At 44.7% G+C, this 121,896-nt stretch overlaps 15 protein-coding genes, 1 long non-coding RNA gene and 1 other non-coding gene across 27 annotated transcripts in view; 7 read left to right on the top strand and 10 right to left on the bottom strand.

Annotated features, from left to right (window-relative positions):
• The first annotated feature begins 8,282 nt into the window (after positions 1 to 8,282).
• On the top strand, positions 8,283 to 11,435 carry LOC142877522 (small ribosomal subunit protein eS19). Its single transcript, XM_076012220.1, has 6 exons — positions 8,283 to 8,613; positions 8,898 to 8,968; positions 9,413 to 9,513; positions 10,014 to 10,197; positions 10,283 to 10,337; positions 10,975 to 11,435. Exons 2-6 carry the CDS (start codon positions 8,898 to 8,900, stop codon positions 11,020 to 11,022), a joined length of 459 nt encoding a protein of 152 aa, XP_075868335.1. The 5' UTR covers positions 8,283 to 8,613; the 3' UTR covers positions 11,023 to 11,435.
• Positions 11,171 to 14,348, bottom strand: LOC142877516 (trypsin-3-like). The gene is made up of 5 exons (XM_076012213.1): positions 14,239 to 14,348; positions 13,954 to 14,104; positions 12,863 to 13,116; positions 12,219 to 12,355; positions 11,171 to 11,571 (listed from the first exon to the last, which is right to left on the bottom strand). The coding sequence occupies exons 1-5, from the start codon at positions 14,330 to 14,332 to the stop codon at positions 11,422 to 11,424; spliced, it is 786 nt and encodes a 261-aa protein (XP_075868328.1). The 5' UTR covers positions 14,333 to 14,348; the 3' UTR covers positions 11,171 to 11,421.
• A 628-nt stretch (positions 14,349 to 14,976) lies between these two features.
• Positions 14,977 to 39,864, bottom strand: kmt2ba (lysine (K)-specific methyltransferase 2Ba). Of its 2 annotated transcripts, none has more exons than XM_076012190.1 (36): positions 39,459 to 39,864; positions 35,242 to 36,655; positions 34,890 to 35,053; positions 34,641 to 34,733; positions 34,204 to 34,360; positions 32,164 to 32,434; positions 31,958 to 32,019; positions 31,521 to 31,826; positions 31,067 to 31,176; positions 27,287 to 28,069; positions 26,656 to 26,769; positions 26,409 to 26,555; positions 26,167 to 26,259; positions 25,916 to 26,033; positions 25,714 to 25,824; positions 25,255 to 25,442; positions 25,069 to 25,170; positions 24,871 to 24,981; positions 24,660 to 24,736; positions 23,864 to 24,045; positions 23,648 to 23,733; positions 23,422 to 23,556; positions 23,157 to 23,315; positions 22,952 to 23,069; positions 22,776 to 22,854; positions 22,419 to 22,579; positions 22,086 to 22,250; positions 19,514 to 21,941; positions 19,288 to 19,419; positions 19,085 to 19,203; positions 18,306 to 18,431; positions 17,952 to 18,204; positions 17,742 to 17,852; positions 17,548 to 17,631; positions 17,319 to 17,448; positions 14,977 to 16,670 (listed from the first exon to the last, which is right to left on the bottom strand). In XM_076012190.1, exons 1-36 carry the CDS (start codon positions 39,759 to 39,761, stop codon positions 16,395 to 16,397), a joined length of 9,468 nt encoding a protein of 3,155 aa, XP_075868305.1. In that variant the 5' UTR covers positions 39,762 to 39,864; the 3' UTR covers positions 14,977 to 16,394. The 2 variants fall into 2 exon arrangements, with proteins under 2 accessions (XP_075868305.1, XP_075868306.1); XM_076012191.1 differs by having other exon boundaries at positions 27,287 to 27,391; positions 39,459 to 39,860.
• Positions 39,865 to 40,719: 855 nt separating this feature from the next.
• On the bottom strand, positions 40,720 to 43,208 carry LOC142877517 (uncharacterized). Of its 2 annotated transcripts, none has more exons than XM_076012214.1 (5): positions 43,085 to 43,208; positions 42,549 to 42,665; positions 42,348 to 42,472; positions 41,499 to 41,642; positions 40,720 to 41,395 (listed from the first exon to the last, which is right to left on the bottom strand). In XM_076012214.1, exons 2-5 carry the CDS (start codon positions 42,634 to 42,636, stop codon positions 41,030 to 41,032), a joined length of 723 nt encoding a protein of 240 aa, XP_075868329.1. In that variant the 5' UTR covers positions 42,637 to 42,665; positions 43,085 to 43,208; the 3' UTR covers positions 40,720 to 41,029. The 2 variants fall into 2 exon arrangements, with proteins under 2 accessions (XP_075868329.1, XP_075868330.1); XM_076012215.1 differs by lacking the exon at positions 43,085 to 43,208 and adding an exon at positions 42,800 to 43,076.
• A 281-nt stretch (positions 43,209 to 43,489) lies between these two features.
• On the bottom strand, positions 43,490 to 47,482 carry ndufv1 (NADH:ubiquinone oxidoreductase core subunit V1). Its single transcript, XM_076012205.1, has 11 exons — positions 47,354 to 47,482; positions 46,575 to 46,684; positions 46,389 to 46,471; positions 46,100 to 46,270; positions 45,621 to 45,804; positions 45,330 to 45,519; positions 45,028 to 45,240; positions 44,221 to 44,387; positions 44,047 to 44,128; positions 43,817 to 43,962; positions 43,490 to 43,721 (listed from the first exon to the last, which is right to left on the bottom strand). The coding sequence occupies exons 2-11, from the start codon at positions 46,677 to 46,679 to the stop codon at positions 43,644 to 43,646; spliced, it is 1,419 nt and encodes a 472-aa protein (XP_075868320.1). The 5' UTR covers positions 46,680 to 46,684; positions 47,354 to 47,482; the 3' UTR covers positions 43,490 to 43,643.
• A 1,303-nt stretch (positions 47,483 to 48,785) lies between these two features.
• On the bottom strand, positions 48,786 to 55,305 carry LOC142877506 (potassium/sodium hyperpolarization-activated cyclic nucleotide-gated channel 2-like). Its single transcript, XM_076012193.1, has 7 exons — positions 54,698 to 55,305; positions 51,707 to 52,136; positions 51,406 to 51,567; positions 50,584 to 50,802; positions 49,926 to 50,072; positions 49,263 to 49,503; positions 48,786 to 49,069 (listed from the first exon to the last, which is right to left on the bottom strand). The coding sequence occupies exons 1-7, from the start codon at positions 55,159 to 55,161 to the stop codon at positions 48,867 to 48,869; spliced, it is 1,866 nt and encodes a 621-aa protein (XP_075868308.1). The 5' UTR covers positions 55,162 to 55,305; the 3' UTR covers positions 48,786 to 48,866.
• A 1,318-nt stretch (positions 55,306 to 56,623) lies between these two features.
• LOC142877499 (uncharacterized) lies at positions 56,624 to 59,841 on the bottom strand. 4 transcript variants are annotated; one of them, XM_076012181.1, is made up of 7 exons: positions 59,753 to 59,841; positions 59,111 to 59,264; positions 58,879 to 59,028; positions 57,338 to 57,668; positions 57,016 to 57,070; positions 56,798 to 56,909; positions 56,624 to 56,711 (listed from the first exon to the last, which is right to left on the bottom strand). In XM_076012181.1, the coding sequence occupies exons 4-7, from the start codon at positions 57,632 to 57,634 to the stop codon at positions 56,684 to 56,686; spliced, it is 492 nt and encodes a 163-aa protein (XP_075868296.1). In that variant the 5' UTR covers positions 57,635 to 57,668; positions 58,879 to 59,028; positions 59,111 to 59,264; positions 59,753 to 59,841; the 3' UTR covers positions 56,624 to 56,683. The 4 variants fall into 4 exon arrangements, with proteins under 4 accessions (XP_075868296.1, XP_075868297.1, XP_075868298.1 ...); XM_076012182.1 differs by having other exon boundaries at positions 59,766 to 59,841; XM_076012183.1 differs by lacking the exons at positions 58,879 to 59,028; positions 59,111 to 59,264; positions 59,753 to 59,841 and adding an exon at positions 57,968 to 58,481.
• Positions 58,868 to 59,916, top strand: LOC142877502 (uncharacterized). The gene is made up of 3 exons (XR_012923859.1): positions 58,868 to 58,993; positions 59,075 to 59,252; positions 59,781 to 59,916. It is a non-coding gene; the product is annotated as an uncharacterized LOC142877502 (long non-coding RNA).
• Positions 59,917 to 60,859: 943 nt separating this feature from the next.
• Positions 60,860 to 67,306, top strand: LOC142877490 (phosphatidylinositol 4-phosphate 5-kinase type-1 alpha-like). The gene is made up of 16 exons (XM_076012169.1): positions 60,860 to 60,961; positions 61,386 to 61,532; positions 62,570 to 62,604; positions 62,785 to 62,871; positions 62,981 to 63,111; positions 63,258 to 63,375; positions 63,699 to 63,851; positions 64,139 to 64,438; positions 64,532 to 64,731; positions 64,893 to 64,976; positions 65,202 to 65,250; positions 65,338 to 65,422; positions 65,536 to 65,703; positions 66,617 to 66,770; positions 66,986 to 67,073; positions 67,183 to 67,306. Exons 2-16 carry the CDS (start codon positions 61,484 to 61,486, stop codon positions 67,186 to 67,188), a joined length of 1,707 nt encoding a protein of 568 aa, XP_075868284.1. The 5' UTR covers positions 60,860 to 60,961; positions 61,386 to 61,483; the 3' UTR covers positions 67,189 to 67,306.
• A 2,565-nt stretch (positions 67,307 to 69,871) lies between these two features.
• psmd4a (proteasome 26S subunit ubiquitin receptor, non-ATPase 4a) lies at positions 69,872 to 73,232 on the top strand. Its single transcript, XM_076012172.1, has 10 exons — positions 69,872 to 70,012; positions 70,569 to 70,709; positions 70,850 to 70,964; positions 71,098 to 71,184; positions 71,303 to 71,371; positions 71,516 to 71,731; positions 71,924 to 72,032; positions 72,152 to 72,283; positions 72,386 to 72,438; positions 72,666 to 73,232. Exons 1-10 carry the CDS (start codon positions 69,987 to 69,989, stop codon positions 72,834 to 72,836), a joined length of 1,119 nt encoding a protein of 372 aa, XP_075868287.1. The 5' UTR covers positions 69,872 to 69,986; the 3' UTR covers positions 72,837 to 73,232.
• A 226-nt stretch (positions 73,233 to 73,458) lies between these two features.
• Positions 73,459 to 82,877, top strand: znf687b (zinc finger protein 687b). Of its 2 annotated transcripts, none has more exons than XM_076012152.1 (10): positions 73,459 to 73,551; positions 74,206 to 76,560; positions 77,134 to 77,399; positions 77,505 to 77,689; positions 77,846 to 78,022; positions 78,117 to 78,279; positions 78,538 to 78,906; positions 79,086 to 79,186; positions 80,046 to 80,133; positions 80,873 to 82,877. In XM_076012152.1, the coding sequence occupies exons 2-10, from the start codon at positions 74,220 to 74,222 to the stop codon at positions 81,485 to 81,487; spliced, it is 4,305 nt and encodes a 1,434-aa protein (XP_075868267.1). In that variant the 5' UTR covers positions 73,459 to 73,551; positions 74,206 to 74,219; the 3' UTR covers positions 81,488 to 82,877. The 2 variants fall into 2 exon arrangements, with proteins under 2 accessions (XP_075868267.1, XP_075868265.1); XM_076012150.1 differs by having other exon boundaries at positions 77,101 to 77,399.
• On the top strand, positions 78,326 to 78,462 carry LOC142878614 (small nucleolar RNA SNORA13). The gene has a single exon (XR_012924871.1). It is a non-coding gene; the product is annotated as a small nucleolar RNA SNORA13 (small nucleolar RNA).
• An 886-nt stretch (positions 82,878 to 83,763) lies between the features above and the next one.
• Positions 83,764 to 87,232, bottom strand: aqp10b (aquaporin 10b). Its single transcript, XM_076012173.1, has 6 exons — positions 86,572 to 87,232; positions 85,863 to 85,989; positions 84,921 to 85,058; positions 84,591 to 84,709; positions 84,202 to 84,419; positions 83,764 to 84,121 (listed from the first exon to the last, which is right to left on the bottom strand). The coding sequence occupies exons 1-6, from the start codon at positions 86,866 to 86,868 to the stop codon at positions 83,911 to 83,913; spliced, it is 1,110 nt and encodes a 369-aa protein (XP_075868288.1). The 5' UTR covers positions 86,869 to 87,232; the 3' UTR covers positions 83,764 to 83,910.
• Positions 87,233 to 87,545: 313 nt separating this feature from the next.
• On the bottom strand, positions 87,546 to 90,094 carry hax1 (HCLS1 associated protein X-1). The gene is made up of 7 exons (XM_076012174.1): positions 89,927 to 90,094; positions 89,413 to 89,657; positions 89,102 to 89,307; positions 88,497 to 88,557; positions 88,277 to 88,410; positions 88,032 to 88,152; positions 87,546 to 87,937 (listed from the first exon to the last, which is right to left on the bottom strand). The coding sequence occupies exons 1-7, from the start codon at positions 89,989 to 89,991 to the stop codon at positions 87,864 to 87,866; spliced, it is 906 nt and encodes a 301-aa protein (XP_075868289.1). The 5' UTR covers positions 89,992 to 90,094; the 3' UTR covers positions 87,546 to 87,863.
• Positions 90,095 to 90,901: 807 nt separating this feature from the next.
• ubap2l (ubiquitin associated protein 2-like) lies at positions 90,902 to 110,766 on the bottom strand. Of its 3 annotated transcripts, none has more exons than XM_076012159.1 (29): positions 110,666 to 110,766; positions 109,117 to 109,254; positions 108,925 to 109,002; positions 108,282 to 108,392; positions 107,526 to 107,700; positions 106,658 to 106,759; positions 106,438 to 106,483; positions 104,566 to 104,672; positions 104,215 to 104,274; positions 104,054 to 104,106; positions 103,812 to 103,897; positions 103,314 to 103,491; positions 102,920 to 103,118; positions 102,504 to 102,838; positions 102,214 to 102,386; positions 101,876 to 101,966; positions 101,413 to 101,452; positions 101,106 to 101,295; positions 100,910 to 100,976; positions 99,852 to 100,185; positions 99,070 to 99,158; positions 98,940 to 98,993; positions 98,766 to 98,847; positions 98,448 to 98,665; positions 96,762 to 96,867; positions 95,493 to 95,621; positions 94,035 to 94,102; positions 93,690 to 93,884; positions 90,902 to 92,233 (listed from the first exon to the last, which is right to left on the bottom strand). In XM_076012159.1, the coding sequence occupies exons 2-29, from the start codon at positions 109,210 to 109,212 to the stop codon at positions 92,138 to 92,140; spliced, it is 3,558 nt and encodes a 1,185-aa protein (XP_075868274.1). In that variant the 5' UTR covers positions 109,213 to 109,254; positions 110,666 to 110,766; the 3' UTR covers positions 90,902 to 92,137. The 3 variants fall into 3 exon arrangements, with proteins under 3 accessions (XP_075868274.1, XP_075868273.1, XP_075868275.1); XM_076012158.1 differs by lacking the exon at positions 110,666 to 110,766 and adding an exon at positions 110,488 to 110,654; XM_076012160.1 differs by lacking the exons at positions 95,493 to 95,621; positions 110,666 to 110,766 and adding an exon at positions 110,488 to 110,654.
• A 478-nt stretch (positions 110,767 to 111,244) lies between these two features.
• Positions 111,245 to 121,896, top strand: part of LOC142877496 (protein C1orf43-like) — a 236,417-nt gene continuing 225,765 nt past the window's right edge. The window contains exons 1-7 of one of the 2 annotated variants that reach the window (XM_076012176.1): positions 111,245 to 112,129; positions 112,211 to 112,312; positions 112,399 to 112,507; positions 112,581 to 112,634; positions 112,815 to 112,981; positions 113,071 to 113,129; positions 113,311 to 113,530. In XM_076012176.1, coding sequence (XP_075868291.1) covers positions 112,070 to 112,129; positions 112,211 to 112,312; positions 112,399 to 112,507; positions 112,581 to 112,634; positions 112,815 to 112,981; positions 113,071 to 113,129; positions 113,311 to 113,518 — 759 coding nt within the window. In that variant the 5' untranslated portion in view covers positions 111,245 to 112,069 and the 3' untranslated portion in view covers positions 113,519 to 113,530. Of the gene's footprint in view, positions 112,130 to 112,210; positions 112,313 to 112,398; positions 112,508 to 112,580; positions 112,635 to 112,814; positions 112,982 to 113,070; positions 113,130 to 113,310; positions 113,977 to 121,896 lie in introns of those variants that run through there. The other variant, XM_076012175.1, reaches the window with a different exon arrangement.
• The window catches only part of tuft1b (tuftelin 1b), a 12,372-nt gene continuing 4,549 nt past the window's right edge, over positions 114,074 to 121,896 (bottom strand). For both annotated transcript variants that reach the window (XM_076012170.1, XM_076012171.1), the window contains exons 2-12: positions 118,813 to 118,893; positions 118,630 to 118,728; positions 118,468 to 118,542; positions 118,202 to 118,267; positions 117,593 to 117,676; positions 116,842 to 116,955; positions 115,968 to 116,191; positions 115,669 to 115,774; positions 115,492 to 115,575; positions 115,214 to 115,308; positions 114,074 to 115,099 (exon numbers count right to left, since the gene is read on the bottom strand). In XM_076012170.1, the coding sequence (XP_075868285.1) occupies positions 115,027 to 115,099; positions 115,214 to 115,308; positions 115,492 to 115,575; positions 115,669 to 115,774; positions 115,968 to 116,191; positions 116,842 to 116,955; positions 117,593 to 117,676; positions 118,202 to 118,267; positions 118,468 to 118,542; positions 118,630 to 118,728; positions 118,813 to 118,893 (1,101 nt within the window). In that variant the 3' untranslated portion in view covers positions 114,074 to 115,026. The remainder of the gene's footprint in view (positions 115,100 to 115,213; positions 115,309 to 115,491; positions 115,576 to 115,668; positions 115,775 to 115,967; positions 116,192 to 116,841; positions 116,956 to 117,592; positions 117,677 to 118,201; positions 118,268 to 118,467; positions 118,543 to 118,629; positions 118,729 to 118,812; positions 118,894 to 121,896) is intronic.

Here is a 121,896-nt window from a genome sequence, read left to right as displayed (position 1 = left end):
AAACACCTAAACTTAAAAATATCGAATCGATATCGAGGTATATCACAAAAGTGTCATGGAAACACTTTTTTTTGCAGTTACACATTACCGGACTTGATGTACAGGGTCACGTGTCCAGATCACTTCAAGTGAAAATGCAAAATGTTTTGTACCTCCATCCTCCTCAAAGTGGGGTCTTGCGGGACGAGATTTGACAAGAATTACGGCTTCAGACCATTCAATGGAAACACCTGCAAATCGCAATTGTACTTTGTCAAAATTTTAGAAATATCGCTTTTATTTTGCGAAAAACTCTAATGGAATCGCAGCTAGAGAGTAGGTTTAAAAACCCACAATTCGTGGTTATGGTGAGTGAGTTTGGTTTGGAGATTTGTTGATACAATGTCGCTGTACCGTTCTTTCTGTTCTGCTAGACATTACTAGATGTCACTGTTTGAAAATTTGAAAACTACAACAAAAAAACCCACAATTCTGGAAATGAGTTTTTTGTGATGTCAGAAAGGGCTTTGATACCCCACTGATATTTCTACGCAGACAGGTGTTAGTTCCATTCGCTGAGACTGAATTTCAGCAGCCGTTGTGTTTGTTTGGAACGTTTGAAGATAAAATAACCATGTAATAACAATTAACTATACAGCTGAAACCAGCATTTTTGCAGGAGGCTGTAAACAGTGGGTTAAATATGCCGTGTCCTGGAGATCTGTACAGTCGTATAAAGTTAACTGTGCGAGGCAGCTCCACTGGAGTCCAGGATGAAACCTGAAAACGGCAATCTCCTGGGATCTTTCCCACTCAAAAAATGTATAGTAAGAAAATCCATGTGGAAAAATTAAGGAAGCGAGTAAACTGCCGGGGAGTGTGTGAGACAGAAACGTGGATAAATATAGCACAAAGAGCGAGCAGAAAGAACAAAAGAAAACGTGGACGACGAGAGCACGAGGGGAAGAAGAAGAAAAAAAAAGGCGAGGGATACGGCGCCAGGACGAGCGAATGACGGGCGGGCAAAAAATTTTAAATAAGACGGGACAATAAAAAAAGGGAAAAGGCGCAGAGCGGCGGCGAGCGCGCTAAAAAAAGGTGGCAGACTCTTGTCAGAGAAGTGACCCAGTCACACAGGGCTGAGGAATTCTCCCCGTCGACCCTGACACATTCCTCTGCTCCTCGGAGGTTAACCCCCGCCGCGCCATTCTACTGTACTGCGGCGCCTCGCGAGGGGGCTCCTCCACTCGCTCACCCGGAAGAAATGTGTACATCGCCGACGGCACGCTCACACCCAGCGGCTCCCGAAAGGGTGCGGAGCAAGACCTCCGGGCCGCTAACAAATGGACCCTGCGGCACTTCCTGACAGTGAGAGCAAACTGTTCCAAATCTCTCTTCAAACACCTTCAGCCGTCCCGCTCGAGTTCAAGTCGCTCGCCGTGCCGCAGGCTAAAAATATGCGTGCGGCTGTGTGTCAGTGTGTGTGTGTGTGTGTGTGTGTGTGTGTGTGTGTGTGTGTGTGTGTGTGTGTGTGTGTGCGTGTTTGTGTGTTGCGACAACAGATTGTGAAAATTATCAGGGGGCGAGAAGGACCTCCATTGTGTCGCAGACACAGAACGCGGCTCTTATTCTCCCGCCGACGGACCACGAGGGTCACGGGCGGTGGCTAGCTTTGAGGCTAGCTGGCAGGGCGCTCCGTACACCTGATAATGCTTGGTCAGCGGATGAACCCCTCCACTTGTTGCCAAGGGAGGACGAAAATGAAAAGATTGTCTGCTGGCTGGCCGCTCTCACAAAAGGCCCATGGTTGGCACATATCTGTGAGCTTCATCACGACAGAATGACTCAGGGAGGAGTAATTCAATTATTCTTGATGGCGAATCGACGTTTTCGATCCGAGGCCGAGGGCTAAAATGGCTGACCAAGTGTTCCTGACTGTTGAGTGCCATTAAGCGCAAAGTCTGGTCGGGCGAGGCGCTCGGCTTTAAACAATGCTAAACATAGACTGGATCGGCGAGGATGAACACCGTGCGCGAGGGTCGGCTGTTGTTACCAGCACGACTTTACATTGGAAAAACACATTGTTGGTTTTTGTTGTTTTTTCTCTTACCGGGTCAACGTCTTCACGGGGAAAAGTTCAGCATGACGCAGCACAACCTGGAAAAAACAAACAAAAAAAAAAAACAACACTTTGTTAAGATGCTGTCACAAAGTGCACATTGCTTCTATTTCTCGCTACTTTTTCACGAGTATTTGTACTCTGGCGAGCTTCCAGTGGGAGAAACAGCGATCCGACTCGCCGGACTTTGCAAAACGGCAAAGCGCACAATGGCAGCTTGCTAGGGAATTCCTGAGGTCGGCTTCGATCCATTAATGTATGCTTGCGGTTGAATGCCATCAATTATGAATGAGAAACACAAGAATCTCGGGGAGCCGGTGGAGGGAGGAACGTCGGGTCACGGCACTCGACTCTAGGCAGCTCTGAATATGTATGACACGCTATACCCCGCCGCCGTGCATTCGGATGTGTGTGTGTGTTTGCGTCCAACCGCGCAATCGGGGGAAAACATTGCGCTCTTTCACAAGAAATAACTCAATCAGATACGACGATCTGGAGCGAATTAGAGATGGGAGAGGAGGAGGGGGGGTTTCCCAAGATATGTGCTGGTAAAAGTGAAACTCAAGATAAATAAACCTGCAGCGCAGCTTCTCTTCAATGAGGTGATTCTACTGGCTCGCCTCGAGGCGTCCAGGCATTTCCATCCGCGTGCGAGGATACTGCAGTATCTTTATGTAGCCGGGGCCTCTTCCCCTTTAAGGCCCAGAGTGCGTTGACCCTGCCAGCGAGTTCATACCATAAGCAGACCCATATAGCTTCTCCTCCAGATCCCCTGATCACGACCCTGCTGAGCTGCTGTCTCAGTTATGTAAGATTACATAACACCAGGTCTGCCTGAGTAATATTTCATAACCTGGGGGTCCCACCACATTGGCATTAGCACCAAATCCCCCTCCCCTCTCCCCAGGGAAAGGAATCAAAGGTGCCAGCGCAGGTTTGGAAAAAAGCAAGGCGGGCTAATTCAATAAGGGATAATAGCCAGGTTGGCTGCAAGGCAGGATTTGTGTTTGTTTTTTTTAAGCCTTTAGCTTAAAAACTGCATGGAAGAAACGTCAACATCAAAGACTCTTTCTTCCCGACAGGAAAGGTCAGTGAAAGGTCAATTCTCAAACGCTACTAAAGTCGTCCTCCACCAAAAGTGAATCTGCACTCTCAAAAACGTCCTATTGTTCTCTTTTGTTCAAAATCCTTCGTGATCATTTATTCAGAGTAGCTTGAACTGAAATATTATCGGACAACTATGCCCGGGAGCCGTTATTGAACAATTTTACCATTTGATTTCAACGCCATTCCTATTCACAACGTCTCTGCGCATGCGTACAGTGCACTGCGTTTAAATGGGCGTTTGTCGATTACAATGTGAGGACATTCGTAGCTTCTGAAAGTGGTTCAAAACGGTGAAACGGTGCAGCAGCAAATAAACATTCACCAGTGAATTAAAAGCCAGAGTCTAACACACACATGCAAACGCCAGCGTCGGAACGTGGTAATATCTTATTTTTTCATATCTGTACGAGGCTGTGCTCGTACAGATATGAAAAAAAAAAAAAGAAATAAAATAAAAAGCGAAGGGCAGGGATACCGGGAGGTGATCTATGTATTAGACAGGGTGAGCGGCGAGATTAAAAGCACAAAGAGAGAAAAGGGGGGAGGCTCGAGAGGCCGGAAGATATTTGCGGCCGATTCGGCAGGAGAAGAAACGTCCTCGGACGTGAACGGTGCAGCGGCTGCGAGTGGCTGATATCTGGCCGTCCCTGCCGGTGTCGGGCCCACGGTGCACACTGCCCGCTAACCACCAGCAGCTTTGCATGCAGTCATTTGCAACAGCAGCATCGGACTTTACCTGCAACTTTGCCACTTCCAGCCCATCGTGTAAAACCGCATTGTGATAAAAATCTGACCTCCCCCCCGCCCCCCACCCCACCCCAAAAAAGCAGGAGGGTGAGGGGGGGGTCGGTTCGTTTTCCAGCTGTCGCGTCTGGGAAGAATTTCGCTCTTATCTTCGTTGCCGATGCCGAACCACATCTTTGACCGAGGGTTTTTTTCTTCTTTTTTTGTCTCTTGCTAGCGGGCCACCAGAGAAACGGGGGGCGGGGGGGTGATACCCGGATGAACGGATGCAAGCTGGGATAGAAAAAAAGGGGGGAGAAGCAAGAGAGGGAGACGAGAGAGGAGTGCGATCAGGGACGAGAGGGGCTGAAAAAAAATTCTGCAGCCGCTTTTTTTCGCCTCTGCTCTTTCCGACTGCCCTTTTATCGCTCGCTGCGACGTCCATTGTGCAGTTTTGCGATAGTACACACACACAAAAAAAAAAATCTGAGCGCGTAACGGAGGCACGTTGGTTAAAGTGATACGCATCTGCGCATGCGTGAGCAGCAGGAGTCGCCATTCGCACTGCTGGCTCCGTTTACTCTTAATCACGGCCCAACATTCTAGCGAGCGCACACACACATGTACGGATACACACGACTAATACAGATAGATACACACACACACACACGCACGCACATACACTTGTACACACCCTGCCTCCTTCATGTACTCGCCTCCCATGCATGGGGCCCACCGTCTAAAACTGGGTGCACTCAGTGATCCCTTCCCAAAGCCCTTATCTGAATGTGAGCAAAGGTAATCCTTCAAGAAGAGGCAAAGAGAGCAGCAATAACCTGCAGGGGAAGAAGAAGAAAAGAGGGGTGGGGGGGCCAAAGGAGGGAAGCGTGAAAGAACTGAGTGAGGGGAGGAGAGCAAAGCAAAGCAGAGAGGAGCGGAGCGAGAGATGGGACAGACAAACAGGATGAGGGGGGAAACACGTTTTTTTTTTTTCATTTTTTGTTTTTTTGTTGAAACAAGCGGCGACAAACGTTGAGGGTTGAGAAAAAATATCGGAGCGGCGGGGAAGGAAGCAAGAGGGAGATGATTCCAAGGGGGAAGGAGGAGAGGCGACTTGAATGGGGGAAAGTAAATGAACGTACAGTATACTCACAGATGAATGAGAGGATGGTCGGCGGACTGAAAAAAAGAAAATGGCGATAAAAAAAGAGATTTTTTTGGAAGGCGATGACAAAGTGCAGGTGTGGATAGAAGTCCTGGCGGTCCTGGTCCAGCTCGGCTTTTTTCCTCCTTTTTCCCGCGATTTTTGCCAATTCCTATCCAGTCATCCCTCCTTCCTACAAGTCTGTCCCCTACTGGTCCCCCTGCTCCTCTCTTCCCCCTCCTGTTTTTCTTGCCAGTGCCGGTACTCTTCCTCCTGCTGCTCGCTCTCGCTCTCTCTCTCTCTCTCTCTCTCTCTCGCCCATTCTCTCTCTGCCTTACTCACTTTCTACAGGCGACCACGCTCTCCATTTTCCCCTCATTCTCTGCTTCTGTCCCTTCTTTCGTCTGTCCACGAATCACGCTGTTGCCTCCTCCTCGACCGCGAGCTCCCACTTCAGGATGCCGGCTAGACAAAAAAAGGTTTATCAGCTGAAGTGGAGAGTCTATCTTTGTTTTTGTTGAAAAAAAGAAAAAGAAGGAGGGTCAGGCCAAAAAAAATGACCGCAGAAGAAAAATCTGTGAGGACAGGACGAGCGTTTTGTGGCGTTCGGGGACAATCCGTGGCCTGCCTTTTTTTGAGATTACCACGCAGTGTAACAGGGGGTGAAGCCTCTGCCTGATGGCGCCTCCTTACGTGAGGGCAAAATCATCAGCAGAGAGCGGCGGGCGAGAAGAAAAAGAAGGAGGAAGAAGAAGAAGAAGGTGGAGGAAAAAAAGGAGCAAAAACGAATGAGCCCGCTGCGGTCGGTCTCTGGTGAAAGTGGATAGTAAGCGCGCGTGAGGGGAAGGAGTGAGGAGGACTCTGGGAGTGTGTGTGTGTGTGTGTGTGCATGTGTGTGTGTGCGACGAGATGGTGGGAGGGGAGAAAAGGGAGAGTCAGCCAAAGGAGAGCGAGCGAGTGAGCGAGAATGAAAAAGAGAGAGAGAGAGAGAGAGAGGCTGGGGGTTCATGGAGAAATCAAAGAGGGAGGGATAGAGGAGGAGGAGGAGGAGGAGTGTCGCGGGGAGAGGAAAGAGGAGGAGGAAGGAACAGGAATACATTTCTTTTTTTCTGTTTTACGCCTGCAGTATTCTAATTTCCCTGCTTTCACTTCCATCCTTGGGTTCCGTTCCGAGGCAAACACGTTACGGGCAAACAGCGAGAGAGGGAATTTTCAAACAGAGAGCGAGCGCTGCTCGCTGTCCTCCTCTCCCCGCCCCTGCCGTTCCCTTTCCTGCTTTCCCTTCGCCTCTGACGCTCCCCTATTCAGCCCATTTTCCTGCACGTGCACTTGAACTCCAAATTGTGTCTGCAGTCCCTCCCTCCCTCCCTCCTTTGCCCTCCCTCTCTCTCTCTGTGTCTCCCCCACGCAGGGGCTTGAAATAGAGCTAGCAGGCAGGCAGCAGAGAGCCAGCCAGCCAGCCAGCCAGCCAGCCAGCGAGCGAGCGGGAGGGAACAGGAGAACAGGAGAGGGCAGGGGGACAAAAAGGGGAGAGAGAGATGTTGAGGGGGGAGGGGAAGACGCTTAGACAGGCAGACACAGAGCACAGGGCTGCTCTGTGTGTGTGTGTGTGTGCTCAGAGAGCGAGAGCAGAGAGAGAGAGAGAAAATGTCAGCATATTTTGCATATTTAGAGCACACACACTTATCTAACTTTAGCTTGAATTGAATTTATGAAAACAAAAAGAAAGTTGTGGTTGGGTTTTACCTCGCCGACGGTGGTCCACCCAATATTATGCCTCAACATATCTCAGAAAAAGACACGTGACGTGACTCCTTGGGGTCAAGCAAGGAATTAACACCAGCAGCAGGAAATTCTGTATTTAACAGCTTGCAGCATGCAAAGATGCTTTTATCCATAAATAAACCGAATGTGGAGAAATGTTTCTTTTTTTCCTATTTATTGTCAGAAGAGTAATAGGAAATATTTGCACTTGCAGGAATTGCTTTTAACGTAAGAACTACACACGTGTGATGTGTTTTCAATGTTTTTAGGTTTCGTGAGCCATGTCTTGGTGTGGTGGCCTTACAACTGCTGTTATTTTGACCCCAGTCTTTTCTGTGTGTAGTTTGGTGTAGTTTAGCTCCCTTCTACAAGGTCAGAAGGCCTTCTACATGCCAGCTAGGTTAAATGGCGACTCCAAATCACCCACAAGCATGAATGCTTGCCTGCTGCTCTGCCAGGCCAGCTTACAGTGGCCAGTGATAGGAGGCTTTGACTCAAATGTCTCAATGTCCCCGATTCTAGAGGGAAAATGGATGGATGGAGAAGCCGAAAATAAATTTCCACTGAGATGATGACTAGATGGTAAAGTCAAGTAGTATAACAATATCGTCATAACTGTACAAGTTATAAGTTGTTGGGTTGTTGTTCTTTTTTTAAAAAGGCATTCAAATTTCAAGCCCACGCATGGCATGAGTGTTTTTCAGATACTAAAATATTATACAAAGGTATTGTCAAGGTGTAGGTTCAAGTTGAAAAGGACGAAAATATGTGAACTTAAAGGCACTTTACCTTGATTGAGAAACCTTTTTCCTATAGGCATGCCTTGGGCATACTGTAAAATGGTTCAAACAAATATAAGAGTTTTATCAGTGAGAGATAAGAACCCAAGTATGCCTTCCATCTAAAATGTTTGGGTTTTTTTTCAAGGCCAACAGTCACCTTGGCAAATGGAATTCTGGACCTTTCCCAAAGCCAAGTCAGATAAAATATCTGAATAAAAAAAAAAAACTTGGAGGTGATCCATTAAAATGTAGAATAAGGTATAATTTCTTGAAGCCTGCATGCACATTTTAACATGCATCAAATTGGAAGCACCAGGCAAAACCAAAACCAAAATGAGCCATTGCTGGCAAATGGGGGACATGAGATTTGGAAGAAAACAAACACAAGTATGACTCACTGTGTGTGTGTGTGTGTGTGTGTGTGTGTGTGTGTGTGTGTGTGTGTGTGTGTGTGTGTGTGTGATCATCCTTGGTGGGATGCACTCCTCTCGGTAGCTGACTGATGCACATTTCTTGAAAAATTCTTTAGGTCTTAGAAACGGAGGACAAGTGGGCCAAGATTTGGTGGGAAAAAGAGAGAGAGAAAGAAATAATCAGTGCGTAGTATACTAACCTCTGCTGGTAACAGACAGGAACAGCACCCACATACCGAAAGATAAGAGTGACAAAGCTCTTTTTTAATATTGTCTTAACAATAACCTATCCTGACAGGCAGTGAGACAGACTTTGTAGTAGAAATACGCATTAGGAATAATGCTATTATTGCATTTGACACAATACATTTAAGGCGTCTATATCGCAATCCTAATTCAGCCCATATCAAACGCAATATCACTTCTGAGTGAACAGTGGGCTCTCCTTCCTTCCTCGGAATCTTCCCGGAGAAGAAAGGTTGTCGCATCGAGGCTAAACTAGGCTCGACGGGGTGGGGGGGAAAAAGGTGTTTCCCAGAGCCCTAACCATCTGGTCGACAGCTTCGAATTATATACAGAAAAGTAAGTAACAACTATACAATATTGCAGAATACAAATACTGATAGGGTGAAGGCTGAAAGCATGGGTGACTGTCAGGGGCGGTTCGTCTTGCGGTGCCACCGGTCCACTTGAAAGTGAACGTGGCTTTAGCTAGCTGCTACCTAGCTAACATTTAATGCATTTTAAAAAAAAATGTATTTCTGGCTCTACGAGTTTTTGTTGTTTGTCACCATCACTTTTTTTTCTTTATTTTTTTTCCCCTTACCATGGTCTTCCTCTTTATTCATACTTTCCTCTTCCCACAGATGCCCAGTGTCACAGTGAAAGACGTCAATCAGCAAGAGTTCGTCAGGGCTCTGTCAGCCTTCCTCAAAAAGTGAGTAATTAGCGCCGAGGAGGCCTCGCATAATTAGCATAAGACGTCATCATTGGCCGAACTCCACCTGTCAATCACGCAGAGCGACGTGAGCGAGCTGATTCAAGTACACCGGTAGCTGTTGTACATTCGTATTAAAGCTGAATTCATTGTCTACTTAGAGTCCATGTTCACAGGTTATTATTTATACGTAAGAGGTGGGGAGGGGCGGGGAACAGAAAAGAGCGACAGCCCGGCTGTGGCTATGTACTGGCACGAGACAAACAGAGGGAGAGCTTCCTGTCGCATTGCCGCCTCTGCAGCACTGGCAGCACCACACACCAATAAACATAATATGTGACATGTGTAATGAATTCATCTGCATCTCCTCGTGTTGTTTTAGAAAATGTTCCAGCCAGTTCATTCGTCCTATAAAATGAAAAATTTTATTTTGTTTCTCTGCAGGTCTGGCAAATTGAAAGTCCCTGAATGGGTTGACACGGTGAAGCTTGCCACGCATAAGGAACTTGCTCCCAGTGATGACAACTGGTTTTACACCAGAGCAGGTTGGTAATGGCAGAAACTCAGACGTTTAGGATTTTCTTTTTTTAATTAATCAGATGGTGGTCAGTTGGCAACCAACGAAAGCAAAACCTTTCATGCCACCTTACTTGTGCACCTTTGTTTCCATTGTGTCAGACTTCACATTTGAACCATAAATTGCGAGAAGATTTGACCTTTTTTTTTTTTTTTTTTTTTTAAATATCCATACCATTGCAGGGATGTTTTCCAAGATCTGCAATCTAGTGAAGATTGTGTAACAATGGCTATATCATTTACTAGTAGAATGTTTTAGCACTAACGCAACATGTACAATGAAAGCAAACTCACATGTTTCAGTGTCAGCTGCTCAGCATGTTATCTACTCTGGCATGTTGACAGTAGCTTGAGGCCTCCGCAGGGGCATATTTGATAAGCTGGAATGTGTGATTTCACGTCTTTCTGTGGAACGAGACAACAACGCCCACCGTGAAACATGTGTATAGCGTCAGTTATGTCTCGCCAGCATCCACGGCTCGTCACCTGTACCTGCGAGGGGGGGTCGGCGTCGGAGCCATGATCAAGGTGTATGGAGGGCGGCAGAGGAACGGGGTGTGCCCGGCCCACTTCAGTGTGGGCTCCAGGAATGTAGCGAGGAAGGTCCTCCAGGCTCTGGAGGGCCTCAAAATGGTGGAGAAGGACCCGAATGGGTGAGAAAGAGGACACTGTTTGTTGCCAGACTTGTTATGATTTTAATAAGGGATGGATTCCCTCTGTTTTGTTTCACGCCAACAGTGGGCGAAGACTCACCCCTCAAGGCCAAAGAGATCTGGATCGGATCGCTGGTCAGGTGGGCTGTTTGACCCTGTGATTAGAACACACCTTGTCAAGTCCTTATCTGCTTCTCCTTTGAACCTTCTGTGACATTTTCCATGGTCTTCCTGGTGGCTAGTGAGGTAGCTAGACCTTCTTTTAACAGGGAACACTGGGCAATCCTGCCATTGACAATGATGACAAGGATTTCTGCTACACCTAAGTGCCAATCTTAATTAAACCTGGTTTCCAATTCAAGCCTGGGTAACATTAAACTAGATGCGTAGATAAAGTAGACATTTAAAATGCATCTAATCTCTTGTAAATTTTTGGTTGTGGGTCTAAGAGTGATTTCTTTTAGGAAACCTTAATGCCCTTTGTTTTGAGTATCTGTTTACTTGTAGTTGTCCCAAAATTATTTGCACATTTTTAAACTTGATATTAATGTGAGAAGAACTGCCTGTACTAAGGAAGTACCAGTGTGTGCATACATGTGATTCCCTCTTGTGTTTGTTGCCATATATACTTGTGTCTGTGATGAAAACAAATAAGTTGTAACTTGCTGATATCAATATTTACTGAACATTTTTTTTATAACCTGAAGACTCTCCAGTGTTTGAATTTGCTTTATGACCAGCCCTCCACTCTCTTGTCTCCTCCTATTGAATCTTTAGGTTGCCTCGGCAAACAAGAAGCAGCGAAGTTTACAAAGTGCCATTTGAGGAATGCTTGCATACACCCTGAGGCGTGAAATCCAGAAACACCTTATTGCTTGTTTACTCAAGTTTGTCCCCACTCCCCCACATCAGCCCTGTGCTTGCAGTATATGAGTAAAACAACCGATTCATGTGTAATAACAAAGCAACCATATTAAGGGTAGATGCAATAGTTGCTTGATGCTTTTATTCCTGGCCCAAAGTCAGAAGTAGCCTTGTCTCAGCAGAAATATATAGATACAACATCACCAAATATGAGCATGTTTACGTTGTTTGTCGAGCATTTCTTAAAATCGTTGGAGAGAAACACACCGGAAATGTAATGATGCACACTTTACGTTCGTTCATGCAAAAGTGCAGTGACCCAACGTGTGATTTATGAAATGTATGCTAATAATAAACAGTTCAGTTGTTCCTCATGGTGGTGCTGATCCAGCTGTTGTAGCGGCATACACGAGCGTACACACTAGGGTGTCCCTGCATGGCGCAGTCGTATCCCCAGGACACGACTCCTTGCAGCTGACCGCTGCACACCAAGGGGCCACCGGAGTCTCCCTGCAAACACACATGACCAAAGAAGAAGTACAGTTTAAAGTGTAGAGATGCAGATAAGTCCATGGAATTAAAATCCTCCTTGAGCCATGACATGAATTAAATTAAATTAAAAAAAATATTTGAAACATTTTCATGAATGAGTTCTTTACATTGGTTTACTATGCTGCTCACACCAAAAACCAACAAGCACTAATTACTTATTTCTAATTACTGAGGGTCAAAATGGTAAAATACTGCTCGATACATAAAACCATCCTTCACAGCTGTAGTAGTGTGTGTTGTTTGAATTGTGGGAGGTACAATTGCTTGCATTTGTAACACTGTTCATCATCCAGTTCAAGCCTTTTTCACTCTTTTGAAGTCCTATTATAACATTGATCACAAAGTTTAAGGAAGATTTAAGAGGAGAAACGTTTAGAAGCTTTAAAAGGCATCTCATTGTCCTCCAGCCATTAATACAGTGAAAACAGTTCCGGCCTTGTTCGAGAGACATTAAAATGGGGACGCTGTCAAAATAGTCAACCTTTTTCGTAAAGCAAAGCACGTCACAGAGTAGAATCATGCAGCGTTTGCATGTTTGAACAGACCATCTGTACTCTTGGCAAAAGCCCACATCCCTATTTTCACTGTGGTGGGGTCCAACTCACTTGGCAGCTGCTGGCGCCGCCGTGCATAAATCCGGAGCAGACCATGTTCTCAGTTAAGAGGTGGGGGTAGGCGTTCCTGCAGATCCTGTCGTCAATGATGGGCTGCCTCAGGCACTGCAGTCTGTCAGGGAAGTTATCTGTGGGACATTTGGGGGGCGGGGGAATGGAGGAGTACTGCAGTTACAGGGAGCACAGTCTGTGAGTCTTGCATTTATGGGCACAAACAATGTGACTTATCTCCATTTAATATAGACACTAACTGATTCTGAATAATACAAAAAAATGACAGTCTGTTAACAGTCTCCCAGTAAATGCAATATTTTGGCCTTGTGACGCTTTCTGCATTTAAGAAGGCCATATGTTGCCATCTTGTGGATCAGTTTGGTGTCACAGGAACACACGAAATCAAGGGGGACGTCAGAAATTAAGGAATTCAAATGAACATTGTTCGCTAGATGAGATGTAATCAGAGACATCAAATCTTGAACACGGGGCCAACAGAGGCCATTTATGTTCATTTGATTATTTAATGGAGAGAAATTCAAAGTTGAAACACAAGGTTGTTTTTATGTCTTAGCTGTTTCAAAACTGCTGCCTTGAAAACCACGTTTATTTGACTTTTAAGTTCTCCACACTGAACTCACTTCCATTCGGGGACATGTTCCCCCATCCGGACACCATGCAGTTCTCGTCAGCCACGGGGCAGCGGGAGGGCAGGGCCACCGTCTGGACGAAGCTGTTGAGGGTGGCGGGGCGGCTCAGCTTGATCAGCATGATGTCGTTGTCCAGGTTGTAGCTGTTGTAGTAGGGGTGCTTGATGAGCCTGGCCGAGTCGATCCACTGCTCAGTGCCCTCATTCACCGCGATGTTGTGCTCGCCGAGGCGCACCTGCACACGGCTGGTGAGCCAGAAAGACATAAAGACACATGGGTCACAACGGGAGCCATGTCAGGATCCCAGCAGACAAGGTAAGGTGTTAATATGGAACAATTTGGTTTTTAAAAATAGGTACAAAAACTGTTTATACACGTGTCCTATGTAAGAGGAAGTGTGTTATCTATAGTAGTGACAGATAAATGGCTAAATTATATATATATATTTTAAAAAGTACTATCTGCTGTACAGTTATATAGATGTTATTTGCACAATATGTATATGCATGTAAGTATGAATGTGTATGTGTGCATAGGTACAAATCATATTTATATAGAATAGTATAGTATATGTCCATGTTGATACTGATACGTTATTTTCTCTTCTTTATATATATATATACATACATACATACATTCATATATTTATTGCAAATTATAAGTGTATACACATATGGATTATGCGTTTCATTTTGTACATATGTATAATATATTTGTATATATGTACATTATTATACGACCACTACAAAACAGTAATAAGTGGTAGGAATTGAAAGAAGTCACTTCTTCCTACTCCTTTTTTAACATCTATAAATACTTTATTACATCTTTTTTCTCTCTGTGAATGGCTCTCTTAACTTAGGCTTATCTTGTGAATGAATTAATTCATTTAAATAAACTTGTGGTTGTTTTGCATCTTTAAACCAACTACAACAACAAAAACAGCTAATTAAAAGTCTTTTTCTTTATGTATGAATATGTTTCAATGTTGGAACTGCATGCATTAGCCTCTACAATGTGAGATCCACGCTTTTCAGTTGATGCATCAGTGATATAAAGCCACGACTTCCACTTCTACTTACGACTTGTAGCAGTGAGCGGCAGACAGCACCCACTGGCTGGAGATCAGAGATCCACCGCAGAAGTGGTATCCAGCGTTCAGCGACACCTGGTAGGGGACAGAGTTCTGAGGGCACTCGTAGCCTCCGACCACCCGGTCATCAGCCGCAGCCACTGAAATTGCAGGACAAATGTCTAGACGTTTGATACGTAAGCACTGCTATGAGCACCAAAAAAAATAAGGTGAAACAACAACAACACAAGGTTAGGTTGTATACTAAAAAAGGAGATTTGATAGAGAGTCTTACATGCCGCTCCAATCAATGCCAGGAATACAAGGGCCTTCATGGTGAGGTTCTCTGCTCCGGCGAAACAGTCCATCATCCTTATATACGCCAGCATTGACCTTCAACTTTCTGCGTATCTGAAAGCCAGTACGGTTTGACATAACGCTGTTCTGGGAATCAGCCATATGACCAAAAGTAAATGGCAAAACCGAGGGTAAAACCAGGGATCGCGCTCAAGAGGCAGGTAGCATTAGTTTTAAGCATTTATCAGAGTTACAAAATCAACAAGTACACATCCCTTATATTGTTACTTTGAAATAGTCATGTGCTCTGAGGCTTTATCTGGTCCATCTGTCCTAAATCATAAGGTTCAAACTTACTTCACACTGTTCTATGATCTTAAAGTCGATCAGGCACAACTTTTTTTCCCCCTTAAAAGAAGCTGGGTCTTTACTGGATTCTATACCAATATGTGATGCATACCATTATTCTTTTCAAGAAACGAGCTATTTGGTGGAAAAACATGGGGAATAAAAGATGTCAGCAACTCAAGAGAAGCTGTTGTTGAACGTCACTCGATTTGTTACATAACTGGAAATTACGCAATGTTTAACACGCAGGTGTAAAAAGAACATGGTTCCATATCTGAGATACGTAATGATATATACTGTGTATGTTGCACTACTGTCTCTGCTTTTTTTTAGGGAGAAAGTGTAAATGTTTCTGCATATTACTGGAGACCAAAAAAAAAAAAAAAGATACATTTTAAGCTTTATTGAACATAAATTATAAAACGTAGTAGGTAAAAAAATACTGAACAGGTTTAGAAATCCTTTATACAACTATGTACAGGGAAAGACCTCAAGTGAGCAGATAAAAGTAACAAAGGTCTGCGTCTCTGATTCAGTAATTCAGCATTCTCAAACACATCACTCAGCAAAACCCGAAAGATCCTGAAGAAAATTTATCAGCTGGCCGCCCCACGTCCCGGCGGCGGCCATGTAGTAACAGAAAACCTTCCTGAAAGTCAGAACATAACTTTTTTGGGAGATATTAAACAACAGAAAAGTGTGGGGGAAGTTGGAGTTTTTTTTTCTAATCTAAAGTTAGTTGACTAAATTAGATCCTGTTTCATAACACCAGTGAGGTAGAACTTTTGGGGGATACACAAACAGGAAGAGGGTGCTATTAGCTGCAAAAAAGGAAACAGGGAAATTGAGTCCTTTTTTTAGCAATAAAAATGATGTTAAAAGCTCAAAATTATTTCCATCAGCTTTTTGAATAATGTACATTTATTGTTCAAATATACAAAAAGAAGGCATTGAAAGGAGATTTGTGTGAGAACACGATCAATATATTCAGTTCAAACCCCAGCACAAGGAAAGGCCAGCACATACTTTAGAACACGTACAAAGAAAAATAAGGAACAAGAGTGTAATAGTGGGATAAAAGCATTCAGGTCACTGCAGCTCTGCTGTCAACAAATAAAAACTAGAAATTCCCAACAGACTGTCTGACGAACGAGCAACCCGAATAAATGTACACTTTAGCACCTAAATTGTTGAGCATTTATCTTTAGATATATCCAGACTTAAATAAAAACGTAGCTGCACAAAAATGAAACAACAGAGTGCTGTGAGTCAAATGTGTTTATGGTGCTATAATAACAATCTTAAAAAAAATTCCCCGTCAGCAGCAAAAACCTTTGCTGCAGGGGAGGCTTTTTTCAGTAAGGTGCTGAATTCTCCTGATCCTCCTCCTCCTCCTTCACTGTGACCTTTTGTCTGCAGATGCTCTGCGAACAGCATAGTAATAATTATAAATGCCTTCTGGCGTTGTCAGTCATTGAGTCCCGGTAGCAGAAGAAGAAAAAGGGGGCAAATTCAACATAAAAAAGCACAATGTTTTTTAAGGGGAAAAAATTAATTCTGTGTATTTTCCACAGCCGGACTTTGTTTAGCGGAATCAAGTCGCTTTAGATCCCACAATTCCATCCAAGAGTTGATGTTATGGCTGTGATGTGAACAAACGTCCTCCACCAGTCTATAACTTAGGCTTATTTTCAGTAGATCAGGTCTGTGCACATCGCCAACCTTTTAGTTTTATGGCTCTTTGATCATCAATGATCATCATCATTGTCGCTACCGGTACAGACGTGCGTTTGGCTTTGGCCTGTGCTAGTTGAGGAAGCGGCGGCAGCGTCTGGCACCGCAGTTGCAGAACAACTTGTTGTCGTCGTCCTCGATGGGGAACTTGTAGTCGTAGGTGAGCTCCTCGCCGCGGTGGATCTTGCGCAGCGCGAAGATGACGATGTGCTTGCGGCCGTCCACGTTGATGACACGTGAGTAGCAGTTGGGCTCGCACGAGTGGTTGATGAAGCGGGCGGCGTTGCCCTGCATGGTGGCGTCCACCACGTCAAAGTCGTCGATGCGGAACATGTAGCACCCGATGCCCTGAGCGAGAGAGGGAGGAAAAAAGGCAATAGTTCAGCTTTAGCAGGGCACTTTTTTTCAGCTCAAAAAAAGTAAATCATAAAAGTGTGAAAGAAGATGAGGGCCACAAGAAGAGAAAAAAATATTCAAGGAAGGAGATTTTTATTGAAGTTTTCATTTCGAGTTTTAAATTGAAAATTCGTGAATTAAGTCAAAATTTTGTGAAAAATATTGAGGCAATAGAATTGAATTAAGTCAATGCAAATAAAGAGGACATTGGTGAGTAGACTGGATGGATGGCGGATTAACCCAGTTACCTACAGTTAAAAGTGAACTGCCGAAAACAGGTGTATCCCACAAGGTTCACCCACAGTCATCAGGAAAGTGGTACTCCACTAGACAGTATTTATTAATTTATTATTACATTATTTAATAATTTATTCTCGACATTTTGACTAACTTCATGTTGACATTAATTGCAAAATTTCGATTTTATTCACAAAATTTCGTATTTTTTATGTCAACTTTATTCTCAAAACTTTCGACTTTAATCTCAAAATCTCAACCTTATTCTCAAATTGGAAACTTGGAAAAAGAAATTCTATCTCAATCGTTTTCTCTTCTTGTGGCGCTAATCCTCTTCCGTACAAAAGCGCTACGTTCACTCACTTTGCTGTCGTAGTATTTCTCCCGCTTGTCGGTGAGGACGGCGCGGATCACAGTGCCGGCGTACTCAATGACCATCTCCCCGGCTTCGATGTTCCTCTTGCAGAAGAGGCCGCGGCCGTGGATTTCAGACCTACAATGATTTAGATTCAGAAAAAGTTTAATAAATGTCCCAAATCATGCATTTTTTGGGGGGCGTTTTGTCTGATGTGGTGCTGTCTGTCATCATTACCTGTAAACTCCAACTGCCTCCTTAGAAAGTTTTTCCAGGTGTCTGAACCTCATCGCCATTGGAAGCTCGCTGCTCGTAGCGCGCCTGAGAATGGAAAACGGGAAAAGACGTGTAAAACCGAGGCGGCGTGCAGCATCGGCTGTAATTTGCTTTTCGTTTGTTTTCAACAGATGGCAAAAATGCCACCCACACACCTGGAAGGTTTCAGTGTGACTTCGTCGTCCTCCTCATCAAAGGGCCCCACAATTTCAGGCAGCTCCCGGTACTGCGACGCCAGGAAGTTGAATATGTCAAAGGTTCCTTTCCTAATTTTTTGGAGTGGGGCGGAAATAAAGGGAAACACAATTAGCTTCAGGAGTGACTCACTTAAAAAGCAGCTGCGACGCGAGCCGGCGAGCCAGTACCGTGTGTAGACCTCCGAGCGGACGCAGCCGCTGGGGTTGAGCGGGAGCTCCTCCTCCAGGTCGTCACAGCGGTGGAAGCGGAAGCGGTGGCGCTTGCAGCTGGCGGCGCCCTGCAGCTGCTCCAGCAGGAAGATGACGGCATCGTGGATGATGCCCATCATCCTCGGGCCGCCCATCCCGCCCAGCGGCAGCTGCTTCAGGTGGAAGCCGGCGCGGGCCTCCAGGACGCCGTCCGTCACCGCACGCCAGGCGACTGGGAGAGAAGAGCGGCGACAACAGCGGGTTGGATTCCAAAAAGAGATTTCCGCGCGTTGGACTGCTCGGCTCGAGGCAGATTGTGAAAGAGGCGTTTACCCTCAATGCTGCTTGCTTGGACGCTGAAGCCGTCGTCGCTGGTGATCTCGAAACGCAGGTGCGGCTGGTTCATGTAAGTCCTCTTTCTGTATCTGGGGGCGGGCAAGTCTTCGTCCGAACTAAAACCTGCACATTTAGCAACAGAACCAACAAAACAGAGACACACTTAAGTAATCAAGGAGAGTTTATTAAAACGGTGGGTTCCAAACTTTTCCACGTCATGGCCCCCCACCAGCATTTACTTCTGGCTGGGCAAACCAACAATACAAACATCAACTTTTAGAATGTTTATTTCTTCCAACGTTCAATATTGTTACATTTGTTTATGATAAGAATATTATCAAGTAACCTGTTAATAATCATGGCCATTTTTCTGTGGGGCTGTAAAGTCACAGTATGTATGCTGCCTTGTATTTTCTTACTTTAGTTGGTCAATTCTTATTTTTCTTTGCAGCAGTGTCTCCCACAGCTGGGCTGTGTGTCTGTTCCTTCACTCTCTTTGTTACAAACGTGACCATTTTGTGCTGCCTAGGCTAATTTGAGGAGCAAACCGGCATGTCACACACTCAGGGCATTGAACAATGTTTTTGAGTGGCAGGCAATCATATATTATTATAAATTACATTCAATGATAATGCTTAAACAACACTTAGAATACATTTAATTAAATAGTAATAATTACAAGCTAACGCAATTCTATTTTTTTAATTTACATTTTTTCTTATCTTTTCTCCAAATTAAAACATTTTCTAGATTTCATAACTTTTTTGTTGACAAACCTGAATAAGGACCCCATTCGGAGAGGTCCCCATGGCGAGCACTGACCCACAAGTGTGTTTTCCCCAGAGCTCTGCTGTTGGCTTGTGCGAGAGTAGGTAAAGCATCCATTCCAGGAGGACTGAAGGGGAAAGAGGACCAATGAGCTTTTTTTTTTCCAGCGCTTTTCTCTGTCTTTGCGAGTCTTGAAGAAGGACAAACTCACCTGGAGGGTGCGTGAAGTGGCGGGGCGGTGATCCGCAGCGGTTCGGGCTTATTGGCCGCGCTGTCCTTGGAAACGTCGAGAACCTCCTTCACTGACGGCGCCTTCATTCTGACACCGGACACACCAGTAGGTCTGTTCAAACGAATCAGAAAAGAATTTGATTTTTAACTTGATTTAAAGTACACAAGTGAGTCACAAAGAAATAATTTATTAGACATTTCTGTACCTGGATTCAATGACATCATCGGGCCCTTTGGAGAGATCCTTCAAAAAGTCGATCTTAGATTTTTTCCTCAGCGGTCTTTCGGCGAGAGACGACACTCTCTTGACCCTGACCTGTGACTGGGCCGAGGTGGCAGCGGCTGGTTGCTGCAGGTTGCCGTGGGCTTCGATCGCTGATCGCCCCTTCCACCACGGCACCGCCGTCGGACCCGGACTGTCAGCGAGCTGCAGCTTGTGCACTTTCTTCCGCTTCGCCTGCTGCCTGTGCGTGAGGATGATGGGCTCCGTCTTGGACTTGTCGCAGTGGGAGGACATAGCCCGGTCGATGATGGCCTGAGCCGTGCTAGCCTCAAACTTGGTGCAGATGGGAGCAGGGGAAGGGTACGGGGGAGGGGTGACGGGGGGAAGAGGCAGGGGAGGGGGAGGAGCCAAGGTCGGTGCAGGCGCGAGGCTCCTTACGGGCAACACCCTCACAACCACTTTCTTTTCTCCTGCCGTGTGGTTGAGGCTAGTGGCGGCGGGTGGCAAGTGAGTTTCCGCCGAACCGGTGCCGGGTGGCAGGTGGGTCGCCGCCGGGCTGGCGGCAGGCGTCAGGTGAGTCGCCGCTGGGCCAGCGCCGGGCGCCTTAATCAACAGACGAGGCAGCGGACGCTGCATGACGCTGCCGCTGTGCAGGATCTTGGCGATCTGGCTGATCTTGTTGTAGGCCGGCGAGCTGGAGCTGAGCGACTGGTAGGTGTTGGTCCTGGGGTCCTTGATGAGAATCTGGCCCTGCCGGTTGACCAGCAGGACCTGCGGTGCGGGGGGTGCCTGCCCGGTGGCGCTTTGCTGTTGACCTGCCGCCGCTGCCGGCCTGGAGCTGTTGAGCCGCACGACCACGGCTTTCCCCCGCGTGGCGCCCGGCTGGACGGCGAAAGCGTTGGCGCCGTTCAGGACGACGGGTGAGGCGAGCGGCCGCGGGACCACGCGCACGTTGGCAGCCACCGGCAGGAGCGTGGCACGGCCGGCGTTGTGCGTCGGCTGCGGTAGCAGCGGCACGTTGGCCCGACCCCGGCCGGACAGCGGCAACTTTGTGGTGAAGCGTTTGAATTTGGCGGGCGACTGTTTGGCCGTTTTCAGCGGGCTGGGCTGAGCTTTCTTAGCGGCAGCCTGCTCGGGCGAGTAGTCGGGGTCGTTCAGGTCGTCCCTGAAGGCATCCACCGAATCAGTGGATGAGCTGCTGTCGTCCCTTTCATTGGCCTCGCTGCCGCACGGGTTCCCACCAGCGCCCCCTACAGTAGCAGAAGCAGCGGCCGTGAGGTCCGTGGACGAATCCAAGAACGTCTCGTGTTGAAACGGCAAAGCTCCGCAGCTCGTCGGCACCACTTCCTCCTGGATGAGCACGTCCTCCTGCGGGAAACTGGGTTCCAGGATGTCGGCCGGCGGCAGGTAGTTGTCCTCCCGCATCTCCTGCTCGGAGACCCCCGACAGGGAGTAGATGGACTCGAGCCTCTCGAGGGAGACGCTCAGCTGCTTGGTCGGAGTCAGAGCCGCCTGGTCGGCGCTCGTCTCTCCGTTTTCGTCGCAGACGCCGTGGGATTCATCCTCCGAGGCGTCGCCCTCGTCGCTATCCGAGCCGCCATCCGCTCCGTCCAGCTGCGGGATGGACGGCGCCGGCTGCAGCTGCGCCGAGGCCTCCGAGCTGCCGGCCGCGTCGCATACTACCGTGCGCGCAAACCGGAAGTAGCGGCTCGAGTCTTCGCCCTCCGAGTCGTTCTCCGGGTTCTCCGCCTCTGGCCCTGTGTCCTGCGCGACGCCTTCGCCTGCTTCCCTCCCGTCCTGGGCGCCGCAAGCGAGCGCCACGTTCTCCGTCAGCAGGGCCTCGTCGAAGTCCAGCTTAGCGTTGAGCATGGAGGCCACGGCAACCTCCGTGTCGGTGTCGAAGGCAGTGTACGGCAGCTCCTGGGCCATCAGGTGGGCCACTTCCTCGGCCAGGTTGTCGGGAGCGAGGGAGATCCCGTTGGTGGTGGCCACCGCCGCATCCTCTGCCTCGGACGACGCCAGGAAGTCTTGCGGGAGCTCCGCAGAAACCGGGGTGGTGATTCTGAAATTCTGCTTTCCCCTGGGGGAGAAGGTGATGGTCCCTTGGCGAGGGGACAGCCCGATGGAGATGTTGGAGGTGGATCCGGGCGGGGAGCTCCAGATCGGGGACACGGTGCTCTGCTGTGGCAGAACCGGCGAGGTCGATGGCAAGTTAGACGTCCTCGGAGGAGAACCGAACAGGGAACATCTGGAGTTGAAGGTGCCGCCTGAGCGGAGGGTCATGGGCACCGAGGGGTCGTTGTCTGTTGGCGAGGAGCTGCGGCGGCTCCGGGATGAGAGCCTGCGAGGCCTGCGGCTGTCCTCCAGGTCCCTGAGCGTTAGAATGTGATGGGACTTGGGTGGAGCTGTGCCTGAAGGAGAGAGAAGAGAAACATTCAATGTCAAAGTATTTATCTTTCTTGAAGAATTCAAAAATACATTAAAAGCCGAGGGACATCTATTTCCAGGTAACCGTTTGAAAAGTCTTTTGACACATCTCATTTTTCACCCTTTACCTGGAGATGGAAGAGGTCGAGATGTTCCTCCAGCAGGTTTCCTTGTTTGTGTGTAGCCAGGACTTTTGGATCCAGGTGGCTGGTGCTGTTTGGAGGTGGGCGATGAAGTGGTAGACTTAACTGGGCTTGATGAAGAGCTTAAACGATCCGGCGACTCGTCTGCATCTGGCGGGGAGGGAAAGAAAAGTCACAAAATAATTGACTCTGCACGCCGGATGACGAGGAAACCCAAGTTCAAAAACTGCAGATGCATCATTTCTTGTAATTATTATTTAAGAGCAACAGATTTTTGACAAGGTATTGAGATTTGGTATCTTCCCAATTCCTACTGACCTCTGTGGTGAGTGGGACTGTGAACGATGGTGTGATTCTCCTCTTTGTCCCACCGTGGATCTTGTTCCTCACCAGGGAGGGGTGTGCTTACTTCTGTCACCTTGCAGGTGTACCTGCAGCGCCTGCGCGGGTCCATGGTGCTCCAGTACAACCGGGAACACCTGCAGAAGGGACAGGAACAGACAAGTCCTTGAGAAACTAACCGACGACAACAAAGTCAGTAGCAGTATTGTCAAATATCAGCCCTAAAAACATGAATGGAAAAGCACTGAAAGGAAAACACACACATACTGACTAGAATGACTTCCATTCTGCTTTGAACACAGCTAATTTTTTCAAACAACAGTGATGACTTACTGATAACCCACAGGGTACAACATCCTCCCATTGGATGAAAGCTCTGATAAGACGCCGAGTTTCTGAATCTGCAGAGAGCCTAGAATAGGGAGAGTTGATAACAAATGAATAAAGATTTAAGATTTGATACGGAGCTTATTTTATTCCTGCATTAAATTGTGATAAGTCAGTCTTACCAATAGTCATGTTTATGAATTCTGGCTCTATGCCTGTCAGAAACTTTTTCCTGAGATTGATCCCTTCAAAGTCCACATAAACACGGCGAGGAACTTCAAATCCTTTCCCGGTTACAACCTGAAAGGGTATAAATATAGACATTAAAAAACATGAGGACAGTTGAGAAAACTAAAGAATTAAAAACAGATGCAGCTGCATTCACACCTTAGCGCTGACGAGATCCCTGTGTTTATAGCAGTACACCTTCCGGTCTTGCTGAAACACGCAATTCTGGGCGCGTGCACACATGAAGTGGAAGTTACTCTGGCAGGTGGTGAGGCAGCAGCCGACGGTGGCTCCTGACTGGCCGCAGCGGTCGCAACGCTAACAAACCAAGACAGGACGCGGGTTAAACTCCTCCCCACAGGTTCACATGACGTGCCCTTGGAGGGACGGGCCAAGAGATGGCAAAGATCATGGCCTCGCTTACCAGGTGGCGCCCCCTGGAGACAGCACTGTGCACCTGCAGGAGGGCACTGCTGTCCTCATACACCTCTGCAGACCAGAGGCAGCAGTTGATGTGGGCCCACTCGTTCTGGCCCAAATACAGCAACCGTCCTGCTTCCTTCAATATTCAAAGAAATAAAATAAAAAAATAAAGTTTTTGTTTTGGCGGGGGGAGATAATGAGATTTTTAGACTTGCATGTTCACAAACCTGTGGTGCTGAGTCTGCGTACTGCTGGCACAGAGTGCACTGTCTCATATCATCAGTCTTGGTCGTTTCGTGAGCACCAATTTCACCTTTAAAGAAGTAACAAATTCATATGAAGAGATATAATCATATGTTTAAATGACATCATCAAAAAAGGAAACACACACAAGAGGGTCGTTGACATGTGACATTCACGGCAGGTTTCAACAGTTTCCTCACCGGCTGAATAGATGGGGAGGCTGCACGTCACACCCGGTGACTGCACAGTGTCAGGGGGCAACAGCGGGTCTGTTTTTCCCACCCATGGGGACCTGGACTCCCTGGGCTGGTACGTCCTCTCCAGCCACTGTGCGTAGCTGTGCTCCTTAGAGGGAGGAAGGACTGCCTCGGCAAGCATACCGCTGCAGGGAAAATTATGGAGAGAATTGGAGGAAACATTCAAGACAAATGCCCATCATATGCAAAATTATTCCTTAATTACTTAAGCAGCTTAAACAGCAGTTAATACACATTGTTTATCTCGAGTGGACATCACGAGGGGATAATAAACCTAAAATAAATAACTAAATAAATAAATAAATAAAAATTAGAAAATCCCTTATTGTGCAAGTTTTATCAGTGTTTACTGATGAGATGAGTCTCTGGCCTGTCAGGAAACTCTGCCAAAGTGAGAAAAGTGCAACATTTACTTCTTTTGTTTGCTCTACTTTTCAAGAAGTGCGTGCCTCAACACGCAGTCGCTGAAATGAGCCCTTTGTGTTGTCACAAAGGGAATTCAAAAAGTGTCCAATATGAAGGAGGACAGCAGCTGTTTGTTTCGTCCTGTGAGACGCCTCACAGTCCACTTGTTTTTGGACATTTGTACAATAGAACACAACTTAAGGGACAAGGCTTAAACAGCTGGAGGCTGTGTGAATATACCAATCTGACGTTCTTTTATGAATATGAACATTTTGAAAAAATGTGGCACTGGATGCAACATAGGACCTTTTAATGCACTTGCTAACTAACATACCTTGGGAAGCCTTCTGAGAATGAGCTCCACTTCTTCAGGTGGTGCTCAGGTAACCAAGTGAAAACCTGCTCGACCAGCTGTTAAGAAACACAACATTGAGTTAGGCTCAAAGGCAAACACCACAGGCCTCATTCTGAAGTCTCTCAGCATGACATTGCCGTAAATCAAGATTTAAAATAAGGGATTGTCATAGACAAGAACACCATCTTACTGTAATGTAGTGCGTTTGGGCCTGAGTGGTAACCTTCTGGTGTTCAGGAAGAAGCTCCTCCTCCTTCAGCCACAGCCTCATCACAGAGGCAACATCCTCATGGAAAGATTTCTAAGAAAAAAAATAGAAAAGGGGGGAATTGCCATCATTCATAATGGTCAAAAAAACAAAGATGTAAAAACAAATGTTGTTACTTACAACAGAGGAGTATCGACCGGCCTTAAATTTCTTCTCCATGGTCAACAAATCACAGGCTGGCTGCTCTCTCCTGGCCGTGGGTGTGCTGTTTGCGTCCTGACACTAAAGTACGAGAATACAATCAGTAGCAAATACTTAATGTGTGTATTTCCACGAACGCTTAGGCAAAATGTGTGATGTCCTTACTTCTTTACAGGCTAGAAGGTGCTGCGTAGTTTCACTGGAAAGGAGACCAATGAGCACCTCCTCCAGGCCGATGATCAGCTTGCTCTGCAGCTCCTCCTTCAGGCTGCTGTCCACGGAGCGGATCTGGCGGCACGGCTGGCAGGTGAAAACCACCTGTGGCTGGTCTGAGAGCAGCCAGAAGAGCTCGTCTGGAAAGACAAAGCAACGAGTTGTCCACTACAAATACCAAGATTTGTCCGTAACTAATGACAGAACAGATCTGCTGTCTGTGTAATAAATACACTAGCTGTGTTTCCTTGACAGTTTTTCGCAAAATAAAAGCAATATTTCAACAAAGTACAATTGTGACTGGCAGGCATTTCCATTGAATGGTGTGAAGCGCATAAGCCGTAATTCTTGTCCCGCGAGAATTTTTTATTGCGATATATACAACTCGCATATTAACAGACGGCCCCTCACCAGAAAATCCTTCACACGGATAATGAATCCAGTGACTGCAGGCTGAACACTGGATCATATGCTCTTGCTGCTTGTCGTTATAGCACTTGTCGCAGATGGTGCAGAAATAACCTGATGCAAAACAGAGACAACACGTGAATTGGTCCAACTCCTGCCCCTTTCTATGGGTTGCTTAAAGAGACAGATCCACAAGACTTCCTACCTTTGTTGTGAAGAACGGTGCAGTCGGGACACAGGTCCTGCTCGTGGTTCCAGGCCATGTCCCAGGTCTTCCCTGGAGTCACGCCGCAGCTTTTACAACGAATGCAGGTCATGCACACCTAGAGAAATGCAACATTGCTGCAAAATGAGCACTGAGGCCTGCAGGAGGTTTACAACGCAAATTGAATCTTGAAACTATGATGAGATTCTTCATGCTTTATTGTTTAGTTGCAATGCTAAGAGTGCATTTACCCATGGTATGTTGCAGTTCATGGGTTTGGGGTATGTTGGTCCCAGGCAACCAGGGTGGTAGGAGGTTTGGCATCTTCTGCACTGCAACACAGGCTGTGGGCAGGGGAACAAACAGGGTGTATGACAAAGAGTGATCAATGAAGTGTTTCAAGTTCTGTTTTACGAAAGGCACCTGGCTTTTGTTAATATTTTTTTTTATAATTCCTATAATCCGCCACAAAGACCCTGGGGTTAATATTTACCTTTGTGCTCTTGCTTCGACGGCCGCACACGTGGCAGAATTTGCAGCGCCTGCAGCACCAGTTCTCCTTGCTCTCCTCCATGGGACGCTCCTCCGGAGAGAGGCAGAAGCTGTGGAACGGCTCGCAGCAGATCTGACAAAATATCATCTGGCGGAGGAAGAGAGGGAAAGGAAACCAGTTTAGTCACACAGGGGTCAACATCAAAAAAAAAAAACCCTCTTGGCTTTGCAGGTCTATTCGCCATCACCTCATGTCGTCCTTTACTGGCGCAAAGCAGGCAGACAGGCTGCGGCGTGGTGGGGACGGAAGTGAGAACGCTGAGGCCTCCCATGAGCCAAACGTTCTGCACAGCACAGTCCTCCTGTCAGACACAAGGCACAACACAGGTTTAGAGATAGAAAGTGTGACGAGGGTTATTGGTTAAGGGTTTGAGAAAATGTTACAACGTCAATAATAAGATCCTTTATTTAGTATGTCTGACATCAACTGGGGCATTCTCAGATTATTCTCCTTTCATGGTGAGAGTGCTCTATATTAAAAAAAAAAAGAAGAAAAAAAATCCGGGGCACTCTTCTTGAATCATAAAAGGCCTTTATTGAGGCTTGAGGCTGCGTTTCGGCCTCAAGTGTGATGAAGGTTTGAGGGCGAAACGCGTGGGTTTTAAATTTTCTCCATAAGATCTCCATCTAAATAAAGGCTTTTTATTATTTAAGATGAGTGCCTTGGATTTTCAATTTTTTTGGGTTCTTTGTTTCCCACCAAAGAGCACCTTCGACACATGCTTTGAACCTTCTGAGCACCCTGGACCTTCTTATTGGTTAGAAATGTACTATGTATAGAAATTTTCAATGATTTAAAAAAAAAAAAAAAAAACTCACTTTGAAATCCACTCGGATTTTGTGCTTGCTCTGCAGAAGACCCTTGTGGTGAACTCCATTAGTTAATCCAGTCTGGCCATTGGCTGACGCACATTCTGCAGGATTCTGAGAATGAAGGACATAGTCTGGATCAGATCTCGGACCTTTTTTCACCACTGTCGCACTGACAGGTCCCTCCTCCTCCTCCTTGGGCCGGGCCCATCCTCCACGCTTCCGCTTCTTGCGCTTGTTCCCCTGCAAATTCATCGCCGCAGACCGGGGTAAGCGTTGGGGAAGCAACGGCGGGGGTTTCAGTCCGAGATCTTTGACTTGATGAAAGAGGAATGAGTAAATGGAATGGGTCAGGGTCTTTGACAGTTCACAGGGAGACTCTCCCGGGGAGTCTTTGCGCTGCTGACGCGGTGAAAGTGGCGTGCTGGGAAGGGTTCCGCTCTGGGACGTCTCAGACGGACACTGAGTTGTTAGAGCGTTTGTGTTATGGGGGGGACGTGGTGGCTGGTGGGGAGCGGGAGGCGTCTGGGTCTGGTGCTGGGTGGGGGATTGTGTCTGTGGAAACGCAGGCCTCGTTAATGCACCAGACAAAGACGGGCGTGGCTGCGCAGCACACTGCTCCGCGCTCTGGTCCAACTGTGCTGGCGTACGCACAGAGGACTGCAGGATATTATCAGGCAGACGGTGCAAGCGGATTTGCAGCTGCCGCTGCAGCTTCGGGATTGGGCTCCTGGATGGGCTGGAGTCGGGTAAAGAGTCTCGGGGCTCCGTCTCCTCTGTGCTCTCCTGTGCCTGCGGAGGAGGGGACCGCCTAAGCCAACGCAGTAGGACATCTTCCACAGTTTTACACTGACACTAGTGAACATGCAGAAGCGGCGGGACAGGAGCAGACGAGAGTGACAAGAAGCTGCGATCGGGGAGCGAGGAGGACTGAGAGTGGAAGAGTGACGTGTTAAGGCGGAAACAGGAAGTGAGACAGGGCAGAGGGAAAAAGAACTGGTGAATTCAGCGGGTGAGCAGAGGTGAGGTGCAGCTTATGTCCATCTCAAACACTGATTACATTACAACCTAAAGACACACCCTTAAAATGTCAAATTAGCATATTAAGACTTTCTATCTTAGCTGATGTAAGTAATATAATTCATTAATTTACACGGCTGTGGCTTAGGGATGCAAATTATCAATTAATTCATGAATCGTTAGTTGATTGACCTTATCGATCAATTAACGATAAATTGATAAGCAGTGATTTTTCCTGAGAACCTAAATTTCACAATGACAAATGTGAAAGGAACACATTATTTAACCCTTAAATAACGTTGAAGGTCCAATGTGACCCATTTTTACATTAGAGAACAGAAACAACACCCTCAACATGTATCCTCCTTTTTTTTTTTTTTAAAGTTGTTTAAAAGTAACTTGTTCTATGTATATAGGTATACACCACATCATTTAACAAAAAAACCCTTAATTTAAATTAATCTATTAAATTCTTAATCGACAATTAATCGATAATCGATTAATCGTTAACATCCCTACTGTGGCTACAACGAGGAATGCACATGAGCTAGACGCTGTGAGATAACATGAAGCTTGTTCTGATCTTCGTGTTTAGAAAGGCATGCTATATTGAAAAGAGCTGTAATACACTCAAGGTGTATTACATTACTGTTGCTACATGGTGCACGCAGCACTAACGGGTTCCAATTACTCAGTGCGCAAATTTTTGCATGCAAGTCAAAGTTCAGCCTTCTGCTGCCATGCTGAGCTGCAAGACTTTCTGGAGGAAAATCTTTTTACTGTAGAATTCGCCCATGCACTTTAGACTTTCAGTCCAACAGCCATGCTTGGGAAGGAAACCTGCTATCAGCAGCGACTAAAGTAAACTGAAGCTGCGTCTGTTGGCTCTTGAGCGTTGCAGCACCATCAAGATCAACGAGGCCAGATTATTATGGTTTGCCTTTTTAAACGTATCTTTATTCATTGTGTCGTCTTGTTTACACTATGATGGTTTGTGCTCGGATAGTCATATAACAACCAGGGCATACACACTACAGCATTTTCTGTTGTTATGCCCTTACATCTGAAATCAGGGACATGAAAGGAAAATTTATGTTTTTTTCGTTTGAATTGCTTTTGGAAGCTCCTGCCTAAACTTGGCCTTCATTTTGGGCCAATTTTCTCAGCGTGTACATACATGCATGTTGGCTGGCATGTATGGGACACAGAGTGCAAGCAGCATCGCATTCAGGAAATCCATTATGTCTACGCATGCTGCATCTGAAGATGCTCACGGGAAAAGCTGCATAACATTTTCATGACAATGTCATGTATTATGTGGACAATGGATCTAGTGAAAGTGTTTCTGTTCCATTGTTTTAGATATTAAGAAGAAGAGAGGTGATGGGCTTCTTTCCCACCTTTGGACAAGATAAAACCACAAATAACTCTGGATCATTAATGGTTAAGTGCAACAGAAAAAGTCAGAAGACAAACAGATTTGAGAAATTAACGTAAAATCTTCAATCTCATCTCATCACTTCTTGGAAAACAAAAAACAAAAAACAGAGGATTTCAACAATAAAGTTCAAAAAGTTTTTTTTTTTTAATTACTGAGAGAGAGAATACTGTACCGTGTTAAAAAGTTTCAACATTGCACAGGCGAACCGCCAATTACAAGAAGCATAAGCAGAAAGCCAGACAGGACAGTAATCTTATCTTTCTATTGTAGCTGTAGCAGTGACAAGCGTGACAGGTGCTTCAACATTGGTGCCGTTAGTAAGGAGAGCAGTACTATAATAATTTAAAAAAATGCGTAAAATATTCTACTACAGGCAGGTTTTTGCCATATTATGAAGTCGTTTTACATTCGGAAAGCATTACAAGAAATCAAATTTGTAATTGAAAAATTATTCCTGGCAAAATGAACTATGTGGTGGGAAACCTTTGGTCAAATCAAATGAAACTAAGGATGCAATTTATTGATTAATTCATGAATCGTTAGTTGATTGACCTTATCGATTGATTAATGATTAATTGATAAGCAGTGATTTTACCTGAGAACCTAAATGTCACAATGAAAAATGTATAAAGAACACATTATTGAACCCTTAAATAATGTTGAGGTTAAAATGTGACCCATTTTTACATTAGAGAACAGTTAAAACACCCTAAACATTGATCCTCTGACTTTAAGTTGACTTCTAATGGGTCACATTTAATTTTTTAATGTAACTTGTTCTTGGTATACACCACACCATTTAACAATAAAACCGATGTAAAAAATGTTTAATTGCAACTAATTTAATTTAATTTAATTTAATCGATTAAATTATTAATCGACAATTAATCGATAATCGATTAATTGTTAACACCCCTAAATGAAACCTAATTCAATCTCTATGGTGTACCATTTAAGAAAGAGAAGTCACAGGTGCAGATTAGTTGATTTGTACTGAATAGTAAATAGCAGAGGGTTAAATGCATGCAGTGTTGCCAATGAGTCTTAACAGAAAAGTCAGCGTGGAAAGATTTTCATGAAGTTAAAATAGGATAACCAGAAGCAAGCAAGGTGCAGACCTGGGTAAAGCGTTACTCAATAATCATTTGCTGTGCATATAAATGATTTCTTAATCATCTTATAGTAAGCCAGTTTGTTTCGACTGGTGAATCTGTTAGTAAAGTTAATTTAGATTTTAAAACAATTTCTCCCCCAAAAAACAGACCTTGACCCAGGTTGGAATAGGTGACACACAGGAGCAAGGAGGGAAAATCTACAGATGTCTTTACCTTGTAAGCTCGGGGTCGGTTCCCAGGTCCCCGAGAGAAGCCCCGGCGATGCTTCACCACCTCCGGTGGAGGACAGTAGGGCTGCAACGCAACATCTTGAGGGGCGGGACCTCAAAATAAAGACCAATAGAATCAGGAGACGCAGAATTGCCTCAAACATCAACTTATCGCAAAAAAACAGCCAATAATCGTTGGTTTTGTCATCGCACAGGACAGCTGAAACGCTATTGTCTGTTTAGATTGACTCTGTTGAATACAATTAAAAATCGGTTTTCTTATGGATTTCATTCACTCTTGACTCACAAAGCGAAATCATTGGAACTGCAGCTACGAAAATGTATGTCATGCGAAACGGTTCCAAAATGACTCACGATTATCTCCTCACTTTCACCTGAAGCAACAACATTCGATGCTTTGAGCAGAAGCTGCTCAAGTGACACAAAGTTTAATGTACCTTGGTTACTAGCAGCAGTTGTGTTTGGCCTGACTGGTGGTTTTGCTGCTTGGACTTTCAACACCTTTTCCTCCTCCTGCTCTTCCTGCTCCTCCTCCTCCTCCTCTTCATCCTCCTCTTCCTCCTCCTCCTCCTCCTCTTCCTCCTCCTCAGATTCCGACTTCAGCAGACTGCTGTAGGACCGCCGTGCGACGTTACGAAGGGAGTGTTTCCTGAGTCCGGCCGCCAATGAGGTTGATTCGCTGGTTTGCCTCCAGTTGCCGTCATCGCTGCTGGTCATGGAATCGATGACGCGTCTTCCCTGGCCTGAGAGAGGGGTCGTCAGAGTCATGTGATTCATTTTCACAAACAAGATATTTTGAGACTATTTATTTGGCATTTGTCTTTGTCTCGACTACGGATAAAAGAGCAAAATCGTGACTTCATAGCAGACGTACTTTTAAGTGGCTTCACAACGCGGTCGATTTTCCCCTTCTCGATTCGCTCACACTTTCGGTAGCTGGAAGAGTCAAATGGGATACAAAGTCAACATCTCCATTAATTCACTTGTCTGTGATCTAAATGCAAAATAGTGTATGAATTAACAAACATCCTTGTCCTAATGTACAGTTGGCTTTGACTTGGAATAGTCGTTGGCGCTTACATGCAGCACTGCCGCTTGGTGTTGGGCCCGCCAAACTTGGGCTTGTCCAGGCAGTTGATGCACTCTCCGCAGTCCTCCACCACTACACAGCCCTTGCAGTCCCCACAGCGCCGCGAGCGGACGCCTCCGATGGTGTAGCGGCTCACGACCTTCCTCTTCCTGAACCTTTGGCCCCGCCCCCTGCCCCGCCTCCTCTGCTGGATGGTTTCCTGAGAGAAGACCCACTGCGTCCTGCCCTTGTCGGCGAGCTCGTCGTCGTCGTCCACCACATCTGGAGTCGAGAGACACACGCGATGGGGTGAGAGAGCAATGGGGCAGCCGCCTTGCCATTCCAGTCAAGTGTGTGAGAGCTGTGAGCTGACGGTGGACATCTGTCTGTCTGCGAGAGACGCATGTCCGGCGGGGGTGGATGATGTTTTCAGCTCTCGTGTGGAAAAAGGTTAAACCAGGTTTGAAGAGTTGTTTAATTATTTATTTATTCTTGCCTGAGTAGTTCTAATTTCTTTCAGCATCCACCTGAAACTACCATAGAGACCAACGTCTGGTCTCAGGATCCATAAAAACAACAACTGCATTAACCTGGAGCACAATCAGTGACGCATCAGACCGCTGGTTTGGTTTGAATGCATTCTGTCCTTTAGTTGTGACTTCTTTTGGCACACATATCATGCGTCTTGGGCTGGGCGCACTCAAAACTGTTACTGCCACCATGTGGCCACGTCGCTCATGTCAGCTGTTAACACCAGATGCCGATATGGTCTCAAGTCACAACCCCACCGTGGACTTGCATGAATTGACAAATCATCGTGTAGATTCTGTGCGGTCTCCAGTTTTCTAAAGTCTAGCGCTATACATGTTTAATTGTCAAATTGCACTTCCTCACCTCATACTGAGTGAAGTTCACTCGACCAGTGTTGGGTATAGCTTTCCAACAGCAGTGGCTAATCTGTGAGTGACAAAAGATATTTTTGCTGGCAAATATTTTGAGTTACAACTACATTAAACTAACAAAGCAGTGTTTTGTTGCTCAGCAGGCTACATTTAGCAAAGATTTCCAAAAGCGCCATTTCACAAAGTAAACTTTTTTTTTATTCTGTTTTTTTTTTCCTTTCTTTTGTTTGTTTCTGGTTAAAAGCTTAACTACGCAAACCACAAACAATACCTTAGCAGACAACTGTTGTTTAAATATACCAGCAGTGCAGCTTTGTTAACAATTGTAAAATTAATTCAGGTCTGGACAGCACTAATGTTACTTTTTTTTTTGACATTACAATAAAAACACTGAATCCTTTTGAAGCCTTGATTACAAAACATTCAAATGATGGATATCGTGATATTTACAGTTTGAAAAAGTTAAATGTCAGTATTTTTCCTCTACTTACAAAGTAGCAACAGTTGATGGATGTATTTTTGTCACATGAATGCCTTTTAAAGCACAGTTTCGTCATTTACATAAAATAATGTTTTTTTCCAGATGAAAACTCTCCATAAAAACCGATGCATTCGTCTCCTGTTGAGGCAAAAACGACATTCTAAGCAAACACGCCAAACGCGTTGAATCAGTCAGAGTTGCATTGCAAGAGATCCAGCTATAGACCAGCAAAACCCACTCTCACAACACACTGCAACTGAAATGAGTAAAACAAAACTAACAGAAGGCTCAGTCCTGTCGGGGACGCTCGTTTCTGGTTGATCATAATCACAACTTAGCCAACAGAACTGAAAGCTGAGTCATCTTTAGTTGCAAAAATACTGTCAGTCATTCCACCCAAGTCAATATATTGCGTGTCGCATTTCATTTTCACGTCCCAGTTACCATCCTGCAATAACTTGAGATTTGCGTACAATTCAACAATAAGCCTCATTTTCCACTAAGATAAAAAACAGAGTCTCTCCACCAATGGAATCTTCAATAAAAATCCGCACCCACGCAGAACAGTGATAAACACACTGCTGTGCTGATCCTGCTCTCGCCAATCCAACCAGAAGTTTGAGCTTCTGTGTAAAAAAAAGAAAATGATTTGTTTGAATTGTGTCTACCTTCCACTGTGGGGGAAAAACTGATGCCCTCTCTTTCGTGAAGGGGCAAGGCACTGAGTCTGGGGATATCATCTGGCACCATGGCCCGGGGCTGGCCCAGCGCCACCGCCGCTGCCCGACAGACGTGCTTTATCCTCGGCCCGCCCAGCAGCTGCTCCTAGACACACATTGAGAAGAAGGTGAGGTGTGAAGACAGAAACTGTACCCCTTCTTTACACTGATACACATTGCAGATGTACAGTGGTATGAAAAAGTTTGGGCACCCCTGATAATTTTCAAGATTTTCCTTTATAAATTATTGGTTGTTCGGATCAGCAATTTCAGTTATGTTTTGATTATGCAGCGGAAGCACCCAAAAAATATGTAATTACAGGAAGAAAACCCAACCGATTATGACACGGAGACAGGTTGATAAGGTCAGCATTATCTGGTCTTACTTGAGGACGAGCATCCTTGGGAAGGACCCCTCCTCCTCGTCTCCTCCTCCTTCTCCGGACAGTTACTGGAACTTGAGATTCTCTGGAGCCCAACTATTTTGTGAAGAAATAAAGCAAACAAGGTGTTAGCGCGATGTTCTGACTTGAACTAATTCCTCTTTCTACTTGGATACAAAACATTTAGTCTAAAATAAACAGCATAAAGACTGATACATCTAACGCAACAAATACTTGGTTGAAAATTCTCACCAGTGACAACTTGAGCTGCTTCTGCTGATCGATCTTGATGAGCTGAACTTTGGCCTTTTTCAGCAGGTGAAGCATTGTTCTGTTGGCGCCACTCAGACCGATCCGATTGCTGGGCCCACTAGTTTCTGCCTCGTGATTCGCGCTCGACACAGGTTTTTCTTCATCTGAATAGATATCAAATAACCATCACACTTAGAATAAAGCACTGCTGCTGAAATAGAAGACAAGAGGAAGTCACCAGTTCAACCGTTCAATCCAGCTGCTGTCAGCTGTTTCATAAAAATAATTGTAGCAAAATAAAAAAAGAACCAAGAAAAGAAAGGGAACGCAAAGTGGGGAAAACGACTCTTACTCTTGATTTCTGTTTTCTCTCCTGGTGCTACATGCGCCAGTGGATTTGCTCTGGCGTTCACCACCACGGCCAGTTTCCTCACAACGCCGGGAGAGTCCAACTCCTCCATGGTCAGAGTCGACCTCCGCCTCTTCTTTGTGTGAGCGGCGCCGAGGCCGTTGCCGTCATCCGGCCGAGACCCCTGGACGTCGGGCTGCCGCCTCTTTTTCTCCGCCAGCTTCAAGGTCAGCCTCTTGAGATTCTTGTAAATCTCCACGTGGCTCGTCCCTCCCGGGCCGGGCTTCAGCGAGAGCCTCTTTACTGCGGAGTCGCCTTCGCTCGCCGCGCCCAGAGCGTCGCTTTTGGGCCACGGGGCATTTTCAAAGTGGTCCGACTCGTGGCTGGATGGGCCTGGTTTTTCTTCTTCTTTGACTTGGCTCTTCAACCACGTCGACAGAGAACCTTTGGGAAAGGGAATGATCTCCCCGTCCAGGAACCTCTTTGGAACTTTGATGACTCTGGAGGACCTTCCGCTCGGCGTGGCTGCAGGGGAGTTCGAGCTTTGCGCCACCAGATCACAAAATGGGCTCAGCTCAGCTGCCGGTGGAGTGATGTTCACTCTGCGTCGCTGCTGCTCATTTCCATCCACCGTATCCGAGGATACATTCGGCTCCGCCACGTAAGTGTAATAAGCGCGCTTCATCCGAGCACATGCCTTTGGATGACTGTTGGCCGGGTCTTGTTTGTGCGTCTTTGGCTGGCGCCCAAACAGAGATCGACGTGCTTTTCTTCTACGTGTTTTTTTAGGGACAGTGTTGTGGACCTTGTGCTCCGAGGCGTTGGCTACGTCTTCCCCAGTCTGCGCACTGCCCTCAGCGGCCGCCGCAGGCGAGGTGACTGTGCTCTTGACCATTACCCTCCTTTGCTGCCGTCGTTTTTGTAGGGATTTAAAAAACAAAGACGCAGCTTGAGACGTGCGCCTGACGCTCCCAGTTCTGAAACCTTCCGCCCGTTTCACAGGTTCCTCCGACTGGTCTGTGTTCTCCTCTGATGCCTCACTGTGTCCTTTCAGTTTCGAGGTTTTTCTCTTACCTCTCCCTGGTGCGACAGTGCTCAACAGCTTTTCTGGCTTAGCACCGCTAACTGATGTAACAGCTACTTGGCTTGGAACACTTTCTAAGTCTACATTTTTCTTAAGAACCTGCTGCTTGCTGGGTGGTTCTTTTTCCTGGACGAGGCTGTCAGTGATGGCCTGGCTCTCTATGTGGATTCTCGGGACAATTTTTCTGATAAGAGCTGGTTTTGGGGTCTTATGTGTGATCTTTCCAATGACAGAGCTCTCTGAAGCCTGGGAAGACCTTTCTTTGCTGAGTGATGAATATGAAGTTCTTTGCGGACGAGTTCTTGAGGATCCAAATCCCGCGAAATCTTCTTCCTGGAGGTCGAGAAATACATTTTTAGTATTTTTATCAGGTTTTGAAGTGTCTTGCATTTGATAATTAAAGAGTATTACAGATTAGGGCAGAGCATTTACAATCTGTCTGCAAGAAAGATATTTCATGCATCAAGTACTTTTGTTATATTGTTATAAGACAAACATTATTGACAAACATTTATTATTGTTATAGGAATAAAACATCATCAAAGCATCTGCCTCAGCACCGCAAGTGGACTCAAAAGTAGTTGTGAGAGAATTTCATTTTATAAAATGTGCCATTAACCAACAAACAAGAAAAAAACATGCTGTAGGATGGAAAAAAAGAGGGAAGGGAGCGCTGCTTAGAAACAGACAGATTCAGTTAAATTCTCGCACAGCTGCACAAGCTGAAGTGCAGGATGGGAAACTGAAAAAAATCCAAGGTGACTGTTTTATGCAAAAAATTATTACATTATCTGTGCAACCAGTTGTAGCCATGCCAAAAAAAAAGGCTCTTCAATTTTTTGCCTAAAACAGCCTTGGATTTTTTCAGTTTCCCATCCTGCACTTCATCTTTGTGCGAGGACTTAACTGAATCTGTCTGCTTCCAAGAAAAAATAAATTTAAAAAATCCATTTATATTTTCCAAAATTGTCATTAACCAATGATAATGTGAAACAACAAATTTGAACGTTAAAGTGTTTCACCAATATGAGTTGGAATTACATCTGGACCTCAGCAGGATTGCTCTCTCTACTCTTACACAAGCATTGCATCAGTGCTGAAGGACTTTCAATTTATGAGTAAACTAGAATGATGATCTATCCATACACGTTTTCCGCATGTATATCATTTGTAGTCTTGTACAGGGTAACAACTCATCACTGTAAAAAAAATAAATAAATAAAAAAAAACAACTAAAGCACTCATGCAACAAATGCAGTGCAATTTCTAACAAAGCCCAATTCGACATTTAGGTTGCAATAATAGACAACAATGGAAGCATGTTTTCTGACCACAAAGCTACACGTTAACTAAAGCACCATCATCCACAGGCATCACCTCGTGCTGCCCCACTGTCCACTGATACAAAGATTCCACACTAAAGGCGCACATTAATTTTGCTTTCAGATATCACATTCATCTTGATGTATCAAAAATCCCCACAGATGCAAATTAGTCTTTTAATTAAGCCTCTCAAATGCCATTTCAAAAAAAGCTGTGAGACACGAGCTGAGCAGCATCCACAGAGTCCGCCGTGCGGTTCTGTTACAGCTGGTTCTGAAAGGATTGCATCAGCTAAATCCGACCAATTCAAGGCAATACGGCGCCTATATGTCTGTAAGCAAAAATAAACTATGCAATGGAATCATTCCGCAACTGTATAACATTCTGTCAAACTACAATTAAAAGCAATTAAAAGAGCATCACCTTTAAACAAATACCAAACACACTTGCTCCTTTACAGCATGACAGATTAAAGTTCCTTTTTGGTTTATGCATTCGTAAGCATTATGACTGTGTAACATGAACAAAAATAGATATGCTGTACCAGAAGAGAATATCACAATGATCATTATGTGTGTGTGTGTGTGTGTGTGTGTGTGTGCGCGTGCGTGCATTTAATTAATTTACAAATTTACGAGAAAAAAAAATAAATAAATATATATATATATATATATATGTATATATATATATATATATATTGCACACAGTGTTGCGGCGCTGAGGTCAGGGGTTTGTTTTTGACCCTGTCCTTTCTTTTCTTCTAACCCCGCAATACAATAAGACGTCATGCATGAACATGAGCGCTGTTCTATGTTGATCTGTAAACAAATCAGCAACTTGTCCATGCATAGTGCCCCCTATGATAGTTGAGACAGGTTCCAGCTCCAGCAGCCCACCCGCACAATGAGCGCTGAGAGACAATAGATGGATGGAAAGTATTACTCATTCAAAACTGTCAACATTGACTTTGCGGTACCCACCTTCTCTTCATTGAAAGAAATAATACCTTATTAACTGTTTGCGTGCGTGTATGCATGCATGCGTGTGTATTTAAATGGATGGAAATGAGGAAATGTATGTAACGACAAATTATATGTTGCCAAAATAAAGTAACGCAATTTTCTTTGATGAAAAACAAAAACCGCTCTAAAATAAGCTTTAATCTCATAATGTCCAATGATTTGGATCGGACTTGACGCTGCATTCTAAATTCGCCTGACGTTTAGGACGCCGAGAAGCCAGCTGACAGCTCCAGCGTGGAAAGTGTGAAGTAGAGGGAATCAGCGACAGCAAGCAGCAACGCTGCAATTACAATAGGATTTTAAGATGTGTGCATGCCAGCAAAAACGTGGGAACCTCAAATTAAAACAATGCGTGTCACGAACATTTCCCGGTTTTCAAAACACACCGTTGACGATTATCATGCCGCCAAAGTTTCCGCCTGGTGTTTACCATGCAAAAACAGCACAGCTGGGAAGCTACCAATGGACCCGTTTCTCTCGTCCCCACCATCATCGTTCAAACTACCAAACATTTCTTCAATGCCATTTCGACTTTTAACTGGAACGCGAATAAAATATTTATCTTCCCCCAGCTTCCCCTGCAGGAAGACGGCAAATTATTTAAATGGCTGGTGAAGAGGGCTAGGTTATCTCTCCAGATCGTTAGCTATACGTTAGCTTAAACACTCGGGTAACTTAGATGACCATCATTTGCTAACAACGTATTTTTGACGAATTTCCTTTGACCAGTTTTCTTTGCGGGGTTTCGCCAAAGGTATTTTCTGCCATGCTAAGCTAGTTAGCTTCTTTACCTCCTCGCTGTTGCTTGAGTCGAAGCCCACATATTTCTGGCGGCTGTGTTTCTCCACCACCCCGAGGAGGCGCAGCAGGAACGGATCCTCACTCAACGCAAGGCCGATGTTGACGGGCCTAGGCCCTCCGCTAGCCTCCTCCTTGTCGTCCGAACCTAATCTCCCTTGTCTGGTGCGCTTCTCCGACCGCAGCCTGCTGCGAGCCGTGCACGGTCGACCCGGGAAGCGAGCCTTGGCAACCCCTAAGGTGCTCGAACCCGCGACGGTAGCGGGAGATGATAATCCCGCTCCCGATGCCGCCATTATTTACTACAACAACACGGACGGCGCGCTGGCAGAACAGTGACAGCAGCGACACGACAGGCAAGATGGACTGCGCCGATGCAAAGGCGCGAGATAGAAAAGAACCACAGGTGCATCATGGGAAAGCGAACCACTTCTGCCTGGGACTCGTCTCCTCCGTGACACTGGGAGACGTCGCTGTTGTGAATAGGGTACTCTTGTTGAGATTTACTGAGAGATTTTAATGTTATATTTTTTATACCAGAAACCCAGAGGTGCAAGGTGTTCAATCATCATTTTAAAATGGACGAGTCGATACCAGAAACCAAATCAACAGAGTAATCTTATCAAAATAATACATATATGACTAATAATAAATATTGAGTCTGTTCACAATTTTGTTTTCCCAATCCCATTTTGCTTGCAATGTGTTAGCTTCTAATGGAAATGGAGCATTAACAGGGACCGCATCCTGGACAGCACATCCACCTGGCCCAGCTTAAAATGATCTAACTTTGGTTTGGCTGCTCGGACAGCCCTTGTGAGAACCATTGTGAAGACTCTGACGAGGCTCTGACACTGTCTTTGACCTCTTCGACCTCTTGGCTCGTGACCTAGTTTTTCATAGCCAAACCAGAGAGGCTCGAGTTTCTATGCAAATTGTTGCTATGAAACAAAGTTATAGCTCTTTGAAACTATCATTCAATCAAGGCACAAAAACTACAGTATTACTATAATGAAGTCGAAAGTTTTTTTTTTCGAGACTAGATTAAATGTTGTGTCACAGTTTAATCTAGAATGCACCGTAAATATGAGCATTACTTAAATTTCAAAAAAACAAAACAAATATACATGATATGAAAAAGCATTGAAACAGACAAAAAAATCCTCAATATTATTTGTTCAAATTTGATTTTTTTTAATGAAAAATGTTTGATGTGATCCATATAAATTAATGTTATGACGGCACAATACAGAAATCTGTAATAATCTTTCCAAATACAAAATAAAAACAGCCAAAAACAGCCAACTTTTCAACAAAGGTGTGTAAAACTCATTGCTTTAACATGTCCATCTATAATTCTCAAACACCCACCCATCCATGAGTCCAATGAAGCAGTGTAACTCCCATTACATTCCATGCATGAGTCAAATGAAGGAATAAGCCGTGGCTCTGTGTCCTGTGTGTGTAGAGCTGCAACTGAAGAAAATAAAATATCATAGTTGAGGATGAGGAATAGTTTGCTCCGTTGGTGACTTGTTGGAGAGGGCTTTGAGATCCATCTGTCTTAGATTCCACTGTGCTCCCCGCATTCTTCTACCACCTCTTCTTCTTTTTTCATTTTTTTAGTGTTGGCTTCACCTGAATGGGCTTCAGCGTTAGTCCTATGGCCACGTTTTTCCCCAAGCAGCTTAACTCCACCACTTTGGTCAGTTGCACAGTTTTTTTGGTGATTGAGGAGCTCTTCTTTCGATGGAAAAAAACAACTGCATTTGCAGCACTGGAGAGTTTTAATTTCACTGACACCCACTGTTCCGTCAGGATGCACCACGACGCGATGGTTCCAACGTCCCTGCTTTGTGAGGAATAAGGCACCACATTCACTGCAGGGATACCTTCGCTCAATGCACTCGTAGCGCTTGTGATGGTTCAGCTGCAAGACATTCAGCATTCTTTACTGAGAAACAGTCTAGATGTGCTAAGTTGATTGTTTTGCAAGAAGAAACATTTGGATTTCTAGGAGGTTCTCCTCTCACCTCACGATAGGTAGAGAGGTCTTTCTGGCAGTCCTCACAGCTGAAGGGCTTCTCCTGGCTGCTGTGAGTGGCCTGGTGTTGGCTGAGTGCCATGGAGGAGGAGAAGCACTTCTCACAATTGTAGCAGGTGAAAATTGCATTTCTCTACGGAACAAAATGCAGAGAAATTATTCAAATGTGGTTCACAATTATTTGAACTAAAATGCTTTTATAACAAAGATTATCAAGGATACTACGCATTTTTAAGCATACAATTATAACTAATGTTTAACATGGCCAAAGCAAAGCAGGAAAAAAAACTGACAGTCTTAAACGAATAGTAATTGCACAAATTGTTAATAGAGGTTAGAGCAGAAGTGGGCAAATTTTTTGACTGGTGCGGCCACAATGGGTTCTAAAATTTGACCAAGGGGCCAGAGCAGGAGCAGATGGATGGAGTGTTTTGATGACCCATCACATAGGAAAAAAATATCATGGGAAATGGAGAAAACATGCTTCAATGTCTATTGAAAATGAGCAAAACAACAAACAAAATCGGTGTCTTTGAAGCCCCACGGTATTGAGGTCTTTATTGAAATGACTCTTAGAACACTGACAACATGGATGAAATACAGTTGTTTTATGAGTCATTTACTATTTATATTATTTCTTAAATTTTGGCGGTTACACGACTACATCCTTTAATCAACTTTATTTGAATATGTCACAAATGTTGATGACGATGACAAATTTCTGAAACCTTAAAATGTGTTACTCCTAAATAGAGGGAAGTACATGTTAGACACAGCTCTATTACTAAAATTAAATATTTATATTATCATCATTATTATTATTATTCCTCTCTCCTACCTGCTGCAGATATCGTTTGTACTCGTCTCTGTGGGAATTCCTCACGTGTCTCTCCTTCGACCTGGCGTCGCTGAAGGTGATCAAGCACTGAACACACTGCAGACTCTCGTGCAGACCCTGCTCACCTGCACAAAATACATAAATGCACCCAGAACTTCATTGACAACATCGCATCGTGAAGTGGCTGGGCGGGTATCTTACGGCGCTGCACGGGGACGACCTCCGGCTCAGACTTGATCCCCTGCGACCCGCTGCCGACTATCACTCGTTCAATCCCTAATTTTTCCATGCTTCCGTGGTCCGGCAGTTACCAAGACACTGCAACAACAGACGGCACGACACACACAATGCAGTAGTACCCTCCAACGCATTTGTCATGGCATTTACAGGTTAAGCTAGGCTGTGAAAGGAGCGCTGGACACAACTCTAGCAGTTTAAATAAATAAACGTACTACTTTCAGCGACTCCTTATGTTTCTTCCAGTTCTCTGGTAATATCATAGAATTTAGTATAAAAGGTAGGCACGGGTGTCTTACAACTGAGTGAGAAAGACTAATGACAACTGACACTGCTAAACATGCGAAGCCACAACATGAAAGCAAAAACATGAGAACTTCAGTTGTTTGCAGTGTTTTTCATCGTCGCGACACTCTGGCACCAGGTTTCGAATTGAAAACCGGCTCTACATCACAGGTTTTGTAAAAATGAAACGATTCACTTAATGGACAATTTCTCACCAAAGCGGGGCGGGCGCGACGCTCGTGGAGCACGGATCACGTGATTCGAGGAAAAACAATCCCGTTAGCTATTAATTTATCGCGAGACTTGTAACCGCAGCTTTGTCTGGCCCGGATCCGCTCTTTGGACGACGGTCTGGGCATAACACATCCGAGCCGGTAAACATCAGCCTGTTTTCTTCATAAGATTTCTGTCTCTTCATATTGTTAGTATTGTTTTTATTTCTTATTATTCACATAATGCATTACACTCATCTACAATTTAACCTGCAGTGCTTCTGTTTTTTTTTTTTTTTTAATGCAAAAATGAAATCCGAACTTTAACGTCAGCAGTATTCTTTTTTTATGCAAATATGTCAAATTTTCTCACACAGAAAAAATACAAAATACAAAACCAGGCATAACCACAGGTTAATAGGATTTTATTCAGACAAGGCAGACATCAACGTAAAACTTGATGAGGTGATAAGTTCAATACACTTTATCGCTTTAAATAGTCTTTCAGTGACACAAGCACAGGGTCATGGGCAAATGAGGCAAGGAGGAGTTGAAGAGGCATTTAGGCCCTGGCCTGCTGCTGCTGCTGGTACTCAGAGATTCGACTTTCCATAATGGGCCTAAAGTGCCTGATTAATCCCTGGGAACACAAGGGAAAACAGTAGAGTTGATTTGGTTGAATCAGCAGCAACTTACTCAGTGTGCAAAGGCATTTCACGGAGCACACTTGTTTACCTGCACTGGCCAGGCCGCGCCGTCTCCCAGGGCACAGATAGTGTGGCCCTCAATCTGCTTACTGATCTCCCAAATCATGTCGATCTCCGCAGCCCGCGCGTCACCTTTCACAAAACGCCACATCATGTTGTTCATCCAATCCACACCTGGGAAAAGAAAAATATCAATGAGCATTGAGAGAAATCATGTCCTCCTGCCAATTCAAGTGCGCAAACTGAAATAGAATTTACCTTCTCTGCAGGGTGTGCACTGGCCGCAGCTCTCATGCTTGTAGAATTCAATCAGTCGAGCGATGGCTCGGATAACGTCAGTCTTTTGAAAGGAAATGCAACCATCTATTTAATAAACGTTTCAGAATTTCTTTACATTTGGACGTATGCGGCTACTGAGGCGGTCGAACTTACAGATTTGTCCATGACAATCAGGGCAGCGGTGCCCAGGCCAGTTTGGGCTTGGATGAGGCCGTCGAAGTCCATCAGCACATCTTCGCACACGCTCTTGGGGATGAGGGGAGTGGAGGAGCCGCCCGGGATTACGCAGAGCAGGTTGTCCCAACCGCCGCGCACCCCACCTGGCAGACAGATGTTTGTTTCAATTAAGCACAGAAACTCCACTCTCGGATGCAGCTCTCAAGCTAAGCTGTTTTAATCTTTTCAATTTTGCTGTCAAGCAGATAAATAATCAAGGACACAGGACTATTTTTGTGTTCTCTTGCTCATTTACTTTCGCTGAGATATTTATAGCTGTTTTGTTAGTTGTAAACATTTAATGCAATACCAAATACACTTCCAACTTGGGGATGTTAACAATTAATCAATTATTTATTAATTGTCAATTAAGAATTTAATTGATTAAATTGAAATAGTCGCAATTAATTGAATTTTTTTTACATGGGTCGTTAATATTAGCGAACAAGTTATTTTTAAAGATTTCTTTTTTAAAGTTGAAATGTGACCCATTAGAAGTCAACTTCAGTCAGAGGACAAATTTTTAGGGTGTTTTCACTGTTCTCTCATGTAAAAATGGGCCACATTGGACCATCAACATTATTTAAGGGTTAATTCATTGTGAAATTTAGGTTCTCAGGAAAAATCACCACTTATCAATTAGTCATCAATCAATCGATAAGGTCAATCAACTAACAATTCATGAATTAATCAATAATTTCCATCCCTATTCCAACTGTATTACATTTGTTGAGTCATTTATACCTGCGTGTCTCTCTATGAGATCTTTCAAAGGGACGGACATCTCCTCCTCTACTGTGCAAGGGTGGTTAACATGGCCAGAGATGTTAAAGAGCTTGGTGCCGGAGTTCCTCTCTCTCCCGAAGCTCAGGAACCACGAGCCGCCGCGACGACAGATGGTGGGTGCAACAGATACAGTCTCCACATTGGCAACCGTTGTGGGGCAACCGAACACTCCTTCAAGACAGAGGGCGAACGTCAGGTAAACACACATCAGAAAATAAAGTGCGAAGATGCACCGCGCCCATATTAAGACAGGAACCCACCAACATCAGCAGGAAACGGGGGCTTCAGGCGGGGCTTTCCCTGCTTCCCTTCCAGGGACTCAATGAGTGCAGTCTCCTCCCCACAGATGTACGCTCCGGCGCCGCGCATCACAAACACATCAAAGTCATAATCAGTACCGCAGGCATTTTTCCCAATGAGTCCAGCGGCATAGGCTTCATTGATAGCCACCTGTTTGAAAATACAAATTAGTAAGCGGACAATTGTGACGTCGGGTCATTAACATACAGTCAGGATTTCAAAGGTTTAGAGTGCAGTTTCATTTTCCTTACCTGCAGGTTGGAGGACTCATTGTAGAACTCTCCTCTGATGTAGATGTAAGCAGCACGCGCTCCCATGGCCCTACCAGCGACCAGGCAGCCTTCCACCAGCTTGTGTGGATCATTCCTCATGATCTCTCTGTCCTTGCAGGTGCCAGGCTCTCCCTCATCTGCGTTTACTACCAGATACTTTGGCCTAAACACAAGCAAGAGCTTAGTTTTGCAAAGGGGAACAATTGGTTTACCTCATCAGCTGCGATATATTCAGTATTGATATATTCTGAATATACAGGGTGAGAGCAATTATCAGTGCATCAAAATGTTTGCTTTTCTGACTCATATTTAGGACCATCTAAAGATAGTTAAAGGAAAAACTCCATAATTCTTCTATTAATTAGGTTAGAACTTAGGTATGATTGGCTTTAAATAAAGACAGTAAAAAGAGAACATAATCGTATAGTAATTCAGACAGAGGTCAAATCTGCACTGACCTGCCATCGCTAGGCTTGTTCATGAAGCTCCACTTCATGCCTGTTGGGAATCCAGCGCCGCCTCTTCCACGCAGACCAGACCCTTTGATCTCATTAAGGATCCAGTCAACGCCCTTCAGAAGGATCTCCTTAGTTTTGTACCAGTCGCCACGCTTCAGTGCTCCCTTCAGCCTGAAGAAGAAAAATGTGCAAGTGGTAGGGCGACAGATAACCTATAATCTAAAAGAGATGCTTCATGTAAAAATATTAACAGGTTCTTTGCAAATTATAATTCACACTGGGACTTTACCTCCAGTCATGGCGTCCATAAAGGTTTGTGAAAATTCTATCCTCATCTGCCAGAGGCCCAAAGGTTGTTTTCTTCGGAGCACTCTGGCAAATTAAGACAAACACAAGAATGCATTCAAATTCATTACACTAACTAACTTTAAATGTACACATTTTATTTAAATCACAGCATAAGTAAGTTGAGTACCTGAGCTGTGCTGTTGTACCGAGTGATGGCAGTCACTCCAGCTGGGCAGACAGCAGCTGGAGCACGAGCCACCCCAACCACCACTGCTCGAGTTAAGGACAGCATCGTTTCTGCACACAGGAAACACAACGTTGTATTGTGTTGTATTGGAATGCTGCAATATCTCAATTTGACGTTTCATTTTGCAAAACAACAATACGAGACGAAGTTTCTTGTTACTGAATTATTAACGTCCAGCAGAGGTACATTTTGTATAAACAACACATATTTAAAACTATAAACAAATTACATGTTATTCAATGATGATAGCCTTGTTATTAAAAAAGGTAAATCCGGTTGTTTCGTGGGACTTGTGTAACTTCTTATGTGATGTCATGACGTCACACATATTGACGTTAGCTAACGAAGGTGAAGCGAGTGGAAAAGTCGTCATTAATCCCGTGCAGCCAGCTGTTGACAGTCTGGCACCCAAAACGCGAAGAGCAAAATACAGCATCGCTGATCGATACGGACGCGTTGGCTTGTCAGAAGCGCAGCATTCAGCGCACTCTGACCTCCATGCTGACAAGATTGGCTGCTGCTAGCCTAGCGCTGGAGTAAACAGGCTAGCGGTTAACCTTGTACAATCAAAATACACACAGCGGATTTCGGGCTAAAATGCGCAATATTGAATTGTTTGAAAACACACTGCAGACAATTTCATGCTTGTAGTCACACTGATCGCTCTAGATTACAGTAAAACAGGACTTTATGTCAGCAAACTAAACACTTGCACATACCTTATCCACGTACCGAGCTAGCATGCAGACAGGAAGTCACAGTGAAGCAGTCCGGATGGTGCGACCAGCAAATCGGCTGGATCGCCTCTGCACCAGCTGGGATTTTAAAAGTTCTGCTTGCGCAACACGCAAACGATGATCCGCCCTTTTACTTTTTTACAAAACACACAGGTCATCATGAAACTCGTCTGGTCTCACGTAAGGCCAAGCGTTTGTAAGGTTTGACATGATACGGTATGACAGATATTAAAATGTAGTAGTAGTTTTTGTTTTTTAATAAATCTGAAAAATATTATTATATTAATTAGTACTCGATCTAAATCTATCTATCAGCCACTCTAAGAACAATAAATATTAACCAATTAACAGTTACTCCATCATAAAAAAATATTGTTATACGAAGTGAAATAGAAAGGGTTAAATTAAAAGGTGAAAAAGAGCATGATGGTCAAAGGGTAGAAATGTTTTATTTACATGCCATCAGTATGAGAAGCATTTGTCAAATGATTGAAATTATGAAAAAATTGCAAGTGCCATGTACTGTAGTGTGATTTTTTTTTTTTCAACAGTAAAACAGATGACAAGAAACAAGACTTTTCTTCAGGGAGGCCAGTGTAATTGCTATCAATTAATATTGCTGTCAACAAATGTCAAAATGTTGGCCTCAAAGGTCTCTGAGCGTTTTTTGCATAATTTATTTTATGTGCAGCCGTTAGCTGGCTAGTCTTTGTGATCATTTGACCTTTGATTTTTTTGAAATACAATCTTAAGCCTATAACCAAAACTGATTAAGCAGCATAATTAGCCACTTGCTGCATTACCAAGTTGCCCATGACCAGGGCACCTAACCGTCTACCACCACTTGGGGTGCTGTATTCTAGCGACCTACTCAACACTGCCACATGCAAAGATTACTCCAGTTCCAATGGGGGGAAAAGTACAGAACATGTAATGAAAAAAAACAACAACAACCTAGAATACTAGATCTAAAATGAAAATGTAGACTGACTCTACTTTTTCTTTTTGTCAAAGTTCCAGAGGGTGTCAGGTTATACAGTCACATATAACTGTGTGCAATCTGTCCCCCTGTACAGTCATTACATCACAGCAGCTTATCCTCAGGAAACATCAGTATTAAACCCTGACTTGATACAACCTACAGACCTGAGGGATCATTTTAATGATGTATCGACCAGCTGGTGTTCCTGTGTCTTTCAATTTGAATGTTGTAGAGGATAATGAAACTGTGGCCCTACAGAGCGAACGTGCAAAGGAGGAGACATTCTTTAAGCTGTCTGCACATTCAGAGGCATCGGTGCAGTTGATAAAAAGCAGATGTATGGCCAAAAACATTAATTACAGGTCAATAATTAAATGGGGCTTTAGTAACATAACATGATTATAACATAATTATTATTATGCAGTAGATATTTACTTTATTAATTTCCTTCAGTCAAAGGGCTACAAATACTGTCCGTATCACTTTTAAAAAAAAATCAGTTTCTTTTGGACATCATTCTGACGTGGGAGGCTGATAACTGGGTCTTCTGGAAACCCGGCCCAGTCTGTCCACCGCCACACTCTCAAACGCCTGCCTCATCAGAGGATGCTCCTCTAGGACCTCGTTGAAACTGTTCACGCTCAGGGAGTACAGGCGGCAGTAGGTGTCAGCCCGCACTGAAGCGGTGCGTCGTCCTTGGGTGAGCAGACAGATCTCTAAGGCAAGGAAGAGAAAGCGATCATTAGTATATGCAGTGCTATGCAATGCTCATTGCATTCGATCGCACTGAAGACAATACAGCAAATGCGGCGGAGGAAAAAAACAAGCAGCAGACAATATTAACTTGCATGGAGTTTGGTGAATATTGTACAAAGTGTTCAGAGCGGGAAGTTAGTTAGAATGTTGTACCTCCAAAATATGCTCCATCATTGAGTATAATCTCCTTACTGCCTCGTGGGATTACAGTCACAGATCCGTGCTGGATGAAGTACATTTTCCGGCCGAGCGTTCCCTCACGTATGACTAGGTCTCCAGGTTGAAAGACCTCAAAACGCAACTTTGTCAGGATGACTGTCACAAAGTGAGGGTCAGTGTTGGCAAAGAGCGGCATGTTGGCCACAAGCCCGCGGCAGTTATAACTGACGATCTCCTGGACAGAGAGAAGAACAGGGAAATTAAATATTTAAAATAAAGTTATTATCAGAGAACAAAAACAAGCCCTCAGATTTAAGATACAAATATCAGAACTGCCTTGGAAATACATTTTTAAGTGATGATAATGATCAACAATTATAGACTGGGGAAATATATTGACTATACATGATTAATATAAAAATTAAATAGGAATTTGCAACAGGGTACATCATAGCACAAGGTAATATTTTTATTTTTAATCTCAAATTGACAAAATAAATGATAGGAATGTGTCACCACACAGCTTTAACAATTATTAAAGTAAACGGAGGAAACACCTTTTTTCACCACCTTTTATTCACTCTCTTTCATTCCCCCATATCACAGCAAAGGAGAGATTGAAGGGCGTCCAATCAGAGGCTTGAATGAAGCACAAACCTCCTTGAGTGGATCGCTGAGCTCTCCGAAAATGCTGTCTTCATCAAACATCTTGCCCTGGAACCTCTGCTCATAGTAATCGTGGATCCTCTGCCTCACGTCAGCTGGCAGCTTGTGGAACGACATGTACTGCTCCACCTGCTTATACTGAAACATTTGCGCGAAACACATGGTGATCTGACCTCCGCCACGGCAGAAATTCCACTGGGCCAATGTCATCATCATGGCTCCATTGTGGTCACATTGTGTGCCATGTGTTCGCAGAACCATTCAGAGGCGTAATAATAAAGCATTAATTCTATTTGTTTAGCCATTTTTTTTGTTTAAGTGGATTACTAACTCATTTGTAATGGGCATTAGCGAAGAGCGATACAGAACAAAGGTGCAGCCGTTTGTTCATCATCTGTTCTGCTTTATCTTGCGACAATCCCCTAGAGAGGGTCACAGCAAAGCTGCAAAAATCCATTAGATAATACAAACTGTGCCTCTGCATTAGAAAAAAATTCATCTCAATGACTAGAGTACATGGTAGTAAGCAAGTTTACGATGAAATGCACATGATTAGACCGCGTAGCCAAAGTCACACTAGCATCTGAGAACGCGAATCAGCAAGTCTGAAAAGATGAGAAGTTTGGGTCTGTTGTGTTTAGATGGTTACCTTCTCTTGATACTGTCGGTGCGATGCATCCAGGGACTGCACCAGGTTAGTTGCATGGCCAAGAAACATGGCATAGCAGGTGGCACCCACCACCATACTGATCATGGTGAGCCAGACATCAGTCATGCCCTCTGGAGGGTGGGCACCGTATCCAATACACAGCATGTGGCTCATCGCCATGAACAGGGCGTAGGAGTATTGTATGTGCCAAGTTTCATTCTGAGAACAAATTAGAAAAGAGAGGATTGAAACTGTCTGTCATTAGGACAATTTGTAAGACTTCTATTCTTTAGAAACATTTCACAATATGAGCACATCATTTTTAAAGATAGATGTTTTTTTTTGTTTTTTTTAATGAAACAATAATTTCTGGATTTGGGCTCTGCTTATTAACTGAGCAGAGAAGCAGGATAGAGTAATCCAGGAAGTAGTCAGCCACAGGACTTCCTGTAGAGCACACAAAAACTACTATACTCTGTTTATTTAAGACTTGGCTTTGTTGACATGGTAAATGTGGACTGTGAGCTTAATTACTTTAGGGCAGACTAAGGTCAACTGTAATCCAAATTTCCTGTATTTTGGTTTATGCTAGGCTAATCAAGCCAGTCATGATGGGCCCTACTAAGTCTCTCTTAAGGAAAAATAGACAAGAACGTAAGAAGGATGCATATATAAATTCCTTTATAAATTTCACTTTATCATAATACATACATTTATGATGATATATATTGAAATTGATCAATTAACTATAGGAAATTCACATTCCTATTATGTGAGGCATAAGAAAAATTCATGCCTCATCTTCATTAAACATGCACTTACCACCATATTATTTTTGGAAACCCAGCAGTCCTGCGGGAAGTCTTGAAGCATGGGCACCATGAAGGTGAGGCAGCCGTCCCAGTGGCACAACAGCAACATCATGCCAATCAAATTCACTATACGGACCACAGCACTGGCAAGGTCATAGGTCATGTGGAAGATCTGGTGGGAAACAAAAGTCATGTCATGTGGTATGGAAAGGAAGCTGAACCTGGAGACATATTGCTCTTTGAATTTGCTTTGCTGCAACTTGCATTGTCCTTCTCTTCCTCCACCCATTCTCTACCCCACCACTCTTTACCTCTTCCCACTGGTGGATGTAGCGTATGAGGCGGGAGAGTCGCAGGAGGCGAAGCAGACTGAGTATCTTGGTGAAGCGCACAATGCGGAGGGCGCGGGCGGTGCGGTACACGTCAGACGACTCGTGCCGGGACTCCAGGTCGACGATGAGGAAGATGTAGTCGACGGGGATGGAAGAAACAAAGTCCACCATGAACCAGGTGCGCAGGTAGTGCATGCGGATCTCTTTGGGGTCCAGTATGATGTGGCTGTCCTCCCCGGCGATGCCCGTGCGGAAATTGAACACCAGGTCCATGAGAAAGAGGGTGTCGGACAGGACGTTGAAGGTGATCCAAGGAATGGTGTTCTGGTCTTCGAAGAAGGTGATGCCCCAGGGCAGGATGACCAGGTTACTCATCATCAACATGAGCATCACAATGTCCCAGTAAAATCTGGAACAGAGGACGAGTGTGGCACACAACATGAATATTGAATATGTGGCTTTGGGGCCTCAGTATGCGTATTTGATATATGGCTGCATGGTGAAGAAAAGTACAGGTTTAATTTAGTTAAAGGATTCAAAATATCAATACAACTGTAATGAGGAACTACGGCAGAATGCACTAATTAGACACAAGTGAACACAAAGGTCGAATAGAAGGTAGTTAAAAATGAAGTAGAAGTACAGCACTGGTCTTTACAGTCATGTTCAATGAAACATCTACACATGTTTGAAACATTTTCCCTATGAGCCAAGTGAACCCAGAGACATCCAGGAGGACGGTGTCTTAACTGGGGAATGACCCAATTCAGACCAGCTGACCAGCCGCTATTTAAAAAGGAAACACGCTCATTAAAATTGCATGACGTTTACCTCACCCGGCCTCAATGTACAATCAAAACCAACTAATACAGAAGAGAACATGTCACGGCTGTGGGCGGCTAATGTCTCAAGCACAGTCTGCTGCTCTCAGGGATGCCGGAGCCCAGACGTTTGCTGTGTTTGTCACCGTCTGCATCGTGCCATACAAGTTCCCCTGATCTTTCAGGTCTCCAGTGTCTGGCCGTCCACACAATGGCGGCGTGGTTTGGGTTTCCTTGCACATTGTTTCCACTGACTGTCAATCACTTGAGGTCTCTCCTTTGCCCTCTCAGACTCGGAGACTGTCTTTCATTACAGCAGCCCGGAATATGAACTGGGACTGATTTTGATTACTGCCAAGCTTTGCAATAAGACCCTCTCCTTGAGTGCAGGAGCTAATAGATTAGTTGCTCCATCTCATTCATGTTTATCCTTCCGTCAGTCACTCGGGTCCATGTCCTCCTCTGTGTCTAACATGGCGATTTACATGACTACTTATCAGCTTGTCTCATGTTGCAACAGATTAGAGGACGCTTGCTGCTAATAAGTCCACCAGTGACTCTGAGCATCGTCAACGCATGTGCTCTTTTCAGTACGAGCGACGGAGGAGGTAAACACAAAACTAAGCGCTCTGTATTGAGAGTTACTATTGACAGCCGCAAAAACAGATGAGGTTTAACAACCCTGTCAAATCCGAAGCTAAATCCATCTGCAAATTATTCTTCTTGTTAGAGCATGGCAGACAGAAACTAATCTGCAATGAATTTGATTTTAAAAACAAAAACCGTCAATAATGTAAACAGACAACATCAATTGGCAGAAAAGCAACAAAGCGTCAGAATTCTGACCTCAACCCTAACCAACAGCTGAGCACTGAAATATGTGCTGTTCCAAATCATCTGCTCTAAAGGGGGAAGTTGAAGCATACGGTTTAAGGAGAGCAGGCCCTCAGTAATCCCCCCTCAGCTGTCTGTGTATTATTACATAATAGAGCAAGATTGGAATTATAGGGATTCTTATGGGCAATAATCCCCCCCCCCTGCCCCCCGCATGGGTTTATCCTCTCTGTCTGGCATCTGCCTGATGTTTAAAAATTGTTTAAATTTGATGGAGACTATTATTAGTGATTGGGGCAGATAGAACGATCGAGTGAGCACCGTTTCTAAGATTCGAAGTTCACCCCCACTGACCCGCACAAAAACAACAGTGATCTGCCAAATCCTAACAGGAAGGAGGTCAAAGAGCAGGAAATTAACGAACGGTCTGTTTTAAATCGAGCATGAGGGCATCTCGGACTGATGATGGTGCCACGGCGCCCCCGTTGTCCCCTCTCCACTTCTTCTTTCGTAACGTCAAGGAGAAAAGGAGTCAGCATACAGCGGCATTATTAATCCAGATGATCTTGCCCTATATTCTGTATCGGTAATCAAATCCCTTCATCGCCTTATCATGTGTGAGGAACCGTGACATCAGCTGCTGCTGCTACACAAGGTCCTTGAGAAATCTGAGGGATCTGTGGCAGATTTCACACCTATTTCATGTTAGCGCCACTTTACATTCACATTTAAGCAACATCAGGGGCGGAGTTAGATGGTGGCCAGTGGTGGCCGAGGCTACCCCACCGGGCATAGTTTTACATTAGACTTTATACTTCTACACTACAGCATCTCAAGACTTACATTCGTCGAGTGATGTAGTGTATCTTTTTTTATGTATTGATATATGTATGGATTTAATGTACATAATGTATTTCTGACTTGATGATTAGCCTAGATTTTGTTTTTAGTGGAAAGAAGACACTCAAAAAGAAATGTAATGTCATGCTACTGGCCGCTAACCCTTGGACAGTAAGGAACAAGCTGATATAGGTTGAATATTAATAGTAACATTGGTGATTTGCTTTGTCTTCTAATTCATTTTTAAGGTCACCCTGAAAATTTAAGAAATACAAAAAACTACACTAACAATTAGAATAAATTTAAAGTCATTTTAGGTATCTACTTTTTGCCACCGCTATGTCATGACCCCCCCTTCCCCACTTTGGACACCCAAAGGAAAAATTTCTGGCTCTGCCACTGGCCAACACTAAAATGATGATTTGTGCATTTCTTTCTTTGTTTCTTTCTTTCCATGTTTCTTTGTTTCTATTACCTGAAGTCACTGTAAGGGTGGATGATCCACACCCCGAAGCTCTTGACCCTGGCCTGCTCAGCAGCGACCCCCTTGTGGCTGCCGAACATGCGCAAGGAGAACTTGTTGACTCCGGGTTGCAGCATGGAGCCGAACTTCCTCTGGAAGTAGGTGGACTGGTCCGGCTGCCAGCTGCCGCCGTCCACCCCGTCGTCGCCGTCCGCGCAGGTGTCCAGCAGGCCGTCGGGGTCCGCCGTGTAGTCGTCGTTGTGGGTCTTGACCAGGGAGAAGAGGGTCTTGGTGATGTCGCTCCTCTTGTCCGCCCTCGGGGACGGGGTCGCCGGCGGGGTGTTCTTCTGGGAGCCGCTCCTCCACTTGGAGAAGCGGATGCTGCTCCAGCTGCGGTAGCGGGCGGTCTCCGCTTTGTGAGCCGGACTCTCGCTGTTGCCTTGCCGGCCATCACCACCTCTGGAGGGGCTGGTCATTTTTTTTTTTTTAAATTACGCCTTGCACGTTATAACGCACAGTTTGTTATAATTAATACCAAAGAAGGACGATGCGAAGTTCACCTGTTAACCGGATGTTTCCACAGCCCCCATTTACAACAGATTAATTCCGTCTGTGTTGCAATAAAAAAGTATAAATTTGGCGCAGAGTGTGAGGCTTCTTAAAAAATACAAAACATTGACAACTTCATTAGAAGTCACATTAACACTTGTAGTCGGCGCACATCCCAAACAATAAAGTTAATAATGACAAAAAAATATCTTTCGGAAAATAAATCCATTAAAAAGTTGCAGGCTCCAACAACAATAAAGGAGGGGGGAAAGTTATTCCAAGTGATGGATGCTCCTCTCCACGGATGAAGAAGAAAAACGTGAGGCTCATTTGTTTGTGTCCGCCTCTGTTTGACCATGAGAGGACGGAAGCCAACTGACAGGGAGGCTCAGTAGCCTTCAGTAATCGGCTTGTTGGCATGACACTCACCTCTCTCCTCTCCTCTCCTCTCCTCTCCTCCCCTCCCCTCCCTCCGGCTGCAGGTCGAGACGCACACAGCGGCCGGAAATAAAAGTATATAAAAACAACAATAACAACTAATCATCCAAAACCCTGGAGCGGAAAGACTTTTTTGCAATTGTAAAACAGCTGAATATTAAAACTAACGGTATTTGAAATTCATCCCAAGTGTATTGAAGCACATTTTCAGAAGATACAAAAACTACTCTTTCTTGTTCTGAGATGCAAAAGTTAAGGTATTTTGATTGTTTAAAAAAATCAATTAAATGAAATCTTCATTTTATGCTTCGTACTCTTAATGTGAAAATGTTGTTCAGTTTGCATTTTGATTTTCACAAATCCTTATTGTAAAGAAGCAATAAACAAAGCCAACAAATCAAAAACTAAAGGCCAGGTGTGTAATCAGGGTATGTGCGTGCTTTCTTGATGCTCCCCTGCCCAGAAACACTATTTCTTCTCTGCCGGGGCATTGCTTGCCTGTGATCAGGTCAGAGTCCATTACAGAGACTGTACAAGATCACGTTGCAACTCTGTTGGATATACACTTTCTGAAGCCGTGGGCAGGTATCACATTCACATTTAAACCCATGACTCACGCCTGAGAAGCTGCTTTCACGGTTAGTGGGTCAGACCACATTTTGTGGCCACTGTTATATTTCACATTTAGCTAATGTTTTGTCCCTCTTTTTTTAAGCTTTAGTCCACTAAACACGTTTAAAACAGCAGAATTAAGACAACATAAATAATTTCAACTGCCAATTACTGATATAAAATGAGGCTGTATCTGACTTTGTGAAAAAGCTGATTGTTTTTGTGAAGACAATCTTCAGAAAGTCTGAGTCCGCACAAAGTGCTGTACATAAAAAAGAAACTCTATAGATTTGCAGTATTATAACCCCAGCATTGTACAAAAATATCAAAAAGCCACAATTGCCTTAAAGCAATAACCTTCTGCATTTTATTCAGACTTAATTCTTGTTCTCTTCTTCTTTAATTTGATTCGAGGCCACACAATTTCCTGAAAGACACAATAACACGGACGGTAGTTTGTTTCTCTCTTGGCTAATGCATGGCCCTGTGGCCAGAATTGCTTTTTCAACTTACAGAGCCACTGGGTTTCCCTTCACATGGTGACACATCGGTCTGACCCCTGTCAGTAGCGCTCTCAGTGTGTTCGCCTCTCGGTTCCAGGCATTGAACTCTGCCTCCACGGTGGCTTAGTGACAGAGTGGAGTTAAGATTCAGACGTAAACACAGTTATTGCGTTTAACCACATGGTGGCATCAGTTACTGGGCTTCAAGTCTGTATGAATTCTTCTCACCCTTAGTCTGTGTGTGTTTCCTCACGGTGTGGGCCAGTTCCTCTTCCAGTGTCTCCTGAAGCACAAGTACCACATAAAAATAGTTAAACCTGCAGGTACATTATAGGGTTTTGCTTGACCATGGCAATGAGAAAGGGTTAAAAATATATAGATAAAGTGTATGTACAATATTACTTAATTGCACAGAGACAAATCTTGTTTTGTAAAGTGTTTTTAATCAAAAGCTTGGGAAAAAACATCATAGACACTTACTGTCCCACTTTTCTATCAAAATCTAATTCCCCTGGGTTTTGAAAACATAAAAATTAGGAAATGTTGGTACCTTCTGGGCTCTGCAGGCGTCATTCTCCCTCTTCCTCCTCTCCAGCTTTGAGCCCAGTCTGGCCACTACAGCCTGCAGCTCCTCCACCGCTTCTGTCACCTGGACCACTTGCTTTTCCAAACTCATTTTCACAGTCTCTTGACTGATTTGTTGCATTTGAAGTCCGTCTAATTTCAAAAGCTGATCCTCAATCTGCCCGTTCAGCGTGTGGAAAGCTGAATTTTGGCCAGTGATAACGGCCAGCAGGCCCATGGACAAAAAGGTGGTTAAAATGGAAAAGGTCCAAAGAAGCTGCATTGATGCTGATCAGTTGATGCAGAAAAAGTGAACACTAAAGAGACAAAGAGAGAGAGATTATAGCATGCAGATAAGTGACTAAGAAAAACACCTTTCTGCTTTCCAATTTCCTCTTACCTTTGTTAAATAGCCCTGTTTCCTGACTTCAATTTGCCACTAATTTCCCTCTCAACGCTCTCTCCAGACAAACAACCACGAGTCAAACTGCGAGCAGCAATTTTATTTGTGATATTAGACTCCTCTCTGTTTTGCCTACTGGCTGTTTCTCAAGAAGCTTGTGGTCTGATTAGGTGTCACACTACAAACAGGTCAAGCAGGTTGGTTTTTACTTACGGAATGTATATGAAGGTGGAAAGGTCTGTTGTAGTTGACCTCTGCGCATATTACTAAAAATAAAAGTCATTCAATTGTAAAAAATAAAAAAAAAGAAAAAAAAATCAGAAAAAAGAAAAAATTCAGATTTCATCTATGCACACTTCAGTGTCAACGAACTTGTGTAAAAAGAAATCGATGGTCAGCTCGGTCATTACAAAACTAAATCACCAAATGATTCACAGAAGTTCCACTCACCTAAAAGCGGCATTCGCAAAAAAAACCTAAACATAAAAACATCAGATATTTGGCATTTTTGCTGGGTTCACTTTATCCTCTGATAACAGCAGCCAAACAGCCTTTTTCAAAACAAGCTGCAGGCACTGGAGGAGTTTAGATGTGGTGAGCTGTGAGAAAGTCATCCAAGAAAGTCAGTGGCTCTCCCACACTTTGCCTAGTCAGCAAAACATCCCTCAACCCCTCAAAAACAAGGCTGGCAGCTGTGTGGGGGCAGCAAGGCAGACCATAGACCGTGCACATGGTATCTGGGGGCTGGGAATCAGACTGCTTTTTTTTGGGGGGGGGGAGTTACAATATTATGAGTAATATAGACATTTCTCATTGCCTTGAAAATAGAACTTGTTATCCTCTGAAACAAGCAGATCAGGATATTTACCATATGATGAAGAAAAAAAGTTTAAATTCAAATATATTTTGAAATATTTCACTTCAGCATGTACATGGACGTTGTTTTGCTAAAAGAACCAATAAAAACCCTACTCATGTGTCGACCTTATCGAGAGGATGTTACCTCCCATATCCCACACCAACCACTTCTTTTCATGCCTCCAAGAACCACTGCCAAACATTTTCCCATCACTGACTCACGCCCCTCGCTTATAAAGAGATGCTGGCAGATCCAGTCTCATTACCTTCAGCTGTTAAACCAACGCTCCTGCTGGACACAAACAGCGATGGCTCTGATCGGAAACCTCACAGGACTCTGGCTGGTCGTACTGCTGATCATTCAAAGTGCAAATGTGGGAGGTCAGTCATTCTGCATACACTGCGTTAATGTTCTCCTAAAATTGATGTGATGATGACTTCTTTGCTTCTCATTTAACACAGAGACCCTTCTTGAAATACTAGACGTTCCTTTCCCACCTGCCCCTCCCACGAGTGAGAATTTGGACGACATCTGCTGTCAGGCTCACGGTCGTCTGAGATATCCTGACAGTTTCTTCCCGAGGTCCGGCCGCAGCTACCTTCGTCGCCGAGGAAAGGCCATCAACCGTTTGGAGTCGTGGTATGCCTTCTGCTGCAGCGACCAGTTAGCAAAGCACAGTGACTCTTTGGTCCTCTGCTGTGCCCAACAGGCTGTGAGTGTCCGTCTCTGTTGTTGTGTGTTGGAAACTGAGGCTACAATAATAAAGATAGTTACTGGGAAATACTAAATATGTAATTAGTGACACTAAGATTCACTATCCTCAAAATGTTGACTGTTAAGTTGGCCTTAGTGCTTATACTGGTTTTGTTTTCTTTCTACAAATAACTCAATCAATAATTTTCTAAATGAAAAATAAACTTTGAACAAATGAAAAGCCATAGTTTTTTTAATTTTCACTTTCTGTGGCATTTCAGTTTTTAGATGATATAACATAAATAATACAACATTAATTACCTGTATTTACAGATACAAAAACAAATAAAAAGTTTGTTGCAATGCAAAAATGAAGACATGAAAAGATATAAATAACCTAAAAAAGTGTAAAATGATGAACAAAGCTGATTTATCACACAATTTACCTTGCCTACATACATTTCTTCTTTGCAGTGGAAACAAGCTCTGTCCGAGTTCTGTGTCGATGAATACTCCGTCATGGCCGCCCCGTACGTGTGCTGCAAGAGCAGTGGATTAAAACGATGGGCCTGCTTCGACAGCCAGCCGAACCCTAGCTACAGCGCCAAACCAGGCTACACTGTGCCATCAATGCCCCACGAGCCAGGATTCAACTTCAATGAAAAAGAATGTAGGCATTTTGTAAAGCACAAATATTAATCAGTGTAGTTTTTTTTTAATACCTCCATGACACAGCGATTATGGCAAATTAAATTGTATGTCCTTGGTGCTCCACAGAGATTTTTAATACAAACTCTCCTTTTTGGACAAAGCTGCAACAATGTAAATGTACAGAAGGAATAAATCATATTCACATGTTTTTTTGTGATGCAAATGTCTTACTGATTACTGGTTGTGCTGATGTTACGCATGCTACTGCGTATGTGCTGTTAGTTGTATATTAAGCTTTATCATGATATGTACGACATTACTTTACACAATTACCATTTTAGTATTTGATGAAGACATAGTCTTTCTGTCATTCAATCATTACAACTGCACTTTTCTACTGTAGAATTCTGGTCATAACCTTCAAAAAATGTTTAACAAATTAGACTGAGAATAGGATTGTTTGAGTATGTCACCGCTTTTCATGTGATTCAGCAGAGATACTTGTAAGAACAACAATGTCCACAACCTGTAGCTGTTGGTTCACTTTTGATTAACAAAAATAATATAATAAAATAGTTGTTTTTTTTACACACAAATTGGTAAGCATTGGGTACCGCTGATTTTATTGTAACTGTTATCATAAAAAAAAAAAAAATACATAGTTGATTTGACGCAATAAACAAACGTGATGTCATAAGTTTTCTGACTAACACGAGACGACTTACTACTTCCTGCCTGGCTTCAGAGTAAAAATGGTGTGGGCGTACGCAAGTTCCAATTTAAGATAAGGTTTTAAGATGTATAAATTAAAGATGATGTCTACTGTAGCATTTTACGGGTAAAAAAAAAATTACATTAAAAAAATATTTATAATGACTTTTAATTTGTAAAGGAGTCTTGCCGGAAGCTGTCCTTCATTATTACTACAATAGCAGAAGGCGAAATTTCTGCTTCCGCACTGCTTCCTTGTTTATCAGTTTCGTGAAAAACAGTGCCTTAAGAAGGTAATAGTTTTACATTTTCTTCAGGAAAAAAAAAGTGTAATTCTTTGCGGGATCGTGTTTCGTCGCATTGTCTCTTTGAATTTCTGGTCGTAAATGATCAGTGTGGTCACTGTTTTTTTGAAGTTCTGAAAGTTGAATCAGAGTTAGCAGCTAACCTAGCCGTTTAGCAGTTGTTTCTTCAATTTACAGTACATGTTGCAACCCAGGCATTCGAACGGTTAAATATGCTGTTAATCTCTGTACAACTCACGCTGCCCTTTGTATTGAGACTCAATCTCTTTAATTACAATCTGAAGCGGTTTGTGGACTTTTATTTCTCTTTTCGAATCAGCTCTGCACAGTCGAGTCAACGTGGCTGTTAATATTTGTGGCATGAAGTCATCCGCCTTGTTTACGGTTAATGAACTACTTTTCGTGTCTACAGATACTCTGAGAGCAGAGGGAGCCTCGAAGATCAGTGATTTTTTTTTTTTTTTTTTTCGGGAGAGACTCCGGGTCTTCCACCACAAGTTTCTAGATTGAATGGCCACTGCTGCATATGATCCTTCAGGGCAGCAGGGCCCCTCGGGCTGTAAGTATAATGTTATGATCCACCCCCTCTACTCAAAATAATCAGGTGTTCTGCACATTAATAAAATTCTTTCACTTCCTCGAAGCTGTGGGATTTCAAGGAAGTTGAAAAAAAAAATGAATGGATGAAATCAAAGCCAATGATGTGAAACTTATGAGCTCATTAATGGATCGTGTCAAAAACATTCTTACCTGCAAGCTCATGTGGAGAGTTTTATCATTGTTGTCCAATTAAAGGATGGGGACACATGAGTGGACTCGGGAACCAAATTTGTCTTAAATGTTTTTCTCCACACAGAAGTTATCAGTGTAGAAATTATAATGAAGCCTCTGTTTGTCTCTGAAGTCATCTGGGGTCAAAAACTGAGAAAGGAACAACCACACAGTCACCACTCTTTCTTTTTAAAGTTCGGTTGAGTTGACTTTATTATAGGCTAGATTCTTTTGTCACTATAAACTGTGCATTGCAGCAACAGTGGGCTAAAGTTTTCAATGCATCAGCTCACAGATTTGTGCTAAAAGTGAATGTAACATGGAAGTATTTTACTTTTACAGAGAAGTAAAAATATACACTGAGACAGTTTAAGAGGAACAATAGATGTCAAGGAAAGTGCTAAAATGTTACAAAAGTGGCCTGTTTCTGTGAACTTATAATTGGAACCAAACGTTCCTTTGTAAAGATTTACACCACGCCCCTGTATTTACATATTTACACAGCTTAAGAGTAAAAGCATATTTATCCAATTCCTCCCATTCCTGCATATACCTGCAGAGTGAGTTCTGGAGGAGACTTTCTTCTCTTAGAGGTAACGAACTGAGGTGTGTCTGCATGCTTGTTTTTGTTGTTTGTTTGTTGTTGTTTTTTTTAGCTTTGTTGCACTCTTTGTGTTTGTCATTAGGGTATGGTAGATGCTGAGTCAGGCTGCGTTGTTTGGCAGTGATGCATCCAGGGCTGCATTTGCCTTAGTTTCACCGTTGTCTTTTGTTCATGTGAATTTCTTGCTAATTTGTCCCCCCCCCCTCCTCCCCGCCATCCAGATTCACCCGAGGCTCGAAAAAATGTTGCTGCTGAGGTAGGAGAATTGATTTCTTCAGAGAAAACATGCGATCTTGCTGCATCATTTCCACAAAGGGTTTTGAAATTACCAGCTGACGCATAGTTTATTTCTTCCTCTTTTGAATGTGAGCACATAGCATTTTTTTCTGACCTGTAATTTCTTCTTCCACTTTGCTTGTTCTTTTTTTCTTGTCAGGGTCCAAGCACCAGTATGTCTCAAAATATGAAAAAAACGATTGGGCATCGAGGAATCGATCCCACTGGGGAGACCACGTACAAAAAGGTGGGAGTCTTTTAGTGACTTGTTTCAAAGATTGATTTCGGCTCATTGAGAATTTTTTCATTGTATAATAAAACTTAATTTATAATGACATTTTTCTTGTGACCCCTAGACTACGTCCTCTGCCCTCAAAGGCGCCATCCAGCTTGGCATCACTCACACGGTAGGAAGCTTGAGCCAGAAACCAGAGAGGGATGTGCTGCTTCAGGACTTTGAAGTGGTGGAAAGCATTTTCTTTCCCAGGTATTTTTTTCTTCCTTTTTTTAATTTGAAGTATGGATTTGAAATTAAGTTTTAATATTGGTTTTGCTTCCAGTGTGCGTGTTTTACACAAGTAGGCCTCTGCATGTTTGGTTTAAACCCACACTTCCTCTGTCTTTCTTTGGCAGCGAGGGCAGTAACTTGACGCCGGCGCACCACTACGGAGACTTCAGATTCAAGACCTATGCCCCCATAGCCTTTCGCTACTTCAGGGAGATGTTTGGAATTCGGCCGGATGACTACATGGTAATCTTGCCGACTGAGCATCTTTCTGGAATGTGTGAACCGAAGAACTAAAAAAGAGTGAAATCCTGCAGAAAGGCTCAGAGCTCTGATTTCTGAGGGGAAAGGACTGAACGGAGGTGTTGTCTGAGAAATCAAATGAGTGGCACCATGAGTTTCCCGTTTGTGCTTTCGGTTAAATCAATCTTATCTCACATGCATACAAGTGTTGGCAGCCGCTGACCCGACTCGCCTCAATCAATTGCCCTGTTTTTTTTTTTTTTTTTCTTTCTTGTCGCTTGCATGTCGTCACACGTAACTGACTCCCTGCTCTGTTCTGCTGACAGTACTCATTGTGCAACGAGCGGCTGATTGAGCTGTCAAACTCGGGGGCCAGCGGATCGCTCTTCTACCTCTCCAGCGACGACGAGTTCATCATTAAAACCGTTCAGCACAAAGAGGCTGAGTTTCTGCAGAAACTGCTTCCTGGATATTTTATGGTGAGTCAAAATGAGAACATTTAGAGTCCCCCAAAATCAGACGGTCACATAAACATAAGCAAAAGAAAACTATGGACCAACCTGTAAATACCATATTTGTTGCCAACGGGACTTCAGACAATCTTAAGAGTAAAAAAAAAAGTTTGTCAGTATAGTTGACCAGTTAATTATTCCCTAAACCACAGTTTCCACTTAGTTTTTATGTAGTTTTCGCATAATCAATCTATTTACCATGTTGTTGCTTTGACAGAAATAGTCCTATTTTGCTTCCCTCACTCCATTTACAGAATTTGAATCAGAACAAGCGCACCTTACTACCCAAGTTCTACGGGCTCTACTGCGTCCAGGCGGCAGGCAAGAACATCCGCATCGTGGTCATGAACAACCTGCTGCCCAGCGCTGTACGGATGCACCTCAAGTACGACCTGAAGGGCTCCACCTACAAGCGGCGGGCGGCGGCGAAGGAGCGAGAAAAGGCCGTGCCCACGTTCAAGGACCTGGATTTCATGCAGTACATGCCCGAGGGGGTTTTGATGGAGGGCGACAAGTACAACGCTGTTTGCAAGACCCTCCACAGAGACTGTCTGGTAAGGTTGTGATAGAATCACAGAGGTACAGTGTCTGTTTTTTCTTTTCCAGATCCACTCAGCATTTTCCCCCTCATTTCCAACTCCATTCAGCTTTTGCAGAGTTTCAAGATTATGGATTACAGCCTGCTAGTTGGAATCCACAACCTGGATCAGGCCTGTCAAGAGCAGGCGAGCGAGGAGGCCGGGGCTGTCGACCAGCCGAGGCCCCAGGGACAGAAATCCCTGTACAGCACAGCCATAGAGGCCATCCAGGCCGAGCCAGTGATGGGATCGCTGGACACCGAGGACAAGTGAGTGCCAGTGTTTCTGCTGCCACCCAGAGGTCACGGACGAGGCAACTTCCTCCTGCAACTTCCCCCTTAGTGCCAGTAAATGTTTGGTTCCCGACCAAGTGTTTACTGAGATACCTGAGAGGATCGTCGGTGAACTATTTTGTGTTTCATTTTTTCAGAACTGGTGGCATTCCGGCAAAAAACTCCAAAGGCGAGAGGCTGCTGGTTTACATTGGGATCATTGACATTCTCCAGTCTTATAGGTAAACAAATCTATGCTTGCTGTGAGCTCTTGTTCCCTGCCTCTTAGTACACAGGATGTGCTCAGGTGTGTCGTCATCGTTGCGATTGGATTGCAGCTACAACAAACCCCCCCCAAAAAAGCCAGTCATTGTAAGACTTGTGTGAACTGCAGTGCTGGCACGACGCTTGACTTAATAGCGGACGTTGGTTCAATGTCTGATGATTTGGGGTTGTTTTTCTTCCAGATTAGCCAAGAAGCTTGAACACTCCTGGAAAGCTCTCGTCCACGATGGGGTGAGACGCTCGGTGCAGTCAATTGTGTTTGAAGGTGACATTTAAATCAGACATTTACAACTTGCCACGTCCTGTCCTTCTCTCTAGGATACTGTGTCGGTGCATAGACCTAGTTTCTACGCAGAGCGATTTGAAAAGTTCATGTGCAATGTCGTCTTCAGGAAGACCATGCGTGAGTGGGCAGGGCGAAACATAAAACACAGTCACTATCTGGGACCTAGTTCCAAAACAAACAAACAAACCAGCATGAATTTCTTTTCCTTATCATCCCTCTTTCGGAATTAGTGAAGACCTCCCCATCCAAGAAGCGGCGCACAGTGGCACACGGTCCGCAGAAAAAGGCCGGCGCTTCCGGGCCTCTGCTCTCGACACAAACCAGCAGCAACAGCCAGAACCACCTAGTGGAACATCAAATCAGCTCTGAGAACAAAGAAGAGGCGGAAGAGGACAGCGGTAAGAGCTGAGAAAAGGAACGGCAGAGTGCGAGACGGTTAAATGCACAACGTTGACTGATCCCAGCAGATCTTGTTGGTTTGGTTCCTTTACCTAATATCCTGCTACCAAACCGCATGTTTGTTTAATGAAGAAAACAGACAAGGAAAATCTTAATAAGTTTTAGTGAAAAGAAGAACAAGACATTTGTTACAGAGATCTGATGGAGAGATCTCTGGAGTCGAGTCCTGGCCGTCGCCGGAGTCAGACTGACAACTTTCTCCCAAGAAAGTCCTCAAATGCACAGACAAACAATCTGACTCCTTCTCAGTGTCTTCTCAAGTGTCGTCCTCTGATTGGATGTCCATTCTTCTCCCTTCAGTTGCAGGGCATCACTGTCATTGTTTATGAATCAGGAAGCAAGTCCTTATTTGGCCGTGAGCCAAATGGTCCATCCTTCCTTCCGGTGACCTGTTGAAGCCATTTTGCGGCAAGACAAGCTCAGGCCACAAGTTCCCATCCCTGTGACTGGATGGGTCACAAACTTTATGAGGGTCGCAAAGGCAATTCCTTCAGCTGACCACTCTCTGGTCACCCCAGGTCACTGTTTATGAGACTTAATGAGTTACACAGTCTTTGCTCACAAGGTTTTGAACACCCCCAGGGCACTGATCATGATCATCAAATATACACCAAAGCACTACTCACTAACATTCAATACATTTATACATCCAACTCAATATAATAATTCCAACATAAAAATGTAATGTTACAAATATAATAGCACAATATACAATGACGCATGATGTTAAATGTCTGATTGCAACAATCTCTGGCATGTGCCAGCGTGTTCAGGGCTCCTTTCACAACACGGCACTTACAGCTGTTCCTCCTCCTCCTCTCACCCTCCTTCCCCCTCCCCTCACCTTTCCAGCCATCCAGTCAGATCGTCCTGATCTCCTCCCAAAGACCTCGCCGCCCAGCAGCACTGTTGGCACAACATCCCAAATCGCCTTTGCCCCCGCCTTGGGAAAACCTGGATCCGCTCCCATGAGTCAGCCTCCCTCCTACTCTCAGGATGACATCAGGTTAGTGGGTGTGGCCTAAAACAACACATCGTATTAGAAAAAACAGCGCCTCCAAGAGTTCAGAGGAAGAAGTGCTGGGGGAGATTGGTTGGTTGGTTGGTTGGCTAGTTTATGTAAATATTATGACTCACAACTTCCTAGTCATCGTTACTTGTTGTCATCTATTTGTTCTTAATTGTAGCATCTTTTTTTATACGCTGCCATCTTGTTCTCAGTGCAAAGCTTGAAAGTCTTGAGGATAGTGTTGGTGGTGAGGACGTGAGCTCACTCAGTGACATTGTTCCCAATATGAACGAATGCTCTGTAAGTACATAAAATCACTCAACCTAAATTTTGCTTCATTTCTGCTGCCTCGTCAGTGGCTGTTGATGCAGCTTATTCAAACCGGTGCATCTTTTTTTTTTGTTTGCAGGCGTAACTCTGAGAAAGACACGTGAACTAATACACACTGAGACAAAATCCTGGATGGTTGAGCATGGAGGAAACGTTACAATCGCCCCCATTGTATGTTTTTTTTTTTTTTTTTTTTTTTCTAATATATATATATATATATATATATATATATATATATATATATACATCCATATATATATATATATATATATATATATATATATATATATATATATATATATATATATATATATATATATATATATATATATATATATATATATATATATAAAGGTGTCACAAATGGTGGCAAAAGTTGAAGAGGCTACCACCGAGTCCAAAGCATGGATCTTACCTGTTTTTATCTTTTTACTTTGTTTTTGCACTTTGAATTTCACATCTGCAAAGCACAGTTAGTAGCATGTAGGGATGTAACAGATCCGACACTAGTCATTTCCTACAGGTATGATAACTTTGGGGTTATTGAACACTATTGTACATCTCATGTTAATAATCCCTAAATGGGAAACCAATGATGTTTTTGGAAATAATGTGCCTATAATTAGCACAGAGAATAACATTGGGACCAACACTTACTTTTCATTGAAGCACAGTTTCAAAATTAGTTTCAAATGAAATTATTCCTTTCAATGTTTTGAATTTACTGTTGCACACTGATATTTTACATCAGAGGGCTGTTCCTATTTAATATTGTCTTAGGTTTTTTTCTTATCAAAGACTTTAGTTGGTTTTGGGGAAACAGTTTTAAGAGAAAGTTATGGAATATTGTTTTAAGGTAAGCTGCTGCTTTCTAAAAATGACTCTGAATGCATGCCATGCTGGACAAAAATCCTCTGATGCAAAGTGTACTACTTAAAAGACTGTGAAATTCGAATTTCTTCTTTTCTGATATCAGTTTTGCCACGTTGACCGACATGTACGTCTGAATGAAACCAAAGAGCTGATACTCAGAAGGCTTTTGATGAGGCACGACTAGTGAGTTGGCCAACAACCAGTTGGTTTTGTAAGTTTAAGAGTTTGACGACAGCGTCTCATTGTAGTTGGCCAAACAATCAGCATAATCAAACTCAGAACACTTTAAGTATTGAACCTTAAAACAAAATACGGGGTACTTGTGTTATTGTTTTTTTCTTCCTACTTTGACTTAAGTGTTCTATTTACCTCAACACACATTTAACAGCTGTAGCTATTTTGCTGATTCTGAGACATAACATCAATTTAACTGAATGAAAGTATAATCATGACGTGTTTTCACCCACTGCCCTTCATACTTGTGCCAATTTCATGAGCAATATAGCGGTTTAGAAAACAAAGTACAACATTTATATTATTTATTTTTATTTTTTAATTAAATTCCATATTTGGCAGTCGCAGAATCACATAACTAAAAAGGAATGTTGCTAATGCGGTACTTATTTCAGTGCGATGCTATACTATTGGACAGAGTAAATGCCGGTCGACTACTTTTGTTTAATGTGTGAGAGGTGTCGTCGTGCTGTGTAAAAATCTCTTACATGAAATCAAAGGAAGTGAAACGGTTTGAAAGGTTTCAACTCTCAAATTATTTCAGGTTTTAAAGGTACTCTCTACCAAGATAAGTGAAGATACTCTGACGATGCATCAAAAGGCTTTGTGGGCTTTTTCTTTTTTTAATCGTTATTATTAATACTGTGCAATATATTAAATGACCATTTTCTAACTAATTGTTAAAGTAAAACCTGTGCCTTATTGAAAGAAACACATTCTTAAACAAGCAGGTAAATCAAACATGGAACTTGAAAGGATTGAATTTATCATTGCATGTGTGGCTCCTGAACCTGACTATAAAGCATCTAATTCTAGAAGAAAAAAAACAGTTTGCAATGAGCAGTGAATTTTATTAACATGTTTTTATACTTTATAATTCAAAGGCTATATTGGGGTGTAACTTTCTCAGGCCAAGTGTCAGTGTTCAGGTAATTTTATGTCCTTACTATATTGGATTCAGTGAACTGTGTACATGTGTCCTATATAGGCTTAAAATTGTATTTATTTTACTTTCTTCTCCTTTTTTTTTTAATTTTTTTTTTTACCTGTATTAAATGTGTACACATTGACAAGAATCCTAAGAATATCTTTATTCAGAAGAACATATATTTGTCAAAATCTTTTGGAAAAGACAAGTTTTATACATGTGGACCTTCAGTTATTAAAAAATGTTGATTGTGTTTTATAACAATGCATTACATTGCTTAACCTTGTCATTGATACATACCTTTCATAGATAAATAGAAATACATGTACTGTAAAATTGCATAATATTTTTATTTTCGATAATAAGGTACATATGTTTTTATTTTCCAGGTGATTTGCATTTTTGTATATTGCCGATCCAATAAACATAAAATGGGTGATGGAATTACAGGTTTAATTTCTTTTATTTTGGGGTGCCGTTTTGAGGATGTTTAAGATGACAAGAAGTAAACTACAAAATGAATTATTTACATGAATCATGAAAGACAAGAGAGGAAGAAAGGTGAAAGACAATAAAAGGAGATTAAAAAAAAAGAGGGGAGTACTATTAACAACTGTGCCAGTTGACCTTAATCAACATTAACATGAAAATAAGCACAGTAATATAAAATATTCGGATATATTCTGCTGTTGGTCGTTAAATATAGCTGACAAACTCACTCCCGTCCCTCAACGAATCGTTAGAGAGTGCTGTAAAACATGACCAATCGTATTGGATCTTCTTCCGCTGTCGTCCAATAGGCTGTCCGCTTGTACGATTGACACAGAAAGCAACAAGAAGTTTCCAAGATGGGGCTTGAAAGTACAATGGTCTGGTAAGCGTCTAAAAAAACTGTATTTTTACGAGGTTTCTCAAGTGTCCGTCTTAAACGACGAGTGGGAATTCCATTGAGTGAATTTCAGCTCAGGTTTTAACCGAAATGTCGGCGTTAAATTGGTAGCTTGTCACCAATGACGATTAGCCGGCTAACGCGGCTGAGTCATTGTGGCAAAAGGTGTCCAGGTTGTGGTGTTAAGAAAGTATATTTTACTATTTAGCTCTTGGTTGATCTGTTGGATTCTTTATATTTTGTCCTTCTCCACCTATTAACCGACGAGCACGAGGATGTAATATTTTACACAGCCTATGGTAACGTCACATGCTAATATTAGCCTGCCATGCTAATGCTATTACTACATTGTGATGATAGTAAAAGTTACGTGTCAATACTCTTTCCCGGCGGAAGAACCGACCGTCTGTCATTTGAGATGAAATGTTAAATTATTGAGGACAGCTACTTTAAGTGGGGATGACATGTCAGCTACCAACGTCAGCCGATTTGATTTTCCTTGTTTAGCTAAATGACACGTTTATCTACGTTGCCCTCTTAGTGTGGACAACAGTGAATATATGAGGAATGGCGACTTTTTACCAACGAGGCTACAGGCGCAACAAGATGCTGTCAACATTGTTTGCCACTCAAAAACACGAAGCAATCCAGAGAACAATGTGGGCCTTATCACCATGGCAAAGTAAGTTCTCGTCTTCTTATTTACCTTTGAAAAATGGAGCCTGTGATGGGCCTGACGTGATTGTTCAACTCTCCAGTTTGCTATTGCTGATGGACATGTTTGATTTTTCTTTCTTTTTTTTCTTGTTCTCCTCCATTTAGCAACTGTGAGGTCCTGACCACACTGACACCAGATTCTGGCCGCATCCTGTCCAAACTCCATGCTGTCCAACCCAAAGGAAAAATCTGCTTCTGCACAGGGATCAGGGTGGCTCATGTGTGTAACTTTAAAAGTTCTTGGACCAGGAAAAATGGTCATACCTGCTTAAATTACTGGGGCCTAATGTTGGTATGATGGTTAGATACTTGAACTGAGGATAAAACCTAAAATGCATTTATTCTTTTGTTAGCTGGCCCTAAAGCACAGACAAGGAAAAAACCACAAGATGAGGATCATTGCCTTCGTTGGAAGTCCTGTGGAAGACAATGAAAAAGATGTGAGTCTGTTACACCTACACAAAGCATGATACAAATCTTTCTAGAGAGGAAGTTGCCTGTTTCTTCCTTCCTCCTATATTTTAATGCCCCTGCGTGTCCCAACCTGCTTCTTTGCAGCTGGTGAAGTTGGCGAAACGCTTGAAAAAAGAAAAAGTCAATGTGGATATTATCAACTTTGGCGAAGAGGTGAGAAATGTATTACTATGCTTTGTGTCTTTAACTTGTCTATTTTTATAACGCAACAAAATTGAGACTCAACTGCTGATGTTCTTGTTGTAAGCATGTTGGAAAAGCAGGGGTTTTAAATGGCTATTCCACTGTTTTCTCCAGGAGGTGAACACAGAGAAGCTCACAGCATTCATAAACACTTTAAATGGAAAAGAGGGCACAGGATCCCACCTGGTCACCGTCCCACCAGGGCCCAGTCTGGCTGACGCACTGCTCTCATCGCCCATTCTGGCCGGAGAGGGAGGCTCCATGATGGGACTTGGTGCCAGCGACTTTGAATTTGGTGTTGACCCCAGTGCAGATCCAGAGCTGGCCCTAGTAAGCAAATCTCTGTCCTATCTGCCTAATATGGTAGTTAGCACATGCACTGTGTGTTGTTATTTGTCTTGGTGTCGCTGTTTGAGATGGGTGTGACACCGTGGAGCTTGCCTCTAAAACACCTGCATATTAGAAGTCAGTGGTTTTCTGCACATAGGGCAAAGACTGATTGTTTTCTGCGCATTTGTTCAGGCGCTGCGTGTATCAATGGAGGAGCAGCGACAGAGGCAGGAGGAAGAGGCCCGCAGAGCTGCTGCTGCCTCTGCAGCTGAGGCTGGCATGCCCACACCCACTGTAGACGGTAAGAAGAGAATTGGGAAACCGTTGCTTTCGGTCGTGAGACTGCAGTTGACACTTTGGAGCTTCAGTAGAACAATTACTTGAAATGATCGCTAATCTTGGCTTTGGCTGTTGTCACAGAATCAGAAGAGGCCTTGTTGAAGATGTCAGTGTCACAGCCCGAGAGTGGTGCAGCAGTGCTCCCAGACTTCAGTAGCATGACAGAGGAGGAGCAGATAGCCTATGCCATGCAGATGTCTCTTGCTGGTGGAGGTCAGTTCCATTTGGTCATGGCAGCAGTTCATGGTTTTGCTTTATCATTACTTTTGTAGCAAATGTTAGATAAAAAATTGCTTTGTGTTTTTTTTTATACAGAATATGGCGATATGGACACTGGTGCCTCCATGGACACTGCAGAATCTGCCAAGGTGAGACATCATGTGGAGTAATTTGCCTCCCACCCCACACAAACTTGAAAATATAACAAAAAAAACTAAACTAAAAAGCAAAATGAGAAACGTATTTTAAACCGGCCATGCACCGGTAATTGCCTTTGGGAATAAATAAAGCGTTCTAAACTTAAATATGATACAACTATAAATAAAGTTATGATTATGAATTGTGCAAGATTTAAATGAAGACCTACTGCATGCAGGAGGAAGATGACTACGATGTGATGCAAGATCCAGAGTTCCTTCAGAGCGTCTTGGAGAACCTGCCCGGCGTCGACCCAAACAATGAGGCCATCCGCAATGCCATGGGCTCCCTGGCCTCCCAGACAGGAACCAAGCCAGATGGCAAAAAAGATGAAGAGAAGAAGAAATGAGGGAATGCATATACAGACTATTGGGGGAAAAAAAGAACAATTGCAGACCAATTCAGGATTACTTAACTATATGAAAAAATTGCTCAGGCTATGTCTAACTGGCAGCCCAGCATGTGACTACACTCTATAATACCGTTGTTTTTCTATTAGACTCTGACAATGACTACATAGTACACAATTAGATCGCCCACTACTATTAAATTGACAAGTCTCCAAAAATATGACATTGTATATCTTCAATTTGACCTTTATGCTCTTTATCCTACATTTGCTCCACATGATATACCCACTTACAAAAGAGACGTATTTTGATGTAATGGCTGGCTGTAAGATGATAACAGCCCCACTACTGTCACGTCTTCGTGTGTTTTTTGCAATAAAGGCTACATGTAAATATATTGTTGTCTTTTGATGTCTTTGGTGCCTCAGAAATCCTCGCACTATGCAGAATGAGAACACAAACGTGCCACGGTTGATCGCCTCGATGCATGAAGCGGTCCATCTTTATGTTGTATCAATGCGTGCAGTGGTTGTTTTGCTGAGACATTTAATCCTGTTCTGATGTCACGATCGTACGTGTCGTTTGCAACAATCTCCCATGTATTTTTTTCCCCAGCGTTATTGCAGTCTGATAGGATGCGCACGGGTCATGTGACGGGAAGCGCAGCATTTTCAGCTGAAAACGAGCTAGGATAGTCGGGAATCGCACATCCAGGTAAACAATCAAATATACATGAAATATTAAACGGGTATTCCCGCCCCGACCAAAATCGTCCGTGCCATCGCCGACCTTACGACCACCGGGTTGCCTCCGTTGCCAGACCCCAAGTCCAACAAAGCGTTCCCACTGCTTTCCTTTTTAAATGGCGAACGCTAGCTCGTTAGCTCAATGACCCCTCTGTGTCTTGGCTGCAGCTCCGCGGCCAGCTAGCCAGTCTGTGCCGCCGTGCACCAAAATCGCTAGCTAAGAAGAACCGAGGCCGCTTTCCTCCACCCCTGCTTTGTCGGGCCCTCAGACGGCCACCCCCGCCAGCAGAGCCCGGCGTGCGCCGACAACATTAATGCTGCGTTACCCATTCAAACACCGATTGGCGATCGCCGCTGTTGCCACGCAGGGTTTGGCTGCAGAAAAGCCGTCGCTAGCGCGCTAGATGGCTAAGCGCAGCCCCGTTTCCTAGCTAGCGTCCCTGATAACAAGGCAGCCCGCTGCTGCTTGTCACTGCATCACTTGACTGCGATCTTCGATTTTCAATGCAACATTTCCACAGCGGTTGAATCGTTGCAAACAATGATGAGCATCGTCAGTAATTAAATGGCGCGTTGTTTTGCCATTGTAGCGACCGTGATTTTGTTGTTGTTGTTTTCACAGGAGGTAATCCCGGTATGGGGGACATGAAAACCCCAGATTTCGATGACCTGTTGGCAGCTTTTGACATTCCTGACATCGATGCCAAAGAGGCCATCCAGTCCGCCCCTGATGAGGCGGAGGGACCCCATGGAGCCGCGAGTGCCCCTCTCGGAAAGTCTGACAGTGTGGTGGGTGTCGGCTCCTCTCTCAGGCCACCGAGCCCTGCCGACCCCCAGGTCGACACCTCCATCGTCAGTGTGATTGTCAAGAACAAAGTGCGCCTGGAGGCAGTGGACGGAGGCAACGGAGACACGGACCAGGACCCTATCGATGTGATCACAGGGGTGGACGTGGGCCCGCGGCTCGGAGCCTGTGCCCCTGGAATGGCCGAGTCCGAAGCCCTCAACCATAACGGATTCGGGGCGTCGGGTGTCTCCGCTCCGCTCCCCCTCGGTCAGACCCATTCGAACGGGGCGCCGTGGTCAATGGGCACCTCCAAGGTTTCCTCAGAAGCAGCGAGTGCCGGCCCCATCAAGTCCCACAAGCAGGGTGGGAACATATTCAACAGACTCAAACCGTTGGTGGCTCAGGGTTCTGGAGATCCGGTGGGCCGGGCCAGAAAGATGCAGCTGCTGCAGCAGCAGCACCAGCAGCAGCAGGACTCGGTGCAGGAGAGGGCCGACGGAGTCAAAGCGTCGTTGCCCTCGTCTTCCTCTCTGTCGGCCGGCTCTTCTCCGCTGGTGGCAGCCGGTCCTGTCGGATTGGCCTCGCCTTTCTTTCCGCCATCCAAGCCTCTGCTGCCCACGCCGCCCTCCGCCCTGTCGTCCCACCCGCTGCACTCGTCGCAGCCTTTCAACGGGGCTCCCAAAGGCGGCCCGGCGGGGTTTCACCACCAGCAGATGGAGGAAGAGGACTCCGACCCCGACCTCGGGAGTCCGCTGGTGATCCAGGAGAGCCCGGACTCGCCGACTTGCACTCAGCTGAGCCGATGCTACAAGACAGACTCCGTCTCGGCTCCACCCATGACTTCTTCCGCTTCTCACCCCCGACCCGGGGACACTCCTTCAGGGGCGTCCGTATCTTCATCAGCGCCCCAGTCTGGCTCGACGGAGAGCCCCCAGCTGGAGGAAAGGCATCCCGAACACGTCATCGAGGAGAGAGACTCGCCCGAAAGTCCCGAGCCCGAGATGCCCAAGTCGAGCGCTCAGGTCTCCTCCAAGAGGTGCTCCAGCCCCGCAGTGGCCTCCTCGCCGCCCCCCGCGGAGCTGCGGGAGCCCAAGGAAGAGGAGGAGGAGATGGAGGTGGGCAACGGTGTGGAGAGGCTCGGTGACGGCAAGGCCGACAAGGAGGACTGCGCTCGAGCGGACGAAGAGAAGATGGAGGCTGACGAGGGAAAGTCCAAGCAGGACGGAGGAGAAGCCGGCGCGGCTGCCGTGCCGCCTGCCTCGGGAGCGCCGGCGCGGCCCCTCAAGGTCCGGATTAAAACCATCAAGACCTCCACGGGCGGGATTACCAGGACTGTCACGCGGGTGGCGCCCAAAGGCGGCGCCGCCGCCGCCGCGGGTAAAGACTCGGACCCGAAGGCTCACAACGGGGATCGCAAGGCGGCGGGGAGCAAGGCGCAGAAACCGGACGCATTAGCGGGTCACGCGGCGCCCGGCGGCCAGAAGGTGAGCGCCCTCAACGCGCTTCCCGTGTCCACGTTGGCCGCCAGCAGCGTCATGCTCGCCGCCGCCACCAAGGTCCAGAACAAGATGGCGGCGTCGGAGAAGACCAAGGTGTCGGCCACAGCCGTCAGCATCACCAAGTCGGCCGCCCTGCCGGCCACGCCGGCCGTGGCCTCGTCGCCCAAGTTCTCCGTAGCAGCCGGCGGCGGCGGCGGGATCAGCGTGCGCGCCGCCGCCGCCAAGGCCGCCAACGCAGGGGGCGGCGGCACCCTCCAGCCGAGCAAGCCCGCCTCCATCGTCAACAGCACGGGCGCCGTCATCTCCCGCAGTCAGTCCAGCCTGGTGGAGGCCTTCAACAAGATCCTCAACAGCAAGAACCTGCTGCCGAGCTACAAGCCCGACCTGTCGGCCCCGCCGCCGCCCGAGTGGGGGCTGCCGCTGCCGGCCACCGGCTACCGCTGCCTGGAGTGCGGCGACGCCTTCGCCCTGGAGCGCAGCCTGGCGCGGCACTACGACCGGCGCTCGCTGCGCATCGAGGTCACCTGCAACCACTGCGCCAAGAGGCTGGCGTTCTTCAACAAGTGCAGCCTGCTGCTGCACGCCAGGGAGCACAAGGAGCGCGGCCTGGTCATGCAGTGCTCGCACCTGGTCATGAGGCCCGTCACCGTGGAGCAGATGATCGGACAGCAGGACATCACGCCGATTGGTGGTGAGGAGCATGTAAACATATATTCTCGTATGTGGACAAAGGTTCGTGGACAGGCCGTCGGCTTTCGACGATTCTGATGGAACAAACCAAAGAGAAGTTGTGATCAAAATCCGTTGGGAAAAAAATTGAGAAGGCCATTTTGGAGTCAACTCTTTTTTTCTGTCAGCAGGGTCAAGCAGCAGCTTATGACTCATAACACAACAACTGATTTTTACATCTTGCAGAAGCTCCTCATCTTTTTTTTTTAATAAACAGTGCAAAACTTATAGTATACAGTGTAAAACTATACACTGGTCGTAGTGTAGTGTAGTACTAGAAGAGACAAACAAGCCACAGCTCTTCTGCAAAACCAGTTCAGGCATTTGCTGACTGATTTAGCTTTTTCCTACTCAGATATTTCAGTAGGTACATTTATATAAAATGAAATTAGTTGCATTATATGTGGTGAAACAAAAAGGCACACTTTTTTTAGTGTGTGATTCACCGCCATTGACCAGCTGCCGTGTGTTCTCTCTTGATTTTCCACCTGTTGCTGACCAGGCCTGCTCCCCTTTTCGTCTTCCTCTCCTCCAGTCTCCTCTCCGTCCACCACCGCCACAGGGGGCTCGGCCGCCTCGGCCAACTCCAGCCCCATGAAGGACGCTTCGGCCCCGGCGGCGTCGCAGCCTCGGACGGTGCGGCGAGCCCCCCAGGGCCCGCAGGCGCTGATGCCTCTGCCGTGCAAGAAGGCGGAGGGGCTACAGTACAACAACTTCAAGTGTCCCGAGTGCCAAACGCAATTTGCGAGCAAGACGGAGCTGGTCACTCACTTCCAGCAGATCAGGGCCACTCCCAACTCGGTCAGTTTACTCTTCTTTTTCTTCTACTTCTTTTGCTTGCCCCGTATGAATTGTTTTGCAGAAAACGACCTCTTGGCCAGACTGACTCGTCCTCCTCCGTTGCAGACGTGTACGCAGTGCTCGCCCCCCATGATGCTGCCCAACCCGTGCGCCGTCGCTGCCCACCAGAGGATCCACAAACACAAAGCGCCGCACGTCTGCCCCGAGTGCGGCGGCGTGGCCCGGCAGGCAAGCTTTCAGACCCACATGGAGGAGGCCTGCCTGCACTTTGCCAGGCGCATCGGTTACAGGTGCGCAAACGCATCCCTGAAACTTGAATAGATAATTGAATAATAGATGAACTTTATTGATCCCAAATTGGGAAACAAAGACTCTTTTTTTTCCCCACCTGGCTCGTTCTCGTTGATCCGCAACTCTTTTCCCATCCGTCACTGCGCTCGATCCAGATGCTCCAGCTGCCAGGTCGTGTTCGGGGGACTGAACTCCATCAAGTCCCACATCCAGACCGCCCACTGCGAAGTCTTCCACAAGTGCCCCAGCTGCCCCATGGCCTTCAAGTCTGCGCCCAGCGCACAGAGCCACATCAGCACCCAGCACCCGACCCTCACCGGAGGACAGGCCAAGTACGACCACGCACACACTCGCACACACACACCGGGGGGGGGGGGGCTGCCTTTGAATGATTTCATCGTTGATGATCCCTCGCTTTTTTTGCAGGATGATCTACAAGTGTGTGATGTGCGATACGGTCTTTACCCAGAAGCCCTTGCTTTACGTGCACTTTGACACTCACTTGGCCAAGCAGAAGGTGCACGTCTTCAAGTGTCCCGACTGCACCAAGCTCTACGCCCAGAAAGGATCCATGATGGAGCACATCAAGGTACGTTTCCCAGTCAGGCACTCACGCAGACAGCAAATCAGCTCCTTGCCTTTATGTGTTGCCCGTCCACTGGCATTCCACAGTGCACGTGGTGTCAAAAAAGGCATACAGCAAGCTCTTGTGTCGGCCTTAGCAAGGTCCCTCCTCCGTGGCCTTGTCTTAAGTTCCATATCGAGCACGCTGGGTCGTTTGCCAACTGAATGCGATTGCCTGCACTGTTGGTTTCTATGCTAACATCCAAGACTCTGTGCTCTAAAGACCGCTCACAGAGGGCCCTCAGCCAAACAGACCGAGGCTCAATCCGACACTGCCGCCGCCGCCGCCCCCGCCTCGACCCCAGCCAACACGTCCAGCACCACGGGCCCCAAATCCAAGTCATCGGGGAAGCCGGAGAACTCGGACGGGGAGGACTGGGGCCGGGAGCAGGAGGACGAGGAGGACGAGGAGGAAGACGACGACGAGGACGACGACGCGGACGAGGACTACGAGGCTCCCGGGAATCACCAGTCGGCGGGGGCGGGCGGCTCTCAGACCTCCTCCCCGACGGAGTGGACCTGCCCCCAGTGCCAGACCACCTTCACCGACAACGACGACTATCTGAGTCATGTGAAGATGGAGCACGGAAAGGTGTGTCCGGCAGCCTTTCCTCTATTCCTCTTCATGTTTTGATAAGTTCAATCAGCCCGCTCACTAGATTCTGTTCCGAGGAACTCTTGATTTCCTTTGGGCACTGCGCCACTTTTGAAACCGAGTCCTTTTTGCCTTATCTCTCTGTGTTTGCCTGTGTGTTTGCCAACTGTCAAAAGTTCCCCTGTCGTATTTGCGGCGGCACCTTCAGCACATCATCCAGCCTGAGACGTCACGAGCGGGTCATTCACGAGGGGAACAAGAGAGTCTTCCATTGCCAGTGAGTCTCCGAAACGCTCACCTTTATAAAACTGAAGGTTTAAGACTGCATCTGCACCAGAAGTTGATAGAAGTAATTAAACAGCTGTTTACGGCTTCACTATCAGTGATAAAAAATTATTGTCCAATATACTGGCCCCGTGTTTAGTTCATAAATCAGTGTCTTAGGGCGTATTCACATCAGCAAAGTTTCACATTGCAATTATGGCAAGAGTCCCAGAATTTGACAACAAAGCCACAGGTGTGCAAAGATCGTTCGATCACTGGACAAAACGGTCTGATCCATTTTGCAACATCGAAGACGTTTTGCAAGAAGCGTCTCCTCATTGGTCCACGTTGAACCACGACTCGTGTTAGCTCGACAGTCCGACGACGTGCGACTAAACTTTCTACTATGCTAACCAAAATAATATTTCTCATAATGCCCGTGGCTACGGAAGCCTGTTAGGTGTAAAAAGGTGTGTGGCTTCAGAACTGGTTGGAACCACGGTGCGGTCGCTTTCACACATCAACCGAACTGCACCATGGTTGGGAAAGGTTTGGAAGCGAAGCGAGACCACCTCCCCGGCGAGGTCTCGGACTGGCTGTTTGCTTCGCACCGGAGTTCGCTGGTTTGTATTCACACCAGCCTAGAAGGTCCACCAGGGACTTTTTTGGTTTAGTCCGAACCAAGCAGGGCTGGTGTGAATACGCCCTTAACAGTCCCGATCACATTAAGGTCTCACAGGTGCCTTGCAGCCCGTCAGATTTCCACACTGAAATTTTATCGATCCTCAGTTTATTGTTTAGGTCTGTTCTGTCTCTACTGTTGTCCTAGATAAGTGATGTAACGCTGCTGAATGCTGTTTTTATCTCTCCAGATATTGCACAGAAGGCAAGCGCACCTTTGGCAGTCGGTTCCTACTAGACAAGCACGTACGGCTGCATCACAGAACCCCTGATGGGCAGGTCAGTCCGACAGTGTTGTCTTTCAAATATAAATTGCATTAATACAATTGTGGCTCAAACTAGGGACGTTCACAATTAATTGTCAATTGATTAAATTAAATTAGTTGCAATTAATTGATTTTTTGGCGTGGTGTATACCTGTATACCTAGAACAAGTTACTTTTAAACGACCTTTCAAGTCAACTTAAAGTCAGAGGGATCAATGTTTAGGATGTTTTCACTGTTCTCTAATGCAAAAATTGATCACATTGGACCCTCAACATTATTGAAGGGCCAAATAATGTGTTCCTTACACATTTTTCAATGTGAAATTTAGATTCTCAGGAAAAATTAGTATTAACGTTAATCGTTAAGGTCAATCAACGAACGATTAATGAATGAATGGATAATTTGCATCCCTAGCTCAAACAATAACATCAAGGTAGCGAAAAGCAAGTCGCAGTTCAAAAGCTCCGTCCATCATTTTCAATACCTGCTTCTTCCATCACCAAGTCGCCAGTTCATGGCAGGGCCACATCGAGAAAAACAAAGACATACAACCATTCGCACTCTCTCATACACACACACACACACACACACACACACACACACACACGGGCAATATAGAGTTCCCAATTCACCTCACATGTGTATTTTTGGTCTGTGGGAGAACCCGGAGAGAACCCAGACACAGGGAGAACACGCAAACTCAGTTCAAAAGATATGAATCCAATAATATAGTATTTCTGTGTCTCCTCAGGGGCCACCTGTGACCAGGAAGCGAGCAGCCACGGGCGGAGAAGGAGCGGGCAGCTCCTCGGAGCAAGACGGCGAGGCTGGACCTCCTGCAGGCCGACTGGCGGGCGGAGACGAGGAGGAGAACCCCGGCGAGGACGGCGAGGAAGGCGGCGGCCCGGCCAAGAGGAGCAGAGCGTCCACCTCGGCGGCGCCGCCGGCAGCCACCGAGCCGGAGGAGGAGGACAACGTGTTCCGCTGCGTGCCCTGCGGCTTCAGCACCGAGGACGGCGCCGAGTTCCAGCGGCACATCCCGCAGCACCGGGCCGACACCGCCTCCTTCCAGTGCCTGCAGTGCGGCGTGTGCTTCGCCTCGGCCGGCTCGCTGGGCCGGCACCGCTTCATCACCCACCGCGTGCGGGACCCCCAGGGCGACGGCGAGCGCGGCGCCCCCCGTGCCCATGCCACCCCCGACGGCTCGCCCAGCGGTTCGCCGCAGGCGCACGGCGAGGACGGCGATGGCAACCTGAGCTGCAAGGTGTGCGGCCGGCGCTTCGACAAGGCCTCGGACCTCAACACCCACTTTCGAACCCACGGGATGGCCTTCCTCACGGCGCACAAAACAGACAAGCCCCTGTAAGAAGGGGGCAAATGTGGGGTGGCAGGAGGGTCGCACCATCGCAGACAGATGGCTGGACGATGGCGGGGTTTGTGGGGGTCGTGACAACCAAGGCAGGCTGTAAAATATGAATGTTGTGAAACCGTGAAACGGCCGCTCCCTGCTCGTTTGTTTTTGTTTTTTGTTTTGTTTTTTTGTAACTGCCCCACCTAAACACTTTTAATCTCTTGACAGCACCTACTTTGTGCAATCTTAGCTGCATGTTGGATCATGTTAGTGGTCACCTAATTAATAAGCAGACATGCGGGAGGCGAACAGCCGCACTGACAGAGCATCAATATCTCAGCCATACTGTATTAAACACACCTCGTCCGTCTGTTTCAGCTGCACTCACTCACTCAGCACTTGGCTCGTCCTGCCCATGTAACACTCGTAAAAAAACAGACAGCTGTGTCGCAGATGTTTTATAGTTCACAAGCTCTCACAATGCTCCAAACCGTTCGCCTCAAGCCCTTGCCCCCCCACCCCCCCGCCCCCCAACCTGCCAGTAAATGTGTTGCAATGTCTCCAGCAGAGGGCGCTAAAGTTGAGCTCGAAAGTGCGTCCCTTTGGGAGAATTTGACAACATTTCCTTTTGTTGCAAAAGTAATTTATTTATACTGGACGGAGACACGGAAAATGTTGTTGGGATCTGTTAAGAGTCAAATAGGTCTCCTCACGAGACATTTGAAGGCAAAGTTATTGGAGGTCTTTAACCTGTGTAGCGTGAAAACTGTGATGTCGTTAATCGTTAAACTAGAGTCAGACGAGAGGTCAGGTTTTGCCTTCCTGCCAGTAGTATCCGTGTACGAGTTTTGATATGTAAATACGTGTAATGACACTAAGATGGAAGCGGTCTGGTTTTAGTAACTTGCTATGATAATGTGAATACATATAGTATTTGTACTTGTACTGTTCCATTTTTTTCCTTCCCCAACAGTTTGAAGTTGAATAGGAACGACTACAAAAAAAATAATCCCACCCCCAGCCACCAGAGGTAGCTATACTTTGTAATTACAAAGCGGAGAGAGAGAGAGCTTCGGGGATGGGCGGGGTGTCGTGTTGTCTTAACGTCTATGAATACAAAAGTTTATCTCTTTGAGACGGTTCTCTCTTTTTTTTTAATCTACAGATTCAGTGCTTGCTGTATTCATGGTTTACGTTTTAAAAGAAAAAGCCTTGGTGGCCTATGAATGGATTTTGTTTTTGTTTGTTCTGTTTTTATCTTTTATATGTCATAATATCATATTTATATAGCTCCATAGTGGAAAAGTCATGTCATTTTCTTTTCAACGGTTGTGGTCTGCTTGCTGAAATGCCATACACTTTTTGTGCTGTTTTGAAATAAATGTGTAAAAGATGAAAACTTGCAGTGTGTTTCCCCTCTTGTCAATTGCAAACAAGCCAGTTCAAACTTGAAAAAAAACAAAACTGCAGAGAAGTCTAACAACACATCAAACAAAACAAAAGTGACAAACTAGTATTGTGATGCCACTAAAGCTCAAGCAATATTATGAAGTCCTCAGTCGTCCAGCAAGATAGTAACTGCCTCAACAGACACTTACCCTTACAGACATGGCTGCTAAATGCCACACGCAGTCGTCACTGAAATCACCTTCAATATTTCAACTAATTCACATGCCTCTCTGGTGGCACGCCCAAATGCCGCAGCTAGGTGCAATGGATGCGCGCACTCGCACACTTTGCAGTACGAATGTCAAACAATATGTCAACTTGCGCAGCCAAATATTAAGCCTTCGTTCCCTCATTCACTTTTTCTTTCTGACATTAGCTGCGCAGCTAACTCTGGCTAGTTCAACAGACTCCTCTTCACTTCTAGCTTTTTTTTTTTTTTTTTGAAAAGGCTATTGATTCGGCAAACATTTTATCGATATGGTAGCCGACTTATTCTCCTCCTATCCCCTTCTTTTCTTCCTCCATGTAGCCCCGCTGCGCGTCGCTTTAAGGTTTTTTTGTTTTTTTTTCTACCGTTAACTTTGGCAATGACGCTTTTCTCTGCACACTGATCTCTGATCTTGAACCGTCCGCTCTGGGCCAACCTGACAATCCACACCCTACATTTGCACCTCAATCAGGCTGCGATGCACGCGTCCAGTCAAAGCTATGACATAAAACAAACAGGTAAACAACGACAGGTTCGTACACAACTTATTTTTATTGTCCGATTTTAGACTAATCGAGCACAGGAGGCGGGGATTCATAAATAATCAGAACAAAAACTCGGCCAGGATTGCTCATAGGGTGGACTCAGGTTTGGTTTATTATGATGCGAAAGGTGAAGAAGGTGAATATTTCCACACACACACACACACACACACACACACACACACACACACACACACACACACACATATTTATCTATTATTTTACAAGTGACAATATAATTAATCTTCTCTCTTTTTCTCCGTCTCCACCTCCTCCAACTCATGCCCCGTCTTGCCGCCAGCAACCTCAATTTCCCCCTGGTGTGAAGTCTGTGGTTCAGACTCAACGGGTGGATGGTGAATCTCGATCATCAGCACATAGATGAGTGTTCCCAGCAGCGCCCCAACACAGGGGCCCACTATGGGCACCCACCACCAGCCGCCTCCAGCCCTGCAGTGACATGATGTTACATACAATCAGACGCATTGTGCCAAAGTGCCATGTGTGGCTCCACTCGCGAAAGACCTCACCTGAAAACATCCTCCCCCCAGCCTCCAATGTAGGTGAAGAGTCGCGGTCCCAGATCCCGAGCAGGGTTTATAGCGTACCCGCTGTTGGAGCCCATTGAGACCCCGATGCCCAGCACTATGATGCCCACCACCAGAGGTTTGAGACCACTGGGGAGGGAACTGTTTTTGCTGTCCCCGATGGCCAGTACGCACGTCAACAGTGCAGCCGTACCGATCACCTGAATCACAGAGATATATACATATGATGTTAATATTATGTACTTATATGTGTGTGTGTGTGTGTGTGTGTGTGTGTATATGTATATATATATATATATATATATATACTGTATGTGTACACACACACACAAATATGTTTTTGAAGGATCATTGCGGCAAGAGTGCCTCACCTGGTCCACTACTCCTCCCCACAGACTGAGGTAGTCTGCTGGGTAGGTGCAGAATATACCACCTGTGCCCTTGGGGCCCGACACTAGCAGTTCACCTCCCGAAAATGCGTTGATTGCATCTGCACAATTCACATGACATATGTAAACACACACGCACATATAGACATTATTATTCATAATAAGCACCAAAGAAACAATGTGTTGACACTGAATTATCTTCCTCGGTACACAGCTGGAAATGATCTGCAGCTGATAACAGGTCCTGATAAATCTAATTTGACTGACACATGAGCCCTCTTTGGAGAGGAGGAAATGTGGCACGTGACTCACCATAGTATATGAGGGAAACTGTGGCTGCAGCTAGGAAGGCTCCCACCAGCTGGAAGAAGGCATAGAAAGGGAGCTTTGTCCAGGGATGCCTGCCCAGGAAGCACAAGCTGAGAGTCACAGCCGGGTTCAGGTGGGCCCCTTAAGGAGGTAAACATGATGATGAGTTGGGAGATCTTTAAAAAGAACAACAACAATATCTTGTTGGCTGCAAATGCATCAACGTTCAAAGTGTGAAGGCCATGTGTTAGATTTAGTTGCACCGAATGGGAAGAAAACAAATCTATATCTATAGGATGAAATCTCTGAACCCTGAAACCCAGTTCACAACTACTGTAGACACATTGTAGGGCAATAAGGTGGATGTGGACCTCCTCTTTATGTACGTATAAATGCTTGTTATTCACGTATGAAAAAACACGATTTATTTATTTATTTATTTATTTTAAACTTTATCTCACTGACCTCGTACATAAATGTAGTTCCTGTTGCATTACAAGCTATTCAACCCCTTTAAGTAAACACATTGGGCTTTTATATGTTCACTATCAGTTGGGGGTCAATCAATCAATATCCTTTACTTAACCAGGTAAAAAAGACTCACTGAGATTGAAATCTCTTTCAAGAGCGACCTGGTCAAGAGGGCAGCCAAAACAAAGTTACCACAACACATACAACAACAACAACAACAACAAAACAGCAGTCACAAACTATAGTGAGAGTGCCGCTCAATCTTTGGGCATCATGAGAGCTGTTCTTTCTTACTTTGTAGTATTATTAACCTTGAAAGGCGTTGTGAGTTGTCATTGCTGAGGCACATTTGGTTGAAATGCTTTCAACATTTATCACTGTCAAAAATCAACACATCACCCCTGAAGATGCACTTTCAGCTTTGAACGTGTGGCACACACAGTTTGCTCAGACTTTGTTGGTGAGGCCTCTCACCTGAAACTCCTGCTGACGCATATATCCCACACGTCACACCGATGGCGAAGCCCAGGTTGATAGACAGGTACTGGCCTTTCGTCTCTCCGCTCGTGGTCACCTGGGCAGCGGAGCCACATCCAAAGAGCTGCCATCAAAAATGAAGAGCTGCGTCAGTTGTATGACAACGTTTTTAAAAACGACTATACTGTGGCCAGATCTGTCTAATGGGAACAACACAAACATTAACATCCATTCGAGTGAAATCGTCTTTATGGTTTCTGTCGTAAACATTAATTGCCCCTTCTGCAGAAAGCAGCAAACACCGCCACTGATGAGCAACACTTTGCTGCACTTTCTCCCTCCCTGTCCTCCCACTGTTACCTCATGCATCCTCATTCTGTCCGACTGTCTCCTGGGCCAAAGTCCTTCATGGTTATCCATTGTGAGGATTCACAACCTCTTCTCAAAACAAGACAAGCAAGTGTGCCGTCCTTTTAGGGTAGGTTATTAAAATCACAGCCTTTTAAATTTTAACAGCTGCATCTTTGTCACCTCTGCAGGTTTTGTCACAGCGAGAACAATATTTGACCACAATGTTTTGCTTTTTTTTTAAAGATGGGACAAACACGGCTGTGGCTGTTACTGCACTCGTGCCACATCAAACTCTTTAAGTTGTTGGCAATGATAATAATTAAAAAAAAATCTAAAAAAAAATCTAAAAACTCACAATGAGCAGGTAAACTCCGAGGCATTCTGCCAGGCACTCCCGGACCAGCTTGCTTCTGATCCGACACCTCCTCAGCAGTCGCTCCATCCCCGAACTGTTCCTCTCGCCGTCCAGACACAGCTGAGCCGCCAGAACCGAGACGCTGCCGACTGCTCGTTCTGTGCCACCTGACTCGTGCAGTTGTTGCCCTTTCACACCGGGGCCGTGAGCTACGTCACACACTTTATGACCCGTCAGGCCGTGCATTGGTACATGTGCACGTAGGTAAGGAGAACAACAGTTCAGCGTGGAGGACATTGTGAGACCTAAATCAAGGGGAGTATGAACACTGAGCTGCTTGACAGGGTCACATTTGGTGGATTTGCAGCCGTTCTAGCGGATTGGAATCAACTTTAATCATTTTCTCCCACTTGATTGGTCGATTCTGTTGCATTGGAAACAAAGACAAAGTTCTGAGCCTTCCCACATGCACGCCCCATGTCCTTTTGTGTTGCGTGTTTTTATCTGTGAGTGACCACAGCATAGGAAGGCTGTTAAGAGATTTTCATCTGACACATAGGTTCATCATAATCAGCTACGATAAGAGTCACTGATTGAACAGACATGAGATTACGAGACTGTGCCCTTATGTTTTGCTTTGGAATTGGAATTGAAGGAAAGTGTTTCTTACAGGGGGAAAAGGCTGGGACTATACATGTTTGTTATGTTGAGACTTTGAATTAAAAGTCATTTAAAAAATGCATTTCTTTCATCATTACTCCTAGAAATCACAAACTAAGGTTAAAAGTGACATTTACACTCAAAGTGACCATCTCATGTCAACTGATGAGAATGCATCATGTCAGAGAAAATCGAAAGATCGGGATGATCTAACCAGGAAAGTGAGTTTCGTTAATTAAATCATGTTAAGTTATTTTTTGAAGTTTATTTTTTGAGGTGGCTTAGCGTCAAGACAAAAGAATGAGCAGGACATGTTTAAGTAAATATATTAATACTCTTTATTTAACACACACACTCATGTTTGTGTACAGTTCAATAATAAAATGTGTAACTGAGTGCTTTTTGGTGCCTGATCTGCCTCACTGTTGTCAGGTATGTGTTTGATTTGAAATTCAAAACAGTCCAGAGAACCAGATCATTAGATACATGTAGGCAGTTGCGTGTGTGTGTTGTGTGTTTCTGTTGTCACATGTTTGTACGTTTGTTGAAGTGTAGGCAAAACTCACAGCTTTACATATGCACTTCTGGACTAAAATAAACAAGATCCACGTGGAGCCCTTTGAGGTGACATACTATTTAAACCCTCCAAAGAACCTGGAGAACAGCGAGTTGTCGTCTCGCATGTCGGAAAATGGATGTTGGCCACCTAAAGAAAAACATGAAGCACATTAGGAGACGCTGGGATTGTTGGACAAGTTGGAATATTTTATTTCTGTGACACTTCAGGTTAGTGAGATGACCTGGTAGGAGTGGTCCAGCCTGATGTTCTGGTCCCTCCAGGCTCCTGGGGCCTCCTGAGCGAGTTATTGTGGTCTCTTCTTTGCCTTGACTGTCACGAACGGTTCGCTTCTCTTCTACAGTCTGAGGAACAAGAAAAAAACAAACCAATAAAGGATTTATTGCGGCCTTTGAGCCATTATTGCCTGTTAAAGCACAGGAATAAACATTGTCCATTATGACTCTCACAAAACACAGTTTCTCTCACCCCATCCGGCTTCACCACCTTTGTGACAGTGACCGACTGGAAGAACGATCGAATTCCGGGTTGGTTTGGAATCTGACCAGCGGCTGGCGTCAGAATCTGATCCAGGCCTCCTGAGGAGACGGCAGAGTCCAGATCTGTAAAGAAGAAATACAGAGAAAAAAAGAAAGTAAGTAATTAAGAACAAACAAACAAACAAACAAAACAACCAAAGGAAACGTACCTCCGTCCTCCTTGCGCTCCTCGCCTGGACTCTGTGGCCCTCTTCTCCAAACGTCATTAAACTGTTAGAACGAGTGGAATAGTTGATGAGTTTTTTTGTTGGTTTTCTTTTTGGGAACTACATCTTCATTCTAAAAACATTGCAGCTGTGGGTCCCATAACAGATTTAGCTATGGACAATAAATTCTGATTTCAGCTTATTTGTTTTGATGTCACTGTTGTTGCCGTTTCACTGGCAACAGGAGAGAGTAGGCTTTGGTGTAGACTGGCTATTTGTGAAGCATTGCACACAGGCACTGGTGGCAGCTAGAGCAGGGGGGGGGGTGTCCTGATGCCACTGAAGTCACAGACAGCCTGTTGCAGAGCTCGTGCTGAGCCAATGCCGGTGTGCGTTATGCTACAGGCTGCAGATGTTGCAAGATACAATTAAAGCAGTGAAAAGCAGACACGCATGCCTGGACATTCTTCTTCTGGTCCAAGTGTGGAACACAGCATTTATTCTGTGGCGCAAGCTTCCTCTCTCCGTCACTCAGAACCAAGGACCAAACTTACCATGAACACATCTACACAGCTAAACTCTGACCGCGTCATCATTATGATGTATACCTTTGAAAAAGGAGTCCAGCTGTGGGAAGGCGAGCCAGGAAAATTTGGCAACTCTTCACAATCAGACCTGGGCGCACTTGGTGGACCCACTTGCTGTCTTTGCTGCTCGCCAGGAAGCTTGAGCATGAAGTCCCTCAGCGGGTTCCCACTGGACCCACCTGGGATTCTGTCCACCCTGTCCTGTGGCGGCGGCAGCGTGGGGACACCTAGCAGATAAGGAACACATGCAGACTGGAGTTGACGATTCAGCAACGAAGCAGAAGTAGAAGCAGTAGCAGTGAAATACCAGGGAGAGGATTAGAGGTCAATACCAAAGTGTCCTGGCTCTGACCGTCCTTCCCATCCGCCCAGCTGGGAGAAGATCTCCTCCATCTCTCGGAGGACGTGTCCGAACGCTTGAGGTTCCTGGAGCCTCATCCCGTCGGGACCAAAGCTGAAGCCGAACCTCCAGGCACTGTCGAAGGGGTCTTGTCGGTCCCCTGCACCGTAGAAATACCCATCCTCCTCCTCATCGTCGTCGTCTTCATCGTGGGTCATTGCATCGAAGAAGGGGTCCCTGTCACGTCAAGGAGCACGAGCCCAAGTTCAACCTGATGTTTGTCCGTCACGTTAATCACATTCAACTCAATCGTATTACTCCCGAGGCAAAACGTAGTACAAACAGTAACCGGAACCATGCTGAGGAGGAACCCCTGGGGTCATCTTGGCAGAGGAACACTGGGAACCAAACAGCCCACAACTTTAGCCAGCTAATGCTAGCTCGCAGCCATCTGCTATCTACTTGACTTTCAGACTATAGTTGAAAAAAACAACAAGCAAACCTACCTTTGGCCAGGATAGTGGCCGCCAGGAACCCCAAAAAATCCGCGAAATAAGTCAAAAAGACTCATTTAATGTCGCATTTAGGGATAAACTAACTAAATCATAACTGAAACTATCACAGTTGTTGACGTAGTTTGCGAGACGCCGGAGACCATCAACACTGTCGTAAAGTAGTCTGTTCCGGCGTGACGCATGCTGTCGTAATACCGTCTTAACCAGTCTTAACCGTAAATACCAAAAACTAAGCGCAGTAAGAAAACTGTCTCGCCTGAACACTTTAACCAGTCTTCCGTCCATATCTACATTAACTTTGATTTCAGAATATTGAGATAGTATGGAGAAATAGTCCAGCAAAACATCAGTTTTAGCCAGAAATTAAGTCTCAGTCTTTGTTGTTTGTAGGGTAAAAGGGTCAAGATGAACTGAAGATAGTGGTGATTTAATGACAATTTCCTTCAGTATGGTGATTTAATGATGCACGACAGCTCCAATGGAATCTTGAAATCTATGAATGAATTTTTAACAAGCAAAATAAGCATTTGGGACACAGCTGAGTCTCTTTTCGAGATGCTGAACGTTTGTTTACAAAACAAAATCTGAAGAGCAGCGTTGAAGCTGGAGTCTGATAGCCATTACTAGGACAAATACTTGAGGTATTATACTGGTCAAAGATTTGTGTAATATTGGCCAGAAGTGAAAGGTGTCAAGCAGACCAGCCTTCAACAACACAAAAATACCTGTGCAATGATGCAAGATGCTATGTTTACAACCCACACGCAAAACAAATGTACACTTTTTTTTTTTTTTTTTTTTTTTAAAGACATTCACATCGAAAATGACGAAAATGTCTTTTTCTGGTTTATTTACTTAATATTTATATATTTTTACAAAATAAAAAAAAAATATATGAAACAAAAGGCTAACAAGTCTGCAAGTATTTGAGAAGGGAAAGGGGAAAAAAACATCGAACAAACAGACTACAGTACTTGTGTTTTTTATATGTACAAGACAAGTTTATCCATTTAAATCTTTTTTTTTTTTTTAAAACGCACAGTACAAAAAGGAAAAAAAGAAATCACTGACAAAAAAGTACAATGCTGTCCATCAGTATTCATTGCTGCAGGTTTCTTTATAATGGGGGACAGGTGGTGGTGGTGGTGGTGGTGGTGGTGGTAGGGGGGGCTGTGAAATGGGAAAAATAAAACACACTGGAAGGCAGACTGGGTGTGTATTGGCCTTGGAAATCATTCTCAACATCTCTTGCAAAACATGACGGAACTTAATGCAACATAATCGCTAATTTATTGGAACAGTTACTGTACAGGTGAGTGGAGATGTGGTGGGGAGAAAAAAAGCCTGTGCAAGTAAAAACAAAAACAAACAAAATAAAGAAAGCACAGTACACAACCCACACCCCCCCCCTTCCCCCCCTTCCCCCTGCAAAGTGTACAAACATGCACGCAGTCACATGACAAACACACCTTTCCTCACAGGCCAAGCCAGTGAGCTTGCTTATATGTCTTTATATATAATATATCTATATTTGGTAAAAAATAAACTCCACAACTCTACCAATTTAGATTTGTTTTCTTCAAACTTAAAATTACGTTTTTAAAAAAAGAGGGGTGGGGGGGGGAAGAGAAGCAATCGAGCAAATTGTGATTGAGTATTTCCATACGTGAAGAGGGGAGCTGACACCAAAACAAAGGAGGTGGGGAGTTAGGGGTGACAAATACAAAACCAGCCTGCAACCCCCCACCTTCACATATTTATTCATTTCTCCCATCAGTGAGGAACAAAAAGAGGGACCATACAGGAAACATTCATTCTTTTAGAAAACAGTTCTATGTTACATACAAGTGAAAAAAAAGAAAAAAAAAAGAGGGGGGGAGTTGGGGACACATACAAATTCCCAAGATTCAACATTTCACCATTAGCTTTCCGACTCCCATCCCTTTCTCGGCCTCCTGTCCCTCCCGCCCACCTCAAGCGTCGTTAGGGCGCTTGCGTTCTCTCGGCACAGCGCCTCCTCTGACCGCAGTAAGAACTGCAGGAGTGCTGGGCCGAGAGACGGGGTGGGAGGGAATCTCTGCAGGAGGAGGAAGGAGTTTACTTTTTTTTTGGCGGAAGGAGTGATAAAGCACCCCCCGCACCACCTTTGTTTCCAGCTTCCTCTTGCCAATGGTGTAGGGGTGGAGCCGTGAAGGGTGGATGTTAGTTGGCCCCCCAGTTGTAGCTGTTGTAAGCCGACTTGTTCATCTGAGACTTCTGCTGAATGGAAGCGTTCTGGCTCCGCTGTCCAGTGCCGCTCTGTTGAAGGAGAGTGACTGGATCAATTTCGGATTGCACCACGGACGCATTTCATTATCATTTTTTGCAGCACCTTGTTAAAGTTGTACGGAAGAGGATTAGGGTCAAAAGAAGAGAAAAAAAATATGTTTTCTTTTTCAAATTTCCAATTTGAGAATAAAGTTGAAATTTTGAGATGAAAGTCGTAATTTCTAGAATAAAGTTGACGTAAAAAAAAGACGAAATTTTGTGAATAAAAACGAAATTTTGCAATTAATGTAAACGTGAAGTAAGTCAAAATGTTGAGAATAAAGTCGAAAGGTTCTGTGCAAAAGTCTAGTGGAGTACTTTGGTTTTGCCAGTTGAACCTTGTGGGATACCCCGTTTTTGACCTAAAACTCAATCTTATATGAAAATCTCCTTCCAGTAATATTTTTCTCTCTTCTTGTGGCCCTAATCCTCTTTCTTTCTGCCTTTTCTAAAGCTTGACTAGTTATTAAATCTGCTGAAAATTTCAGTAGAGGATATCAGACTAGATACATGCAGAATATGTTTCTTGAAGGTAATTATAACAAGAAACATAAAGAAATTAAGGGTGTCAAAGTTAACGCGTTAACTCAACGCCGCTTTATCGCCGCCATTTTTTTTATCGCGCGATTGACGCACACAGTGCTTTTTGAACATTTGGCCGCTGCGTAGATTGTGGAAACGGGAAATGAATTGACTCACAACACACAGTCACACGCTTGCAGCCGGCTTGTAAACCCAACAAAAAAAGAAAAAGACACTGAGCGTAGACTAACATGGATAAGGCGTCAATTGTAAATGGAAAGTTCCACTTCAAAACCCTGCCAGTGATATGCATTTACTGTAACGAGCGCCTCCATTCGGCGCCCATGTTGCCCAATCAATGTAGTAGTTCACACCAGACGCGAACAGGCTCAAAATAAAAACCGAATGACAAATTCGATCATATTTGTATGTTATATTTGTTAGTATATTGTATCAGAGTGCGAGAGAGATTAAACAAATACACACACACAACTGAATGACACAAACCTGTGCATCTTTTGTTTTGTTAGTAGTACTTGTCATTGCTCCAACACGAATAAACATGCTGCATTTGCAGAAAGCAAGTATTTGCCTACTCCCATGTTGATATGATTATAAAAAAAAGAGGAAAAATATCAGTTTACGGTAGATTTAGAGCAGATAAAAAAAGATGCGATTAATTTGCGATTAATCGTGAGTTAACTATGGAAAACCATGTGATTAATCGGATTCGTTTTTTAATCGACTGACAGCTCTAAAAGAAATATATGTTCTGATTACAGAATTAAAAAGAGAAGCCAAACTTTATTTTTTCACGATCATTTCAATGAAACAGATTGGCCAAATGAATTTCATCTGAGGAGTCGAGGGAAGCCTCATGAGTAGATGTTTTACACAAACGCTTCAATAGTAACTCCCACGCTACCTGTGCATCCTGCTGCAGGTGGTGGTGCAGGATCTGAGAGTGGGGTTGTTGGTGCGGTGCCAGGATGTGCATGAAGGGAGCAGGGGCGTAGCCGGCTGCAGCCGGGGGGTTGATGGGTCCTGCGCTCCCCAGGGCCGACGGCAGGCTGAAGGAAGCCGTTGGCGTGCCGGCGTGGAAAGCCTGCTTGTCAAACGACTGCAGACACAAAGCGATTCAGGACGATGGGATCAGCATAAACCTGGATTGTCAGTAATACTACTACTACTACTACTACTACTAATAATAATAATAATAATAATGATGATTAAAAAAAAATGTGTGTAATGGAGAAAACAATGCAATTACCTGTGTCTTTGTGTAAACAGACCCTGAAATATCTGGCACTCCTGTGTTGCTTGATGTTACAGAGACCCCTGCTGAGATAGAGCAGACAGGATGCGAGGTCAGCTAGCACCAAAAGAAATTCCAGACGCCAACTCCTCGGTCAGCGCAGCAAGTTTTAGGAAAATCCCTTTCAAATGTTCCATTTGTTTGTGGGGAGGCAGGGGAACAAACAAACAAATAAAAATCAGGAGAAGAAAAAAATATTACTTGATGATCAGTCTAAAAGACATTTGTTCAAATCTGGTAGTGAAGACAGCTTTGTTGGAAAAAGGCCCAGAGGTTAAGCATTTTTTTTCCTTCAAAAACTACAGTTTAGAAGCACAAAATAAGACATTCTTTTACAAGGACTTCAAAATAAAAAAATGCTCTGTTGAATATACCCAACAATGTAGCCAAGACTGGGAGAACATTGCTCGTTATGATTACACACTGAATTGAGTTCAGGTACGTTTCTAGTCACAGCAACGCAGAAAAAAGGCAGTGACAACTGTCTGGACTGGGGAGGGAGGACGGAAAATCTTCACAATCCTTAAAAAAAAACAAACAAACAAGAGAACAAAAGAAAAAAAAATCTGCTCAATTTACTCCTTTTATTTTTGCCTGGTGACTGTCAGGAGGCTGCAGCTGGAGAACACTGACTGAGGTCTCTGGTTAGTAGCTGTTGTGCACAACAAGCCTTGGCAAAACATGAAGCATCCATGAATGCATCTGTCGCTGTGATTTCTGGTCGTATGGTTGAACGGTGACGATGAAGATGACCGTGCGGGGGACACACCTGCCGGTGATAACGTACAGTCAACACCCCGTTGATACGCTCCCTCCCATCACATTCACACCACAAGTGACACACCTGAAAGAAATAAATGTGGAGCGAGTGCGCGATCCAAGCGTCAACGCGGTTCCAATGTCATTTACCGCAAGGGCAGCGAAGCCGGCACGCGACAGCAGCGACAAGGTAAGCGAGGAAGAGAGGAGAGAAGAAAAAGAGAGGGCGGAGCCTTCATTCACAGGAACTCATCCGTTACTGGCAGCCACAGCTCCTGTGACCTGCCGCACCGTGGGTCTGTGAAACCTGACAACTCAACTCCAGAAATGTACGAGAGGTGGGAGGAGGAGAAGGAGGAGGAGGGGGTAAAAATCAAATGGATGGCGAGTCGCCCCGGAAGAGAGCAGGGGATAGAGGGGGACAGTGGGGGACAGAGGGCGGAAGACGGGCTTGTCAGAGGTGCAGGCTGCAGAGAATGTGGCGTGCCGGGTCTCCCCGCGGGAGCCAGAAGAGGAGAGGATGGTCGGTGACACGAGGAGGAAGACGGGAGGGACCGGGTCCCCACCGCCACCTTTTTCTCCACGTATATATAAAGATTGATTTTAGAATCCCTTTGTTTTTTCTTTCTCAATTTGGCATGTGGTGTCACTCACCGACTCCAGGCCCGCTGACAGAGCTGGCTGGCTTGTTTTGTGCAGAAGCAGCGGCGGCGGCCACAGCAGTGCCGTATCCGCCCTTACAGAAATCCCCACTCCCCGAAGCCTGGCCCACATCCTCATAGCCTGCAACAGTCAGACACACAGCCGCAGCCCACAGCGTTAGACACACCAGGCGGGGGGAGGGAGCTGGGGTTGGGGGGGCGTGGCGGCAGACCTGCGTCAGCTAGCGTTTGCAAAATGAGTCGCGGCCACACGGACACGTTTCTTTGGACAATGCAAGGCAAAGGGCCGAGTTGTCTGGGAGACTTTTGCCTTTGGGAGGAAAACTGATTGGATCGTATGCTAGTTTGACATTACCTGCATTGGCACCCGAGTGGCAGAGGCGCCACAGCAAGGTTGGAATTAACGCCAATGTCGTTTGCAAGCACTATTTGACCCAAGTCTGAGGGGAGGGGGGGAAGGGGGGGGGGGGGGCGGCGAGGACAGTGAATCGGGTGACGGCAGAAAGCAGCAGATGGTGCAGCTTAAAACAAAAAAAGGTTGTTGAACGCGTGCCCACCAAGAGTGAATGTGAAGTGATGAATTCAAATGAATTAAAAATAGTTATTAAAATAACACCAACAGCGTAGAGACCAGAAGCCACCAGGAGGGGGAAAACAAAATCTTTGAAGATGTTGGACTGTCTCGGAGTCAACAATATGAGGCTGATGAAGGTGTGACGTGTTTGTGATGCGTGTGCAGAAGAAGTGGCGGAAGGTGAAGAAGCCTCCAGGCAAAACTGACATCTCTGAAATGAGCAAAGCAAGCTATGAGAGACAGCAGGAGACCAGGATATGAACCCAGCTACAGAGCCAGCAGCAACAGGCCCAGCCCATCTTCCCTCAACCGTTTAGGATAACCCATCCATTCCTTATATATTCTCATAAAGAAAAAAGAAAGAAAGAAAAAAAAAGGACACACCTTGTCCCTTTATTGAACAAAAACCGCATCAAGACTCAGCAACCCAAACTGTTTTGTAAAAGCATCACGTGCCCTGACACAAGCGTAACAAACCTGTTGACACGAGCATCGTGTTGATGCTTGGAGACGCCGCAGAGGTCAAATAAAATATGTGCTTCATGTCATCAGTTTCAAAAAAACAACAACAAAAACAATCAATGGAAGCTCAGAGTGACAATCACTGCTATTGAATTTTAATGATTGCGGGTGCACGACCTGAGTGAAACCTCTGAGCATGCACTTTCAACACGGCCAGTGTCTCACCAGTGCTGTATCCATGGGAACCATAACCACTAGCCTGCTGGAAGGGTGCAGCTGAAGCGTTGACGCCGACATTCACGCTGTGCTGCTTGGTCGAGGTAGGAGCCACCTGGAAACAAAGAGAACACAAATCAACTCCATAGTGAATAAAGTCCTGCAAACAGCAACAAATGCATAGTAACTAAACCAGGGGTGGGCAAACTTTTTGACCGGTGGGCCGCAATGGGTTCTAAAATGTGACAGAGGGGCCAGCGCAGCAGCAGGTGGATGGAGTGTTTTGGTGACCCACCTCATAGGAGAAACAAATATATCATGGGACAAGTAGAAAACAGGCGCTTTAATGTCAACTAAAAAATGAACAAAAGTAAAGTTCTAACAAAATCAGTGTCTTTGAAGCCCCACGGTATTTAGCTCTTTTTTGAATTGACCCTTAAAAAACTGAAGAAAATGGATGGAATACAGCTATTTTATGACTTAGTATTAATATCAATTCTTCAAGTTCGACGGGACGGATTAAAAACTTAAAGGTGCAACGTGCATATGGCCCCCTGGACATAGTTTGCCCACACCTGAACTAAACAAACAACTTATTTAATTAAGCTCCATATTAGCTGTATGTCTGTTAAATGTTAATAATGCTAGGGCTGCAACTGACAATTATTTTTGTTGTCAACTAATCTAGGATTATTTTTCTGATTAGTCACGATTATCTTCTTTATCTTCTCCACCTATTTTGGACCTCTGTTTAACCTGACTCGCTTCAAGCTTCACACCTGTGTTATACTGTTGCACTCTGACAGCATATGTTTTTAAACAAATATATATCAAAAATAACGACGCACAATTCATTTATCTGTGACATAGTTGCAATATTTTTCAATGTAAAATACCATAGGTATACTAATTCACTTTGAAGGTCAGAACTTTGAAATGACACACTCGATGAGTCATAGGTGAAAGAGTGATACAATTCAGTATAAACGGCAGCATTGACAGGGGCTGTGATTCACTAATGACTGCCATAAAGTAGCATTTACCTAAGTGAACTATCGTTCCGTGATTCTTCGATGTGCGTTACATTCCCCGAAATGTGTTCCAGCTTGTGTTTCACTGTTTCTGGGTGTCTGTCCTCAACGTTATTTGTGAGCTCCTCTCTGCAGTGTGTGATGACACAGCGACGCCAGGGTGTCAGCGTTTAAGGTGCTACCGTATCGCTGTAGTGTTACCATGGAATGCTAGGTGAGCTTCAGAGAGTTTGCACCCAACGTGTTTCGCTGCTTCATTTGCTTCATTTTCTAGAAACTTTGGGTCGGACTCAAGCCTTTTCAAGTAACAGCAATTCTTCTTCTCTGCTTTTGCGGGATGTCAACAACGAACGACACCACCTTTGGCACTCAGTACTGCACTGCAGGTACAAATGACAAATGAGCACGTAGCAGCCAGAGTGTGATGTCATCATTCAGCAATTTATAATAACAATATCACGACACGTCGACGCATACATTTTCTTTGCATTGACGAGTTTATGTTGCCGACGTATCGCTGGAGCCCTAAATAATACCATTAAAGTAAAAGTATGCGTAATATAAGACAAAAAAACCCCAAAAAACGTACAAACACACACAAAAAAACGCTGAATTAAATGAAATCAAAAAGGTGATGTAACAGAACCAATATTTTTCTTCTTACTGGAAACACAGCAGGTCCATACTGGAACGTATTGGGCAGGCCCGGCATCCCAGTGTAGTACGGCAGACTGGTGTAGCTGTAGCCCGGGGGCAGCGCAGGGTTGAGGAAGGGCTGCTGTGTGGTGTGATGCGTTTGGGTTTGGTTCTGTTGCGTCTGCGCTAGAGTGGTGGCTGGAGCCGGGGACGACGCGTCCCCTCGACCAAACTTTGATAAGTCACCTGCACGCACGGGGAATTTGGAGACGATGAGAGAGAGCTTGAAATGTGTGAGAGTTAGGATGAGAAAGGCAGAGGCTTGGCAGCCGGTTGGAGGTCTCACCAGAGTAAGGGTTGCTCGTCAGGCTGCCGTCTCTGCCGGTCAGTGCTGTTTGGGGAGCTGCGAAAGGGATGCTGTAATAATCCTGGAAGAGGGACAGAGCAGTTTCTTAATGCAGGCCACAAAATACAGAGAGGTGGAGTCTGTTAGTCTGAGAGCAGCCGAAGCTAAACTCACCAGCGGTATCCTTGTCTGCAGCATCTGTAGGTCGTCGTAGCCGTACACCTGAGGCTGGGGGGGAACACAGAGTGTGTCAGAAACTCACGTTAATGTCTCAGTGTTCAAAATGAGCCGAGCCTGGACCTACAGGGTAGGCATGCAGTAGTCCAGGAGCCATGATGTATGGGTTTGGTAGCAGAGGGGGCACTCCGGGTGGCAGGTTTGGAGGCGCTTTCCCTGTGAACACGCACAGGTAAAAACACTTTATGCAGTGAGGTTGTTCCCTTGTGGGGAAATACAAATGTCAAACAATTTATATACGTGCACCCTCGCTCCATTGTTGTACAGCAAGGCTAAAAAAAACAAAACAACAACAACAATACACTGCTATTATTAACAATATTGGCTAAATCACGCAGACATGTCTGCATGATGCAACACAAAACTGCTACACAAGTAGTTCAAGTACCACAAAATTTCAGTGCTTATGCGCTTTGCCAGTGTAATAAATCATATTAGTTAAAAAAAAATACTTGACCAATATAGACAGATTAGCTTCCCTCCATGCAATTTTCCCAAAACATCAGCAAGAAAACACAGTTTCAGTCAAATTATATCCAATTCCCTGTTATTCCAGGTTAAAGAAAAATTCCTTTTTAATTGACTGATTTCGCAATTCTGTGACTTCCACTAGAAATCACAGTGCCCCACTGTTGGTATAGCGACTGGTCTGGTAAAGAAGTCGGAGCTAAAAGCTCAACAACACACTTTCCCGTTGTGCAATTATCTCTTGCATCAGCCTCTGTGTCAGAAATAACAAGGAATAGAAAAATGTAGTCACCTTGTCAGGAAACTAGAGAGCACCTTACTGACTAACAATTACAAGGAACCAAAGCTTTTCTAGATTCCAGAAATGTCAGTATTCAATACCTGAGGATGCTGCAGAGCCGCGCGTGGATGAGGAAGAAGCCGACGAAGGGATGGCCGAGCCCAATGTCGACACCAACATGGTGGCAGCTGCTACGGCCGGGGCGCCCATGGAGGAATTATTGAGGCCCATGGCCAGGCTGCTGACGGGGCCGAGGCCGGAGCTGGCGGACCCGGTGGCGGAGCCCAACGAGGAAGTCTGAGTGGCCCCCAGCGACACCTGCGCTGCAGCGGCGGCCGAGGAGGAAGAGGAGGGGCCCGAAGACGACGCAACGGCCGAGACAGAGGGAGGGAACGCGGAGGAGTGCAGGCTCGAGTCTCCGTCCACGCCGGGGTGCTGCAGAGACAGAAATGATAGGAGGGGAAAAAAAACACATGCTTATGGTTCCGTAGACAACTTTTCCGTGACAGTCGCTGCATTTCCATTACCTCTAGAATTGCGCAAAACCTAAATATCGCAATAAAAAACTGGTCATGGAAACACCTAAACTTTGAAACACCTCTCAAACATTGCTCCAAGGTTTTGACGCTCTCGTGAGGTGGTTTTTCAGACGTATCCACATAGAGGTTTATCACTAAAGTGTCATGGAAACACTTTCTCTGCATTTACTCGTCACCGGACATGACATACAGGGTCAGATGACCAGTTCACTTCAAGTGAAAATGTCACGTTACGTTTGGACGGAGGATTTACAAGTAATCAAAGGGAAAAATATAACAACCATTCCTGACAGCAAACAAAAGCAAATGTAATTCTCGAAATTCTTGCGGGACGAAACTTTACGAGAATTACGGCTTATGCGCCTCACAACATTCAACGACTGCAAATTGGAATTGTACTTTGTCGAAATTTTAGAAATATCACTTTTTTTTTTGTCAAAAAACTATAATGGAAACGCAGCTAGTAAATGATGGAGGCACTGGCGAGGTAAGAGGATATTTGAAAATGACGTTTACAATGTGTCCCCTGTAGGCAAGCACATAAGACCCCATGAACATGTTTGAATGCATCTTTAATACATTTAGCATGTCGAGCTTTTAGTAGAAGGTAAATAACTTACTAGTAGACTAGAGTTTGATGACCTGACTGATGATGACACAAGGCTGTTCTGTTGTGATGGGTGAGAACTGGAGAAAAGAAAAAAAAAAAAAGACATTGGTTCATATGAACATATTTTGTGGGACATTGGCAATAGAACTTGACAACAGCCTCTCACTTGTCAACTACTGGCATTCATGTTTTCCCCAGAAACTCACTTGTTGTGCTGAGGAGGCGGGATGCTGTTTGAGGGGAGGTCCTCGCTGTGCCCGAGGGCACTCAGGGACGTCTGGTTGGGCGAAGTCAGCATGGAGGCGGGGCTGTCCGTCAAAGTGCCCATACTTGAGACTTGAGTCTGCGAGACCGAGTCGGGGACCGGCTTCACCGATACTGCAGAGCCTGCTGCAGCTGGGGCGACACGATGAGACGGTCTGAACAAACGCACATGCTGTACCATTCCAACAACGCTTTCTAAACAGCTGAAAAAAGAAAAGGAAAAGATGATGCTGTCAAACAGCGGCTCACCTTCAAGAGATTGTGTCCCTTGTATCGAACTGAAGCCATTCTGTAAAAATGAACAGTCAGGGTGAGCTCACAGGTTTCTATGGAAACAGGCTCTTGATAACAAGTTCAACGGTGTAGGGCTTGGAAAAAAAAAGAAAGAAAAAAAGTGTTTTGTATGACATGAATTTTAAGTGCAGGTGAAACCAGTGCTGCATTGGAATGATCAGAGCCTTCTGAAACAACGTTGTTTAATTTAGTGTGGCGATGAACGCCAGTGAAATCATGTCCACCCAAAAACAGGACCTCCAAATCTCACAGAGCCCGAAGCTGTTCTCAAAAAAATAAAGTGCTGTTTTCAACACATTTATCAACTTAATGGGGTCTAAATGTTTTCTCAGTTGGTAAATGACGCACCCACAAGGACGTGTTCTGATCGCACGCTACACTTTTGCCCTCGCTATTCACAAGTGCTGTTTGCTCTTACCTTGGCCTGTACGTCCTTCTGAGGGGACGAGGAGACTGACGGAGGGTAGCGTCGCGTCTGGGTGGGCCTCTGATCGTAAAGGTCCATTTGGCTGGAGATGGAGAGAGCAGAGTTGAAGAGAGCGGCAGCTGACTCGCTGCAAGTTGTAACCATGTTGAAAGCACAAATTTGTATTCCAACAAACAGTCGTTCTCGTGCATCGTGAACTGCGCCGACTGCCAGTGGTGACCAAAAAACAAACCTTTATGATGTACTAAATATGAGGTGGTTAAAAAAGGTAGTTTTGTTTCAAAGAAGCCCACCCACCCCCCAAAAAAACAAAAAAACAAAAAACAAACCTGCTGGGGCTTGTGTACAGACTGTTCTGAACTTGGTTGGCTGGCGTGGTGGTGGCGGGGGTGGAATCATACTCTGGCACGACTGGTTCTGACCCAAACTGCAGTGCACCAAATTGGAGGTTGAGGCCCGAGATGTCTGTTGATCCTGGCATCTCGACCGCCATCGCAGGGATCTGAGGAGGATCGACACACAGCACACAGAGGAGACCGGGCAACACCGAATGTCAAAAAAAGAAGAAGCAATTGTCCCAGCAGCTTTACTCGGGATGCGATTAATATTTCATGGTTACTTTTGTTGTAATCGACGTCCTCTTCTTCTGCTGTTTGAGTTTGTGCTGCTGCAAAGGCAACGGGCTCTGGGCGTCCGAGGAACTCGGGGACATTTGCTGGCCTAGAGAAGAAACTGTGACCATTTTGGGGAGGGATGAGGCAGGAGGGGGCACGGCGTGGGGCAAGGATGTGGTCAGCTGGGGGAGGGAGGTGGACGAGGAGACGCTGGAGGAAGGGGGCAGGCCTTTGTCCTGCAAGAAAACGTCCAACATGGACGAGGTTGAGGTGGCGGACTGGTAGGGCTGCCGCTTCGTAAAGGGTGTGTGGACCGCTGAGTCGGGCTGACTCTTCATATCTACGGGGGGAAAAATATGTGCCTATTATTTTGAACAACACATGAGATTGACCTAATTAATGACAGAGTGTGTTGCCTCACCATATTGTCCCAGCGATGTGGCTCCAGTGTCCCAGGATGAAGGCGCTGTGTTGGGAGGTCCACTCTGAGAGTGCTGGGCAGCTAACTGCGCCAGCGCCTGGGCAGTTTTGTACTGCTCCAGGAACTGGGATCCGGTGGTGCCTGTGCTCACTCCTTTAGGCTCTCCTACATCCCCGAAACCCTTGTTCAGCATGCTGACCTGCAGTATCGGCACATGATGAGACAATGTTGTTGCTATGAAAAAAAAAAGAAACATTTGTTTGGGATTGCTAAAAACACACAGTCCACCACCTTCACTCCATTCTGGATGTAGACAGTTTGGTGCAAACTATTATTTAAGCCTAGCAGCAGTAGACACACAGCAACAGAGAAGCGCTTCTCTGGTGAGTCTCACCATGCTGTGCTGGGTGTAAGGGGTGCTGGGTGATGTTTGGGAAAGTGGCACTCCTTGCTTGGAGTTGCTGAAAACCAGTGACTGGGACAAGGAGGAGGGCTGGGCTGCCTCCATGGGGGGGTTCTCAGTCTCAGAGGAGGAGGGGGGCGTCTTACCCAGGAGAACTGCAATGTCAATCCTGTAGTGAGACGTGAAGAGACGACATTTAAAATCCACCTTCAGTTTCACAATGGCGGCAAAGGCATCTGAAACTATTCCTGTCGATGAAGGAATCTAAATATGTCATTCATGTGCAAATGGATTTCATTATAGTAATAAAATCCAATGCCGTTTTCATGAGTCTTAATAAGTAAAATAAAAGAAAGAACATGTTAGGTGTGAATCACATCCTGGCTATGTGCATAAAAACGAGCCGATGTAATTCTCTCTTTAAACCAGGTCAAGAAGAAAACAATTTTCTGGGAAGCATCGTCCAGGCGAATAAAATGCATACGTGACCTCTGTCCTTTAGTGATGGTAACATTCTCTTGGGGCAGTGGCATGGATGCCACACTGGAGGCAGTGAATATCTTGGTCTCTGTGAGCTGCAAAGTGCACATGTTTAAAGGATTAGTCCAATTTGGAATAAAAAAAAAAAAAACAGCACAAAATCTGACCGACAAAGGCATATTAAAAAGTGTTTGCTTAAAAACTGATTCTGCTAGTGTTTACTTGGGTGTTACGTATGAAGAGGTACTCACTTCCTCAGCCCAATCCTCTGTGCCCCACTCCTCTTGAGCAGTCCTCCACACACCTGCAGGTTAAAGAAGTCCAGTGTTTGGTGAGGCACAAACAGGAGCTTCAAACAGAATACAGAATGCAAAAAAACAACAACAAACCAAAAGGTAAAAAGCATTTTTACCAGGAGAAGACTCAAACTTTGCAGGGTAATTTGTTCCCTCTCCAGGCGAGTATTCCAACCCTGAAGTGGAGAAGTGGAACGTTAAGAAAGATTGATAATGCTTAATTAATTGCCATTAAATGATCATAACATATTTAAACAATGTGCAAGGGGCAGAAGTGCACGGCATGGTTAGTTCAGATGAAAGGCACAGAATTCGAAAGAAAAGTGAACCTTTGTTGCACTCTGACCCAAGAATTGCCTTTGGATGCTACACATGCTTCCCTCAACCGGTTGGACATTAACCAGATGCTTGACTGATAAGATCTGTTGCTTTTAAACAGCAGGGGCAACTTTAACAAATCCACTCACTGGTTCCCTCCTCCAGTTCCGAGCTTCCTGTGTTGTTCCAGGTGCTGCCCCCTCCATAGTTCTCTTCTGTCTGGGCCGGCTCCGCGTAGTCAGCAGGGTTGAACGTTCTAAGTAACAGAAAGCGAAAGGAGGGCTGAGTGGCAAGCTCACAAACAGCTGGAGCTGCTCGGGTGCACTTAGGCAGAAATCTGCAGTTTATTTTGCTACTTAAAAGACATTAAGCCGAGGTAGGATCCCTATTGAAGAGCATCAGACCGGTGGCGATGCCTGCATGCTGTCCGAGTAAATCTGCACCACATTATCATTATGTCGTTTTAATAGACTGACTGGGGAGGACTGCAGGAGAAGGACAGGAAGAGGAAATGATACCGGACCCAAGTGAGCACATTAGCATCTCTGAGGAGTTTGCAGTCAAACCACAGGGGGAAATAAATAAAAGTTTACCATAAACACGCTTGGAGGTTGAGACAACTTCCATAAAACTGCTTAGCAAGATGAAGAACTACAAAATGACAACTGAATCAAGCCACACACTGTCCCCAATCAGTCAAACATTATTTTGGTGCAAATCTAAGGGAGTGTATCGTACAACTCCATCATGTCTTAACTGCAGTGTTTGTGATCTGTGCCAATTATCAATCTGGCTTTTCTGTTAAAACACAATTACAAAGAAATCACAGTGAATAAAAAAGCAAGCAGGCAAATAAATGAATTAATGAATATATAAAAGAAATAATTGAGGATAACAAATAGAGAGCTGTACTTTATCTTTAGTTCACTGTGAATAATGGCTAAGCAGAACAACTTTAACCTCATGGGCCATTCCCGCTAGAAACACAGTTGCAAGTCACTCAAGAATGCAAGGCCATTCACTTTCTGTGTGTTAACAGTAGCCAGACACTCAGCCCATGAACCTCAGGTTGCCACACGAAACGATACAGTACCAGCAGGCAAGGGTGGTGCATAAGGGAAAAACTGCAAAATCCAAAACAGTATCACTTTCACAGATGCATTTATACCATTGGAATTTGAACAAGGCAATACAAAAACATCTCAGCACGCAACATGAGCAGCTGCAGGGGAGAGGCCTCCTGAAGTTTGACTGCAAAAACAAATTAACGTGTACGACATAAAAAATATATATTCAATGTCCTTTAAGAAAGCAAAGCAAAGGACTGCATTCCAAAGAAACAGTGCAACACTGAACCATAAAGAGTTCGGCATCACAACCTGAGCAGAGCTGTTTTCTGATCCATAGAGCCTCTACTACATATTCATGACGCCATCTGAGAGACTGTGTGAAGTTCATATTCAACACTTGGGGGGGGGGCTTTGAAAGAGAGAAAATCTATATTCAGGCACATCTTGGGAGGAAGCCAATCAGCCCTCGACCTCGGCAGTTGATAAGCCTCATCAGGTCACACACGCTGCTTCAGCAGACTCAGAAAAGATCTTTTCAAATGCAAGGATACAAGGAGTACCATCACATCACAGTGCTTTCCTTCAGCAAGGATTTATTTCCAACAACCTAAAAAAATGCATACCAAAATTGCACCCAATGCATGACAGCAGAAACAATTCTATATCTCATTATAGTTGTCAAACTAAAAGAGTTCGATAAAGCCCTGCCTCATACTAGTAAACAGTGACAAGTTGATCAATTTTAAATCTAAAAATTCTAAAAAATTTCAGCCAACTTAAAGTGCAAAGATCTTCAGCCAACACGAATCCATCTTCTTTGCCGTACATTTCCTTCCTCCTTTGGATTAAAACTAAACAATAGGCTGGGGTCCTGCTCTCCGGTGCCCATGGAAACAGATAAAAGTGGGACAAAAGGCCTTCTGGTTGAAGGCTGCGCAGGTGTTGTCTTACCCCATGCCCTGTGCCGAAAACCTGCTGCCTCGCCGTCCAGACACTCCTAGGAAGACCAGAAAAACCAACTTCAGGCACATACCATGGCAACAATGCCAACAGTAACAGCAGCAGCAAAAGAGCGCTTTCTAACAGAATAAGAAAAACCCAAACAAAACACCGTCCAAAGCATGTCCATGATTTTGCCAAGGTTCATTAGAAAAACAGTGCAGCCCCTTACCCACAGTTCCTCTTCCTCTGCCTCGCCCCCGTCTGCCTCGCTCTGCCCCTCTTCCAGCAAACCCAGCCTTGGCTCCATCCAAGCCGTTCTCCTGACCTCGAACTTAAATTAAGCACACACAGGAAGTGGCATTAGGTTTTACGTTGCAGACGCCAAAAATACTGTAGATATTTGACATCAAATCATGGTTTGTAAAGCCTGGCTTATCCCTGCCTTTGCACATCTTTGACCGTCTTTTGCACATCTGCCCCTGGTTTGTTGTACATAGATTGATTGGATTTTTTAATTATTTTAAAAAATATATATTTTATTGTCTATCTTGTAACTACTCTATAGTTTAACCACTTTTAACTGTTTATTTTTATTCTTCTATTTTCACTTTTTGTATTGTTTTTTGACTGCTGCAACAGTGTAATTTCCCAAATTTGGGATCAATAAAGTTCAATCTAATCTAATCTAATCATAGTGCTGTAACTAGAGAGAAAATGCTGAGAATGGCTGCGCTGTAAGATGTGGGTTACTTGACACGCTTTTCTGGTAATCTTGTGATCAAAATTGGTAAGTGGGTTGCTTTGATTTAATAAATTATTCTTAAATTCTCTTAGTTGGTACTTAGTTTGTCATCTGCCAGTATACTGTCATTTCAGTCGCCACATACACACCGATGTGCGATTACTAAGAACAAGCCAACACACACCGTCAAATGCATGACGACTACCATCTCAACATTCGAGTGACTTCACCTTGCTTCAGCTTTAGAGGTGAGATATTAGGAGGGCCTTTGGGAGTCTGCATGCTTACTCTAGAACCTTACATACAGAACAACAAGGTAGGCAAAAGAGAGAGCAAAGCCGGCTTAAACACTTACACTCTCGTCCTCTGCTGGCTCCACGGCCCCTGCGTGGAACTCCACCTCTGCGACGTGCTACATCTCTCTCTCCTCCTTTCTCTCGGTTTTCCTTCCCTTCCTCTCCGGTCTCCACCTGGCTGGACTCCTTCTGCCCAGACACACCTTTTTTCTTCCCAACCATTTCCCAAGAGTCCTGAGAGAAAAAAAGAAGACATTTGAATGGAATTACACTACTCAGTTTGGTGATGGACTACTTTGCACAGCGTCGTGAGGATAAAAACATATTAACAAACAACAGTTGCAAGAACACAAACGTGAAGGTCAATAAATGTGTGTGTGGACGCCAACCGTAACAAAACAATAGGACCGACTAAAGAGTAAGTTTTATCATCCCATGAATGTCAATGCTCTCTGGCTAAACTGCACCATGTCAAAAGTTACACTTAATATCAAGGCTTTGATTTAACTATGAAGGCTAAAGCTGGTGTTGCTGAGCCTGGCCCGGTGGGGGTGAAGATAAAAGTAGTTTTTGACCAGACAGTTGTCATTACTTGAAAACTTCACAGCACTTTTTACAATAATGACTTGTTTTACATCTGCATACCGTCTCCTTAGCCCGATAAAACATACGCTCATGTTTACGCCACATCTGACCTGCGCCAGGGGCCATATTGCTGGCCAGTCCAGTACCATATTTATTTAGGCCAGTGTGGCACTGATTTCTCCAGAATCTACCCCCGCAGAGCTAAGCCTACACACAAAGCCAATACTCACAGTGTCTGGGCTACCCTCCAGCAGCACGTTAATGGCTCTGTTGACATCCCCATTGCAGTCGTGCAATGCGATCATAGACTCGTCCTGGTCCTTGCCTGTAATGTCGATAAGCTGTGGAAATGGAAAAAAAAAACAAAAAACAAAGACACAATGGCATGATTTACTGTTTCATTAAAGGACAAGCATAACTTTCAAAATAGAGTGGAACATATTTAAAAATTTCTAATTCTGTAGGTGCATAATGAAATTAAAGGGTTCAAAAAGTGATTTGGTAAACCGGTTATATGACAAGGAAGCGGTGTCTGAGAGCTGGAACTAAACAGTTGTGAAATTCAGATTGACCTGTGTTTATTTTGTACTATTTACCCAACTCTTGCTGTCATAACAAAATATCTTTTCGTAGTAAACAAATGACAGTACACAACGATAAAGAAAACGTGTTAGCTGCAGAACTTGTGTCCTCGCTGATTTTAAACCTCTTAACAGAAGGACAGACTGGGGACCAAAATCCAGCAATCCAGCAATTCCTTCCTAATAAATGAGTCCATACAAATGAGTGTGCCATGAAACACATACTTCTACATATTCCTCCTTTTAACACATTTTCAACAGTGGTATGTAACTCAAACACATCTTTACTCACCTGCTTGACCTTCTCTTCAAAGTCTGCATCGTTGTGGTCTGAAATCATCTGCGCAAGTCGGATCTGCTCTGCGGTGGCCTGATCAGAGGAGGCGGCAGATGTCAAATATGAACACAAGATTGACCGACAGACAAAGAATGCCTGTGCTTGAGGTTGTGCATGCTGGACTGACAGGAGCTGGGTCAATGGTACCTGAGGCCTTTGCTTGTGCTGTGTCTGACTCTGTGTCTGGCCCTGTGTCTGCTCCCAGCTGCCCCGTGCTCGGTTCCCGCCCATGGACGTCATCATTTACAGTATATACAAATAACAGTATTTACAAAGAAATAACACCTAGTAGAAACGAGAGAGGAGGGGGTGGAAAAAACAATGTTAGAGATGCGTGACTGTGACCTACTTATGTCATGTACTGGTCTGCTACACTATAGCACTTCCTCAAACTGCCTGCTAAGGTGTTGGCTAGTAGGGCGAGTGTACAACAGTGTCGTTAGGACACAGACTGCTTTGTTTCCGCGGACGCTCGTAACACGTTGACAGAAGGGTGTTTCTGTTTGTCACTAGTTTGGCCACCCGAAGCTAGTCGTGGCTTTGACCCGGAAAGGAGGAGTGTCATGGTGCCAGTGCACAGTAACACTAACAGGCTTAGTGAGGGACAGCGTTAGCCAACTTATGTATCTCTTCAGAACATTATGCAACACTTTTATCAGAATAGCTCTTGTGGTGTAGAGTTAGCCCATGCTATGAAAAGCAAGTATATTTAACTAAAGCCAGCGTTATAAATGCACTACGGACCGCCAGAAGATACAGACAGGGTACTATTTTGCACTCATGGGTATCGTCTCTTTTCGGCAGCAAACTGTTAACCTTGCTGTCGACATCTTTAATCTTGCTCACGTTATGTAAACCCGTTAGGACTAGCGCACAAACGAGCCATAAGTCAGGGCCCCGCCGGACATAGCCCGTTCCATTCGCCAGCCACATGGCCAAAATGCTAGCCACCTTGCTAATATTTGAGAGGAAAGCATCCGACATTGGGTGTCTCGGTGGGCTTCCGCCTCTCACAGATTTACCTCATGGCGACAACGAGGCTACCCCACAGCCAGCTGCGAGCTAACCAGCTACCTAAATGCCGACAACTTGCTAGCCGACACTAACTTGCAAAGCGGTAGCTGCCTTTAGCTCGGTAGCCAACAAGTTAATAAGCTAATGAACGCCTAGCTTTGAGCACTCAAGCTCCGACCAAACAAACAAACAAAAACGCCCATGTCACTCCACTGCCACTACCTCCAGTTAACCGTTGTGCAATTAGCGATGCCGACTTTGAGAATTCACACGGAAACGCGTTTTCGCATAGGTTACTTGAGAACTGTTAGCAAGTTAGCCACTTTAGCAGAGACGGCTTCACAAACTAATGTAAGCACTAGTGCCCACTGTTGGTGGGCAGAGTGGCCCAGGAGTAACCCGACAGCCGGGTTCTCGACACAGACATCGGCGAGGCTAAAGGTAGGGCCTGCAGGCCGCTGAGATAAAAATAAATAAATAAGTAAATAAACTGGCGATACTGACCAGAAACCGGCTCAAAATGACACACTGCCACACAACCGACCGGCAAGTGGCCTCGTTGTTGACGTTCTAACCGGATGAGGGACGCGATATCGCACCCGAACCCAAAAGTGCTGCTGTTAAATAGGTAAAAATATAGCGAAGCGAGTCGCTCACACTGGAAGCGAGAGACTGAATTTACCTGTTTCTTTTCCACTCTGACACCACGGAGAGCTGCGTCACGTGGTTCACACAGCTCTTCGAGGAAACCGGACCCACGACATGTGATCACGCTCTGAAATACAGTATTCGCTATTAGTTGCATTAAAGCAATCGACTCAGGTCAATGACGAGGCTGTAGAATAAGATTTAAAAAAACAAACAAAAAAAAAAACAACAACAACAACAACAAAAAACACAACCTTTATGGTATTTACATTTGATACTTGTGCATGGTTGGTTACCTTTATTAAAAGAGAAAAGTTACATTACAGTCATCAGGAATCCTTGACACGTTGGACACTGATTGAAGATACCTTGATGTGGGAAAAAAATAAGTTGGAAAACAAATAAATTAGTTGAAAGAATAAAGACACTATTCTTAATTCTTCCACACACAAAAATTAAAGTTGCCATGAATTACACAAGGGGTACTTTCTCATTTCTACCCTTTGGCATTTCTTTCTAAAGCTAACACACAGAAACAGTAGTAGTTGGACAGTGGTGAAATAATTGATATACATCAACAATTTCTGCTGAACGTTGGGTTAAAAGGTCAAAGTTTACAAAATTTAAACGGCATGAAAAGTCACTTTGTGGATTGGACTTAATTGTATTATAGCGAATGTCATCTTGCGCTGAATTATTACTGTAAACAACAAATGTGACGCAGTTATTACGGTAATATCTGGAGCGTCGTAAACCAGCTGTTACTGTCGAGAATCGGTATCATGGTTTTCCAGACCTGACCGGACCTCGCCAAGATAAACTGCGCGAATAGTCGTGGACTGTAAAAGTATGTCTTAGTACACAGTTGACATAGACATAAATTGTCAATGTCCGTTTAAAAAAAAAAAAGAAAAGAAAAGAAAAAGAGTATGTCCCAGAAATAATATATATAAAAGTCAAACTCAAAACTGCACATCACGCATTTGTTTTTGTGTGTGACGTATCTGTTGGAAAGAAACGCTGAATCGGTTTATGTAATTATCCAACATAGAGTTCATTTTCGGTAGAGTAGTTCAGTGTTTTCTTTATTTTTGCTCGTTCACTTAATTAACCAACGAACGGCGTTAGTTTTGCGCATGTGCTATAGAGACTGGACGGATGGGTTGGAAATGGAAACGCACAGCACTTGGCGTCAGATGATCGATAAGATAGGCTGGAGATTCAGTTGATCGTTAGAAACGCTAGGAAATGAAAATTCAATTAGTGTGTGTACCAAATGTATAAGTGACCGTTTGTGCGACTTGCGGCAACAGAAAAATTGACACTCAACAGTTAGCTTCCAAGGTAATGCTGTTAGCATGATGCTAGTTAGCCAGCAAAGCTACCTTCTCAATTCCGTCAACGCTGGTGACTGAACAAGGACGTAAACAATCTCAACATGGAGGAGTCGCCTTTATCGGGGGTTAATGTTGTTCTGGTCATGGCTTACGGGAGTCTGGTAAGCAAGACAGTCAGTTTTGAAGCGTAATTAAATGCATAATAGCTGTATCTGTGACGGGCATGTCTCGTTTGTTTTCAGGTGTTCGTGCTGCTGTTTATTTTCGTCAAAAGGCAGATCGTACGTTTTGCCATGAGGTCCCGCCGAGGACCTCACGCACCCATCGGCCACAATGCACCTAAAGTAAAGCGAATCCTTCCCTTTATTGCGGAATTTATTGTATTATTGGGCATTAATTTGTATCTCCTCCGTATAATGATAATGTGCAGGGTTTGAAGGAGCAGGTGGACTCCAGGTTGTCCATGGTCCAGGAAATCCGTTTTGAACCTCGACTCTTGTCAGAGGAAGACGACAGACTGAAGCACGGGTCGCAGATCGGTCAGTTGAATTGCCAACACACGTTTTGCCTCTACTTGTTCTTTTGTGCCATTTAACCCGTTTATATCTCTAGGTTGCTACAACTACCTGTACAGGATGAAAGCCTTGGATGCCATCCGCGATGCAGGTGATTGGTTGGTTCACATTAACAATGCAACATGGTTACTTTCATGCACTAAAGCAACCGAATGATACAACTTAAGGTTGTGCTGTCTAATCATAAGTGATTTTTTTTTTGTTTGCGTAAATTGGACATTACAATGGGTAATTTCCAAGCCCGGTCTTTTGTTCTGTCCCTGCGTCACAGGCATTCCTCTCCAGGACATTAGCCGCAATCCAAGTGCTTTCACCGGCCGCAATTTCAGGAACTGGCTGCTGGAGTTGAGGAACTCGCACTCTCTGATCAAGAGCAGCCGCAGTGCGCTCATCGACCGTCTGCTTGAAGGCTACGACAGTGCTCGCCATGGAACTGGGGTGCGTACAATCTGACATGTTCTGTTGGTGAAGGTTTTGCTCCGGTATGCAACTGATCAGACGTCCAACTCTTTGTTTTTTTCCCCCAGGTTTTTGGGGAAGCTGAGTTTCTCGAATACCAGCAAGCGCTCAGTGAACTCGCTGATGTGTAAGTGCAATTGTACTGCTCTCAATGTGTTGTTGCTCAAGATGCTCAAATTTGCTTCTCATAAGCACAAAACAAAAACAACGTAGCATGTTAAAAATTCCAACAAAATTTGCCCGACTGTACTTCTTGAATATTTTTCTAATTCCGTCTTGTGTTGAGTAACACCTCTCTCCTGTTTCAGGGTTAAGGCCTACTCCAGCAGCACGAGCCTGGACCAGCACCATCAGTCAGCAGCTAAAGACCTGACAGGCTCTCCTGTCCGCAGCACTCCCTCCACCATCCAGGTCACCTACCTGCCCTCCACTGGCCAGCGTAGCAAGAGGCCCAAACACTTCCTGGAGCTGAAAAGTTTCAAAGACAACTACAACACACTGGAGAGCACATTGTGAGGGGCTGCTGCTGTTCATAGTGTGTGTGTGGACAAGTTGTATTTTTTTTTTTTGATTGAGCTTAAAAAAAAAAAAAAAAAAAAAAAAAAACACCAGTAAATTTGCAATAAGAAAACTTAATTTCAAGTTATATTGTGACCATTGGTGTTCTCATAGAAATATTTTCGATTTTTTTTTTTTTTTTTGCATCTTGAAGTATCGTGATTGTTTCTTGGGGTTTTTGATATGGACCTACCAGCTTTTTCGATGGACAAGTATGATTATGAGGTTTTTATTGACAATTGTTTGATGTAAAAGAAAAAAATAATGTGGAGTTTATTTTTTAAATGACCGAATGTAAATATCACTTTTCAATGACTGTTTATGTACAGAATTAAGATATTTATATGGCTTATAACTTATTTGATTTGTAATTATGTGATGTTCTCGTGGTTTATGATAAAGCTATTTACAGCCCACTTCCTCGTGCTGAGTGCCTTATTTTCTCCACAAGGTGGCAGTATAAGGCGGTGGCTTCAAGATCAAAGCAAATGCATAAAAAGTACAAGCGAAAACTCAGCTAAACCACGAATTTTAATCTGGCAGGCAAATGTTTAAATTGACACAGTTCAGCAGAACCTGCATCTGTTTATCTACAATGTTCACAGTTTGTACAAATGTTCATCTTGTATAGCAATGGCAAGTATTTTACATAGAAGTCCACACAAACAATGCACAATGATGGACAGTTACGTCACCTGTTAGACTAACCATAGTTAAACACACAACTTGCAACAAACAGCAGGTTTAATAATGAGTGGCTTTAAGGCAGCACTCGGCAGCTTAAATAATAGAATGTTTACCGACCACCATTTACCTCTGCAAGTAGCCTTGCCTTACATTAAAGTTCAAAACAGAAATATAATTAAAGCGCATATGTTAACATGTAAGCCGAGTGTGTATAAGTTAAAATTAAAACCACATATCAACGTCTTGCTCACATATGTAAAAGCATGTCTAGGCGATGAGGTGTGAAGTGGCGGGAAATTTTAACCCTTGACCTTTCCACTTTGGACGGTGAAAGAGCAGCTAACTGTCAACACTGTGTGATCATATAAAGTGTAATTTATATGTTTGACCTTTTTCAAAAAATATGTTTGTCAAAAGAACCTGAAAAAAAAACAATCCTTTCAGAACTTTCAGATGTTGCACGGGAGGAAAATGGAGGTGGTAAATATAAGACACAGGCAACTTCAGGTAAATTCTTTGCATAGCACAGACTCTAACTTGTTCCTGGGAAAATATTCCTCTGAGTTTAGTTTGTTTTTTTTGTGAATGAAACTGAAAAACAAAACATACAAAGAAGAAACTAAATAGCAGTCCCAACAAACAACTACTGAGTGTTGACTTGCGAAGTCAGCCTTTTCTTTACGCTGTGGACCACAATTCAGACGCTAGTTGGTGTTTAAATATACATATGTATTTACATAATATATTATCATCTTGCTGAGCCTTTGGAGAGAATCCATTCAGGACATGATCTCGACCACCTTAATGAAGGGAAGAGCCTTGTTGGTCAGAGTTGTCGGTGTGAGCGGTTTGCTGTAAAGGGAGGGGGGGGAGTAATTAATGATCTGTTCTTGCTTCGTTGATTTAATCATTCGACGGAAAACAATAAGAAAAGGAATATAGCAGAGGTGAAAAGTGGCTCCTCACCTGTACACCACTTCTGGCTTGTTCTCAGTGGGTGTGTGAGGTGGAGGATCCTGGCCGGCCAGGAAGTACTCCATGTGGTCGTGCATTTCTCTGTTCTGTAGACACAATGAAATGATGAAAATGAAGGTCGATCATGAGAGGGATTGACTATACTGTGCTTTAGTCACCCATTTCTGATTTTTAGTAATTCTATGTTCCGAACTGAAATTCATGACCTCATGTGTGCAAGATACATAAAGCTTTGATGTGAGAAAGAAGTATAAGATGAGATCCCTGACCTCGGCCTCCAGGAACGCAACCTTCTCCTCCAGATCTCTGATGAATCGCTCCCTCTCCTGAATGACGGTGCGGGAGTTCTGCAGCTGCGTGAATAACAAGTTAACAACAAAAAAATTACATAGATATATCAATCAATTTTGACCTTGCGGTACGCATCCACTTTCGCTTGTGCATACCTGCTCGATCATGTGGCGGACTTTTCTTTGTTGACTCTTCAACATGTCATCCAGTTGATGAATCTTTTGCTTCAGTGTGGCGACCTCCTTCTCCAGCTCTGCACACCTGAAAAAAATGCATGTATGGGGAAACGTACTTAACAGGAGTAATTACTTTCATATTTAGTTATTTGGGCATTCCAGCTTAGGACTTAATAATAATAATAATAATGATGATGAGTGTTTTCCAATATTTGCAGCATACCTTCATATGAAATCATTTGTAAATGTAGCTGGTGGATTAGCTGGTTGTATCTCACCTTTGCTCACTTTCTTCGCTCTCCTCGCCGTTTGCTTTGAGCTGCAGCAGCTCCGCCTCACCGGCAACCATCTGGTCTTTGAGGAGGCTGCTCTTCAGCTCCATGTTTTTCAGCAGCCTCTGCAGCTCCTCCACCTGCTGACCCCTCTCCTCCGACTGCTTCTCCACGCTCTGCAGCACCTCGGACTGCTCGCTTAGGCGGATGCTGTACTCGTTCGCCTCCGCCTGTGAAGAGAGCCACAAAGTGGAAAATAAATCACAATGGAAACAGCATAAAATGAGTGACTGGAGGGGTTTAGGGTGATTATAGTGGCCCTGTGGGAGCTCATGTACTGTGTTTCCTGGCACTAATTCAAAATGTGCTAAATAGGTGTGTAGAACCTCCTCCTCATATATATATATATATATATGTATATATACACATAAAATAGCTTTCTCAAGTCATAATAATTAAATTACAGGTGTGCTACAAGGAAATTCCATTTTTTTTTTTAAAGGAGACCAGTTTACAATAACTTTGTTTTTAAGGACTCAAATTTAAAAAACAAACAACAACAAATCCTTTAAGGTAAATATTTGTGTCTTCCCATGGACCCTCCACACATTATTTCAGTCAGGTTTTCTGTTTAAAAAGTCTTATTAAACCGCTTTCAAAACAAAACTATTCTATCGTTATGCAACGCAAGAAGGAGTGGGAGACAGAGTGTGTGTGCCATGTCCCAACATGACCCAATGGACAGGCTGCGCAGCTGAGACCCAAACAGAGGAGGCTCAGTGGTTCAGGGATAAAACCACCCGATAATGAGGTCGATTACAGCGCAGGAGTGACTCATGGCTGCAGACAGGGCAATGGTTTCGAGTTACTCATCGCCGACCTGGAGCCTGTCCTTCTCCTGCTGGTGCCTCCTCTCCATCTCTTTCAGCTGTGCGTACAGACGCCTGGTCACCTCCCGGAGCCTCGCCGTCTCGTCCTGGTTGTTGTCCTCCATCTGAGGCGGAGCAAAAAGCAGAAGCGAGTGACACGATTAATTAAGGCTAATCCGACCAGCCTGGATCTAACAAACGGATGAGCGAGGCTGCTGCTGGTAGTGATTATCGGCTACGAGCTTAATAGCGGGTTTGTCGTCGCGCCTGAGGCACTAAGAAGCCTTTTCTCTGCAACTGTTGAGTCGGCAGACTGAGATCACCTTTAACCTTTTCGGCCCCCGGGAAAAAATAACTTTCTCCTGACAAACGTGGCACATGTTGATCGCTGGATAAGTCTGAAGCTACTTGGAGCGGAGGGCTGTTTTAATGAATACATGTTGGTCTGCATGCCACATATGTCTGCCACAGGGACAGGAAGGCCTCAGCGAGCTGAGCCGTCTTTTGTGGCCACAGGTGTTGTGTCACAGGAGTTTCCGAGATATGCTGCATCTACAATAATACACAAAGAACGTAAGAGTGCGTGTGTGTGCCGATAGTTTGGAAACATCCAGAGAGCTCAGCACTCGATGTTCTTTTTTTTGAAGAGGCCGACATTTTGTTGGCTTCCCTGATTTCTATGATTTACTTTAAAAGCACGGTAGAAACCACAAACCACATGAGAAAATTGTGCAATGTTGATTGCTGACTGGCTCGGCTTACGTGATTGTCGATGAGTACTGTGTTGCCGTTGGTGAGAGCCGGTTGGTTGGTGGGCACGCTCACTGTGAAGCCATTGACTGGGTACTGAGGAAGGAAGGAGAAGAAGCTGGTTTGTGGAGCTACAGGTGCTGGTGGAGTTGGGGAGAGGTCACTGCACTGTTTTCCTGCTTAAATAGAAATGACTGTGTTCTTTAAAAGGTCCCATGTGAGTCAAATACAAGGTACCATGAGTTTCTAAAAACAACTTAGGAAGATGAAGAAAACTTTATCTGGAAATGCTTGCTAAAAACAAGTCCCAGTCCTGGATATCGGTCTTTTGTGATGTCACAAAGTGCACCGACACCTCCCCCAGGTTAGTGACAACACATCCAGAGGCAGATGTTGACTCCACTCTCTGAGACTAACAAACTGATAGGAGGTCTGACAGTGCATTGGTGCAGGCAGGGAACTAAAACCAAACGGTGGTCTCAGTGAGTCAGTTATCGTGCGAGGCTGCTCCACCGCGGTCGCGGCTGGAAAATAGGGATGTGGAAACAGTTCACATATGGGAGCGATTACATAACATTTCCACAGAAAAATCCCTGTCTTTATGAGGGTTCATAATTATACCTTATTGTTGTTGCTGTTCTGCCGGGCCGCCATCTGCTCTCTCAGGGTCTTCAGACAGTACCTCACCTGCAGGCAAACACACGTTCTGCATCAAACACTGGCTCTCTGCTACTGAACAGCACCTTCAGAGAATCACTCAGACACACTCAGATGTTTCCCACCAGCCCGAATGTGTGTGTGTGTGTGTGTGTGTGTGTGTGTGTTTGTGTGTGTGTGCGCATTGCCAGAAACGTTGCATGATGCATCACTGTCGGACACACACTGACCTCCTGAATCTGAGACACTTCGTCCGTCAGCATCCTGACACTCTTCTCCCTCTCTGACCGAGATTCCAGCAAAACCTGAAAAGGGGGGGAAAAATAGCACAAGTGAACTCACAACGTAGAGCCAATGTGATCGCAAACAAACAAAAAGAGAAGCTCCCGGACCTTGATGACCTCAACTTTCTCGTCTGTCGGGGTGATGAGTTGCAGTGTCTCTTCCTGCTCTCCTGGCTTCTGTGGCAAGACCACCGCTACGCTGCTCTCCTGCATTTAGGCAGCAGACAAAAACTGTGAACGTCCCATTCCAGCCTAGAAGTACCGCCCTTTTATCCACCAATCAGCTTGTACCTTGCTGCCGCTGTGCTGCTCCCTGGTGCGGCTGGATGTATCCTGGTCAGGCAGAGGGAGTCTGAGACACCGATGCCGGTCCTGGCACGAAATTACAATGAAATTGGTGACTGGACGACAAAGCGGTTTACGAGAAGGAAAACAAAAACAACCAATGTCGAGAAAGGAGAGGTGGGCTCAAAACAAAAGTCATCATGGAGAAAGAGGGAGGAGCGTGGAAAAAAATATAGGGCCACTCTTGACTGTAAAACTTCCCCGTGCTGCAGAGGTTCCTCACTGGAAACCACAAAAAAACCTAGCAACCGGAACCAAAGAGACAAAACACTGCATCTCCAGGGCACAGTTTGGTGGCCATGGCTAAATGCTCCGCCACAGTCTAGTTGTTGGGGGAAGTTGAGGTAAGAAAAGAAAGGAAAAGAAAAGAAAAGAAGAAAGGGAACCAGTCTGGTCTGGCATAACTAAAAATACCAACAATCCAAACAACCATGACTGGATCCTGTTTAAGTCAGATCAGCTGCCTTGGCAACACAGTGACAACTGTAACCTGAACACAGTTTAAATCAACAAATGAAAAGAAGTTAACAGAACAACATTTTAATATTATTACTGAGAAGAAAAAAGGTGCGTTTATTTTTGGCCCTCAGACTTTAGTTTTACTATATTTTCTCCGATCCAGATGAATGTGAAGACCGCTGTCTTTCATTAGTTTGAATACAATTTTAAACCTTTGGTAAATGTAAAAAGCTAAACATACCGGGTTAATCTTGGAAAGCTGTGGGGAGTTGGGTAAAAGATAAGAAATTATCTAATTCAAGGCACCTTTTTCAGACAAAACAATGACTAAGAGAAGATAAGCCTTACGTCACCTGCTCAGGCCCAGGGAGCAACTGACCTGTACAAACTGGATCTCTGTGTGCAAAGCCAGCAAACCAGTTCAAACATTTTCACCCAAAGGTGAATTACATAACATCACAACCGATTGTTTATCTTTTTTTCCACCAACTAGCTAAATCCTTGACAGCATATCTGTGCTGAAAACGTTAAAAGTGGATGTGAGACGTGACAGAAATGCAGCCCCATCCTGCCATAAACAATGTTTAACCTTTGGCGGATTTTTGATAATTGTCATGGGCGGATCGCAGCTGAAGCCTTGAACACTCTGTACCGCCTTGGCTGCGAACGTCAGTGGGCTTAAGTTTTCCATCGGAAGCAGCCGGGAGCAAAGCAAATTAAATTGCAAGTAATAGACTGTAATCAGGCAGCATCAAAGGAGCAGCAGCAGCAACAACGGTAGGCGTGTTTTGTGCCGGCCCGGCCTTCACTGTTCTGTTTTCCAATGTTGATTTTTCAACCTTGTTAATTTCACTGAAGAACAATAACAAAGACTCAATGTAATTGTGAAATAATCAGGACCACCAGACAAACAACAACAGCGACTCTTTCGCATCTCTTAGGTGAATCTTGCCTGAGAGACGCGCTGTACGTGACACATAAAAAAAGCGGTGAAAGGGTGAAAGGGTTCAGAAGGCCTCAGAGTGCGTGACAACGTAGGAAGCATACGGAAGCAAACTGAAGAAAGGAGGAAGGACAACCTGCCGCGTCCCAGTGCTTAGCTAGTGACGCTTTCGCCTGCTTTACAAGTCAAAACACAGGCTTAATGGTTTGGCTCTGATGTCGGCGCTTTGTCTGTAATGAGAGCGTCTGAAAAACCATCAGAATGCGTGTGAGTGACAGGTCGGCGTTCCTCCCTGCGATCCGACTGCTGCAGGGCCTCACTGTGCCTGCCAGGGACACACCCAGGGAGGTGAGAATGGAATCCTGCACAGAACCGACTGGTGTCTCCCGCCAAGGAGTCTTTTTGATAGATGCGCCTCTTCCCCCTCAGGCGTGTTCCTCACATCCACTTACCACAAAAAGCACTTCAATGGAAACAACAGTCTTCAACTGTATCAGCACTGAAAACAATGTGGAAACCACATGAGTGTTGAAATATAGGGCGTGTCTGATCTTATCTCTGTGTCGCAGCGTCTCTGCATAGTGTTGTTGTTTATCCATGCACATAAAGGGGCTACAAGGGGGGCTACAATGTTTATGGTGATCCTGGTACCAAATGCTTGACACCAAAGGTTTTCCTACAGTCGTAAACTATCGACCAAGGTGTTTTCCCTTCTTCCATCCCTGCCTCCCTGGTTCTCAATCTTGGCTTGTGTCTTCCTACTAATCAACGCCCGTGTAAACGCTTCGCCTTCCACCCATGATCTTGCCAAAGAGAAAAGGTTTGGCTTCTTGGCCAAATTGCTAAATTGGCCAAGAAGCCAATTTACCCATGCAGGCTGTGAAATGCTTTGGTCCCCTACCATTTTATCTTTCTTGCTTTTTCATGATTAGTGGGGAGATTTACTGGTTGGCCTTCCCTCCCTTTCTGCTCTTAAATCACCTTACCATTGCATGTGTCTGAGACCTTTGCCTTAACTACAAAGTCTTTACAAGTTCATAAATACTGAAAAACTAAGTATGTCTCTCTTTGCATTAAGGGAAATTATATGAAAAAAAATGTTATTCAATGGTGCATTTGGTTCTAAATGTCCAAACCAAATGCGGCTGGACGACCACATTTGCATTGAAGCTCACCCTGGTTATGTAATTTCATTGTGATCAGCAGTTTCTCCTGCTCGGTATGTGCGCTGCAATAACTATCTGGGTCCTGAGGCAAAACATCAGCTGCAGTTCAGGGAACGTTTTATCCACAAAACTAGTTTGCCAATATTGTATTTTATCATTTGTCATTTTATATCATTGTAAAACAAGCTAACCCAATCCTTTCACCTGAAGTTTTTCATGAACTAAACATTTCATGATAAAAACAAATGTGTGACAAATGCCCCCACTTATCTTGAGCTAACTCTGTATTTGTACATTAACTGAATTAAATGCCAGTATAGTTATGTGGGAAAACTCTTTGCAGACACTCTACAATATTTCAGTACACTTGATTATTTGAAAGGAACTCATGTATGAAAGTCAGAACTGCTCGAGCTTATTAAGCGATTGTCACATGTGAGCTTTGAAACTGTGCACGCACCT

This window comes from Nelusetta ayraudi, unplaced genomic scaffold (genome assembly GCF_046127955.1).
Source record: "Nelusetta ayraudi isolate G7.1 ecotype Tasmania unplaced genomic scaffold, CSIRO-AGI_Nayr_v1 ptg000135l, whole genome shotgun sequence".
Classification (NCBI taxonomy): domain Eukaryota; kingdom Metazoa; phylum Chordata; class Actinopteri; order Tetraodontiformes; family Monacanthidae; genus Nelusetta; species Nelusetta ayraudi.
The sequence above is the reverse complement of the archived record's forward strand: the minus strand, read 5'-3'. Positions and strand labels throughout refer to the sequence as shown.

Bases quoted from the DNA above. Each gene is read 5' to 3' on its own strand.
- LOC142877522 (XM_076012220.1), top strand. From the start codon at position 8,898: ATGCCCAGTGTCACAGTGAAAGACGTCAATCAGCAAGAGTTCGTCAGG. The intron at 9,514-10,013 runs GTTGGTAATGGC...ATGTCTCGCCAG, and splicing joins CTGGTTTTACACCAGAGCAG to CATCCACGGCTCGTCACCTG. The intron at 10,338-10,974 runs GTGGGCTGTTTG...TTGAATCTTTAG, and splicing joins TGGATCGGATCGCTGGTCAG to GTTGCCTCGGCAAACAAGAA.
- LOC142877516 (XM_076012213.1), bottom strand. From the start codon at position 14,332: ATGCTGGCGTATATAAGGATGATGGACTGTTTCGCCGGAGCAGAGAAC. The intron at 13,117-13,953 runs GTAAGTAGAAGT...CTGGCTCACCAG, and splicing joins GCCGCTCACTGCTACAAGTC to CCGTGTGCAGGTGCGCCTCG. The intron at 11,572-12,218 runs GTGAGTTGGACC...GTGTGTTTGCAG, and splicing joins GCGGCGCCAGCAGCTGCCAA to GGAGACTCCGGTGGCCCCTT.
- kmt2ba (XM_076012190.1), bottom strand. From the start codon at position 39,761: ATGGCGGCATCGGGAGCGGGATTATCATCTCCCGCTACCGTCGCGGGT. The intron at 19,204-19,287 runs GTGAGTTTGTCC...TTTCCCCTTCAG, and splicing joins CCACTTCACGCACCCTCCAG to TCCTCCTGGAATGGATGCTT. The intron at 17,449-17,547 runs GTAATGATGACA...AAATCATTGTAG, and splicing joins GAGGCAGTTGGAGTTTACAG to GTCTGAAATCCACGGCCGCG.
- LOC142877517 (XM_076012214.1), bottom strand. From the start codon at position 42,636: ATGGAAAAATTAGGGATTGAACGAGTGATAGTCGGCAGCGGGTCGCAG. The intron at 42,473-42,548 runs GTAAGATACCCG...TATTTTGTGCAG, and splicing joins GGTCGTCCCCGTGCAGCGCC to GTGAGCAGGGTCTGCACGAG. The intron at 41,396-41,498 runs GTGAGAGGAGAA...AATGTCTTGCAG, and splicing joins ACCTCTCTACCTATCGTGAG to CTGAACCATCACAAGCGCTA.
- ndufv1 (XM_076012205.1), bottom strand. From the start codon at position 46,679: ATGCTGTCCTTAACTCGAGCAGTGGTGGTTGGGGTGGCTCGTGCTCCA. The intron at 44,388-45,027 runs GTATAAATGACT...TCTGTCTGCCAG, and splicing joins TCTCATAGAGAGACACGCAG to GTGGGGTGCGCGGCGGTTGG. The intron at 44,129-44,220 runs GTAAGTTCGACC...TCCTTTCAAAAG, and splicing joins TGATTGTCATGGACAAATCT to ACTGACGTTATCCGAGCCAT.
- LOC142877506 (XM_076012193.1), bottom strand. From the start codon at position 55,161: ATGACCAGCCCCTCCAGAGGTGGTGATGGCCGGCAAGGCAACAGCGAG. The intron at 52,137-54,697 runs GTAATAGAAACA...CCTCTGTTCCAG, and splicing joins CACCCTTACAGTGACTTCAG to ATTTTACTGGGACATTGTGA. The intron at 49,504-49,925 runs GTTTGTGCTTCA...CTCTCTGTCCAG, and splicing joins TCAGCGATCCACTCAAGGAG to GAGATCGTCAGTTATAACTG.
- LOC142877499 (XM_076012181.1), bottom strand. From the start codon at position 57,634: ATGCAGCTTCTTTGGACCTTTTCCATTTTAACCACCTTTTTGTCCATG. The intron at 57,071-57,337 runs GTACCAACATTT...CTTGTGCTTCAG, and splicing joins ACGCCTGCAGAGCCCAGAAG to GAGACACTGGAAGAGGAACT. The intron at 56,712-56,797 runs GTAAGTTGAAAA...TGTGTCTTTCAG, and splicing joins AAGGGAAACCCAGTGGCTCT to GAAATTGTGTGGCCTCGAAT.
- LOC142877490 (XM_076012169.1), top strand. From the start codon at position 61,484: ATGGCCACTGCTGCATATGATCCTTCAGGGCAGCAGGGCCCCTCGGGC. The intron at 62,872-62,980 runs GTGGGAGTCTTT...TGTGACCCCTAG, and splicing joins GGGAGACCACGTACAAAAAG to ACTACGTCCTCTGCCCTCAA. The intron at 64,439-64,531 runs GTAAGGTTGTGA...AACTCCATTCAG, and splicing joins CCCTCCACAGAGACTGTCTG to CTTTTGCAGAGTTTCAAGAT.
- psmd4a (XM_076012172.1), top strand. From the start codon at position 69,987: ATGGGGCTTGAAAGTACAATGGTCTG. The intron at 71,185-71,302 runs GTGAGTCTGTTA...GCTTCTTTGCAG, and splicing joins TGGAAGACAATGAAAAAGAT to CTGGTGAAGTTGGCGAAACG. The intron at 72,439-72,665 runs GTGAGACATCAT...TACTGCATGCAG, and splicing joins ACACTGCAGAATCTGCCAAG to GAGGAAGATGACTACGATGT.
- znf687b (XM_076012150.1), top strand. From the start codon at position 74,220: ATGGGGGACATGAAAACCCCAGATTTCGATGACCTGTTGGCAGCTTTT. The intron at 78,023-78,116 runs GTACGACCACGC...CTTTTTTTGCAG, and splicing joins CTCACCGGAGGACAGGCCAA to GATGATCTACAAGTGTGTGA. The intron at 80,134-80,872 runs GTCAGTCCGACA...GTGTCTCCTCAG, and splicing joins ACAGAACCCCTGATGGGCAG to GGGCCACCTGTGACCAGGAA.
- aqp10b (XM_076012173.1), bottom strand. From the start codon at position 86,868: ATGTCCTCCACGCTGAACTGTTGTTCTCCTTACCTACGTGCACATGTA. The intron at 85,990-86,571 runs GTGAGTTTTTAG...TTTTGATGGCAG, and splicing joins TCGGAGTTTACCTGCTCATT to CTCTTTGGATGTGGCTCCGC. The intron at 84,122-84,201 runs GTGAGGTCTTTC...ATGTCACTGCAG, and splicing joins TGGGGGGAGGATGTTTTCAG to GGCTGGAGGCGGCTGGTGGT.
- hax1 (XM_076012174.1), bottom strand. From the start codon at position 89,991: ATGAGTCTTTTTGACTTATTTCGCGGATTTTTTGGGGTTCCTGGCGGC. The intron at 88,558-89,101 runs GTATACATCATA...TCGTTCTAACAG, and splicing joins GCTGGACTCCTTTTTCAAAG to TTTAATGACGTTTGGAGAAG. The intron at 87,938-88,031 runs GTCATCTCACTA...GTTTTTCTTTAG, and splicing joins GGCTGGACCACTCCTACCAG to GTGGCCAACATCCATTTTCC.
- ubap2l (XM_076012159.1), bottom strand. From the start codon at position 109,212: ATGATGACGTCCATGGGCGGGAACCGAGCACGGGGCAGCTGGGAGCAG. The intron at 103,119-103,313 runs GTGAGACTCACC...CCGATACTGCAG, and splicing joins CTTACACCCAGCACAGCATG to GTCAGCATGCTGAACAAGGG. The intron at 98,666-98,765 runs GTGAGACCTCCA...CCGTGCGTGCAG, and splicing joins GACGAGCAACCCTTACTCTG to GTGACTTATCAAAGTTTGGT.